Source organism: Lampetra fluviatilis, chromosome 10 (assembly GCF_964198595.1).
Source record: "Lampetra fluviatilis chromosome 10, kcLamFluv1.1, whole genome shotgun sequence".
Taxonomy (NCBI): Eukaryota; Metazoa; Chordata; class Hyperoartia; order Petromyzontiformes; family Petromyzontidae; genus Lampetra; species Lampetra fluviatilis.
The window spans coordinates 7,063,088-7,207,266 of NC_136284.1; the positions used below are offsets into that span (position 1 = coordinate 7,063,088).

Consider the following 144,179-nt stretch of genomic DNA (forward strand, 5'->3'; position numbering starts at 1 on the left):
CGACGGGGCCGCTCTGCCGAGCCAGGGAGCCGCCCGGCTTCCACCACCGCACTGCCCCCCATCACCCCCCCCACATAAGCACGCACCCGCACCCACGTAGGGCCTCGTGGTCGGGTCACCTACCCTGAGTTTTCACCCGAGGGCCCCCTCGGGGGATTACCCCACGGTTTCTCAGGGCCAGGGAATTGGACAGGACCCTTCCCAGGCCAAGTAACACTGCGGCGCCGTGGGCGGATTTGAGATCGCACGACCACGGCGAGCTCAGAGAGCCCCGCAGTTAGAAACGCATACAAACACAAACACGGGTCAGCAGGGCAGATAGCTGGGATCAGGACCCGGGGCGACTGATTGGTCGAAAGGTGAAAGGCCGGCGGGATCGCAAAAGAGCGGGAAATCCTAGGCTCAGGATTGGTCGAGAGACCAAGGCGGTCGGGACGGGGGCGCCTAGCCTTTGATGTGAATAGTTTAAAAGAAAACGCAGGGGCAGTAGGGAACTCTCTTCTTCTGAAGTTTTGACACGGAGTCAGCGACGAGGGAGTCATCGGGCGAGCCGCTAGATTGTCTGCAGGACGATCTGAGCGCCGCAAGGTCACCAAGAACTACAGACGGTATCGTATTACGCGCCTTACAACACCTCAGAGCGGAGAGTAGGATCCGTAGGAGAGGGTTAGTTCGGGGTAAGGACGAGTAGGAAAGTGGTTTAACAGAGAGCGCAGCATAGAATAGGGCTGCACGCCACCAGAGAGTGGGTTAAAAGCGCCTTGCTGGCCCGCACACACACACGGGTGGCTCGGTGGGTTAACAAGGGCTAATAAAATCTCGAGCGTAGTAACAAAACCGTGTTGTTGGGTGTTTTTGAACGTGGTATTAGCGTGCACTGCATTCGCGGGTGTGTGGTCGTTGTATGCGTAAAGGCCGTGGTCTCTGTACGATTGTGCGGGTACGGAGGTGCGTGTGTTAACGCCCGGGGAGAGCACTTTTGTGTGTTGGCGTGCCTACGCAGCCGTGTGAGAGGAGAATCGTCCTTGTACGATACTTGTGTTGACGTGCACGCGCGAGTGCGGGAGGAGACGAGTCGTCGTGTCGGCGTGCGCCCCGCTCGCGTGTGCGAAACCGCGGTGCGCAGTGAAGCTGTTAGCTTTGTGCGAGCTTGCGTGTGCTCGTTACTTGCGTAAAGTGCGGCGCGGTGGTGGGCCCCTGACCCCCAACCCCGCGGCTCGAGCGCGTAATCGGCTGCGCATTGTTGTACGGTTTGTCTCGCGCGCACGGCGGCGGCAACTTGAGTCGTTGTGTCGGCGTGTGCCCCGCTTACGTGTGCTCGTTACTTGCGTAAGCTCTCGGCGTGCGTAATCGGCGTCCCCCAGGTGCGCGATCGTAACGTGCGCGGCCAGCGCGGCGCAGAGCGGCGCAAGAGTGGGTATCGCGTGTGGAGCTGTGTGTGGGTGTGCGCGTACGTAATTAACCATGCCTGCTACGCGGACCCGCGGTGGAGGGGAATCCTCGGGCGACGGCTCCCACACCATGGGGGAGGAACCTAGCAGCGGTTCGCTTAGCAGCGGGGGGGCGATTGATGATGTTAGCCCGGCCGTTGGCATTATCGAGAGAGGGATCTCGGGGGCTAGCGACCCCCACAAGTCTCCTTGAGAGGACGGGTGGCAGCTAGCCTGGGAGTGCTTACTGTTAATAAACGGGTGTTGCCTCAAGCTCGACCGTCCCTGTCGTCACTACACCTTTAAAAGGTTTGTCTGGTGTCAGCTAGGTTCAAACGCCGGCTGAACCCAGTCGAACAGGTGACGCATTATAGGGGTTTCGCCAACACACGCAATGTCAGGCTGAAGCACAACAGCGTTAGCTGCAGTCTGCTGGGCCGCCGTCTCAAGATCCACAGCGTCGCTGTCGTGATCATCATCATCATCCAGCTTTTGATTGTGCTCACTGTCAGAAGACTCAGTCGTGTGAATGCGCGCTGGTGTCGTTTGACAGCTAAAACCTTGAGCCAGCGGCAGTCTGCTTTGAGGCCAGATTGCAGGATGTGTGATCCATGGGGCAGGCCGCCACACTCTGTCAAACTCACTGCTGAGCTGCGTGATAGCTGCAGTCAGGGGTACGGTGGCATACAAGTGACACCTCTCCCACAGTCCCACTTCTCCCGGTAGTACTTGTCTGACAGCTGAAGAAACTGAACTGTGGCTCATTTGAAGGCCAATTTAGACAATTATCTAGGCTTCACCCCCCCCCCCCCCCCCGTTCCCTATGCGTACGTACATTGTAAGTAGAGCCCCCCATACGCAAGCGTACGCATTTGGGTTAACCCCCCCTCCATGCGTACTCACTAAATGGATGCCCCCTAAACTGATAATTGCCGGGAAACGCTGTTGAATTGTGAGGATGCTTGTTCCTGGGTCTAATTACCATTTATATAACATTAATTTATTGCCCTACATTCCTGAGACAGAGAAGTCTGAGAAATGCAATGTGAGGTACAAATATGAAACTAACACAAATCAAATGAAACTCAGAAAAAGGGGTTTAGCACCCAATGATAAAGTACCGTTCAGCACCCCCACCCCTCGCCTCGCTTAACATAAACAGCAAATTTCTCAACTTATAAATATGTTCGTGCAATCTTCCCCTGATCCCGTGCCAATTGGGCTCACGTACCCGATTGCACGATATTCAAAATTAACCCAATCTGAATGAAGCTGAGAAAACGGCCTTGTCCACACGAGCCGTCCTGGCAACGGAACTCTCATCATTATTCCGTTTAACGCCAACACGAACACTTGTTGTTGACGTCAGCCTTTTCTTCCCTGGAGAGCTCCTGGCCTTCGTCCCACACCTCTTGATATAACCTCTCTCCTCGTTATTTCCAATCTCTATCTTTGGAGGTCCCCCCCCATCTCCATCGTACCCCCCCCCCCTTTTCGTTCCTTTGTCTCGGCGTGGTCCCTTGTCCCTTGCGTGACCCCAAGATTTGATCCAACATTCAGTAGTGGCCGTGCTCTCGCACGCCTGCGTCCCGTGTTATACAATAACAACAAAACACATCATATCACCTTTAGTGCCTTTAGAGCACACATCATACATGCACATTTTGGATGACGTCTACAATTCTCACGATAATCTAGAAGGGCTAACCATCTGAAATTCGGCTCAAATATAAGTGAGCCCTTGTTTATGATGGAGGGAAAAAAATGTTTTTAATTGGACCCCCCCCCGCCCCCAACATGAGGTGTGCAAAGATTGTTTTGTTCACCCTTTGAACTCCGGCCTACGATAGTTTGTATCTGTAGGGCTTCATGGGTGTTGAATTAAAGATGACTTGATATTCTAAAATCTGCATATATTTGATGTAATTTGACATCTAAATACTGGCAAAATAATACAAAGCTATACGTTGCCGCTAATTTAGATGAGTCAGGCCCTTACACCAAACATAAATAATAAATTGTTTTAATTAGGACCCGACAACGTATGCGCCCACCACCCTCCCAAACAAATTACACCCACAGCTTGATTTGCATATTCCTACTGAACTCTTTTAGAAATAAAGCGTTTAGTATTTTACCATCAGTTAACTAAGCGATCATCCTCCCATGGAATTGGGCTAAAGCTACATGTTACTTTTGCCAATATATGCAGGTATGTATACAGTGCCATACATAAATACGTGCTGCCACTCTCGTTATTTGGATTGCACCATCGAGGAACGTTATGATGAGAAATGAACTTGATGGTGACATGGGCAGGCCTTCATCCAGCAGCGGATAAATAATAATAGCCTCTATGACAAATTACACAGACGAGAGTATGCGCCTTTTTCGCTATATATTGTTTACTGTATTCCACCGATGCCACCTAGAGAAAGTCCAGTAGTGATTTAGACACATTCTTTCACTAGTGATCAAAATCAACTGGAATGTACCCAACCTCACTAGATCTCGGAAGCTAAGCAAAGTTGAGCCTGGATAGTGCTTGAATGGGTTTACTTCCATGCACGCCAGCTTGTTATAGGCGGCCACCGGGTTACTTTGTGGGCAGCAGAGAACATCGCAGAAAAATCCCATGTTCAGAATCAGAATCTGTATTTATCCTGCAGGAATCCGATGAGCTATGAATATCTTTTAAACAGATGTCCAGTAGAGGCAGGTCAGAACCTTGTCTTGTGCTTCTTTGCCCGATGCTTCCCACCATTAACCAATCTGCACCGGTCAGCGTGAAGTATGGTAAAATAATCTGTTTGATGCCATGGCATGAGGAAGCCCCTTGGTGAACCAAGGAAATAATTGTTACAGGGGCACAACTGAAAGGCACAGCAAAGAAATGTCTCTCTAGGGAAATAATTGATATATGGATCGAAAACATGGACTCTGACAAAAAAATTGAAAAGCTGAAAATAAGCAAAGAAGTATGAAGCGATGCATGTAGTGAATTATATTGAAAGTGGAACACATGGATAAAAAAACTAATTATTTTGTCGACCATTGTGGGCTTAGGCTAGATATGTTGCTTGAAGGGATGATGACCGATGGACAAGAATGGTGACGGCAAACACCCGAGATGATGACCACCTTGGAGCAGTGACTTAAATCGGTTCAAGTGCAGGAGATGGCTTGTGGAATGAAAGGAACTTGATGGTTACATGGGGGGGGGGGGCTTCATCCAGCAGTGGATAAATAATAGCTGATGCATACTAAAGGAACAAATTAGACAGACGAGAGTGTGTATGTGCCTTAATAGCTCCTCATTTTTTACTACAACTCCACAAATGTGTACACCTCAGTCACCTTATAATTCAAAGCAGTAAAGGCCTCAAAAAATACAAGTCAATATAAAAGTTATAAACACATCACACTGCTCATAAGACACCCCGAATCATAGAGGCACATTGAAACAGCTTACAAAATACACCACATCAATAGGAATCTGTATTTTTGTGAGATTCCTTAACATGTCCCATGAATGAAGAATTTATCAAAACTTACAGAGCCGACGTAATCAGTGCTGCATTGGCATATATAAAAGTACAAGTGTTGTCCTTAACACAAAGCTAGAGAAACTCTCCATAAGAGCACAACAACTGCCTTTGAAAACAGTGGCTTAAAGGCTACAGTGTTTAAGACAAAATTCTGTGATTCACCCCGGATAGTTTGATCGTAAACACCAGCATGACACTCGTCAGTTCCTTACCCAATAACGTGGCAATTTCAGAAGGAAAAAAAACACACAAAGATATCTTAGTGTGTGCTATTTGGCACGGCTAAGAGTAGATAAAGCAGCCTATTCTCTTTTCTCCACCCATCAATAGATCTTCTTGAGCTCTTGTTCCTTCAGAAGATACAAACTGTCCTCGATAAGAAACCTGAAAAATGAAAAAGTCATGTGAATAGCTTGGCATGACAAGGCATTGCAGACAAGGGCAGCGCAAACACACTTCAAAGACACAAGACAAATTATTTTCCAGACAATGTAACTTAAAATAACAACTGTTAAATGTTGTCACAAGATCCAGTTGCAAAGCCCTTGAGAAATAAATGCAAAAGCCCGATACAGTGTGCGAAGACACTATTAAATGGAACAGTGGTTGGCTCTGTATGTATGTTGAACTTCTTTCGAACCGTACGTAGCCAACCATGCTAATCGGAGGTATGGCTTAATCTTCAAAATAGCTTAAAAGGGTCAGAGCTGGGGTGACTTGCAGCTGTATCCAGGCTGGGCTGCCTCACAACTCTTGGTTAGAGCCCCGACATTGGCTAATGTCAATGACGAGTGATATCTGAAGCAATCCTGCACTGCCGCCCTGTTCACCAACCCACATTGACCATTGTGGTCAAGTATTGGTCAAACAACCCCCAAGATCGATTTGGCATGGGGAGACCATCATCCAGCAGTGGATGAAGGTCTGAATAAATAGTTGTGACTAAGGGTGCTGCAATGGTGCGGTTGACTGTAACTTTATGGTGGGGCCAAGCGCAGTGGAACTGTGCACACTCAAACCCTAATCTCAACCAATGGTCACTGATAGGAACAAATATTTTTTTCCTCTGGGGTTACAAACATTTGCTCCAGAGGACCAAATATTAGGGATATTTGTTTACACCTTGGGGCTCTCAGCTTGCACAACGCGAATACAGTATATTCAAAATATCAGACCATTTCAGACAAGGGGTGTCCAGTATATCCACGTTCTTAACAAAACCCCATTATTTTCATGAAAGTCTGATTGACTATATTTACAGCTTGTAATTTTATCTTCAGGGGTCCCTCAAAAGTCCCTGTTTGTATGCGGGACGTGGGATATGCTTCCACGTTATTTTGAGGACACGCACTGCAATGCTCCAAGGTGAAGAGGGACTCTTAAGTGTTGGGGTGACAAGCCCAGCTGACCTGTAGAAGACCAAGGGCAGGGGGATGGTGCCGATGTGCCACAGCGCGTGCGCGTCCAAGGTCCAGAGCAGCGGTGGGAAGTCGAGCAGCTCAAGCAGCGCCAGGCCGTGCAGGCAGAGCACGACGGCGGCGCAGCGCCACACGTATGGCCGCTCACGGTGGCCTCGCAAGCACCAGCCCAACCACCACAGCAGGTTCACCAGACCTGTGTGTTATTTGACCGCACAACGCATGCACACCAAACCACCACAGCAGGTTCACCAGACCTGTGTGTTATTTGACCGCACAACGCATGCACACCAAACCAACAGAGCAGGTTCACCAGACCTGTGTGTTATTTGACCGCACAACGCATGCACACCAAACCACCACAGCAGGTTCACCAGACCTGTGTGTTATTTGACCGCACAACGCATGCACACCAAACCACCACAGCAGGTTCACCAGACCTGTGTGTTATTTGACCGCACAACGCATGCACACCAAACCAACAGAGCAGGTTCACCAGACCTGTGTGTTATTTGACCGCACAACGCATGCACACCAAACCACCACAGCAGGTTCACCAGACCTGTGTGTTATTTGACCGCACAACGCATGCACACCAAACCAACAGAGCAGGTTCACCAGACCTGTGTGTTATTTGACCGCACAACGCATGCACACCAAACCAACCGAGTAGGTTCACGAGACCTGCGTGTACGTGACCGCACAATGGAGACGCACGCACACCAAACCGCCACAGCAAGGTCACTAAAACCTTCGTGTACACGCATCAACCCAAACACCACAGAAGGTTCACGAGACCTAAATTTCGATTTAAAGCTTTCGTGACTGCAGGGATTCATCTTCTTAGTTCTTTCGGTAAAGTCACGTAGAAGGGAAAAAATTTAATAATAAAAAATAAAACATAATTAAATAATTCTCACGACGTTTCGGCCACAACGCAAGCAGCCGTCCTCAGGTGAAGACCAGGTCTGTCGGGGAGACAGCGACAGACCTGGTCTTCACCTGAGGACGGCTGCTTGCGTTGTGGCCGAAACGTCGTGAGAATTATTTTATTATGTTTTATTTTTATTATTATTTTATTTTCACGAGACCTGTATGTATGTGACCGCACAATGAACGCGCACGCAGACCAAACCACCACAGCAGGTTCACCAGACCATCGCGCACACGCACCGTTACCACAGCGGGGTCACCAGACCTGCGCTCGCAGTAAACAAAGCATACATGCAGCAGTTAACTGCTTTCGTTTGGTTTTGTTTTGCTGGTAGGATTTGTTATAACTTCCACCAACTGTTGCCGAAACTAAAGCACTCAGATTGAGCACAAAAGTCCAGCCCTCAATCAAGACAGCAGATTGAGTGTACCCTCCCTAAACTCTAACAGCATACTGGCAAAGAGTGTTCGGAACCATGAAGTTGTCATTGATCCCGAGCGCTTGCCTGTCTTCCTGCACATCTCAAAGTTTAGAAAAGCATCAATAATTGATATTGAATATCAATATTGAATTGCCTATGACCAAATCCTCCGCAATGTGCCGGATCTCATCACATCGCGGAAGCTAAGCAGCGTTTGGTCCTGGATAGCGGTTGAATGGGCAACCATCACCATGCATATTCTACAGGTGTTGGAGGCTGCTGTGATGCAAAACTGTCAGCAGAGGGCAGTGCGACAAAATCCATTGTTGTACTCTGTTCCAATATCCTCGCCTTCACTAACCAATACTGACATGCGTGGTGAAGTATGGTCAAATATGAGCCAGACAGGCACGTAGAGGTTCTCCTCCAGCAGGAGAACGACGAAAGGGTTGTACATGTTTATGAATAAATAAATCAAACGCATGTCTATTCCTACTACAGAAACACAAGTGGCGTTGGCTAGCGGCAGTGTAGAAACCGACGGGGCACCTATGGTAGCATTGGCGATGATGTTGTAGCCGTAGTCGAAGCGGACGAAGCCCATGTACCAGACGTGGTAGGCGAAGAACGACACGAGGACTGCTCCGAAGACAGACGCCGCACCCGGATGCCGCTGTCCCACCGTCCTGCAAAGCAGACTACAGTGTCGGCGGCAGCCCACTGGCAGAGCCATCAAGCGTGCAGGGTGGCGCAATTGCTCGGGGGCCCAGGGGCTGGAGAGGCCCGTGCTTTCCTCGCCACAAGGAGGAGGGAACGCAAGGGATGAGCGCTGGTCGGGAACTCTGGCAATGCCGGCTTTAGGCGTAGGCATTGTAAACCTCTGCCCAGGGCGGATGATTATTGGAACTCGGGAGGAGTGGCAATGTCAAGTTGTGCAGTTGGGTGAGCTGTAATTGGTGGGTGCATTCACATGACACCAAGACGCCATGGCCTATATCGTTGGAGATGCGCGGGTGTGCGATGCATGCCATCGGCATGCAGAGACGCGAGGTGAGAGGAGATAGCAACGGATCATAGGGGACCTCATTTCATTGCTGTTGCAAAAGCCCAAGCCAACCAAGCTACTTAGCATGGACGTCTTATTGCTAGAGGTTTAATGCAAATAAATTGGAATGTCAAGGCATTCATTTAAAATAATGCAATCCATACAGGAAGGTGAGATCCGATTAATAATTCATATTTCAGTGAGCAAAAGACAAGCTGACCTTATACAGCAGAAGTAGATGGAATAAAGGATGAGTGAAGTTGCAGAGAAGTAATCCATTTTCTAGAAATGAAGTTTACACATTCAGGTTAATGCAATTTTTTGGGTAAATTGTAGATATTTCCACAATGTGGTCACTCAAATTCAAAAGGTGCACCCAAGCAGGAGCCAAAGGGACAGTTTCCTTCTCCCCCCGCTGTTTAGACGGCTGTTGTACGTCAAAGGTACTCTTAATTTTCACAAATGTAAGAATGAATGACTTGAACACGCTATCAAATGCAATGGATACAAACTCTGTCACAGGTGGTTAATTATAAATGAAAAAAAACCTGTAGGGAACTTAGTTCTGACATAGTACCCTTGGTTTGAAAACTATTTGTCCATTCCAAATTATTTAGCTGTATGTTCCACTGCTCACCATATAAAAGTGTAAAACACAAGTTCCTTGCTAAGGAAGAGAGAGACTGACCTCGGTCCAAGGTGTATCTTTGCAGTGAAACACTGTTGACCAAAGCCAAGTGTTCATTCCAATCTGAGACAAGACACATCGTAGTTGTAATTTTTGAAATCACATTAATTTAACAAAATTCAATGACATTTATTCCATGGGTCACCGAGCATTTGCAAATGATGTATAGCCTACGAGATGCAATGCGCAGAAATAAGTGACTCTATTCATCACGTTTTTATGAACAACTAGTCAAGTAAAGTGACTGCCACAATTCACTTATAGGACCTTTCAGGTTTAACCAACCCCAGGTAGAATGCAAAAATAATTACCTGGTACTTACTATGCTACTGAAAATGTAATACAGGTAGGAACAACAGTTCCACACTGCCCACCAGGGATTATTTGTCTGTCTGTCTGTCGTGCATAGCCACGCCCTCGATTTGTGTCACGCAGCTTGTCTGTCTGTCTGTCGTGCATAGCCACGCCCTCGATTTGTGTCACGCAGCTTGCGCCGCGTGACACAGATCGCACGAATGCGCTGTCTAACCAAGTTCCTACCTGCCCACTCCGAAGGAACGTGTTTTAAATTAAACAGACATTTACTACAAATGTTTCCACCCCAGGGTCTTATGTGTATATTTGACCTCAGGTTGTTACGTCAACTTTTTTTGCATTATCAATAATCATGTGCTATAAAACGATGAAAAGCAATTAACGGTTTGCCACGTATTTCAAAATGTATTCCAAAAAAAGGTTAAATCCAGCCCCGTGTGTGTGTGTATTTGCGTCTGCTGAAACGAACCACCCAATGACTGATGAGCCTGGCCTCTGGTGCCTAATGAAGGCTGCCACTGACCAATTACTCGCCGTTCAGTTTGAACATTCTCAGGTCCTATACTCTTAGGTTTTTTCGGTAAAGTCACGTAGGTAAAAAATAAAAAATAAAAATAATAATAGAAATAAAATAATAATAAATGAAAATAAATCAATTAAACCTAAGAGTATGAATCCTTGCAGTCATGAAAGCTTCAAATCTAGAATTCTCAGGTCCTATTCGCTTCTATCGTTACTAAACATTTTACTGCATTCGATTATTGATTCCATGAATTTTGAAACCAAGAATTGATTTCAAAAGAAATAACAAACAAAAATGCACCAATCGATTATGAACACGAATTTGACCAACACGAAGATCTGCACGTTCATACACATTTCAAGACCAAAAGGGCTCACCAGAGAAAAAGCGATGACCGTTTGATAGATGGGTGCCGTGGACGGTATTTTTTTGCGGTACATAACCATTGCTGCGTAATACGAGAGCCCATTGAGCAGTGAAGCCAATGCAGACAGGGGCTCCTGAATACACAATAGCCGAACAAACGGCCACTAAGGGAATAGACAAAGACACAGGCACAGTCGTTAATGTGAAATCAAGCTGTCACGAAACTCTGACCTGTGAGCCACGTACACAACACATCTTGACTGCCTTAATGATTCGTCTACTGGCACTGCTTGTTATACACTCATTAGCCAAGTGTTTAGAATTTCTGAATCACATTTCCGAGTGAAAAATAATAAGGGTTGTGATAAAACTGACAATGACATGAAACTGATGCTGCAATTACTTTATCATAAAAACGCAAGAATTGCCACCAAATCTCATATTCAGGGTTACGTCAGTGGCTTCTCGCGGAAATATTAGTTCAACTTGCCTTTCCGTGGAACTGTGGGATACTGCGACCTTCTTTGAGAAATAATGCAACAGTGTCCCACATGCACGTGTATCTGCACTCATCCTCACACAGCCAGCCTGCCAGAAAAGACAGAATAACAAAACAAACCAGCCATATAATCCACCATTCAAATTATCTAATGATGAGATGTGAATATACAAAGCCCAACTTTGCAGCCTTTTTAATTAAGTTCGATCAGTAACCTGTAGAAATACATTTCCATCGGTTGTTATAATGGCTGGTACAAAAAAACTAAGGGAGCTTGCAAATGTTACATCGCTAGATGGGATGAAGACTTACGTTGGAATCAAAGCCAAAGGAGGAAATATGCCCAAGAGGGCATTCCCCCATAGGGAATGGAGGAATGAGATCTGCACACGTGCCAGAACTAATGGATTGTTAGATCGCAAGAGCACGAGGAACGGCAGCAACAGGTTGGGGAGGCCTTCATCCAGCAGACGGATCAAGACTGGTGATGATATAGATTACACATTAACTATGCTGTGTTAACTTTTTTTAACATAAATGCATGTGCAGTACTACATTAAGTCGGGTACGACGTGACACGATGTAAAATATTACGACAGTTTCAGCACCATTCAACAGTGGAAAATGAGTCACTCACCCACATGTACAACTCATTAAATGGCCTGCTGCCGGTAAAATCTGAAGCACACTTTTCACCGATCATTGTTACATCGTTTGTGACTTCCAAAGTGACAACTTCCCCACGCATTTGCTACGCGTGAGTTTCCAGAATCGTTGCCACTCAAAACACCAAAACAACTCTTTCGACACCTTGTATTTATGTTTGTACACCACCGCCAATTTTTTGTTTTTATGTCCGAGGGTGTTGGTGGTTGTTCATACGACTCGTTGTCCATATGTATATACGTGCGGCAAAACCGATAGCCGTGTTTATCCTCTCTCCATTCGGTTACCGGTACTACTCTGGGCAGCTGTCACCTGTGTAGGGCATGTAGAAGGGTCTCACGTGGCCCGTGCAGTTCCCCCGCGCGCACCGCTTCACGCACTGCGCATAGTGGGGCTGCCGGTCTCCGAGCGACGCCTGGGTCACGGCCACACACAGAGCCAGGGCCACCGCGCACAAACACACGGCACGGAGGTGGTGGCGCATGGCTCCAGGAGGAGGTCAATCCTGATGATGGGGGTCAACTCCAAGGAGGGGGCCCACGCAAGCGATGAGTCAATCCTGAGTGGTCAGACTTGATGATGATGGGGGTCAACTCCAAGACGGGTTGAACCCTGATACAGGTCAACTTGAAGAAGGGATCAACTCAAGAGATTAGTCAACCCTGAGTGGTCAGACTTGATTATGGGGGTCAACTCCAAGACGGGTTGAACCCTGATACAGGTCAACTTCAAGAAGGGGTCAACTCAAGAGATTAGTCAACTCTGAGTGGTCAGACTTGATGATGGGGGTCAACTCCAAGACAGGGTCACAACCTGAGAGGGGTCAACCCCGATGGGTCAACTTCAACAAAGGGTCAACCATAAGCGGTGTTAACCCCTAAAGGTGTCAAGCGTGACTAGGTCAACTACACAAGAGGGTCCACTCCAACGAGAGAGGTCAACCTTGGCAGGTGTCAACTCCAAGAAGACAGTCAACTCCGAGAGGGGGGGGGGGGTCAACTCCAGCAGGGTCAGCTCCGGGAAGCAGTCAACCCTTAGTCGGGTCAACCACGTGTGGGGCCGGGGGTCAACTCCGAGAAGAGGGGGTCAACCCCCACCACCCCGACTACCAGCAGCGGTCGGGCGTAAGTCTCCAGCAGCTCCGCAGACGTCACACAATCAGTGAACGAGTCCTCAATCGCGGTGACGATGCAGTCGGTTGTCATCGCTAAGTGGGCAGGGTGAGCATGGCGAGCACAGGTTCCAGTGGAGTCAATGTGGGTGGATAAAATCCCTGAGCGGTGGACGAGAGCGGAAGGAAGCTCCCCCCAAGAGAAGTTCCCGATTATCCGCGGTCGTTCGCCAGCTGCCCGAACAGTCGGGAATCTGCGAAAGCCACCGGATCCGTGAACGAGAAGTTAAAGGGGCCTCGGCTAGCGCCACTCTCGGCCCAGCGCGGTTGTTGTAGGATTCAAACTCCGGAGCGGAGCGTAAATTAAATAATCGCACGGGTTACCATCGCCCGCTGTTATAACAGTTGCGATTTAAAAATAATTATACCGCGTTTTTATTGATTTAATCATATATCCCCGTACATTTGTTATAATTGACTAATTGTCACTTTACACGTTCCAAGTGGCATCTTCTTGCCGGCTCCGAATTCAATTGTGGACTCCATGCCGTGTTGCAGCGCGTCTTGCTCAACACACGTGTTCCTATGCGCGCAACGCAACCTGGATCGGATTTTCAAAGTGGAATCCGGAGCCGGCCAAACGCTTCCGCTTCCGTACTCACCATGTACAAGGGACGGTGAATCCAGGCTCCGAGATCCACAACTACGAGATCCACCTCGGATCTTGCGTCGCGCCATATTCCCACGCCTCTTTCTCTCGCGTGGCTTGTTTCGCTTCCGTGTTAAAGAGGGCCCACGTGGGATGTTTCTTTTCAATTTCAACAACGGAGGGCAAGTGGAGCAACTCTCACAACAACGCGCGGAGAGCGCCGGGCGGATAAACTACAGCAAGTTGGCACAGTAGGGGGCACAGCTGGTGCATCTGCCAATCATCTCAGTCAGTCAACCCATAGCACCTGCTACACCTGTCAACGCATACGGTTTACCCGTTTTCTTGTACAGATAAATTGAGTTTTCAGGTCCATACCTACTGTTATGCTTATCTGGGTCTTGTCCCCGTGACCCCCTGCCAGCGAGCCTTCCACACTTCATGTGATAGCCTCAAAGTGCACCTGGCCTGGCACAGGTTCCGTGGTGACGTCACCACCACTTAGTGGCGAATGTGGTTTTCATTTAAGGATCGATCAAGAGACAAACACATTCCTGTGGAGGGAGCTGGTAGGAACGTTGGGTTGCTCGGTCAATGGCCAGGGTCAACGGCGGCGTGGTGTATTCCGCACATATGCCCGACTGTGAGGGCGGGCACAAGGCGGCGTGAGTAGGTTAAACGTTGAGTTTTATAAGGGCACCACGGGGTTGACCAGCCCCTCCCCACCCAGCCCCACCCCTCCCACCCCCCACCTAGCCCCACCCTCCCCACTCAGCCCCTCCCCACCCTCCCCACCAGCCCCTCCCCACCCAACTCCTCCCTGCACGACGGACGGACACAATAATCCCCTGTGGGCTGGTGGAACCAGTGGGTTCCTACCATTAATTTTCCTCCGTAGAAGGTTCACAGACTACCGTAGTTTACTTTATGGCCCATACCTCGGTTTGTAATGCTACAATCGCACCAAAATGTGTCTTAGGAGATGTGCGCATCGGCCTTTTGATGTTCTAATGCGGTAGAGGATTACACCGGTGGTCTTCGAGGTGGCATGTGAAAGCCAGGAGGTGCGATGGTAATGTTTGGGTCTCGAATGAGGTGTTTATTGATGGTACTTCATCTGATCTGGGTGAGAGTCGTGGATGGTGAGAGTACGATGCCAGAAGGGTGATGTGTGGTACGTTTGAGGTCTTGGTTGATGGGTAGATTTCTGTTGGCAATACGTGGAAACCAGAGGTGGGACAAAGTCATTGTTATGCAAGTCCAAGTCGAGTCGCAAGTCATCAAATTCATGACTCGAGTCTGACTCGAGTCCAAGTCACATGACTCGAGTCCACATCTCATAGGTGGGACAAAGTCATTGTTATGCAAGTCCAAGTCGAGTCGCAAGTCATCAAATTCATGACTCGAGTCTGACTCGAGTCCAAGTCACATGACTCGAGTCCACACCTCTGGTGGAAACTCCCTTTATGACTCTGGCCATTGACCGAGCAACCCAACGTTCCTACCAGCTCCCTCCGCAGGAATGTGTTATGTACATTTCAGAATTCAGAGTAAAATAGCTGCGGAGCTTAGATTATTCTCAAGACTCGTTTGTGAGTATGGTCAACAGTACAATGCTCCAATTAAAGTTTTTGATCTACTCTTATATAAGCGCACAACTTTATCTATCTGTGATGAACGCTGCACTTTCTGTTTTCATGCAGGGGGCGCTGCAAACCTACGCACCCCCTGCATGAACGACGGAGGCGCAGGGACAGACGTTCGATTACATTGGAATCGATCTGCAGACGGCGGTCTTCTCGCACGGCCAGCAGCTCTGTGTCGCCTTATCTCGACCCCGCAATCCCAAACAGGTGAAAGTCCGCATCGAACCGAACCCCCAGCAAGGCCATCTACTTAACGACGAGAGAAAATTCACACGAAACGTCCTTTTCAATGAAGTCTTCCAGATGTAAAATGGTATAAGCTTTTAATGAAGAAATACAATTATCTAATTCAAAACATAATACAATTCAAAAATGTTTCATTTTAAAACTTCTAAACGGAGCATCGGGTGCTTGCGTGAATGCGTCATTCGTGTGCAATTTTGTTTGTGACTTTCCTGGCCGAAGGCCGTAAATGGTGGTGAGGGGCACCACAGGCACCCCCGAACAACCCCGAGTAACTACATCATTAGACCTCCTTTGCCAGTACCAAAATATAATAGGGGTTTTCCCTTTTTTTCTGGCAACATAAAAACCTATCAGTGTTTTTTGTTTGCATTTTGACTGCAAGTATTGTGGTTAATGCAGACATGAATCCTCGTAAAAAGGTTTCAGTTTTGTTGCCAGAAAAAAGGGGGAAACCCCTATTATTAAACCCCTAGTAAATAAATAATAGATGCTGAAATTTTTGACAGTAAAGACATAGTGTTTCACATTGACACAGTAACTGTATTAAATACCTTATGAGTAGCTGTGACCAGACCCATAAACGAGTTTTGAATCGTTTATTTGGATGTGTTTATCAGAGGTGGGACAAAGTCATTGTTATGCAAGTCCAAGTCGAGTCGCAAGTCATCAAATTCATGACTCGAGTCTGACTCGAGTCCAAGTCACATGACTCGAGTCCACATCTCATAGGTGGGACAAAGTCATTGTTATGCAAGTCCAAGTCGAGTCGCAAGTCATCAAATTCATGACTCGAGTCTGACTCGAGTCCAAGTCACATGACTCGAGTCCACACCTCTGGTGTTTATATTCATAATTCATGAGTCAATAACAGTACATGATTACAATCGATCGTTCATGCTCAACAATTTAAAGTTCACCGAGGTGGTTATAATGTTGAGTTATTGCTATGAGAGTTAACATCGTGAAGGATGTTATTATTGGTTAATACTGTTAAAATTTTATCTTTACAGTGCATAAGAGGTAAATAGGGGACTAATATGGACAAGTCGAATTTTGGTGGAATGTAACTTTGTGTTAACTCTGGCCACCAGGGGCGATGGTGAAGCGGGTATCGGGGGGAGCTTTGGCGTCGAGACATGTGCTGTGTGACACGTGGGCTCAGAGCTGAGCGTGGCATTCTCTGTGCAGATTTCGAGTTGGAGAATAAAAAAATTAACCCGTAAAACAAAGTTTTTCACTATAAATCCTTTATATGCGTGGCAGCTAGAGTCCTTTCGTCCTCTGGCTTGAGATGGCTGCCACCTATGGGTCAGATGATTGCCTGCCACCATTAAGCAATTGGTAATTAAATATTATTATTTTTTTCCTAAAAAGTGTAAAGTTATGGAAAAACATTTTCACGAAAATAAATTGTCACGCACAACGAGTCTGTGTGCAAAATGTCAGCTCGATTGGATCACGGGAAGTGGGTTAAAAAAACGACCGAAAGATTTGCACGGTCGTAAGCAAGCACGCAAGTGCACTTAATATAAAGGATTTAAAAAGGGAATCTACCCTGGAGAAGTCTTCACGTCCATCGTTATATCCATGTCAATCCCCGAGTTCACTTGAAAAACTCATTCTAAAATAATGTGCAGCCACTGAACTGGACATATAAATGCCCTACAGTTCGCAGGTGCTACACTGACGCTACTGCTGGAAGCGATTCCACGAGAGGGAGCTGTATGGGCTAACCTCGTATACTCTTCCACGATACTCGGATCTTGGAGCAGGTGGGCATACCCACACTTTATCCCACTACCTGCCGATCCGATCGACAGTGTACCCATTTGTACAACTGCGTAGATAATGCCGGGGCATTGAGTACACTTTCCCATCGTTTCAAATGCAGTGCCAGGAGGTGGAATGTAACCAGCGATCTCAAGATATGTGTCTTGCTAGACATGTCTATTTGCGGCAATCGTATGTTTTTCATGCAGGAACTGGTAATGTTGTTGTGGTGGATCCCAATCTCATATTTGGTCCCATTCGTTGCTGGGACCATAGCCCTAGTGACTTGTTGGTACGTGGACTTGTATTGATTTATGGTGGGAATTAGACCAGAAAAATTACAGAAGGCTACATCATATTCTTGGGGTCTTTCGGTAAAGTCATGTAGATAGGTTCAAAGAAAATAACAAAAAACTACGGTTTGATCGCAACACAAGCGGTCGTCATCAGGAAAAGAAGATTAGCTTCTAAAGGCAAACTGTTTAAAATATCTAGATCTTTAATTCCTGCAGCCACGAAAGCTTTAAGTCAAGATTTAGGCTACATCATATTTAGACTGAATACGGTACTGTTAAACCGACAGGACCAAATGACCACATCAACTTCACATAAAACATACGTTTATTGTCGAGTGTTAGACATTTTCCCTTTTTAGTTTCATATACGTGACCTTACAAAAACATTCACATAATGCAATGTGCCGGAACTTCTTTTAATATATTGTACATTATTTTATTTAGTAACACTTTGAGATTAAATTATTATTTTAAAGTTATTCAAAAGCTACTAATACGTACGTGTTCATGTTAATTTAAAATTATTAGGATTTCGTAAATATAATTCTTATCAGACCCCTTTATCCTGTCTGGCCTCTCTCTGCTGTGAAGGGGCGGGCCATTGGTCCAAAGGGTCGCCAATTATACATGTTTCATTTTAAGGTCGTTATTGACGAACGTGTATGTGTTTTAGTCACACTTAACCGGAAGCGACACATGCCAATGCGGCGATAATGTCACTACGTTGCGCTGCAGATAACAAGAGTGGAATTCGACTTTTTCAGCCGTGGCAGTGATCCTATTTGTCGCGAGCTCTTTAAACAGTACTGGTCAAAATAATCAGTGTCGTCGATGCGCATACAATAGAAAAGTGAAGCAGACAATTTCTCTTTCATATATCTCTTACTCCACATCATGCTATATTAGAAAAGAAATGCATTTTGCTGGCTCCATAGATGCCTGGATTCATGGCTGGCCTTGACAGAGTTCGTGCGTTCCGACGTCACACCACCCCCACCCACCCTCCACCTCGGCCCTGTATCCCACTGGATACACTGTCACACTTTCATATTCAGCCCCATACAGGACCGTACTACAAAACAAGTTTTGCTGGCTGGTTGGGGGGAGGGACGGACAGTCACGTCCAAAGGACGTCCGAGTGATAAAAACATTTTACACTTTGCGTTAACCATAAGAGCTTCTGGGAGTGCATAATTTCAGCAACATTGGTTTATTACAAACAAAATCGACCGGTTTGGATGTCTCACCAGATGGGTTGCTTGAACCAATGCTGGTACATTTCCAGAAATTATAAATATGGGTCCTAATTCAACACTAAATGATACGACACATAACACAAAATACAAGTCACGCACTCCTGTCTTGTAGTTTATGGGACGTGTTAAATACTTTAATATTTTATGTGGAAAGATGAAGGAGATATGTCTACTTGTTTATTTTGCTGTTACAAAATGGTTCCATTAGCACCGTGGCACTCGGGGAAGGATGAAAACGTCAAATGGGTTCATTTTCATTCCAGTGGTACTTAACCTCACAATTCCCTTGACTAATTAACACAAGTAAAAATATCCTTTGGTGAGATTCTTTATCACGTACTGACACATAATAAAAATACAATACGGTATAACGCGCCTGAATGCAATGCCGTAAGAGTGGTGGCGGGGTCAACTTACATCAATTAAAATCGATTAATATGCCCTTGATACATGCACGAATCGTATTTTATGATTTAAGCAAACCACACAAGATAAGACACAGGAGGCAGTTCAAGTGAAGTGAACAATACGAATGACAGTACAGAAGAGGCGAATGATGAATACGAGGCCGCACAAATGAAACAATTGTAGGAGAGATTTTGGGTGAACGTTAAGTTCCGATTATGAACAAACATGATGATCCAACGGCACGTATTAATGGAATTTAAGTCATTGGGGAAGCAATCGTAAGCTGAGTAATGTCTTAAAAATGTTGACATTAATGCAAGCACGTGCTTATCAGATGTATTCCTGGTGGAACTCACTCCTAGATTGTTGATCCTTTAATCCAGTGGTTCTTAACCTTTACTGCAGCCTTGCACCCCTTTGGTTCGCACATGTTAAAACTTTAAAAAAATGTTTAATGAAACAAAAGTAGCTGTACATACGTGCCCATGCTGAATTCATGTTTTGATGATTTACCTTCGAAAGAAATCTGGCATGTCTGCCACCCCCTGAAAGGGAAACTCATACCCCTAGGTGTGTGCATCCCAGGTTAAGAACCACTGCTTTAAGTGAATGAAGCTAGCTATCTGTGCAAGACCAGATGCCCACTATTGTACTCGTTTAGATCTCCGATCCACAAAAAGTACTTTAGCACTACAGAACTGCATATGAATGAACATTCAGTTACCACATAAAGCGTTCCCAATTGAGATGCAAATAATTCATAATTTAACATGAATCCGTGAAGTTCATGACGAGGTGGACACTTATTTAACCCTGGAGATTTGAGTTTGTAATTGTTTATTTTTAGCTGCTGGAATAATGTCTCAATTTTGTCGCATGACAACATACAAAAAGCGAACCATTGATGATCATGATACTTTTATACTGTAATCTAAAAGTAGGAATACAACAGGGGGTTGAATGCTACAAATATATTTTTTACTTCACATTGCCAAGGTATCCAAGCAACATAGCAGACATACTTTGTATGATAACAAGTCTCCAATGCAATAGATGAACCATTCAACCGAAACGTATTTTTTAGTAACCCAAGCAACCCCTCTGATGTGAATATAACAAAACAATCAGTGTCGTTGTGGAGAATTAGTAACAATATAAAAAAATATCTCTACAACTAAAATACTGTCCTGCTTGATGCTTTATCATTATACTTTATGTAAACCATTTTTTTTTCATTTGCACATTTTACACAATACACAAGACCCTACATTGATTAGTGTTCTATGCTTACTGTGAATAGTTGTGTTTAAAGAGACAGCTTACATTTTGAACAGAAAACATTGTTTGAAAGTGGGCAACTCATCAATTGTAACCACACCTCAATACTACACACGTCGGAATCCACACAGCACACACTAAAGAGCCAAGCTCTGCCATTTTAATTTCTTTGCAGTAAATCTTTATTTCAACTTGTATTGACTGAAGAGACTGTAGACTAGGGCATTGTTGGTAGTAGACTATTATAAAAAGCCACGCAATTCACCCCACATGCACTTCACATCACTCAACTCAATACTCCTACCTTAACTGAGGTTTTAAAGCACCCGATAGAAATGTAATGGTCATGTAACAGTACTTAATATGGTGGCATTTTATTTATTAAAGGATATAGGAATGGCACTCGTGAAAATTATAAATTGTCCATTCTAATAGGTTGTTAAATAATTTCTTGTGTAAAATGCAATGCCATACAATAACCGATCTGCATAAACCAAAGTTAAGGTTACATGGAGTATAAAGTGCTCAGCACCCAGGGGTCATTCATACACTGCATAAGTAAAAAAAGAGATGGTGGCATCATCTTTACAGACTAAAAGCATTGGATTATGTACATGTATAACAATTTCAAAACAATTTTAACAATTACACAATCCCTAATCACACTCCCACACAAGGGCAACTTCACTGAACTTTTCAAGTATTTTTTTAAAATAATTTTAATTCTGCACTTCAACTCACTTTACCAATGCCAGTGGTAGTCATATTAGATTCTTTTTAAAATTTAAATGTTCATTACAGAGATAAGTAAACTACATTTTTTGCACCAAAAAAAAAAATCAGTCATGCATGTGCAACATTATTCAACGACCTCTAACTTTATATTTCACATCGCTCAACAAACACTCACGAACTTGCACGGCCCATCAACTTTCCAACAAAGACCTTCATCGTTCTAAAATTTATACATGTATGTACACAAGAACGTATCCTCTCAGTAAAGCTTCAAGTCTTCCCCAGATCAGTTTCAAAAATGGATGACAGGTAGCGAAAGACGAATGGCAGCTTTGTAAGTTTTTTTTCACACCGTGAAGTAAACCTTAACTCAGGCGCCCAAGCACTTGAGCATCTCCCTTTTCTCTATAACAGTTCAGGAGACGGTGAGGCATTATGGCTGAACTTCGGGTTTCGACGACTCCCAGCCCTAAAAAAAGATGTGGCCTGGACACCAGGCTAAACAATGCCCAAAAACACATTGTAGGGTCAGTGTCCACCTCCGCAGCATCACCGCTCCTCTTAAGAAGTCAACGGAGATGTTATTTCTCATGCCCACAGCCACTGAATCCATCAAGCTTCGGGTCTCCGTAGAGCACAGACCCCCCCCCGGCCCCTTCGTCCCGTTGCTGTGGGCAGTGTGTGCCACCAAGCTGACTAGTTGGAGTTGCTGTTGGGCGATGCGGTAGCAGAGGCAGAGGAGTTGGGCGTATGTGTATTGGTGTTCGCAGGAGACTTGCGGATGTGAGGCATGAGGTACAAGTCGCTGGCCAGCTGCTGTACGTGGATGCGGTCCTCCTTGCGGTAGGCCAGGCAGCGACGAATGAATGCCTAAGACCACACCAACTTGTGACTTTTTTCCTCAAACAAACCACATTGTGTGCAACATTATTGATAGAAAACCAAGCAGTCCACATAAGGATCTGCATGCCTTTAAATTGAGCCGTCTCATGGAGACAGCTTTGAGGAAATGACTGCCATCACATTCTCGTTATGTAATTAACTACATTCACATGCCTCGATAGGCTTCTGCATGGTTTTAAATGAAGGTCATTGAGTGATTCAGCTTATAATTGAAACTCAAAGCAGCATTTATTGCCTCCTGACACTGCAGCCAGATGCCAGCATGGCCATGTTTAAAAACCCCGAGCGAGATATAGACATACCTTGGCCTCATTTGAGGCGACGGGCTTGACGGGAAACTGCACCTCTGTAGCTCTCAGGATGGTTTTCTCCTGAAGGATGTCTTGTTGAGACTGATTGTGCCCAAAAGGCTGCACAAAAATGATGCAAAATTGTGGAATTAAAACTTAAAAATAAACAAGTAATAATAATAAATATTCATAGAAAAAATTTACAATGCGAGGTTATCTTCTTGGTTCTTTTGGTAAATCGCGTAGAATGGAAATAATAAAATAATAAAACAAATAAAATTATTCTCACGACGTTTCGGCCACAACGCAAGCAGCCGTCCTCAGGTGGAGAACACGCAAGCAGCCGTCCTCAGGTGGAGAACAGGTCTGTCGAGAAGACAGTCTGAATGACAGACCTGTTCTCCACCTGAAGACGGCTGCTTGCATTGTGGCCGAAACGTCGTGAGAATTATTTTATTATGTTTTAATTTTATTATTTATTATTTTATTATTTCTATTCTACGTGACTTTACCGAAATAACCAAGAAGATGAATCCCTGCAGTCACGAAAGCTTTACATCGAAAAATGCGAGGTGAAGCACCTACCTTTCGCCCATAAAGGCACTGGTAGAAGATGACGCCAACAGACCACACATCCACCTTGTTTGAGATCTTTGGTGGCTCCTTCCCAACTACAAAACATTCTGGAGGCAAGTACCTAGAAAAATTGTAGAAAAACACGCCGACACGTTGCACAGACATGCACAACATTTGCAACTCTCGACAAGACCAGCTTTAAGTCAAGATTTACAGTGAGGGAAAAAAGTATTTGATCCCCTGCTGATTTTGTACATTTGCCCACTGACAAAGAAATGATCAGTCTATAATTTTAATGGTAGGTTTATTTGAACAGTGAGAGACAGAATAACAACAAAGAAATCCAGAAAAAAAGCACTCCCTTTAAGAGTGTGCTCCTAATCTCAGCTCGTTACCTGTATAAAAGACAACTGGGAGCCAGAAATCTTTCTGATTGAGAGGGGGTCAAATACTTATTTCCCTCATTAAAATGCAAATCAATAACATTTTTGACATGCGTTTTTCTGGATTTTTTGTTATTCTGTCTCTCACTGTTCAAATAAACCTACCATAAAAATTATAGACTGATAATTTCTTTGTCAGTGAGCAAATGTACAAAATCAGCAGGGGATCAAATACTTTTTTCCCCTCACTGTAAGACCAGTTGATTAATATTTACAAGCACATTTATAAACACATGGCACTATGAATATATTACACCATTTTACACGTGCACTAAATATATGTATTTAAAATATGAATAAGTACAATGCTTCAAGGTGCTTAAAGGAATAAAACATGTTCATCAATCTAATAATGTGAAGCGTCAATCCCCAGCTGGATGAAGGCCTTCTCATAATTCACACCGACACACATACTCGTGTGGGTTGGTTAAAGGTGAGCCCAGGACTGGTTCACACATCACTCACCAATGATGGTAGCCGTAGTCAGGAATTAAAGTTAGCTAACTGGGTTCACAGCGCAGTGCAATAGCCACTGCACCACTGCCCCAAATAAAAAGTTTTCTTCCTTCGATAAGGCATTCAAGACCATAACTTCCTTTGTCGAGCACAAATATTTTTTTAAGATAAATATTGATTTTGTTTACTAAAAAAAATATAGTTTACCAGTAGGTTCCTGCCCCCTGAGATGTCAGATCCATGCCATCCACAGCGTTGTAGTTTTCATCATCCATGATCTTGGATAGCCCAAAGTCGGTGATCTTGATTTCACCACAAGATTTTCCATCCACCAGCAGGATGTTGCCTGATTTCAAAAGGTATGTGGGGTGTGGGGCAGGTAAGTGGTTCATGTCGGGTCAAAGTTGAAAATTACACATTACCAGCAATTGTTCCAAGGGCTTTCAAGGGCAGCACAGTAAATGTTTATTGCATGTAAACTATGAACCCTAATGAAAGATGTTAAATGCAAACCTGATTGTATATTGAATGAAAACTGGAGCGTAGTGTTTCTAAGACTCATTCTGTTTTCAAGGCAGACAGTGGGTACTGAAAATATAACTGCCCACTTACACTTCTTTATGACTGTCATATAAAACAGTGGCCAGTGCAATCATAAAATTTGACCACAATTGGGATATTGATGAATTTGTCTAGACAACTGGGATGGGTGAATGGGATCCTGCAACAATACCTGGCTTGAGGTCGTAGTGTATGATGGGTGGCTTGATCTCGTTCAGGTACTTGAGGGCACTCACGATCTGCATAATGATCGAGCGTGCCTCTTTCTCCGACATCAGCTTGTGCTGCTTCAAGTAGAAGTCCAGGTCATTCCCATGGATGTATTCCAGCACTGTACAAAATCTAGAGGTGGTGATGATAAGACATTACATGTACAAATTCCACACAAACGCTCACTTGCTTTTCATATTAGTTCAATAAAAAGTCCAAAATACCAGAATGTTTACTCACGAATCGGTGTCGAGAGAGAAGTAATCGTAGAGCTTTACTATTCGTGGATGATCCAGTTCCTTGTGTATTCTGTACTCCCGACACGCGTGCCTGCAAAATGATTAGTAGAAAGTAAAGAGAATGTGACATGCACGAATATTGCAGACAGTTTTTCAGAACGTGCTATGCGGCTGATAGACCCTCAAAATTCAAGTCTCTCTAGCATATGGAAAGTATGTGCAAATCACACGTCCAAGTTTCAGTCTGTGAGCCATGCGATAGCTTCGGGAGTTGCACGACTAATACTGCTCAGTCCGCCGGAGAGTGGGCGTAGGATGCAGTTATTCGCGATATGGTCCAATGTCTCTTTCGAGTGGCAGCAGTCACACTGTGGGTTGTTTTGAATTCTCCACTTGTGGGCGTGTGTGCAGCGACCAGTTGCTGTTCTGAAGCCGTTGATGGAGCACCATATTTTCTCGGCACATCAAAGCTGTGCAGAGCAATGGTGGGGTCGTCGATGAGGCTTTTATTTGGAACCTCCGCAGAATTGGTTTCCAGGATTTAAGATGGGTTCATGGAGGGTCGAGCAGGTCTTGGTGTAACGGTAGATGTACACTTCCTTGGATTTTTCCTAGTTGGTTTGACGTCGCGGCATCCCGGCGGAGGTTTGCTGGCGTAATGTTTGCTAGAACCAGTAGCCACTCAGTAGGAGTGCATTTCAGTGTGCTCTTTATCGGTCCAAGGACGCTGTTGATCTGGACGTCCAATTTCTTTGTGTGAACACTTGATGCCCAGATTGGCACGCAATACTCGGCACTGGAATGCACGAGAACGAGGGCGGCAGTTCCCCACGTTGTACCGTCAAGTTTGCGCATCAGAGCCCCTCTGCTTTTAGTTTTTTCCTTCACCTTTTCGATGTGCTTTTTAATGTGAGGCTTCTGTCCAAAGTTATGTCCAAATACTTGGGATATGGCTAGTTTTGACGGGGTTACCACAGAAAGTCACTTCCAACTGAGCCTTTATGTCTCAGTTAGAGTCGTTTGGAGGGATTTGGTCATAGTCTCTACCTTTGGAAGTAGTCTTATAACACGGACAAGTCTTCTGTGAGTGTGTAACTAATGTACTTCAGGTTTGTTCCCCGAGTAGCCATTGCTATGTCGTCCGCATAGACAAATTTGTGGGATGATGTCTTTTGCAGGTCGCTGGTGAGGATGTTAAACAGGATCGGAGCCAGTACTGATCCCTGAGGTAAGCCGTCATTGACATTTTTTGCATGGTTTGTGTTATCGGGAAGGTGTGACACTTGATGATGTGCACTGCCTTGAGTAGGAACCCATGTCTCCAGATGGTGTCATAGGCGGATGAGAGATCTATCATGGCGATACAGGTTTTTTCCTTTTGCTGGAATCCAGCTTTGATGTAGCTGGTGAGGGGAAGGACCTGCTCACAGCAGCTTCTGGCAGGTCGAAAGCCGGATTAAGTGCCTCATCGCACGACTAAAACCATCACTTCAGCCTTTTTGGAAATCGTGTATATTTGTAAATCCTGTCCAAAAAATGGTTCTTTTCAGGGCCAAAACATCAGCCAAAGAAGAGTGGGACCAGCATTACGAGTGTATCAACTAAACGTGGAAGGCCTCTCACGTGCAAAGTGTGAGGAACTCGGCAAGTGTTTACATCAAGAACACATCGACGTTGTTGCACTCCAGGAAACCCACGCCGAAGATAAGCGACTCAAGAACTATAAAATCGATGATTTGAAGCTATCGTGACTGCAGGAATCCATACTCTTTGGTTCTTTCGATAAAGTCACGTAATTAGAAATAAAATAAAACAAATCACGACGTTTCGATCGTCATCAGGCAAAGGAGTCAGCCTCTAAAGGCAAACTGTTTATAAAGGTTTGGGGATGGGCATAGCCCAAGTGTATCAATAGCACCAGGAGCATGGGCGGTGCACAAGTGCCAATGCAGCAACAATGCCAATGCAGCAACAATGCCAATGCAGCAACAATGCCAATGCAGTGGGTGAGAGAGCTTACGTGGCAAGAGGTTATATAGGTAAGAAAGGGGGGGGAGGAGCAAGGGGGGAGAGAGAGGGGGGGGGTGTGGTGCGAAACGTCGTGATTTGTTATTTTATTTTAACTACGCCACTTTACCGAAAGAACCAAAGAGTATAAAATCGATGGATATAACATAATTTCTGCCATCAACCATCTGAAATATGGCCTTGCCACTCACATCAAGTAAAGCCTTCCAGACTATGAGGTGAAGAAAGAAGTCATCACCAATGAAACATAGGCCATTACCATCAGAATAGGCCAGGGTGTCAATGACGAACGTGTACAAACATTTCAACTATAGCACCTTCAGAGAAGGATCAACAGTGACAGTATGTATTTTTCCTTGTTAATGTCCAGTTACTGGGATCCGATGGATTTAGATCGCCTGTTGCAAGTTTTGGTTTCCTCCAAAGGGTAATCGAAGGATACACGACGGGAAACGCAGATGGCTTAAGACAATGTAGATTAGTATTTTTAGATATCTCATTTGTTTTGCCTGTATGCAATCACTGTATAGAAATGTAAATACACCGCAGACAGAGGGAGCAGTATCACATAAGATGCTCCACTCACTTGTGGTAGTTCTCCTTTTTCTCATCTCTCCAGTTTTTGTTAAGCTGGTGGATCTTCACAGCCACATACCTCTGTTCTTGCAAGTCAAAAGCCTGGCAATTACAAACAAGTAATATTGGCTCTTTCCATTTTAACAAATATTTAACTGTTGCAAAAATCCATTAGAATTAAAGGTACTTACTTTGTACACTTCACTGAACCCTCCCCTCCCCAATAGATGAAGCAGGAGGTATCTGTCATTCAACGTTGGGTGATCTTTAAACCTTAAAAAAACAAATAGAAAAAGTAGGGCAGTTAAAAATATGGTCCGTGACATCAGCGGATGTAACAGGTTTACAGTCATCCAATTAACACCAAAGAAAATATGTCAATGCTGCGTGTAATCCTTTTGATCACATGACCCATCCACGCAACACTTAGGCTTTTTTGTGTTATCAAATAAAAATGTTTTCTTAAACCTGAAGTTTTGAAATAAAAAGTGTACAATTTCATGAGCATATACACGTTCCTCTGGACTAAAAATGTAAGGGAACTCTTGATTGCACGTGTGCTGTTGTAAGTAGACCTTTGCTTTAACCAAACAAGTACTGTTCCTGTTGCTTAGAGACAGAAATCCTGCATTGAGATAATGTTTACAACTTTGCATTGGTTGTGCGACCGGAAGATGCATTATTGAATGACAAAGGAATAACCGATAATGCTTTTTAAATCTCAAGCCTGGAGGTTGTTTTCAGATAAATAAAACAAACAACTATCTTCATCAGCAATGGTGACAACAATAAAGCCACCCAATTAGGTTGTATTAAAATGTGTGAAGATTTTATCATAAGTTAAGTGTTAGGTATTCAAACCTTTTCGATAACCGTGTAAAATTCTCATACAATGCCAATATCATTTATATAAATAGCAGTTTTGAACGTAGCTTTACAGAATACATGGAACAGGCAAATGTGAAAAAGGTAAAATGGTTGCAGTTGTGCAATCAAGGCACTGGCCATGGTGACCTCTTGACCTACACTACTTTGAGAGCCTAACCAGCATAAAAAAGAGTGTAAATTGTGCATGTGCAATGGCAGTCACAAAGCCAAAATCTCATTTATCTTAAATCGTTAAAGGGGATCAACTGCCAAATCGCTGTCTGTGGTGCTGACGTTAGGAAAAACCGCAACTTTTTTCAAATTTTCTTGCTGTGGATTTCACACCTGATGATGATTGCTTGTGTTGCAGTCGAAACGTCGTGAGAATTTTTATTGTTTAATATTTTTTAAATATTTTTTTTATTTCCCTTCTACGTGACTTTACCGAAAGAACCAAGAATAGGGATCAAGTAATTAAATTTTATAAAAAAAATATATATCGTCATTGAAGCACTTGCAAAAGCAAAGCATTTCCCCCCAAAAAAACCTTCCAATAAATGATTGCCAGTAGGTAGTCTTTTTTTAATATACATAACATTTTAGAGGTTATGACAAGTGTTGCACCACGATGTGAATAAGAGGGTTGTACGCAATTGCCTTTTCATTTGGTGAAAATGTAAAACACATTGCACTGGGCGCAGTGAAAAGCACTGCCAGAAAAGTGTGCAATTAATATTAATAGGTGGGAATGGATTCCAAAACCATTACTTGAATATTTGTGATGGTACGTCAATAAACAAGATATTATGGTTACATTGCGTAACAATCTGACAATTGTAATTATCCAAAAACATTACACATGCAGCAATCTAGTTTATAATAGACAGATCTTGAACAGTACTGAGCAGAGTAATTACGTCACTACCCACGACTGCCAAGTCATTCAAGTATTTAGTACAATCTAAATGGAACACCAACAAGAAAACCACATCACACAGCCAGATCATTTAAATTTCAATGTTAATTATTTAACATCCATTCTTGAATATTTCAATCAAGTTACCTTTACATTACCGCTTTGCCTTATAATGCTTTACGAAAATGCACGTTACAGATTCCAAACAGAATAGCTTCATTTGGTGCACTTCAATATTGTTTGGAATAACCACACATGTGGAAATAAATGTTTATACTGGTAGGAACCACCTGGTTCCACCAGCCCGCAAGGGATTATTGTGTCCGTCCGTCCTGCATCCAAAAATGGGAGGGGTGGGGCTGGGTGGAAAGGGGAGGGTGGGGAGGGGCTGGGTGGGGAGGGGCGAGGTGGGGAGGGGAGGGGCTGGGGAGGGTGTGGGCTGGGTGGGGAGGGGCTGATCACCCCGTGATGCCCTTATAAAACTCAACGTTTAACCTACTCACGCCGGCTTGTGCCCGCCCTCATAGTCGGCCATATTTGCGGAATACACCACGCCGCCGTTGACCCTGGCCATTGACCGAGCAACCCAACGTTCCTACCAGCTCCCTCCGCAGGAATGTTTATATTCTCTCAAACGACAACCAACAGCCCAGGGACACAATTTTGCACATGTTCCTTCCAACATCGCCAAATAGTACTGTCAATCGGACTTTCTTTGCTTTTAAAATTGAGGCTTTACCCTGGTTCCAGCTTTTAAGTGTAAAACAGATGTTTACTTGTAAATGCAATACACATTTTGATGGTCAATATGCGTTGAAAAATGTCGACAATCGGACATGTGCGATGATAAAGTTTGTCAAAGGAATAAACGTGGGCCATTTTATTTGGACTTCAAATACATCAATGAAACAAATACTTTTTTTTACTAAAACTACTGCCAAGTCAAGATATTATGGTAGTGGCCAAATTGAGACTGACCACATGTGCAACATTCTGCACAAACCATTTCTTAAAGCTATCTCAAATGCCCAGTCAAAATACATTTATACCCGATATTATACAGAGACGGATGGTGCAGCAGCCGTGGTTGGTGCACTTCACTATGAATCCAGCAACCTGAGTTTTATGCCTGGCCACGGTTAATATCATTGACAAGTGATGGTACTTGGGCCCCCATTTCACAAACTCGTACTGACTAGCATGAAAATGTATGGCCTAAGAACCTCTATGACCGAAAGACATGGGGGAGACCTTCATCCAGCAGTGGATGGATACTTAATTTTAAAACACAAATATTAAATTACAAAGAATGGTGAATTCTCAATCTGCTTTTGAAAAAACACAATACTTAGCAAAATACATTACCTTTCATGTATACACCCCCTGGTGGAAAAATGTTAGGAGTAGCTATTCTCATTTTTTTACCTGTACGAATGAAACGACTTGCCTGCTAGTTTTGGTGATTTATGAGAGCCCATATTTGAAAAATGTATCCACTTGAGTTTACATCACATTTGAACACTTAATTTAAATTTCAGGTTGCTAGGGGGACAAAAACACCTGTTGCACAGTCACTGTGAGAATTTCTATAATAATAAAAAACATCACAGTTGCCGAGCACAGGCCCAAAATGGTAAGTGCCAAGCAACAAATAACACTATTGAAGGTATAATAAAGTGAATGCATGTCTTGAATTGAGCAGTTACATGAACTTGGGAATAGAGACAATGGGACTGGTATTCACAATTTTGCAGTGTTAGGAATGAAGCAGACAGAAGTATTTGTCCTGAAATATGGTGGTTGAAAACAGTATGGGTTAGACAAGTCATTCTGGTAGATTACGCATTGGTTGAAAAATCAATAAGTCTATGGCAGTAGTAACCATGGTAGTAGAAACACAGAATGTTAAGTAGGCAACTGACCAACGGTGAGCCAGCAACTGGAGTACTGGACCATCAAACTGCCTTACGTTTAATTCTAGTATAGTGAGGGAGGAACTTGCTTCACCACCAGTTATGACAACACAACTCCAAATTTGAAATAATGGCTAAGCGAAAAACTCACTGCGAGTTGTCCTCATTGTGAATCCGCTTGAGCTCACGGATGTGCAGGTTCCTCGTACGTTCCAGCCTTTCTAGCTCTGCCTGGATCTCGGCCTCCTCCTACGGCACACAGCGACACACACACAGCGCAAGGGCCAGCTCAACTACTCAACACAACTGGGCTGCGTGTGTGTAAACACCGATGTGCTCACGCACTCAAAAGCTCCACCATCTGCATTGAACACGCACTCGAGATAGCTACAAGCAAGAGTGGGAAATGGGTTGCACAAAGGTGTTTTTTTTCCAGAAATGTTTATGTAATGTGGATTTCAAATAGAAATCAAACCTTTTTAAGATGTCCTAATCTGAGCTTTAAAATTTCTTCTTGCTCATGGTACTCAGCTACCGTTAACCTGAAAAAAAACAAGAAATGTCACATATGTGATGTATGGTATATTGCATAAGTGGAGAATTGTTTGCACATGCATTTAAATCATAAGGGATATAAATATGATCAAGCAGCATTGCATGTCAAGTGTCGGGGTAGTTATAACATCCCGAGAGGAAAAGCAAAAACAAATATGCAGCCCTCGAGGATTCGTTACAACCCATGCATGAAAACTTGGTTTTGCAGAAACAATACTTCAAAGACTGCTTATCAAAGTTAAAGGCTTGATGTTACTTTATGAGCTTGTCCAGGAAAAAACACATTAATGCATACTTAAAATATTTTAGAATGTTACAACAATACACATAACTTATATACACTATCAGAAAAAAATACCTTATAGCATCAGCAAATATTAAAATAACTTTCCATGCCAAATAAGGCCACCTTACAAAACTTATACTACTTCTCAGATTAAACAACAAAAACAAAAAAGGCAGCTTCATGAATAACGACGATGGACTGCACACTACACAAGCAACAAAAAATCCACATGCCGTGCACAACTATGCACGCAGCGTCATGCCAAGTGTAGTTTTTATAAATGGTGCTCACACTTGAACAGGTGTCCATGCCGACAGTTACACAGGGGCAGGTTTGTACTCACAGCTGTGCTACTACAACACGCTAACACCAACTGCTCCCGCTGGCTGCCTTGTGACTGCGGTGTTAACATTGGCCCATCTAACAATGAAGGAGTTTGTATTTGGAATGGTGGGACTGCGAATGGTCAGCCGAGCTCCACATACAGTTTCGCTTGCTGCTATGGAACCATATATGGTATGTAATGAACACACACACAAACGTTGCATACGAAGTGGCGATTTAAGACTCCTTCGAAAAAGGAAGCTGCTGCTGCTCACGTCGGTGGTACACTTGGCTTTACGAAGTTGTCGTCGGCACCATTGACTGCCTTGTTCTTGCGCTGCTTCTGTTCCGCAGCAGAAGCTGGGCTGGTCATGTGAGCAGCCATCGGCGGTTTTCGCTTGGCCAGCAACTTCCGCTGCCGTTCAATGTCTTCCCGCTGCTGGTTCACCCACTCTTGTTGCCTGTTTAATGACAATCATGGCATTCTACAAATGTGTTTTTTACTCACACCATCAATCTGGAAAGATGCTCCAGACATTTTAATAGCATGCTTGCAAACATACATCAACCAAGGAAAAAAAGGAATGAAAGTGGTGGAAACCTTTGCCCCAAAGTAAGAAGGTACAGTCTGAACATAACCATTGCTTTACAACACACTCTCTGCTTTCCTTCACAACACAAACCAGTTGTGTCAGCATTGAGTAAAAAATTACGTGAGGGAATAACTCACTTGATGAGGTTCTGGAAGGCTGAGCCGTCTGTCCACTGCTCGGTGAAGGTGGCCCCATGTCGGACGGTGACAAAGTGGCCAAGCCTCAGTCGGTCCTGCATACTTTTCTCCCTGCATGCTTGCTTCTCCTGCTCAGACTGCACCCAATAACAGGGTTAAATTAAAGCTTGCACAGGCATCCATCAGCTAGCAACTGGTGACAGAAAAAGACCGTGCGTTTGTTACCGTGGTCTAACCATACATCCCTACATTCCTGTACTTACTTTTTCAACTAGCAGTTTCTTGCTCATAGTCACACATTTGTTCAGCCTCTCCTTGAACTTTTCAAGCAGCTTCTGTTGCTCTTCGATCTGCCGCCTCAAGTCACAGTTCGCCTGACAGAGAATGCATTGCAGAAACTATCAAACGACAGAGTCTTAAAAAAATAATTTTGAATGGTGCCATTGTTTTGATCATCTTTACATATATTTTGAAAATGTTAATAAGCTTCTGATAAAAAAAAAATCATACCCTGAGCAGGTCATCGATTCTCCCCTCCTTTTTTTCCAAATCTGAGCTCTGGTTATTTTCCAACATCTTTATCTTCTCCAAGGTGATTTCAGTCTATGGTACAAACAATGTTAAATGGTGTGAACCAACATCATCGCACAAACAAGACACATCATAATACAGTCACACAAGTGTTATTTAAATGTAGACGAACTGTGCACACTGTGCATGCAGACCTGGTTGTTTTTGTGTACCATCGTGACCGGAGAGTGTCCAAGCTTTACAGGGGAATGCTCTGTGCCCAAAGCACCAGCCGAAGGTGGACTGCCTTGGGTCATCTGACAAAACACAGTCGAGTCGTGATTATTTATTAGTATCTTGAGTTGAGAATGCTACATCTCTCTACAAACAGGGCCTTGTCTGAATTACAACGGTTGTTCAAAGGTTTTGGCAGGACAGTTATGGGAATTGGGCCAATTTTTGCGGGTGGTCACAGGACTGCCCATTCTAATAAGTTAAAACCTTAACAGTTACGTAAATTGGTCACATGGATATCCTGCTTGTGGATTTATTCACTTGTTTACAACACACTTGAAACTATAAAAGAAAGCAGGCAATAAATGCAGGTGGTTTTCATGTGTACCAAATAGAAAGTAAAGCTTTCCATTTTAACAAATATTTGATATGGGAAATGTAAATGCCATCCTAGGTATGAGTTGTTACAAAACCATATGGAAAAGTGCCATCTCAATGATTTGTTCATGAATATCTGAAATGAAACACTTTGCAAAAAAGATAATAGTCATGATTCTGTCTACTAGAAAATGAATGTAATTTGAAACAAAGGAATGCATATGGCTTCCAGCATGCAAGACAACATTCTTGTCCAGGGTGGTGTCTCTACAAACGAAATTAAACAGGGAAGTCACGGTGATACTCACAAATGATGGCTGTGAGAGGGAAAGCTGGGAGGGTGTCCTAGGTAAAGGAATCGCACCCCATGTTGGGCTGATGCCGGGCACTATTCCGGCAGCAAACTGTGAAATGCAACACACAACATCAATTTAAGCAAAGTTACAAATGGTTAATTCTGTCGAGAATGGGTAAACTAGAACCAACACAGGCAACTTTAAAAGTTAAGTCTTTAGACTCTTACCTCAAAATAGTCACTAATTTTGGGTCCTTTAGAGCAGCCTTTAACTGGGAACAAAGTAGGCAAGACAGAATTAGTGAAATGTCTTTAAACATGTCTCAACTAAGCTACAAAAAATTTTAATCACGGTACTATAGTTTGTCTGTATGTTTAATTGCAACACGCAGACAATACAACCATTCCAATTACTTTGACTGGGATCAGTCTGGCCATCTGCTTTACGTTTTCGCACTCTGATATCTGTTGCCTTTTTTTCAGGAGTTTGCTAAGGAAGGGATAGGAAAAAGCCACAAAGTAGGCAGCATTAGCTTTAAGATCAATATCACAAATAATGCTCAATGCTGAACGCTACCTTTAAAATGTCAGACTATTTGGCATACTTAACACTTATAAAAATAACTTGGAATTTACCATCAATGTCTATTTTTAGCTGAGACAGGGTAAGCACTGTTGAAAATAATGTACGAGTACACTATAAACTGTTTAACCACTACTGTTTTGGTACTTTAACATGGACCAGTGTGGTAAAACTCTACACTGGTCAAAATGTATAACTTCCTGGCCACATATAAAGTGCGAACACCTTACCTCAGTCTCTTTGTCACTAAGGGATCCATGACTCCCAATGCTTTGGTTGGATGCTTCACTGTTTGATGGTGGAGTCTGCAGAAATATTATTAAAGCACATTAAAACACCACATCCTGTATCTGTATTTAAATTCGATGGGTCTTTCGGTAAAGCCACATAGATAGAAAAATAATAAAAATATCACGACGTTTCGATTGTATCTACATGGTACCGAAAGATCCATAGAATATGTATTCCTGCAGTCACGAAAGCTTTAAGTCAGTATCCGTATCGTTGAATGTTATGATTTTTTTCAGAATTACGTAATCCATTACGCGATTAAAATTATTTTAAAATGTACCAAACGACAAGACGCTGAAACAGCCATGCAGACATCCAAGATGACATTCACTAAGGCTCCTGTTCACAACACTCCCATTCAGCAAAAAAATATTGCTGGGCTATGTGTACAGATCAACAGGCAAGCCGGAATTAAAAAGCACATTTTATGGCACACACCCTTTATGATTGATGTAATTTTGAGTGGTCAATCTCCTTGTTTTTAATCTCTTGGAGATAATTAGTTCACTCTGCCACCAGCAGATGCCAATGCATAACCCCTCCGGAACAATTTGGCATGGAGCATGCTGTATATTGTACATCGATTTTTTTTTTGACAAATAGCATGTCAGCAATGGTCGCCAGGCTGAGCAGAGGTAAGCAAATCTAACAAAGAATGTAGATGCACCAAAATGGCGGCATCTCATCTGGGCAAGGATCAACAGAAACACCCATTTTGTACTGTATAACCAACCGCAAGGTTAATAGGCCAGCTCATCCAGCGCAACACTAATGCATCACAACAATAACAATGCACATGTACAGTTGAGATTTGCTGACCAAATCAAGTACAATTATGTGCAAGCTCCTGAACAGTTATTACCTTAAACGCTCCTCCCATAAACCTGGCTTCCAGCAGCTCCTGCCGTCGGGGGTCCAGGCTGTGCAGCTCTTCCATTGTGCCTGTGCAAAAAAAAAATACAGACACCAGATTAATTTCAATTGCAATGGACATTACTGCCATGCACAGCATTCAGTGTGATAGATGATCAAATTACAACCTCCGAGCTTGAAAGCATTGCACAGGCTTTAGAGAATTACTGACACAAAAGGTTGAAGTTATTCAGTTTCCCAACTTCATTTTATTTACATCGCCAAACAATTGACCCGTACTTTCAACAGTGACCAACGTACACTTTAAATTGCCAAAACCATAATACTCAGTGGAACTTGCTTTTAGGTTAACGATTACTTTGTGCAGATAGCACTATTTACTGGCGTGACGAACTGTGGTCAATGTTTTAAAAGCCATCGCCCAACTTTAAAGTAATGATGTGCTAGCCAAAATAAATACCATATCTGTGTTGGCATCTGCTTGTTGCTTGCCTGACTGAAACAAACCACTGTATTCATTTAAGGGAGGCAACATGTACATGTTGCACAATCTGCTAGATTAAGCAAGTTAAACAATTAAAAGTCACGTGTTTTTAAGCTCAACACCGTTATCTCTTGAAATGCAGTTTACCATTAAACCAGTCAAAAACTAAACAGGAAAAATACAATCAAAGAAATCTGGACACTTGTTTTATGACCTCTATTTTCTCCCATCAATGAGTATATTAGTGGGTTAACTGCAGAGCATATGGCACATGGAGATTTACATTTGCCTATGACCAAATCACCTTCAATGTCATCTAGTCAAATCTTGGAAGCAAAGCAGAAATTGAGCCTGTTTGAAGCTTGGGCTGCAAGGAGGCTAAGAGTAGGGCAATGGATACTTGAATCTGTCTGTGCGACACTTTGAGTGTTTTAACACTGCATAAGCGCAGATTTCTCTGTGTACTCCGGTTACCATCCACATGCCAAACACTTATTAATAGAATGGACCAAACATTCCAACGTAGGGTCCTGCAGGAATGTCTTGAGACTCAGTGAGCCTTTTCTGGGTTAAGGTAAATATTATTCATCAGCATTTTGCTATGCATAGAAAATGTTGCCTGATTTAATCAATTCTGTATATTCTAATGATGCTCTAAAGGGGCTACAAAACTTATATTTTGTTTTAAACTTGTAACCATAACAATCCAAAAAAGTATTTGAAATTTGGTTCCAAAAACTACTGCCTTGAGGGTCGATAAGTGGGTTCAGACTAAAGTTCTGAATTGCTTTAATTCTCGAAAAATACACTTTTAAAGTATATGACCTCCGTTATCAATACGAAACAAGTCCACTAGCATGGTTACCATTACTTTAAATACAGTACAGTACAGGGTGTTGGCAATGCATTTTTACCCTGAGGAACTGGAAGTTTGTATTTGGTTTACCTGCTAGTCGGGTTAATTCAGGTAACAGAACAGCAGATATAATAACCGAGAGCTTAAGAACATGGCATAGTTAGCTTTTCGTCAGAATGTTAGTGCCTACACCGACCCTCTAGACAATTAAGCTACAAGCGAATGCTGTGATGGTGTAAACTTTGTATTAAACAATCCATCACAAGCTGCGTGTTCATATCAACGCATACCAATTACATTCAATCACATTGCATTACTTGTCATTTATATATTGATTCACGTGTCAATTATGAGACAGGGGAGGTGGATTGTGGTTTTAGTAGTGCTGTAACAGGACACTTGTGGACACCCTGCAAAATCCACACACAGAAATAAATACACACACACTTAGGGGAAACCATAGCAATGTACAGTAACAAAAAAATTTGGAGTGTAGTTTTCTTTAAGCTGTGCCCAATTGAAGGACACAGAGTGTACTTTGCACGCCAGGCTGTGAGTGGCAGCAGGACGCACTCTCACACACACGGGCAGGGGAGTAAGGGAGGGCAATCCCTGGCCATCTTGACCCAATGATGCGGATTTTTTTAGGCGACAGAAAATAAAATCCACGGGCCCCAGCATGTAATTACATGGCCAAGCAATAAAACACACACTTGCTCACAACCTGCATTAATTAAGTCACCGAAAGTGTTGTAAATGTGTTGTTAAAAGCACAATCAACACGGGTTACCCCCTCTGAAATGTACACCACCATCATCACCACCACCAACCTTGTTAAATCCATCTCCCCAAACACCAACAATAACGTAAACTTACCACGAGTCCCCGGCAGCTGTGCTCCCCTTGGTACTTGCTGTAGTTTAGACTTTGACCAATAACTAGGGCCAGTATTGTTATGTAATGTTGCTGCTATATCTCGTATTAATATTAATTTTATTTACTTGTTTATCTCGAGCCCCGAGGTGGGCAGCCCAGCGTGGAGGCGCTGCCGGGGCGGCGCTCGCTAAGCCCGGGGGCTCGTCCAGGCAAGTCCGTGGTCTCGCCGGGCCCTCGCATCGTCTAGGCCTCGAAGAACAAACACTAAAACTGTACTCGCACTGTACTCTTAATTCGCTATCTTTAACTTTTATCGTCTTTTCATTTTTCTCTTAAAACTCCGCCGTCCTCGCTGCCGTCTTTAGGTTTCTCTCCCCCTACCCCCCGAACACCCAGCGCCACCACCACCACCGCACACGCCGCCGGGTCCTATCCCGGACCCCCCCTAATTAATGTAATCTATTATTAATTACCGCGTTATGCTAAGACAGACGGGGACACAATGTTTACCATTTGCTCTCTTTTTGACAAAATTCCGTCGCTCGACTGTAGCGGAGCCGCCCGCCTGCTCCCCCCACCACCAACCCCTCTAACACCACCTCCACCACCTCCTTCTCTATAATCCTTTAACAAGAATTTAACATTTACTCATCAAACAGCAGCAATGTGGCGGCGGCGGCGACACGCAGCGCACAGAGTGAAGAACTGTGCTGATAACGATTAACGATGATAAACCGTCAGTGCGGTGGTGGTGGGTGGTGACGATGTTGTTGGTGATGATAGTTAACGACAACCAAGTTGGTGATGATGTTGGTGGTGGTGATGTTGGTGATGTTGATGATGATGTTGGTGATGATAGTTAAAGACAACCAAGTTGGTGATGATGTTGGTGGTGGTGATGTTGGTGATGTTGATGATGATATTGGTGATGATAGTTAAAGACAACCAAGTTGGTGATGATGTTGGTGATGTTGATGATGATGTTGGTGATGATAGTTAGAGACAACCAAGTTGGTGATGATGTTGGTGATGATAGTTAAAGACAACCAAGTTAGTGATGATGTTGGTGATGATGTTGGTGGTGATGATGTTGGTGGTGATGATGTTGGTGGTGATGATGTTGGTGGTGATGATGTTGGTGATGTTGGTGATGTTGGTGATGATAGTTAAAGACAACCAAGTTGGTGATGATAGTTAAAGACAACCAAGTTGGTGATGATCTTGGTGGTGGTGATGTTGGTGATGTTGATGATGATGTTGGTGATGATAGTTAGAGACAACCAAGTTGGTTTTGATGTTGGTGATGATGTTGGTGATGATGATGATGTTGGTGATGATAGTTAGAGACAACCAAGTTGGTGATGATGTTGGTGATGTTGGTGATGATAGTCAAAGACAACCAAGTTGGTGATGTTGGTGATGATAGTTAAAGACAACCAAGTTGGTGATGATGTTGGTGGTGATGATGATGATGATGTTGGTGATGTTGATGATGTTGGTGATGATAGTCAAAGACAACCAAGTTGGTGATGATGTTGGTGGTGATGATGATGATGTTGGTGATGTTGATGATGTTGGTGATGTTGGTGATAATAGTCAAAGACAACCAAGTTGGTGATGATGTTGGTGGTGATAGTTAAAGACAACCAAGTTGGTGATGATGTTGGTGGTGATGATGATGATGATGTTGTTGATGTTGATGATGTTGGTGATGATAGTCAAAGACAACCAAGTTGGTGATGATGTTGGTGGTGATAGTTAAAGACAACCAAGTTGGTGATGATGTTGGTGGTGATGATGATGATGTTGGTGATGTTGATGATGTTGGTGATGATAGTTAAAGACAACCAAGTTGATGATGTTGGTGATGATGTTGGTGATGATGTTGGTGGTGATAGTTAAAGACAACTAAGTTGGTGATGATGATGTTGGTGGTGATAGTTAAAGACCCTGGCCAGGTCACGGCGTCTGTAGGAGGAGCTGGGCACCAGGGAATAGACGACGACGATGATGATGATGTCGAGTTAAAAAGACGCTCCCATGTGGCGGCTCAGCCTGTAGTTAGTTGTTGGTAGTGGTGGCTATTCCTGCCGAGTTGTCGTGTATCGTGTTGGTAATGATGGTTGGTAAACTTGGGGAGATGACTGTGCTGAAATGGTAAAGATGACGATGATGATTGTGGTGATTGTGTTGAACTTGGTGATTGTGGATTATATGGTGGTGCTAAAATGTGGTGGTGGCGGCATTGATGATGCTGGTGCTGATACTAGAGGTGATGGTCGTGGGTCATGATTCAGCTGGTGGTGCTGATGGTACCGAGAGCTATTCTAACTGGACTGATTGTGTAGCTGATGACAGTGGTTGTGTTGAATGCGGTCGATAATTGTGCAGTGATTATGGCGATAGTAGTGGCAATTCCAATAACGGTGGCGATTTTTTTGAAGATGGCAGTGGTTGTGAAGACCGCAGTGATTGTCATTAAGATGGTGATGATGCTGTGTATGGGTGTCAGTGAAGATGGTAACAGTGGTGGCTGTCCTGAAGATGCTGGTACAGTACCACTGTAATTCTGATTATAATTGCGGTGGCATCAGTGACGATGGTGGGGATTGCACTGAAGTCGACGGTGGTCGTTCCGATGAAGGCTGCGACGGTGGTGGTAACAGCGAGGGTTATTAATGGTGGTGGTGTCGACAGTAGCAGCAGCAGCATCATCATCATCACTGTATTGCAATTCCTTAAAGGTCGCATTTTGTCAAGGAGGGGAGGGGGGGGGCGACGTGGCACCGCCACGTCTTCCTCCTCTAATCGCCCGAGTTAATGTTTTGCGAGACGTCTCTCTGCTGTCTCTCTCTCGCTAATTGTGCGAACGCGGCGTTATTATTCGGGTAACTTCGGGCCCCCTGCCCAACGAAGCAGCCCTCGCCACCAACACCACCTTCGGCCACCACCACCACCCTCACCACCACCACCACCCTCACCACCACCACCCTCACCATCACCACCACCACCATCACGGTATAATTAAGTGGCACGGGAGGGTGGTGGTGGTGGGGGGCGGACATGACCGCACCACGGACACAGACGTAGGCGGCACCCACCATGGAATGCACAGTCGCTACACCGCAGATAACTCCCATTATAACATCCCCACACGTAACGTCACGTTCCAAACACGACCATCAGATGCCGTTTAGTATTATTATTAAACAATGAACGAGACACCGCAGGGTGTGTGGGGGGTGTCTGTCTCTGTTACCGACCGGGCAGCTGAAGCGGTCGGTCGGGGGAGAGAATCACTTGGCTGGCGATCTCCATGCCTCCACCCGGCTCCTCTTCCTCGTCGTCTTCTTCGTCTCCTCTTCCCCTTCCCGTACTGACTCCTCCTATCTTCTCTCCACCAAACTCTCCCCCACCCCACCACCAACACCACAGCCACGAGCCCAGATCGTCCTCCAAATCAGTCACTAATGCCGAGCTCCTTCTTCCCGTGCTGTACACTCGAGGTTCGGCTTGTGTCGACTTCCCCCCCCCCCAACAAACCCGGCACGATCCTCCTCCTCCTCCACCACCACCGGCTCTTCTTCCCGATCCACTACCGCCTTTGTGGCTGCTCCTACCCCCCGATGTGTACCCCCCTTCCTCGTCGACACCGGCTGCCAAACCAAGTCGCTTCAATCTCTCCTCCTTCACTCAGCTTTGGCCTCCTCCTCTCGAGGTCTTCCCGGAACAGAATTCGCCCTCTTCGTTTCTAGCAAAAAGTTATCCTCCTTCTCCTCCTCCTCCTTCTTTAACGAAGCCCGGCACCCTGGATGGGTTCCACCCGGCCAGGGCAGCAGCAGCAGCAGCGAGGCTCTCCTTCTGACGCCTCCCACACTCACAGCCGGGCCAATGCCAGGACGGTCCCTGCGGGGGTCCAACCAAGTAGTCTGTGGGGCCCCCCTAAGATCACTCAAAACACCGAAAGCTCCTTGCCACACTCCTTCAACACTCTTGCTCCTGCCACAAGTTGTTTCCCCCCCCCCCCAACCACCAGCTCTGGACTCTCGAATAATATTGCTTTGAGCGTCTGTCAATCTTTAGGATAACTAATTTTGGCCCCCCATAATCTTTCCTGAACACCCCCCCCCCCAACAAGTCTTCTGTTTCTGAGCCCCAGAAATCACTCTCGTGTGCTCCCTACGGAAGACTCCCATTGTTGTCGCCTCTCGGTCTTCTGTGTTGAGCCCCCCGCCCCCAACAAAGATAATAACTTTGCCCCACCAATTACGACCTTCTATGTCGAGCTCCCACACAGCACCCGTGCCCTCCACGCTCTTATTCTGAGCCCCCCCACACCCACACTTAAGAGAAGTTATTCCCTTTGGGACCCTGTTATCACCCCCCCCCCCCACAGTCATATCTTGAGCCCCCCCCCCCCACTTAAGAGAAGTTATTCCCTTTGGGACTCTCTGTTATCACCACCAGTCAAATTTTCTGAGCCCCCCCCCCTTCCAAGAAAGAACTTCCTTTGGCACCAACTACATTCTCGCCGCTCCCGCAACTTCTGTAAACAAGCACAACCAGAAGCAAAACATCCAATCAAAAGGCGACAACACAACGCATCCAGCCACCAAACGTCGTCGTGTAAATTTAAATACTGAAAATAAAACGTAACTCGCATCCTAAGTCGGCAAAGTCAGCGCAATAGGTGACGTAGCAAAAATAAAAAAGCTGTAACCTGTGCGGCCCCACGAGAGGTATTTCATTTTACACAAATTGCTAAGCTCACATTGCGAGCAAGGGCCCTTTGAACTACAACAGGAAGATAATCCGAATAATCACCCAGTCGTTTGTTGCCACGATGGCAGTACAGTATGTTGTTGTTACTGCTGCTGTTGCGATAAGGAGACGTGTGTGGAGAGATGCTGTTTTTTAAATTATTTCAAATTCATTTTGTTTTCCTCTTCTCCCCCTCCTGCAGTTTAAGGCTAAAATGGCGACCCTGCGGCACAATTCCACTGCTGCCACCCGTGCACACACACACACACCTGTGCTACGTGTGTAACATCACCTACAAGCACGTGTGTGTGTGTGGACGCGGTGTGTTGCAAGCCTGTTGCACACACCGGAGAAAAAGTTGCGCACCCTGGGCGACAAACGTGCCATTAATTCACGTACACCGCTTCTTAGGCACACGTGTTTTAAAGTGAAAAGCACGTGGCGTGGTCCGTCACAAAAGCCCCCACCACCCCAGCGCAAGCACCGCGTTTGTGCATTCGTAATTTTATATTGTTCACAAATCTGACCTCTTTTTTTAATAGTCGTGTATTCTTAAAAATGCATACATTTTATTCTCAAGTATAAATACATCAGCCTCCCACGTTTATTTGTGTCCAGCAACCTATTTATACGTCGCAGTACAGACATTCTATTGATGTTCACGTAATCAACCCTGTTCACATATCCGCCGAAAACACACGTACAACACAAGCATCATTTGTGCCCGGACCACCATCATACTCATAGACCCTTGTTTTGTTGTGGTTTGTCGTGTTGTGGTTGCTGTGTTTGCTTTGTAGCCATGGCTTTCGGAGTACTAAACAGTACTGCATGTTCGATTTTTTTAAAACAATGTGTTTAGTTCATTATTCCCTTGGGTTTCTCCTTTCCATTCTTAAGATTATTGTAAAGTTTTCAACAGGTGGTCAACGCTTCAAAAGTAATTTAACACAATTACATATTATATGATAGTGTTTCATCATTACATGAAGTGCATTTCAATTTATGGAGCAGTCCAAACGTTTAGAAATATTCCATTTGTAAACTTTTTTTTAAATACCACAGTACTGTAGTAATGCATAACTTCAATGAACCCGAGTGCCTCCAAAAGTATGCATTTGTCCAATGACAATGGATTATTTTTAATTCGTGCTCGTAATTAATAAAACTGCCAATCCCTCATACCAGACTTGAGATAAATAACCAGACCATACATAAACGGCTAGTTGGATTAGTTTACACTTGAAGTCACCCATACTATAAACAGTACTCTATAAATATCCAGTCTGTAAAATGCAGTGGGTGGTAACAGTAAAGTACATTTGACAGGAACGTCGTTTTTTTTCGAGAAATTATTTTGTAATTGGTGAGCTGGGATAAAGTTTGCCTACTGAAAAACTACGTTTTGAGCGGTAAAAACTACTACCAAATTATGTCGTGGAGTTAAAGTTGAGTTTGTCAGTGTATCTCGAGTTTGTAATGAAACCACTGTTATAGATTTGGTGAACCTATTGTAGGCAGTGGTGCACAAGCAAAATGAACAAACAAAAACTAATTCGTCAATAACACTGCCTTAAAAGTAAAAGATATAGAGGGTGGCCCAAAAGTCAAGACACAGGGCGATTTCATTTATTTTAACATTTTCATAAAAAAAATTATATTGTTTAAGTTAATATTTTATCCATCATACCTATTTTATGCTTTTTTTTCAGATGACATTTACAAAACTCTTCCAAGAACCATGAATTGAGACAAAACAATTGATATGTTCAAGAATTACACATGCAAACTTTAAAAAGTCCTATATTCATATCATAAGAGAATGCATGCATTAATGTTAATGGCAGTCAGTTTGAACATTTGTTAAAATAAATAACCCTATGTTCTGACTTGTGCAATACCGGACGTTGCGGGAAATTTACTAATGTGTTCAGACAGTGTTATTGATACATTTGTTGAGTTTCTTTCATTATTGATGAAGCAGAACCTCTGGCTTTTACAGCTTTAAAAGTGAACTTTTTTAAAATATTTCACTGGAAAAATCTCTTGGGATAGATAATCTCGTTTACAAGGGTTTTCAGGGTATAGCTTCCAGTCTTAAGTGGAGACATTGAGGTGATGGTTGGTATTTATGCCTGCTACCTTGGTTTTTGCAAGCAAAGTTTTAAAAAATACCACCAGAAAGCCTTGTGAATGCTATCAATATGCAAACATACAAACCAGCAGATCTATGTTTTTGAGTTTGTACTGCGCATTGTACAGCATGTCTGAAACTTCGCTCCACATGTTGAAAGCTTCAGGAACCAAGTTGAAATGTTGGACATTGTGCCAATCACAGTACAACCCAAAAACATCAGTGATACAGCACAACTGTAAAAAACAATCTAGAAGTATAATTCATCATCACCGTCTCATAAATGGCATAAAAACTGAGGTTTGAAGGTTAACCTTACATTACACCCATTACCATGTAAAAATAATAAATTTCACAACAAAGTATTGTATAAATAACAAAGTCACATGTGGAGACAACTTTGTTCACGTTATAAATGGCATAAATCATTTCAAAACACACTGTACGATATCCCAAATGAGTCAACTCAACAAAACACTGTGACCAAAACCAGATCTTGTCACAATCTAGCTTGTCTCGGTTTATAATACAGTATGGAAGGCAAGGTTTTAAAACATCAATAATCACTTTGTAAAAACAGGTCCATTTTCGAGAAAAATAGTCGCTCTAAAGTTATTTAATTAACTGGCAATGTATAATTCACACATGTATTATAACAATTATCTTTAATGTCCCGATTGCAACTTGGTTTTACATTAATGCACTGAAAATACCACCATCTGATTAACTTAAATCACACACCAAATAAGTGTTATACTTTACAATGCTAATTTTTCATTCGATTTTGGTACGACTGTTTACAGAATACACTGGGGTGATGAAAATGCATGATGTCATCTCAGGGGCTTGCGATATTTGGCTTGAATCCAGACACGATACATTGTGATCTGCTTTCCACGGTTCACTTGGAGACGGCGGTCCACCAGATTCTGAACCTCCTCCATACCCGCAGATGAGAATAGTCTTGCCACCTCCTCTGTTGCAAAGTGGGAAACAAGCACAATGTTAATATGGGTACACACTGTCGATAGAAATCAAACTTTACTTCAATGAAGACACTTTCTTTTCCAAAACTTTTTGGAACAGTAATGCTTGAGGTTATGGATTTCACGTAGTGCACATAAAATATATCTAACCTTGGGTGAAGAAGTACACTCTTGTTCCATCACCACGTGCGTAGAAATTATCAGCTAAGCAACGACCTGTCAGATTAAAAACATGTCAATAAAAACTACTCAATTAGAGTAAAACAGTAATACAAATGCAAAACAGTATATAAACATCGACTTCTGTTACACTTGTTACATCCTGCACTACAGCTCATGGTAGAACTTTGTAGCGTGACTCACAACTTTTTCTCTATACCAAGGGCCAGGACCCATCACTGCTAGGCGTCGTTTCACCATGGCATACCCCTCTGTCTAGAATATCATCTGGCTGCACATTCACAACATTCAAAATACATCTCCTTCTAAAAGACACAAAAGGCCCACCACTTTTGCATGACACTGAGCTTGGCTCCGTGCCTCAGTCATCGTCATTTACGTCTGTGAAATATTGCGTGTTATGAATTGCATTCCTTTTGTGAGAAATTGACAAATAATAATAATGACAATATCTATTGTGCCGCAACATGGCAAGCCTTTACAAGGGCACAAATAGCACAACATTTAATTCTGGAAAAAATACCTTCCCAACAGAGCCACAGAAATAGATGGCTGTTAAATTTTCCCAGGATGCTGCTTTGGTAAAATGGTTAGCATACTGGCTTTACAATCCAACTTCTGGCATGGCAGTTGAAACAATGATGCAAGTTTATTAAATCCCAATGCCTCTGTCCAGCCAGAAGTACCAATACATACACCACAGTTATTCGATTGGCGGGTCGCGTGTGGTGGGGTAAAGTGGATACATCCACATCTTCTAAGACGTCTAGCCAACGTTTAAAATACCTTCTAATGAGGTTATCTTCAGCTCTGTCTCGTAGAGGCCCTTTTGTCAGCAATACATTTCATGCTCCACCTTTACCATTAACATCAAGTTCGTATAGTTAAATGTCTCCTATGCAAAAGTAACGTTTTATCGAAATGGGCTCGCACGTGAAAAACATAAGTCATCCATTCATTAAATTCATTAAATATTAAAGCACTGTACCCTTCTTGAATCGAAGCTGGGCCATGTCATATCGCCCATAGTCTCGAAAGAGGAACACACCTCCAGGTTTGAGCAACCGGCTCAACCGAGTCACAGCTGCCTGAACCCTGCAAGCAAAAAAACAATGTATGGAATGCATGCACTTGTAAGTCTTGGGTATAAATTAGATCTTAACAGAGAGCCAGATCATTATCATGACATTTTCCTCCAGATTATTTACAATTGGTTTTGTACATACATACTTTTCTGGGTGGATTGCAGAGAGTACAAAAATAGAAATTACGATGTCCAAGCTCTCTTCTGGGAATGGGAAAGTGGATGTTTCATCACAGAGGTCATGGACAAAGGCGTGGCATCTTGAAGCGTCATAGTTTTGTTGGGACTGCAAAAAGAAGCACAATACAGTCTTTAAGAATAACCATCACTTCTATATGGAATACTTATGCATCCAACTGTATTTATACAAGTAATTAAAGATAAAAAATGCAAATAAAGTCACAGCCGCTTTGTCAATCCACTGAGGAAGGCACATGTCCACACCGTGTTGGTGGTAGGGGACATTTGACCATACTTCACTACGCTGGTCAGTGCAGGTTGGTGAAGGAGGTGGCCAACGACTGTTTAAGATATCACTCGTCAATGGTGTTAAGTCATGGCCGGGAATCGTAATCAGGTCACCGATTTCACAGAACACTGGACTAACCGCTAAAATCTTAAATATTTTATTTGCACAAGGTACATATTTTGTTTCAATAAAGCTAATAGCTTACCTTGACAAGTTCCACTGCTGATTGCGAAAAATCACATCCGTACACAAAAACACCAGGATCACTGCAAAAAACAGAACAATGATATTACATCATTCTACTCAGGAAGTACGAACCTAAACACACACATTTATTACTATACTTCTGGCTTTAAAAGATTTAGTTTCTTACAGTGAAACATGCACAAAAGCTAACCCATTCAATCATACCAAAAGGCTGGTATGTGAGTCTTTCTATGATAATATTTGCTTCTTACTTGTTTGTCTGAAGAATGGGAAAAATTGTGTTTCCAGCTCCACAGCCAATCTGTAAAAGAACACAATTTTTATCAAAGACACCGTGCTGAAAATTGGTAATGTTACATTCAAGCAACATGTTGATTTATAGTGCTTCACACTTTAAAACGTTACATATTGAAAGGATTAGGTACATACCTCAAGGATTCGGAATGTTGCAAGTGATCCAGGAAAAGTATTACAATCATTTAGGGTCATCTGCATTGCTGCTGCATTACACAAGTCTGTTGATGCTTGCTGGCACACAGTATGGTCACCTACAATCTCAGTTGCAGAGGCTATGTGCTTCAAGTTTCTGTCGGAGGTCACTTCTGGGTCAGCCAAAGAGTCTTCTTTTCCCAGCAACTCTGGGAACTCGGTAAAGAGCCAGTTCCGGTCTTTGAAAAAACGATTCTCATGGATTTTGTAAAAGCCATTCCAAAAATTACTGGCTTCCTTTTCATACTGTTCTGTGAATAAAACACATGCAGAAATGTCCTTATCAATACATGTTATATACAGTACATTGGTGGCATGTTAATAACGGCAAAGGTGGAGAGATTGGACAACTAAGGCATCAGTGGCACCCCCATAACCACTAAGGGTTAAGAGAGAGAGATAACGATTATTTTTAAAACAAATAACAATCATACCCTGCTTCTCCTCAGAGGCTTTCTGCATTGCATTTTCCTGCACCTTGTGCCTGGCCTCCTCCTCCTGCTCAGTTGTCCACTGCACATGATCCCTGCAAACAAACAGAAACAACAGGCACCTGCAGCTGTGCTCTAGTTCGAGTCAGACCCACACGTAGCAGCATCACCTATCGTACTTAAGGGTCTGACTTATATCACGGGACCACAATCCAAGACACTGTCCAATGTCCTTGGATATGCAATCTTCAAGCCCTTTGTAGCTTTCAAGTCTTCTGCTTTGTATATACTTTGCCAGGCTGCAGTGCCATCGTCTGTCTGCATTGTTCACTGGTCTTGGTCCTTCGTCCAGTCTGATAAGAAGTAATTCCTCCAAATGTGTCATAGTTCTGAGTATGCAGGCCTGCATGCAAACGAGGCTATTCAGCTTGTTTGCATGACCACTGGGACGGAGGCTGTAAGCCCAGGAATAACCAAAGAACAGCCTAGGTACAGTAGCATGACATGGGTTTACATTCTCATACTTTACGAAGCACCCTTGACTCGGCCACTCTTATTCTGTCCCTCCCAACCTTCTAAGCCTCCTCACTCATTATCGCCAGGGTGGGTCCAAAAAAACATCTTCAAATAAAGGTTGTATATAGCATTGGGTAGGTTACACTAAGCTATTCAACTAAACCATTTTATTTTATTAAGGCCCACTGAGCTATATAGCTCTTTTTCAGAAGTGACCTGGCCACAAATGATATCTGACTGAAGTGGCTTATCATGTGGAAATGTATAGCAGCCAAATACTTTAAAAGCATGTTTCTGTACTGTGAAGGAGCGTTGACACAGTGGTAAGCACACTTTGATATGAAGTATGAACCTGCTGATCTGCATGCAGCATAGGCTGTGTGGAGGGTGTCTTGGGGGCCCGGGTCTGTAAATTGTTGTGATTAGTTCAGCCAGGCCAAGATGATGTGGAAAAGTGGGTCCACTGGGCCAGCCCAGTAAGAGCACTGTCCCAGGAAGCTTCCCACTAGCCATGGAAACAAGGCATGAATGTGTCCTGAATTCATGCACCAAGCATAACAGATAATCCAGGCCTGACCACACTTGCACATGTCACCTATGATTGCAGAGTGATCCTTTACTACCACACTCACCACATGTTGTGCTCCATGACGCGGCTGGGATCGGTGAGGAGGCGGCTGCCTAGCGGAGCCTTGGGCTTTTCCCACGAGCTCACCTGCCTGCACTGCCGCTTAACCAGGCCAAGGTCCCACCTTAGTCGCCACACGCCAGGTATCGCCACCCCTCGCATTATGCTCATAGTTGGCCGCTAACTGGGAAAACAACGGAGGCAGGCTACGTATGGAATTGTGTCTGGAACAATTACTGGATGCAGTAATGTGACCTCCCAATCCAAATAATAAGCAATTCATTATAAGTCAATTAATTTTAGTCATTTAAATAGGTGTACCATGGGTTTATGACTTTTGCAAGGGAAGCCAGATAGCAGTTAAACGGCACAATTAAAAAATAGTATACTGTATTTAGTTTTCCAAATATTTTTTAGTTTGAGTCGTGACATGGTGGGCAACCACAGCTGATAACGTCCACTTCACAGTAGATGGTGCACTTTGGTTTAGACTTAAGTAGACATAACAGTTCATGCATTTAAATATATTTACACGGACTATAAATGCACTGAATTTGGTGTCTATAAACAGATTACTTACAATTAATCACTCTACAGCACAACACATTTGATTCATAAAACATCTAAATGTGACCACATGTCAATACGGAGAGAACAAATTTAGTTCTACCTGATGAGGACTGCTTGTGTTGCAAACGAAACGTCGTATTCTATTATTTAATTTATTTCTACGTGACTTACCTAAAGAACCAAGGAGTAAATGGATGTAATTGATAAAACATTTTTTTTTAAGTATTATGAAAGAGATGAATAAACTCCAAAAATGAAATTCAATAATCCTACAACTGTCAGTCTATCAATTTGACAACAGCACCCCATGTCTTTGGGAATTGACAGGTCACCTGTAATGGGCATCGAAACCCGACCTGCTGCAAAACGGTCTTGTTCCACTCAAAGGCACTCCGGTACCCCCAAAACACACTGGTCTCGTCTTGTGGACACGTTACCTCGGCTGTGACCCTGTCCGTCTGTCATGCGTTTGGAGCTTCGTTAATGAGAGTGAAAACATACTTTACATTCATTAGAGCGCTCTGGTAGCATCACTTCCAATGCGCACGACACTAAACGTAAAATATTTTTCAGTCAATCAACTAGCTTTAAAGTACACGATGTATCTACAAGGACCATGCCGAAATTAGATCTCGGTACGCTAAGCACGTTGAGCCTGGATGGCGTTTAGATGGGCCATCGCTATGTTGATAGAGGTGTTGTGGGTTGCAGCGGGACGTTGTCAGCTGATGGGAGGCTCCCCAAAATCCATGATCCTGTACAACAACCAAACATCCATGGTCCCTGCCTTGGTACCAATTGTGAAATATAACCCCCACGATCAGCACGGCGCGAGGTCGCTCCCTCATCCAGTAGTGGATCAGCATGATGCTGTACTTGTTCATTCATCATCAGCCATCGTCAGTCCACTGATGGATGAACCGGTCTCATTTCTGACAGTGCGAGTGATGCGATGTTAACACTCCACCCTGGGCACCTGCAGACCAGCTGCTTTCATCGCTCCATCTCATCGACAGACGGACTCCCCTCGTTACCTCGGGTGCCTGTAACTCGTCTCCGTTTTTTCTCGCCCACTGGCCATGAATACAATTTACAGGATGGTCCAGATGTCTTGTGATCCTCAATTAATTGACCCCCCAAACATGTTTTTCCTTTGTATTTAAATCTCTGTTTAAAACAAACCCTACTTATAAAAATATAACGTTTCATAAAATAAAAAATATAACGTTTCATAGAATAAAAATATAACGTTTTATAGAATTAAATGGCAGTAACGAGACATCTAACCTGTACAGTAAAACTTAAAAAATAAAGGCCTCACAAGGCCGTGTCACGACGGACATCGTTGGGATTGTTCGACCATACTTCACCACGCTGGTCAGTGCGGGTTTGTCGAAGTAGAGGACCTGTTCCAGACCACCATCACTGGCCACCGATTTCAACTCGAGTCGCTCGCTGCCAGGTTGAATGCCAACCGTTGCGCCACCGCTCCCTTTTCAATTAAACTTGCATCCTGTACTGCAATCATCGCCGCCACGCCCGAGGCTCGTGGAATAAAACGAGGCACAAGAGCGACAACGACTGCACGAAATACATAACAGGGAGGGGATCGCAAAGGCAAAATGAGTAATGCCAGGATTCGATAACGTCTGGAGAAGCGAGCAAATCGGCGACAAGACAAAACTGAACATCTTACGGACACGTGTGTTCAGTACGGCTTTGTATGCCTGCGAGACTTGGGCATTAAACAAGACTGACAGATACGATATTGGCACTCGAATGCATTGCTACAGAAGGATTACTGCATCTAAGCTGGAACCAAAGAGTTGACCAACGTAGATGAAAAAGGTTGCACACAGAAGAATACATGATGATGCAGAACAGTGATGAGAAGGACAACAGGATATCCTAAAAGTGGTGTTGTTCGGAAAAATTTAAGGAACCGGAAAGAGAGGAAGACCTAAGAGAGAATGGCTTTACGACGACGACACTTATGAGATTGGTGCCAGATAGCCGTGGGCACGACTTGAGCATATTGGCACAAGACAAGAGGAAAGTGTACACGTACGGGGCTATCTGCCCCATGTGGATAGTGATGATGACCATAGCGAGAGGCGCCAGAGTGTCACGGGTGTTTTGCGAGGGCTGTGGTCCGGGTACCAGGCGTTGTGTTCGAACACGTGCGCTCCGGATCCCTCCAGCAGACGCGTGCCGAAGCGTGGCCTTCGATCCTGACCGGCCTCCGCCATGCTGCCACGTGTGACGTCACGTCGATAATGGGGGGGTCTTCCCCCCCTCCCACGCGCTACGCCCCCCGCCCCGCCCCCACCTCAGGCCCCGCCCCCGCGTTAACACGAATGACGTCACGCGCATACATGACGTCACGAATAGAATTCGCCACCGGATGCCTTTCGAAAGACGTCACGCGCTCGACGTGTTGTTGTTGCCACAAGTTCACACGAATGACGTACAAGACGCTCGGAGACATTTAACGTGAAATCGATCATTTTGTTGTTGAAATATTAACAATACTCAAAATAACTAGCGATATAAACACAAAACCGTGCGCTACTTGCATCAAAGGTAATTGATTTACGCTCTCTGTTTGCACTTGCGCTTTCATTTGCTCTTAATGGCCTCCTCCCAGACATCTTCACTCGAGGTGCTTTTGCTTAAGTAACGAGGTCCACAAAGGGTTAAAAGGCTGCACAGTGCGTTCGGTACCAGGCGTGTGTGTATGTGTATAGTGCTCTTTGTGTTGCGTTTGTAATTTGTGCTGATTTCCCCACAGTTTAGCGCATGTGCAGTAGTCCTGCGGTGTTCGTTCCGTCAATCGTTGCGAACATTTGGCAGCACTGTGAGCACGCCGCATGGAGATGCAATGAAATACAATGTTTCGCTCCGGATGATCGCTGCAAAGTATGATCTTGTGTTTTGATTTGGTGTGCTGATCTTTAAAGGTGCATTTGAAAAATGTGTGATACTCCTACTGATGCTCCTGCTGTTGTGGAGTGACTCATGCAGCCAGCTATGGCTGCAGGGTTTGGTGGTAGATGCTGCTTACGTCTTTATTGTTAAAATTCGGTCACAGTTCCTATGATCACTGTTACATTGCTTTTATGGCTTTATTTTGGTGATTTAGAAAAAAAATTTGGTTTGACCATGTTTGTTGTAGTACGGAGTTCGACTGATGGCCTTAATCTAAGTTGTCTTGTGGTTGTTGTTGTTTGACTTGCATCCCACTGGGATTTGTGCACAGCGTTGGTGCTTTTTCTGCAATATTTTGCTGTCTTTTCTTGGATTTTCTGTTTGCACTTCGTCACTTTAAGATGTTTTCTTGTTCATGTTTTGTTTGTTGCGGTTGCACCCGATTCAAGAGCCGAATGGCTCACAGGGCTATACCAAATAAATGAACTTGATGAAATGATCGCATTGATCAGACTGCACCCACTGTGCTGCATTGTTGCAGTGCAGTACTCTCTTACTACAGCTTGGCTCATGCAATTGTGCAGTAAACCCATAGCCAAGGAGCAATGTGCAGGAAAACTCAGTGTTCAGAGTTGCTCGCTCGTGATGCCTCCACCTGTACGAATCCTGATGGTTTTGACGCCACGGTGGCTATGATATGTTAACTACCTCGCCAGGTATACAGGAGGATCGTGAGTTCGATCCCGACCCTGACGCCGCCCTGCTGTTGTATATTTGGAGTTTGCGTGTCTCTCCCCCCGTGGTCGTGTGGATTTTCCTGCGGTTTTCCCCTCCGCATTGAGAAACATGCGTTGAGAGTATTTGGCTGAGAAACATTTCCACACGATAAGCCGCTTCGTTGAGCTATCATTTGTGGCCAGGTCGCTTCTGAAAAAGAGCTGTGTAGCTCAATGGGCTTTACCTGGTAAAATAAAATAAAAATTGTTAATAGCTGACGTTATTCGACAAGTCAGGGCTTCATTTCAGCTGAAGCTGCTTGGTGTTGAACTAAAAAAAAATTAACCCGTAAAAACAAAGTTTTTCACTATAAATCCTTTATAATATGCGTGGCGGCTAGAGTCCTCTCGTCCTCTGGCTTGAGATGGCTGCCACATATGGGTCAGATGATTGCCTGCCACCATTAAGCAATTGGTAATTAAATATAAAAAAACATTCCTAAAAAGTGTAAAGTTATGGAAATTTTTTTCACGAAAATAAATTGTCACGCACAACGAGTCTGTGTGAAAAATGTCAGCTCGATTGGATCACGGGAAGTGGGTTAAAAAACGACCGAAAGATTTGCACGGTCGAAAGCGCCGCCCAGGGGTCCTGTAAAATATTCCATGAGAAAATAAGCCGAGTACAGTACTGTATACATGTTTCAAAAGCTATGCAGAACATTTGCTGGAGAGTTAATGATTTAAGGTTCAGCGATGGGTTAATGTTCATTGTCATCTTAAAGCCACATTCCACAGCACGCGATGGTGTCAGCGTCACGAGCTTTTCTCTAAAAAAATGTAACAAAATTGAAACTGGTTTTGTGATTTAATCCGTGATAACACATCAAAGTTCAATTACATATTCACAAAAGACCAGTACTGTTCTGGTCGAATACTTTATATAAACAGTACTGTATGATTCATCATAAAATACATTACATTTCTTATAATAAACCGGAAAAACCTGTACATGTACAGAGGATGTGTAACGATCAATTAACGATTGGTTTATTGATCGTTACAGTACATGGTGGTCCAGATGTCTTGTGACCCCCAATTAATTGACCTTTAACATTTTTCCCTTGCTCATTCATTCCTGTTTTAAATCAACCCTATTTATTTCAGATGGCCGATACGAGTTCATATTCTATTGAAGAACGGCTTGTAGTGAGTGTATGGGCTCATGAAAGATCAACAACCAGAAAAACTATGAAAGCTATTCGAAAGGATTTCTGTGAAAGATTTAACAAAAAAGCTCCACCAAAATGGACAATACTGAAATGGGAATATAAGCTGTTTTTCACAGGATCAATTTTAGACGAAACAAGGACTGGGAGACCTAAGAGAGAGGAGCAATGTGCAGCAATTGGTGAATCACTTGAGAGCTCGCCCAAAAAGTCACCAAGAAAAAGATCATCTGAACTTGGCATTCCAAATACCACAATGTTAAAGCACATGAGAGATGATCTTAAGTTGAAATTTTTCAAGCCTGTGTTTGTCAACGAGCTAAGTGATGGTGACTTACAAAACAGAAGTGAAGCGTGTGCCCAGTTTCTTGAAGTTTTTGAGACGCTCCCACAATGTGGTAAGGTTTTGTTTTCAGACGAATGTGCAATTTATCGCAGTGCACGTAATAGAAATGTCTATTTTTGGAGTAAAGATAATTCACATTCTAGATTTGAAGTTTTCGTGACTGCAAGGGTCCATACTCTTTGGTTTCTTCGGTAAAGTCACGTAGGTAAAAAAAAAGACAATTAAAATTATTTATTTTCTTTTTTACCTACGTGACTTTACCGAAAAAACCAGAGTACTAATTCACATTATTATAAAGAGTTAAAACATAATCCACCACATGTTATGATGTGGACAGCAAGATCAGGCAAACATTTGTTTAGTCCTCATTTATTTGATGATTTTGTTAACCAGCATTCTTATCTAACCATGTTGAGGGATTGGTTTGTTCCGCAGTTTGAAAGATTATATCTCCTTGGACATCTTCATTTGAATCCATACTTTTTGGTTCTTTCGGCAAAGTCACGTAGGTATAAAATAAAATAAATCACGACGTTTCGGGCGCAACACAAGCGTCCGTCTTCAGGTGGGAAACCTTTTAAAACAGTCTGCCTCAGCAGCAGACTATTCTTTCCCACCTGATGACAGACGCTTGTGTTGCGCCAGAAACCTCCTTAGGCATGTTTGGTCTCATTAGGACGGGGCACCTGCCCACTTGCAATTTCTGTTCGAGAATTCCTCAATGAAGTTTTTCAGGATAAGTGGAAAGGCAGAGGCTCAGCAAATTTGACAGCACCGCTTAATTGCCACCCCACCCCCATAGAAGTCCTGATCTATCCTCATGTGATAACTCACTTTGGAGATTTATCAAAGGATGTGACTTAAAAAAAGATACAGGACAACAGATGAATTGAAAGAGTGCTGTGAAGAATACATTTGCTCAGTGGACCTAGCAATTTGTGTAACATTTCTCAGAGGACATGGCGCCAAATCATCCTGTGCAAATAAAATGCTGGTTCTCATACAGACTTACTGGACCCTTAACAAAGACATTGCTAATATTTACAATAATGATGATATTTAATAAAGTGATTACATGTTATTTTTATATTACTTACATTACATTACACACCATTTGGCAAACATTAAGTTTTAGAGAATTAAATGGGGCTCACAAGATATCTGGACCACCCTGTACTGTACTTGTATTGCCTCCCTACATGGTGTCTCCTCCAGACTCTGAGAATTCCCAGGGAAGGGGAGAAAAGATGGCAAATGAGGCGAAGCCATGCCCCTGCGAGCTGGGAGACGTGATGCCCTACAGCGGGAAGGGCCAGGAGGTGCGAGCTGGACATGTGGACTCTTACCTAAGTGCGGCTCAGCCTGGTGCTAATGGGGAAGCCTCGGTTCGGGGCCTCATCATCATCCAGGACATCTATGGGTGGAAGCTGCCCAACACTCGCTTCATCGCAGACTGGCTGGCAGGACAAGGATACACGTGCGTCATTGCATTGTCATACACTGTTACACCAATGCCTCTAATGTAGCAACTGGTATTTTTACATGTCAAATAATATGGTAAAGGCATTTCTGTATTATTAGCTAACACAACAGGCAACACTTAACATAACGACATAAGGTGTTAGCCACCGTTCCTAAATAAGCTAACCCACGGGGGTACTACATCACTGGACCAGGACAGCCCAACACGCTGCTTGGTCCACTAGCGGAGACCGGAGAGCTTCATCCCAGAGATGACACAGCAGCAGAACAGCACAGAACAGCTCAGCTTTCCGTCCACGCCCCGCTTATAACCACTCCGGCGTGGCCTGCTCTGCCCCAGGACGCGCCCCCCTTCCCTGATCCTTCGGGAAGGCCCGAACCCCAACCACGTGACCCCCTCTGGGGCCCCTGGCCCCCCTTTATCCGGTCACGTGTCCTGTTGGGTTCACGCAGAGTGTCACGGCCCGATACGACCCCCGTGACACCTGCCTACAGCCCCCTTACCGAGCCAAGACAGTAGTGTTGTTCTACTCCACTACACATGCATTAGCACTTTATTAGAGCATTCACATACATATTAGGTACATTTATTTCTCTGTAGAAAAAATAACACTGTTTATAGTTAAAGTTCTGTTATGCGTGATGCTGCATATTTTTTATTTGGAATATTTTATTTTTAAACTACTATAATTTATCCTCTAGAATGACACTGCATTTTCACCTTTGACCAAAGGTATGATTTGGTTTATACATGTGTAGTCACGTTAATGGAGTCACTCTGGCATTAGCGCCAGCTACTGTCACAAGAGTTGAACTGTGCATCTTGAGCCTCTCTCTGGCACCAGAGTAGATATGGCATGGAAGCGGCCCTAGGGGGCATCGTTCGGGTGACGGTCAGAGGGAGGGCAAGTGAGGACGTGACAGTCTGGGTGAACCCGAGAGGGCACGTGACCGGGACAGGGTAGCGAGGGGGGCCCGAAGGGGGCTTGAGGGACAAGTGATATATATGGCCCAGAGCCTTCTAGTAGGATCTAGAAGGGGGCGTGGCCGTAGCCAGGCCACGCTCAATAGGAATTAAAGGGAAGTCCCGAGAGCCGATCCGGGCTGTCTGTTGGAATGGAACCCGTCGGTGCTACATCTCTTCGATCCTCGGTCCTCGGTCTTTGGTCTTTACGCTCGGCATCGTGGGTCAGGCAGTGTGTTATTGACTGACGCGGTTATGTAGTTACCCCATTGTGGTCTAGTTAACCAGTGTTACCTTTATGTAGTTACCCTGTTGGGGTCGTGTAATAAACGTGTTGCCTCCAAGTTCAAGTGTGTGCCTCCGTAGAACCCACTTCACATGTGTAGTGGGTTCCACGGAGACACTTACTACATAAACGTACACAGTTACTGGACCTCTACAGGGTAACTACATAAACGGGTCAAGTCAGCGACACACTGCCTCATCCACGATGCCGAGTGGAACGACCGAAGACCGAAGAGACGTAGCACCGAGGGTTCTATTCCAGCAGAAAGCCGCGATTGCTTTCGGGACTTCCCTTTTATGCTCCCGAGCATAGCCTCGCTCCGCCTTCGGCCACGCCCCCTTCTGGATCTTACCAGAAGGTTCTCGATCGAGCATCACGTGTCCCTCAAGTCACCCTTTGGGCCCCCTCGCTAACCTGTCCTGGTCACGTGCCCTCTCTGGTTCATCCAGACTGTCATCTCCTTACTTCCCCTCTCTCTTACTGTCACCAGAACCATGCCCCCTAAGGCCCGCTTCCATGTCATACCCAATCTGGTGCCAGAGAGAGATTCAAGATGCACAGTTCCACTCTTGTGACAGTAGCTGGCGCTAAACGCCATAGTGACTCCATTTACGTCACTACACTTGTGAATACCCGATTTGGAGCTGGAGCTGGGTTTAATCGCAAACTCTGGTCACATAGGTACATGGGCACAAAGGTTGTAATGACAATGAGGTCTTGGCTAAAATACTTAATGTTCCATTTCCCCACATAAACACCCCAAATTGGGCATGAATTAAATTTTGTGAGGTAGTCCTCTTCAACGTTAGACTTCCTATATGTGAAAAGCTCTACATTTAATTTGTTTAATATTCATATGGTAAATACAGCTACACACTTTTGAGGTGGGGCTCACTTTGTACAAACGAGGCCCACCTTTATGAACAAGACCGTTCAGCAGCTGGAACAGGTTTAAACCTATGAATGTATGTACGGACCCTGAACCGTGAGTAATACTACCACTGTCATCTGGTGTTCCGCATGTACTCTGGTAGGTGCATCGTACCAGACTTTTTCCTGGGGAAGGAGCCTTGGAGCCCTAGCCACGACTGGAGTACTTTTCAAGAGTGGCTCAAGGACAAGCAGGCCACCAACATCGGCACGTAAGAGAACATTTATTTTTCATTATTTAATTTACTCCTACTTCTGTGCTCGAGACTTACTTACGTACGTTTTGTACATTGTGATATTATGTGTACATAAGGGCTGTGTAAAATACCTCTGTCGAGGCTTTATGTGGCATGTGTGAGTATATGCGTGTGTACGTCTGGGAGAAGCGGTAGTGCAATGGTTAACACACTGTGCTATGAGCCCGGCGTCCTGAGTTCGATTCCGTCTCATGGCCAACACCAGTGACGATTATCTGGTCGACTCAGCTGCAAATAAGCACCCGGTGCGGTGTTTAAAGATCGCCACTAGGGAAACAAAGGCAATCGGGCGTGGTACTGCCTACCCCCCCGCCCCTCGTGTGCCGTTTTGGTCTTCATAGGTGCTCGCTAATGGCACTTGGCCAAACTGTCTGTTAAGCCTATACGAGGGATCTTTGGTTTTGTACTTCTGTGTAACTACTCCCACATTATGGGGTCACACCAATGACACTTAGAAGTGTCGGTGGCTGTTGCTCTGTGCTTATACTAGGGAGATTGATGCAGCCATGGATTACTTGAAGAAGGAGTGTGGGGTGCAGCGGATTGGGGTATTGGGCTTCTGCTGGGGAGGACTGGCCGTCCATCACCTGCTGCTCACAAACTCCGAGCTGCAAGCCGGTGTCTCCTGCTATGGTAAAGTCTCAAAATGCAACCAAACTTCAAACTCTTGTCTTATTTTTGGTGCCCATGACTGTAACCAAGGCTTAATTTTTGACTGGAGTTGGCACATGACTTGGAGCCACTGCCATAGGGGAGGTTCCCGTGGTGTGTAATGCATACATTTTTTACGGGGCACAAAACCCAGACAGATCCAATACATTGATACAAATTACAGTATTATAGTGTTCATACAAATTAAGCGGTAAACATGGCTGTGGTTGAGTACTGATGTCATGATATTCGTGAATTCTGGTTCCACCCGTGTGCTTCAGGTATCATTAAGATAGAGGAGCCCCATTACGCACTCAAGAATCCTGTATTGTACATCTTTGGAGAAAATGACCCACTCATTCCACTGGACACGGTAAAGTATACATACTTGGCAAAGCATTCAGTCTTGCATCTTAACCCTACACCCCCGAGTACAAAACTATAGATTATCACTTGTAGATTTTGTTTTAATCGAAGCACTGTTTACCTTTAGGCATTGCACTATGATAACTGTGTGGGTATTCCCATCGTGCGGCGCTATCAGGTGCAATTGCTGGAGAAACGCCTGGTGGCTGAGTGCCAGGTGGATGTCCAGGTGAAGGTGTTTCCGGGACAGACGCACGGCTTCGTGCACCGCAAGCACGAGGACATCAGTCCGGCCGACGAGCAGCACATCAAGGAGGCACGCGCCGATCTGCTCGCCTGGCTCAACAAATACGTGTGATGCGCTCTCACTAAGTCAACGGTGGCGATTTAGCCATGGAGGTGACATGGTCCAGCGGTAGCACATTTGCATAAGTTTGTGATTTTGAACCCAGCAGGTGTAATAAGCATAAAATACGCACCATATGCTTTACAATCATTTGAAACGAGTAGGCCATTGTGTGCTGGTTTAATGGTCCAAATTTAACAAATGTGAAAATCACCTACAAATGACCAAATTGGGATTACACATTGCAACATCGCCGCCAACTGTGAAACTACTGCAGACGATGTAAAACAAAGTGTCTTCGCAATAAGAATGGCACAGATACCAGTTGTACTAAATAATAAATTATTGCCAAGTTGGTAACATTTTTTAGTACAAGGAAATAGCCCAAGTGCCTGATTATATTTTCCAGTGTGCATAATGCAGGTAATCGATGAACTGGGCAAATAGTGGTTAATACAAAATAACATTTTATTGCCTTTCCAATCAAGGCTATCGCTGTGCCATAGATACATTGTTTACTTTTATATTTGCCAACAATAAAACATCCTATTTCTAATATTCCCAAAAGCTGCATTGGCTAACAGTCTCCCCATGCAATCATAATATTGTTTTGAAAGGCAAACTGAAAAGGTAACCATTGCTTGCAAAATCATATTTTGAATACATGTGCAGAATAACAGTTTTGTATATTCTATTGTTTTCATGCCTGATTAACTTCAATTAAATACTACAGCATATATGTGTAGTGGTGGTATTGACGTGCGCCGACTGTGACAGTGATGGATCACGGGGCGGCGCGGGGTGCGGGGTTGGGCACGCGTTGTGGGCGTGGTGTGGACGCGCGCGCCGGGAGTGACAGATGACGGGGCGGCGCGGAGTGAGTGGTGAGGCACGATGAGATGTGGGAAAAGAGGATCGTAGCCAGCGCCCGGCGATTGGTCGAAGAAGTGGGTGCTCGCAGCGACGTCCGCAGGTGGGGTATAAAGGGGGACGCGCGAGAGCACTCGGGGAGAGTTACCCAGTTGAAGACCCGAAGACGGAGCTGAAGACCTAGTGCCTCCGAGTAGCTCAGTGGCGTTAGTCGCCGAGTAGCTAAGTGGATGTTGGTCATCCGAGTAGCTCAGTGGCGTTAGTCGCCGAGTAGCTAAGTGGATGTTGGTCATCCGAGTAGCTCAGTGGGCGTTAGTCGCCAAGTAGCTAAGTGGGTGTTTGTCACCCGAGTACTAAGTGGATGTTGGTCATCCGAGTAGCTCAGTGGGCGTTAGTCGCCAAGTAGCTAAGTGGGTGTTTGTCACCCGAGTACTAAGTGGATGTTGGTCATCCGAGTAGCTCAGTGGGCGTTAGTCGCCAAGTAGCTAAGTGGGTGTTTGTCACCCGAGTACTAAGTGGATGTTGGTCATCCGAGTAGCTCAGTGGGCGTTAGTCGCCAAGTAGCTAAGTGGGTGTTTGTCACCCGAGATACAAAGTAGGTGTTAGTCACCTGTAACCAAGTTTGATAAAATAAAGAGTGTGTTACCCGTGAAGTCGTCTCCCGCCGAGTTACTACATTACAACTGGCGTCAGAAGTAAACCTATCTTCAAGAAGTATGGACACAAGGAAGACTACCCGTACCCACGAGCGAGGTCGGGATGACGACGGCGTACCGGGGACACCGACCTCGGGAGTAGAGGACGAGGAGTTGCCGCCGATGCAGCACTTCGCGGTGATGGCCGACGCTCCGCTTGCCTCCGACACCAGCCTCCAGGACGCGCACTCCCGGTTGGCGGAGTTGCTACTCGCCGCCGCCGCTGTCTTGGCCGACATCTCCGTTCCGGCGAGCGGAAAAACGGCTGCGGGGGTCGTGGAGGAAGCGACGTTGGAGGATTCCCGCCAAAAGGCGCTTCGCGCCAAAAGTCTGGAAGTTGCCGCCGTTTTTGGGGGGCCGCCACCGATTGGCGGGAAAGACGGACGCCACGTGGCCGGACACCTCCGCGCAGCGCAGCCCACGTCATCAGCGCGCGCCGGAGCCCTCCATTTTGCGCCTGACAACCGAGCCGACATTTTACACAACTCCAGCGGAGCGCGGGAAAATCTCTCCGACGTCGACGACGATCGGGTCCTCCAGCAAAGATTGCCCGCGCTGTCGGCGTTCAAGGCGGATGGGGGCGACTGGGGAGCCTTCCAACGAAGGTTCCTCGCTCATCAGGAGATGTCGGGGTGGTCCGACACCACTGCCCTGCGTGCGTTGCCAGCGATGCTTGACGACGACGCGCTTGCAGCCTTCACATCTGCTGCAAGGTCGTCCCGCTCTACGCTCCAGGCCGCACTACACCTGATGGCGAAGGTGTTCGGACCGCCCTCCACGTGTCGCCACCAGTTCTACGATCGGCGGAAGGTGGCTGGGGAAACGACGCTAGCCTACCGCACGGCACTACTCGCCTTGGCGGACGCAGCTTTTCCCCGCATGGATAAGGAGGGGAAGGACGCCATGGTGACGGAGCAGCTGCTGGTGTTGGCCCACGAGTTGGGGGTCCCCATCAACGTGGCAGACGAGATGGAGATCTGCTCCCTGGCGATCGCCACGAGCATTCACGCGTACGAGGTCCTCAAACGCAAGCCGGGGGTCGTCTGCAAATGGCCGGGGAACGCGGCACTGGCCGCCACGATCGCCGAACCTCAGCCAGCTGCGGTGCAGGAGCAGGCCTTCGCTGCATCGCGTCCGGGGGAGTGGAGAACGGGAGGTCGTTCGCCCACACGTTCGCCCCGCAAGCTGGAGCAACCGAAACCTACGACGTCCGTCGTCTGCTACAACTGCGGCCTTCGGGGTCACGTCGCAGCCGGGTGCCGGGCCCCGCGTCAGCGCGCCGCAGGACCACGTCGGGACGACGACCAGGGCCACAAGTCATCCCAACAAAACCCGGCAAGTCGCGGCACCTCACACGTTCGGTCCACAAACACGGCACATTCGGGTCGCCGCTTCGCGGTGGGGGGTTCGCGGCTGGGTGCCGGGGGTTCAATTCGGCGAGGGGGGTCCGTACGCGGCCCGCAAGCAGTCGAGTGGTCCGAATTGGCCCACAGGATCGTGGCTGCGTCAGCCGGGTCCGTGGTAACGGGGTTCATTGACGGGGTTGAGGTCCGGGTGCTTGTTGACACGGGTGCGTCGGCCACCATCATCTCGGACCTTATTTATAACATTCTTCCCGTCCAAAGTAGACCCCTTCTGCCAGTAGACGTGCCATTTTATGCGGCGAATGGGGGATCCCTGGGGATCATCGGCCAGATTCGGGCGACTATTTGCATTGGTGACATTAAATTAGCGGGCCCTATTTTTGTATCATCATCGCTGGCCGTTCCCTGTTTGCTAGGTACGGACTTTTTGTCAAAAATGCCCATCAAAATTCTTATAGATCAGGCCTGCATAGAGCTTCCGTCAGGTCGGCGGGTTGCCTTCTTGTCGAGCCCTATCAAAGTGCGCACGGTTTGTGCGACGGTGCAGGCGCTGGCGACTCACACTGTACGGGTGCCCCCGGGATCGCAAATGTTAGTACCCCTTCGGTTCAGGAAGCCACTCGAGGTGGGTGCGGAGGCACAGGGGGTGCTGTTGGGGCCGTCAAACAGAGCCAGTAAGGGCCTCGACTTAGCGGTTGCTCAAACCATGGTGAGAGGGGACAGTGAGCCGTTCGTAATGGTCCTGAATACGGGGTCGCGGCCGGCCGTAATTGCGCAGGGAACGGTGCTGGCTCACGCCGCGCCGCTACCCGTTGAGGAACGGCTCGTGGCTCAAGCAGATTTCACTGTCGAGTCGCATCCTCAAAGTGATGAGGGGACTGAGTGGTTGGACTCGCTGTGTGCGGGTTCTGCTAACTTGTCCGGGGTGCAATTGGGAGCATTGAGGGGTTTGCTCATCGAGTTTGCTGACGTGTTCAGCAAACATAAGTACGATATCGGCTGCACTGACCTGTTGCGCCACCACATAGCTACAGGGGACGCGGCCCCTATTCGTCAGAATCCCTTCCGGCTCAGCCCGGCCGAGAAGGAACATGTGCAATCGGCGGTTAATGATATGTTGGCGGCCGATATCATTTCGCCCTCTTCTAGTCCGTGGGGTGCTCCTATTGTCCTAGTAAAGAAACAGGACGGGTCCTTGCGGTTTTGTGTCGATTTCCGCCGCTTAAACAAAATCTCGATGGCGGATGCGTATCCGCTCCCCAGGATGGATGAGTCGCTGGATGCCTTGGCGGGAGCGCAGTTTTTTTCCACACTCGATCTGCTTTTTGGATTTTGGCAATTGCCACTCGATAACGAGTCAAAACCTAAAACTGCTTTCCGGACACCTGGGGGCCTATTTGAATTCAACCGTTTGCCCATGGGCTTACATTCCGCTCCCGCCACGTTCCAGAGACTCATGGAATTGGTTTTGTCGGGCCTCCAATGGGATACCTGTTTGATTTATCTTGACGATATTATCGTCTTTAGTCGGACTTTCGAGGAGCACCTCCAGCGACTGAGAGCGGTGTTCCTCAGGATGCGTTCCGCTAAGCTTAAATTTAAACCGGCTAAATGTTTTCTGCTTCGGGAATCGGTCAGGTATTTGGGCCATATCGTGAGTCGTTCAGGGATCTCGACGGACCCTGCTAAGACGCATTGCGTCAGCTCATGGCCAACGCCAACCTCGGTCACGGAGGTTCGTAGTTTCATTGGTTTTGCCTCCTATTACCGTCGTTTTGTCAAGCAATTTGCCACCATAGCCAAGCCCCTGCACGCTTTGACGGCTAAGGGTGTGAGGTTTCACTGGGGGGCGGAGGAGGAGGCTGCGTTCTGCTCTCTCCGTGACGCTTTGGTGCAGGCTCCCCCCTTGTGTTACCCCGATTTCACACAACCGTTTTTGCTTGACACGGACGCCAGCAATACGGGTATCGGGGGGGTGCTCTCACAGGTGGTCGGGGGGGTTGAACGGGTGGTCGCCTACGGTAGTAGGGTTCTTTCCCCCGCAGAACAACGCTATTGCGTAACTCGTCGTGAATTGTTAGCCATTGTGTTTTTTACACAGCAATTCAGGCCGTATCTTTACGGCCGTCATTTTACGGTCCGGACGGACCATGCGGCTCTACAATACGCTATGCGCGTGGCACAGCCATCGGGCCAATTGTCCCGATGGTTGGAGGTCCTTCAAGACTACCAATTCACGACGATTTACCGCAAGGGGTTGCGGCACTCAAACGCGGACGCCTTGTCGCGGTTGCCGCCGTGCACGGACTGCACATGTTTGTTGGGATCAGCGCGGTGCAAACCCCCGGTCGCCGGCACCCCAGGAGTTGCGCTCGCCGCCACTGACACCCCGGGAGAGGACGCCCCCACGGGGAGGGATTCGCTGTTGTCGTTGCCCCTCATTGAGTGGGGCCGCCTCCAGATGTCCGACAGCTCCCTACTTACGCTGCGTCGGAAAGTTGGCGCTCCCGAAGAAGGGGAGGCGCGGGTCGGTTCCTGGGTGTGCAGACAGGGCCTTTTGATGAGGTGGGACAACATGTCCCGGCGTCACGTGCTCGTTGTGCCTGTTGCTATGCGGGGTAGGGTTGTTCTGGCAGCTCATGAACGGCTCATGCATCTGGGTTTTCACAAAACGCTCGCCCTAATCCAGCGAGACTATTATTGGCCGGGGATGGGTAACGACGTGGCGAATATTCTTAAGGGATGCGTAGGGTGCGCCAAAAGGAAACCGCCACCATTGGCAGCTAATCCACCGCTGCAATCCATTCAGGTTTCGCGTATAAACGAATTGGTAGCGTTGGACATCTTGGGGCCCTTTCCGGTTACACCAAGGGGAAATAGGTTCCTGCTGGTTGGCGTGGAATACTTCACCCGATGGCCTATGGCATGGCCGCTCGCCAACCAGTCGGCTGCGGCGGTGGCGGACGCCTTTGTCCAGGGTTATGTGTTGGACAAGGGCGCCCCCGAACGCTTGCTGACGGATCAAGGGAAGAATTTTTCGAGCGTTTTGTTGCGCGAGGTGTGCGACCTGTTGAGTACAAAGAAAGTGCATACTTCCCCCTACCACCCGCAGACTGACGGGATGGTTGAGCGTCTGAACAGGACGATTACGTCTATGTTGTGCCAGCAGGTCTGCGACGATCAGGTTGATTGGGACTTACAGGTGCCGGGGGTACTCGCGGCCTATCGAATGGCCCCTCATGCGGCGACGGGGTTTTCCCCATTTTTTCTTATGTATGGGCGGGAGGCCGATCCGGCCATGGACGTCCAACTGGGGATTTCCCAGCCACGTGCAAAATCTAAATTGGCAGACCACATCAAATTTAATATCGCCAAATTGACTGAAGCGCGCGAGGCGGCAAGGTTGAATTCGCGGTCGCGGCAAATTGCAAACGAGAAATTGCATGAGCGGAGGGTGCATACGCATGATTGGAAACCAGGCGATAAGGCCTGGCTGCATTGTCCACATGCACCGTTGGCTACGTCCCCCAAGTTGTTGAGACCTTGGAGGGGACCGGTGGAAATTGTGCGGGTTGCACGACCCCAGAGTATACAGATTAAATGGGGGAAACGCCGTTGGTATGTGCACCCCTCCCGACTGAAGCCCTATGCGGCACCGTGTGACCCCGTTCTGTGCCGTGACGACCGGGCGTGTGATGTGACCGTCGACTCGGGGAGGGAGGTGTCGCAGGCTGATCCTCACGTGTCTCCACCTGACCCACCCCCAGGTGCCTCGGGCTTGACGGCTGCTGACCGTCGAGAGCCTGAACCCCGGGGCACGCACGAGTCCTCGATGCCTGGCCGATGTCTTCCTGAACCGCCGGCACCACCGGACGTTCAACCGCGTCTGGTGCCGTACGACGGACCGGCAAGGCGGACTCGGGCTAGGTCTCAACAATTTTCATGAAGACGGTTTTTTTGCTCTACACCGAGCTCGCCCGGTGTTCCCCTCTGCCGGGGTAATGTCCCGTTGTAGGGACGCTCGGAAGAAAAGGGGACACTGCACGAGTCGAAAGAAAAAAAAAAATTTCCATTTTTTTTTTTTTGTATACACATTGCTATTGTCACTCGCCGGTTTGTATATTTTTATAGCAGCCGGGGCGGCTGCGAGCTATGTGGTAGGGGGTGATGTAGTGGTGGTATTGACGTGCGCCGACTGTGACAGTGATGGATCACGGGGCGGCGCGGGGTGCGGGGTTGGGCACGCGTTGTGGGCGTGGTGTGGACGCGCGCGCCGGGAGTGACAGATGACGGGGCGGCGCGGAGTGAGTGGTGAGGCACGATGAGATGTGGGAAAAGAGGATCGTAGCCAGCGCCCGGCGATTGGTCGAAGAAGTGGGTGCTCGCAGCGACGTCCGCAGGTGGGGTATAAAGGGGGACGCGCGAGAGCACTCGGGGAGAGTTACCCAGTTGAAGACCCGAAGACGGAGCTGAAGACCTAGTGCCTCCGAGTAGCTCAGTGGCGTTAGTCGCCGAGTAGCTAAGTGGATGTTGGTCATCCGAGTAGCTCAGTGGCGTTAGTCGCCGAGTAGCTAAGTGGATGTTGGTCATCCGAGTAGCTCAGTGGGCGTTAGTCGCCAAGTAGCTAAGTGGGTGTTTGTCACCCGAGTACTAAGTGGATGTTGGTCATCCGAGTAGCTCAGTGGGCGTTAGTCGCCAAGTAGCTAAGTGGGTGTTTGTCACCCGAGTACTAAGTGGATGTTGGTCATCCGAGTAGCTCAGTGGGCGTTAGTCGCCAAGTAGCTAAGTGGGTGTTTGTCACCCGAGATACAAAGTAGGTGTTAGTCACCTGTAACCAAGTTTGATAAAATAAAGAGTGTGTTACCCGTGAAGTCGTCTCCCGCCGAGTTACTACATTACATATGCAAAGCTTAATTGTCTATCTTGACATTTGTCCAACAACATACGTTTCATTGTATAGAGTCCAATGAAGGCTGAACTTATCTAAATACTGTACTGAGATGTTGCATTTAAACACTACTGTACATGAATCAAAATTGTATAAGTAGAGCTGACCAGGTGCCTCAGTGGGAGAGTTAGCTGCTCGGAATGGGAAGGTTGTGAGTTGAAGTTTTCATTGGGGGTTGACTAAACTGAGTATCTGTCTGGGGTTGAGAAGTCACCCGAGGTTGTGCTAAGGATATAATTGCCCCTTCCATAGGAATATGCCATTTTCACCAATGCATCAGGGCTTTAAACAGGTGATCAGCACAGCCTCAATGCTAATTTGAGCAGGAAATAACTTTGACTCTTGTATAAGGGAGCTATTATATAAGAAACTGAAGGAATGTAATTTGACCTATGTACAACTTAAAATAAAATTTGCATCGTGGAGAATATAACATGATATAAGCAGAAAATAGACCACATTTGTCCACGTAAGTATTTTTACACGTCCGATCAGCCACATGCCTCATCCGCTGTGATGTCAGGAAGAGCCGTGCACAGCTGATGATTTAAACACCATTACTGACACAACGCAGGCCTGTGCCCACAAATGGTCTTTGACCTAATTTGGACTGATTTACACAAAATTAATGAAGCCACACGGCCTTTTGCGAGTATTGGTGCCTCTTGGCAACTGTTGAACTTAGCCAAGAAGTATACACACTCCCAGAAGGCCGTGCGGCAGATGCGATGGGAGTAAATATTTTATGTTTAGCTCAACACATTTGTCAACATGAAAAACGGTCGATAAACAACTCAATATGTCAAGAGCCGTGTGAATACGAGACGGGTCTCAATAAATATCGTCATGAAGCAGTCCTTAGAGAGTAACAGGCAGCACCGGAGCCTAGGTGACCGACTCCTGACCGACGCCATTGGGCAAACAGCCGTGACTGACCGCTGTTTGTAAGGAGTGAATGAGTGGAGCGCCACCTTGCTGGATAAAACGCGCTTCTGCACTTCGCGAATACAGGACTCTGGGCAGCGCGTGCTCTAAACAGAAGGATCTTGCCGTGGTCCGAATGGGGGAGTGAATTTTGAGTACGAGTAGTAAATGTCTGTAGGTGGTGAGAGTGAATGTGAGTGGTGAGAGTGGATGTGAGTGATGAGAGTGGAAGTGAGTGGTGAGAGTGAATGTGAGTGGTGAAAGTGAATGTGAGTGGTGAGAGTGGATGTGAGTGGTCAGACTGGATGTGAGTGGTGAGAGTGGATGTGAGTGGTCAGAGTGAATGTGAGTTGTGAGAGTGAATGTGAGAGTGAATGTGAGTTGTGAGAGTGGAAGTGAGTGGTGAGAGTGGAAGTGAGTGGTGAGAGTGGATGTGAGTGGTGAGAGTGGATGTGAGTGGTCAGACTGGATGTGAGTGGTAAGAGTGAATGTGAGTTGTGAGAGTGAATGTGAGTGGTGAGAGTGAATGTGAGTAGCGAGAGTGAATGTGAGTGGCGAGAGTGAGTGGTGAGAGTGGATGTGAGTGGTCAGAGTGGATGTGAGTGGTGAAAGTGTATCTGAGTGGTGAGAGTGGATGTGAGTGGTCAGACTGGATGTGAGTGGTGAGAGTGGATGTGAGTGGTCAGAGTGAATGTGAGTTGTGAGAGTGAATGTGAGTGGTGAGAGTGAATGTGAGTTGTGAGAGTGGAAGTGAGTGGTGAGAGTGGATGTGAGTGGTGAGAGTGGATGTGAGTGGTCAGACTGGATGTGAGTGGTAAGAGTGAATGTGAGTTGTGAGAGTGAATGTGAGTGGTGAGAGTGAATGTGAGTGGCGAGAGTGAATGTGAGTGGCGAGAGTGAGTGGTGAGAGTGGATGTGAGTGGTCAGAGTGGATGTGAGTGGTGAAAGTGGATGTGAGTGGTGAGAGTGAATGTGAGTGGTGAGAGTGAATGTGAGTGGTGAGAGTGGAAGTGAGTGGTGAGTGGTGAGAGTGAATGTGAGTGGTGAGAATGAATGTAAGTGGTGAGAGTGAATGTGAGTGGTCAGAGTGGATGTGAGTGCTGAGAGTGAATGTGGGTGATGAGAGTGAATGTGAGTGGTTAGTTAGACTAAGCGCTGACTTGCACTTTGTCTAGCAACACCACCTATACAATCAGGGGCCGTCCATAAATGACGTCATGCACCTGGGGGGGGGGGTCAAACATTTTTGACGATGTGTGACGATGGGGGGGGGGGGGGGGTGAGAAATGTAACGTTACATCAAAATGCGCAACTTTAAATAAATATAGACAACACGTACTACTTAATTAAATAGACTTTAATAAATGTTTTCTCCAACAGCATCAGAGTGCAGCGCCACATTAATTACGCACTACAATGACAATACTGTAGTTTAAAGCGATTTGAAGCATGTTAAAAAAATTTGGGGGGGGCAGAGCTTTGTGACGTTATATTTGAGGGGGGAGGGGTCTGACTTTTTGTGACGCCGTGTGACGATGGGGGGTGGTGTCAAAAATCGTCCAAAATCGCTTGACGTCATTTATGGACGGCCCCTAACGTGGGGGAGAGAGAAAATGAAGCAAATTAACATATGGGTTTAGATTTGTTTATATATATATGTGTATATAGCAATCAATGAAAGTACGGGTGATGCAATGGGCGGCAATGTTAAATTGGTAAAAAATACAATAATTTGAGTTTCCATTGTGGCAGTTGTGGTTTTGATACAACTTGAATGAAATATAAATATATAAAAGTAAACAAACATAACTTTCCAAAAAATGGTCTCTACAGTGTTACTTTTCCTGCAAATGCTGAGTCATTTGGAAGACAAGTCATGACATTGGCTGGGATTCAGTAACAAAGTGGTCCGTCCGCACTTCATGCGCACAGTCGATTGTTTTCACAACCGGACCCACAGACTCCCATTGGTGGAGGAGAGTAATGCAAAAATTGTGTAAGAACTCAAAATATTTAACTCCAAATAGGAGGTCAAGACGGCCATCTCCATATGGGTTACCGTGGGGCTCTGTCAACAATAGAACTATCATCAAAACTGTACTCTCACTGCAACATTAAACCGCGTTTCTCAGGAGTGCAGCACAAACACAACGCTGAGCCCAACCCGTGGGTAACAAAAACCCAACTCCTATTACGTATGTTTAGACAATATCTGGTGATGCTGCTGCTGCGTTGCCAATGGTGCGCAAGCACAAATTATACACTTTCAACACGTTCTTCAAAAAAACTCCTGTGGTTTAAAAAAATATATGCGACGTTTCGGGCAATGGGCCCATTCCCATATTCTTAGGTTTTTTCCCATTCCCATAGCTCATAAATAGGCCAGGGAGACAGTGGTCAGATAACATACCTGTAAACCCATACAGGTTTACCCGTATTTTTGCACAGGGAAATTTAATTCCATGCGTACAACCGTTTCAATACGGGCAAAAAAATAAAACATTTGTCTGTTTGTGTTTCTTTCTTGTGATGACTTTGAAGGACGAACGTTGAGATTTATAAGGGCACGGGGTGATCAATAAGGCCTTAATTGGTCTGTAATAAGGTGATAAAGGGTTGATAGGTATGATAGAATAAGAGCTGGAAATTCCACTTTACACCAAGGGGGCCTGATAATCATCACACGTTTGAAACGTGTTTGATGATTTAACACCTTTTTTGTTTTGATTAAAAATTGCCATGTGCGACCGCTCCCTACGTAAGATGGCCGGTGGCGGGGCCGTCGTAATTAACGGCTACATGACGTCATCGCCATCCACAAATTCCGTCGCGGCTCCGACACGGGATGACGTCACCGCGGTCCCGCCGTGACCTTCCCCTCCTCTTCTCTTGCACCACGCGTTGTCAGCATGGCGGCCGCTGCCAGGATCTTGAACACGGTGGGGAAAGTCGGCCTCGGTCTTGCGGTGGCCGGAGGAATCGTCAACACGGCTCTGTACAACGGTGAGAGGCCTTCTGGTGGACGTGGGGGGTTTCTTTAAAAAGAAAGAAAGTAAAAAGAGGGAGATGATTTTACGGCGGGAGCAGCATCGCCACCACCACTACCATTAACATCGCCATTGATTCCACCTCCTCCCCATGGCGAGGATTCGTTCGTACAGTCTCACCAGATACTTTGACAGTCGTTTCGTCTCATCCACACTGTGTCCAGACACCACCACACTGCTGCAGGTCAGAACTCTGCTATTCTCTCCCATTGTCGCCTCTTTTTTTTTATGCCCACGTCCGTATAACCTTGCTCAATTCAAGACTATTATAACTTTTTAGTGTTTACGTTTTGAGGTTTTGAGCTCGTGCTCTGCAACACATTATAACACCACAACCACCACCATCGTTCTGATGATCACATGGTAAAATCTTGCAATCAGTTACGTTGAACAGGGCCCCATCGTATACGTTAGTGTATATGAAGTGCCCGTCCCAATAACATCAGAAAACTGCAGCTCTCTCGCCTGCTTCAGCAGTTTTCCTGCTGTAATTGTCTCGCCTGATAAAAATCGCTTATGTTGCGATCGAAACGTCGTGATCTATTGTTTTATACCGACGTGACTTTACCGAAAGAACCAAAGAGTATGGATTCCGGCAGTCACGAAAGCTTCAAATCGAGATCAGAAAACTGGGCAGAATGTATTTTACAGGCTTGGCTGCCGATGTGACCTGAAGGTTGAAACGGTTCCAGAGTTTACTTGCTTTTCCGAATGTTGCTGGATAATATGCTGAAGGACTAACAACATATTCTTGGTTCTTTCGGTAAAGTCACGTAGAAGGGAAATAAAATAATAAAAATATAAAACAATAAGATATTCTCACGACGTTTCGACTGCAACACAAGCAATCATCATCAGGTGTGAAATCCACAGCAAGAAAATTTGAAAATTTCTTGCTGTGGATTTCATCATCAGGTGTGGATTTAACACCTGATGGTGATTGCTTGTGTTGCAGTAGAAACGTCTTATTGTTTTATATATTTATTATTTTCTTATTTCCCTTCTACGTGACTTTACCGAAAGAACCAAGAATATGAATCCCTGCAGTCACGAAAGTTTTACATCAAAAAGACTAACAACATGTTTTGTTTATCATAGCCACGGAACGTTTTGAGGATATAACTGGAGGTTTAAACATACACAGCGCTGATGACATCTATGGCAGGTTGAGGTTACCTGGTTCGCTGACACACGTGGGCAGGGAAGCCACGACATTGACCGCACAGACCGGTTCATGAACCCACGTTGCTGTGGTGTGGCGAGTTTGGAAGTTATCCGATGTCTCTACGTGGTCTACCAACCCTTAAATTAAAAGCGCAGGGCACACATGTGTGCGTCATATCTCACTCTGGCTATTACATGAGCACTGTGCAAGGATGGCAGTGATTGTGATGACCTGGCTAAGTTGAAACCAAGGTTATTCTGGTACAGTGCATGTTTCACTTGTATTAACTAAAGGTTATGATACCATTAGTTGCAGGCATTGTCAACCGCTGTGATCATTAACGACTCCCCAATCGACCGTCATCTCACGGTCGTGTAATCCAACAATCCATTTAGCTCCTGCTAAAGAGCTGCTTTAATCGCTCCATCTCCATGGTTCACGTCCTGTCGGGAGTGTTCCCCCTGGTAGCGATTTCGTCATCCTCTCGACCACCGGCCATCATCCCTTTTTAAAGCCCCGTGCCCTGTATGTATGTTGAACTTCTTTCGCACCGTACATAGCAAGCCGTGCTAATTACTAGTTTTATCACTCAATAACCACCTCGGGCTTTCAGCAATTCTAAACAAGTAATACATCTGGCCGAGGCATGTGGAATACACGTGCCTGTTTTGAGGGTCAGGTTTATTCTGTCCAGCATTGTGATCATGCGTTTGTGACGGCAACATAACTCGCATAAGGTTCATCAGCATATCGAGAGTATATACACAATAGTGATGGTAAGCCTTTGAGCCTATCGTAAGATCTCGTTAGCTTTGCAAAGTTGAGCCTAGGTAGTCCTTGAATAATAGATAACCACCATGCACACGCGGTCATTATAGGCTACCGCGGGGTTATGTGGTGGGCAGCAGAGGACGGTGTAGAAAAAAACATTGTTGTGCTGTACTTCACTCTCCCCCCCCCCATGATTGTGCTCCCCATCTTCAAAATGCCACACCATCCGATGAGGTGAAGTATGGTCAAATCATTTCCAAGACCTGCATGGCTTGGGGTAGCCCCCATCCAACATTGGATTTTCAAAAGGGCAGTACATGTACAGATATGTGCTCATATATTAGACCTATTTCATATCCTGCCATCCGTTGTTGGCCTGGTGTCTTTTGTGTGCCATGTAAATTAGACTGGTCACCTTCCTGCGCTGGTGATTTAGGGACGAAGATATTGGAGTTTGGGTGATGGCAGACCGTGGTTTAGTTATAATTGTGTCAATCGTAATTCATCGTAATCCCAGTATTTTATGTGTCGGTATGTGAATGCATGATAAAGTGATGATCATGGTTCTCAAAGACCCATGCATCCTTAGTCACCTGTTGCTATTGAGTTGTGAGTGACTATTTGCCTCATTGTGCACAACCCCTATTTTGTTAGTTTTATGTGCTGACTGTGACATTAGCTGCCAGTGGTAGGTCGCTCATTCTCCAATAATGTTCACTCCCTGCCCATATTAAGTCTTAGCTCAAACCCTTTTTGTCCCCTCTGCCTATCCCAGGCTTTCTCTCTACATCAAATTAATATTTCCCAATATCTTTACAGTGTCTCAAGATAGTTGGATTCAGGCACTCTATAATTTCAAATTGGATGAGGGGAGGTGGCAATGAGAATTGGCCTTCTGGATGGGAAGCATTGTTATTTTTGTACCTCCTGCGGTGGTGGTACTACTTACTGTATTTCAAGCCTATTTGGAGAATGTGTTCAGTGATGGGTTGCAATGAGGACAGACTGCAGCGATTTGCACAGAGGTACCGAGAACGATGTATAACAAGAGTATGCTTACTGGAATTTGTTTATGCATTCATTTGAATTAATGTGTTTTGGTTTTCTTGCCTTTCTGACAGTGGAGGGAGGTCATCGTGCGGTCATTTTCGACCGATTCCGTGGAGTGCAAGATTTGGTGGTCGGCGAAGGCACTCACTTTGTCATCCCCTGGGTTCAGCGGCCGATCATATTTGACTGCCGTTCTCGACCTCGCAATGTGCCTGTCGTGACTGGTAGCAAAGGTGAGTGGACCGTTTCTAATACTTTCTTGAAATGATGAAACCCATTTGTTTACAACCTGAGTGCATGTTATAAACAAATACAATTAATAATACACAATGTTATTTTAGACCACCAAAGGCATGATTGTGACCATATCTGCAATCCTCCCATCATGCCTTGCATGTCACATGACATTGTAATACTGCGTGTATAATGCACACGGCCGTTTTAAACCACCAACTCGAAGAGACAATGTGGCCATGTTCTTTTAGACATGTATATTGGTTTCACTATAGTTAGAAATCATCTGTATAGTCCACAAAAGCCCTTGAGGCACAATAAGCAGTAGGGGAAATGTTGGCTCTACTGTACTCAAGATTTCTAACAAGGAAGACACTGGTATACGTTTATCATCTTGCTGTAGTATCAAATAATATGGCCACAATTTTTACTCTTGAGACCTTATTTTAGATCAGTGAAAGTGGAATTGTTCAATGGATCCCAAGTAGAAATGTACCCATCAACACACGTTTCATGATGTGCCATGGTGTTTTGCTCCTATTCTTGGTTAGGCATGACATCCATGTGATATGGAACACTTAAAAAATATATATGAATGGATTGTATTTTAAGTAATTTCACGCAACTTTGTTTGGCCTTTTCAGATATGCAGAATGTCAACATCACGTTGAGGATCTTGTTCAGGCCCATCGCTAGCCAGCTGCCCAAAATCTACATGAGCATTGGTGAGGACTATGATGAACGTGTGCTGCCTTCGATCACCACTGAGGTCCTCAAGGCTGTTGTGGTAAGTTTCTTACCCTGACCACTTCTAAACCATGTGGTATCCATTAGCTGCTGCTGTTTTAAAGTAGCTTGAATTATTTTTTTGAATATTTCAACGACTTTGCATATGTTCACACGTTATATTATAGGCTCGGTTTGATGCTGGAGAGCTGATCACCCAACGAGAGCTGGTGTCCAGGCAGGTCAGCAATGACTTGATGGAGAGAGCAGCCACATTTGGGCTCATCTTGGATGATGTCTCCCTGGTATGTCATTAACTGGAATTCAAAACAAAGCACCCGCACTCACTTTTTTTTTTATTTGACATGTATCCTTTGATTATGGTTTTGGAGGTCTCACTAACTTGTGCTTCTGTCTACAGACTCATCTGACCTTTGGTAGAGAGTTCACACAGGCTGTTGAGGCCAAGCAAGTAGCACAGCAGGAGGCGGAGAGAGCACGCTTCGTCGTGGAAAGGGTGAGTTTTTAGCTTCATTGACATGTTTACAATTGTGGTATTTAAAATCCTCAATGGTTTAATCAGCCAAACAACTGATGTTGGCTAAATGTCTGAACACTGAAATAATGTATAACCGTTGTATTATACTCCTGAGCTCTGATTCTTTGTCTGCTCTGAGACTTATTTAATTCATTGGAAGTCCCCCCCCCCCCGTCTTCAATTCATCAAGCAGCTAACCCTTCCAGAACATTGTTCATCAAGGTTCTATCTTTGAGAATGTACCCAATCCACATTTAACCTTTTCTGGTATAATTAGACAAGTCCACCTGAATCTGCTTAAGTACCTTTTTTTATGACGATTTATTGCCTCTATTTGACACCACATCAATCCTTTCCAAGTTTTCTATGTCTTCCTTTCTAGTCCAAGTTTCTGCTACACTCAACTCTATTCCATAACAGGCTCTCCCCGAGTTTCTTTAACTTTCCTCATTCTTCTAATCGGCAGTATCCTCGGTTGCCTAATCTCACTTTTCCCCAAGGCAATCCTGACTCGAATCTCCTTCCCAGGGTCTGCCATCTTCAGCGTAACTTTCCAGATACTGAAGTTGACTCCCTCATTCGTACAGCTGTTAACTGGTGCATTATGACCCTTTTCAGGCGGAGCAGCAAAAGAAGGCGGCCATCATTGCAGCCGAGGGTGATGCTAAGGCTGCACAGCTGATCGCAACGGCGATATCCGAGGCTGGAGAAGGCCTGGTTGAGCTGCGCAAGCTGGAGGCGGCAGAAGACATCGCCATGCAGCTGTCGAAGTCCCGAGGTGTAGCCTACCTGCCCTCGGGGCAGCACACGCTGCTCCAGCTCCCAGCACAGTAAAGCGACTGTGACAATAGTTTTTTTTTTGAAAGAGCGCTTAATGTTATCTGGTCAACCTGTTCCATTTTGAAATCTGATGATTGCATTGAGTCTTGCTGGTGTTATTTCCATGACCAGAAACTTGTTTTGTTGAACCAAAATCTAAAAATTACATCTTGCAGAGCTATTTTAGATCTTTACTCTGACATCGGACAAAATGCCTCGAGATCCTGTGATACATCAGGGATTATCTGCAGTCACCATTTGCTAATACTGAGATTTATGGCTGACCCTTCCATAGCTTTGCCACCTTGAGGTCCAGTAAACATGAAGATTTTGTTTAAACAGCCCCTTGGCTTGCACGAAATATTCAGTGTGATTATTCACTGCCTTGGTATAGTTATTTACATTTTGCAAATGTAATGTACAACAAATGAGATTTTGTTGCCATGTATGAACCGTGCATCTCGTGAGTAGTTGCAAGCATTGGGCCGGAGCACGAAAGGGGTGGTAAGAGTCTTATGAGAATGGTTAATGGTCTTGTTGGCATTGTTAAATAACTGCACATTCTTTTTTTATTACTCTAAATTGTTTCCCATTAAAGATTGGTACAGTGCAGTGGGATGTGCTTGTGGTGTTTTGTGACGTGTATGGAAATTGGCAAATAACTTTGAAAAGAGATTTAAGGGTCTGTAAACACATCTACACAGTACATATATAATCAATATAGATATGTAATAAAAAACAATCTAAACTGACATCTTTTGAAAGCATAACCTTATATTGAAGAAACAAGTACGGTGGCAATTAACATTTTTTTATATGGACGGTGACGAAGCAATTCCAGCCAACATGGATTATTTTCTATAATCTCACCTCCCTCTCAACATGCCACTTGTACAATAATTTAGGTGTAACCTGCATATATGTATTTGGTTATAGGAACACAAATAATTACTTAAATCACCGTTTCCTATCTTGGTTTGGATTCATTCCTTGCATCACACATGTTTATTTACATTTGAATCTATGACCATGGTAGTTGGAAGAGTAATACTATACGTGATCTTGTGCTGAGGAATGAATGGATTTTTTTTCAAGAGCTACTTTGATCTAGCCTTATTCACACAATGTGTATCGAGGCCTTACGGTAAAAAAATAATATATTCTATTAAAAATAGAATCGCCTTTAATTACGGGGGTAAAAAGGTCAAATACTTCATACTGTTTTATGATAACTTACGTTTGGTCAATGTACTATATTTTGTAGCACTTTTAAGCGATATACATTTGCAGGGAGATCAATCCACCGTGTGCCACCAGTTAATCTTGAACATCGAAAAAAAATGAACCACACTCCCACTGAGTTGGGCGGGGGGGTAGCACATTGCATGCAGAACAATTGACGACAACGTCGCCGGGAATTCTGTAATTAATCGTCATGCCCCGCAGTGACGTAAAAACACTCTGGCAGGACCCCCCCCCCACCGCATGGACTGCACCATCAGCGGTGGGGGGTATGGGTGGACTTCATGAAAGGGGGGTGGGGAGACGGCTTTGTCCATGGGGGTGGGGGCCCCCCACGTGTCGTGCATCGGGAGTCGTCTTCCTGGACATGTGCAGCTCACAAGATGGCGGTGCTGGCACCTCGTCTGCTGCACTCTCCTGCATCCCTGAAGAAATCGCGCACGAAACCCGGCCACGGCCATCCCCACCAACCCCGCAACCTGAATACAGCACCGTGCAAGCGACAAGATGCGCCGGGACGCACGGATACACTGCGGCCGCAGGCAAAGGAAGTTTCAAATCGCCAAGTTCAAGTTCATTTATTCGGTGTAGCCCTGTGAGCCATTCGGCTCTTGAATAGGGTGCAACCGCAACAAACAAAAACATGAACAAGAAAACATCTTAAAGTGAAAATGTGACTAAGTGCAAACAGACAGCAAAATATTGCAGAAAAAACAACGTTATGGGTTAACAGGAATATAATTGATACATATTTCTCAATTACCGAGTGATCTTTTTTTTTTACACATTTGGGATGTAAAAATACGTGACCTAGTCTTGACTGGGCATATTTTTGGAACCCCAAAAATAACCGCTGATCAGATGTAAAAAAAATCCCTTAAGACCAGGTCATGTTGATAAGTCCATTAGAAAATGTATTAATGACAATTAAAAATAGAAAGCCATTTGAATCCTCCGAGTGGAATTACATAGCCTACTTTCAATTAAATACACTAGTGAGTGACTGGATGGTTTCATAATAATACAACCGGCGAGGTAAGCCAAAAGGATTGTGCGAGTCAGCGCATCATCCCTCCGGAGTCGATAAATCTAGTACCACTTCATGGGGTAGTCAACAGTGGTTGTCCTATGGAGAGACTCGCACCCAAGACTGTCCCAGGACTGTGAGCAGGTGATGAGGACCCGACTCAACACAGGACGTTGGGCCAACGTTGGCTTTTGTTTACTGGGGCCACATTTGAGCAGGACGTTGTTTTAACTGTTTAATGCTCTTTTTATTATGACCCAGGAAAGCTTCAGTGTCTCGAGACCTTTTCAGAAGGGGTTGCCTGCACTGACCATCGGTCATCGTGGTCAAAAGTACGATCTAATAACTCACACGACCTGAATTGACCTTGAACCGACGATGGTATTAACGCTGCTGCTGCTGGTGTCAAGTGACTCATCTTGCCCCACAACTAGCAGTGGAGTGACCAAGGCTGACAGCTGTCAAAACACGTTGATGCCGATTGCTCAGCGCGCCAAGTGAGGCGTCTTGTGCCGCACGCAGACGCCCCGAGTCCCGCATCCATGTGCCGGGGCCCCTCCCCCCCCCGCGCTCGCTCTGAGCTGGGCTCCCCGCACCGGGAGATTTCTCTCTCTTCTCGCCTTTCTCACAGATTACTACTCAGCTCGTCGGGACCACATTCAAGCGCAACAACGAACCCTCGCCGCTCGCTACTTTGCACGCTTAGCGGGGACTGCGGGAGCACCGTGAAGATGGTAACACGCCGTTGCAACTGATGGCTTTAATCCGCGCGCTGTTGTTGGGCGTGAGGCCTGGTCGCGCTCGGGCCCCCCGACTCTTGCCTGATTTCTTGGCCGTGTACCTGCGCTCCCTCCCCGCCCCACTCACCCACCCCGGTGCGGTAGGAGCGAGGCGGCCTCGTCTTTATTTGGCTTGCTCGCTTAATTAGCAGCAGCGTGGCCACGACGACACACCGGGGTTTCATTCGCTCGGGTCTCGCATTTTGTTTGGGCTGTGTGCGCCTGCCTTCCCCCCCGTACAGGAGGAGCTAAGCTGGTATTGGAGATACGTTTTTGTGTGACGGCACTGCGAGGAGGACCCCATGCTGATCCGCTGCGGTCGCGTTATTCTTGCTGCTTTCCTGCGTCGCCTCCGATGTGTGCCCTCGTTTAAAATGTGTTAACTCAACATGGCAATGAAATGTCACGGGTAGATATATATGTAAAAAGTATGCGCGTGCACGGTGGGCGGGAAGTCCTTATACCTGTGACAAATTCAGATTTTTTTAAACTCGTACAGGTGAAGGTGTTATATGGATTGCTCGACGAACCTGTTGAATTTTCTTAGTGGTTTGTGCGTGTGCATTTGGCCAAATCGCCTCAGATCTCAGAATGAACCTGGATAGTGCCTGGATGGATGGGCGACCACCAAATGCATAAATAAAGTGCTGTAAGCATCTGGCGGCCTTTCGTTGTGAGCAGCAGAGGGCAGTGCAGACAGATCCCATTGTATTGTACTTGAGCTCCATCGCCGATGCTCACCCGCCTTCACCAATGCGCACTGAGCATCGTGGTCACGTAACCCCCCCCAAGACCCGCCTGTAGTGGCGAGGCGCTCATCCAGCAGTGGATTGACATAGACCCCACATGGATATTGTGTTTTAGATTCATAAATTACATCTTCATTTGAAGCATTTTTCGTGATATTTTTTAACCATTGTTTTTTTGATCATTGTGCATTTATTATGTTGTGTTGTTTTATTTGCATTTGCTGTTTTTTGTTTGTTTTATTTCCATTGCGTGAGAAGAACCACAACTATGGCATGAAGCACAACTGCTGTAGAGGCTGCCCAGGACATGGGGAGCGAATTGTAACATTTAATATAGGTAAAACACTGGCTCTGTCAGTGCCAAGTTTACATATTGCAAACTAATCATTTCAACCTTCCATAAACTTGGACCTTATTTTTTCCTAAGCAAGTCTGTCACTACATATCACCAATTTTTTCATTCTTTCATAAAACAAAAATTCTTATTTTACATCTGTAGACATGTACCCATTTTAGTTTCCATTATGCTGGTACGATCAAAAAGCTGATGCTATTCTTGTTCAGATTAAACTGGAGAATCAGACCCTGAGGGCAGAGAGGGTGGAAGATCTGCCGGTGCCAGAGTACACGCTGCGAGAGGATGTGGAGCAGCACGCGGCGCGGCTCACGCAGCAGCTGAACGAGCAGCGCCTGCAGCAGCCACACCTGTGCGACGTGGACGTGGTTGTGGTGGAGGGCACCGGCGCTGGACACAAGCACAAGAACAAACAGAAGCAGCGGCAGCACAAGTTCCCCGCTCACCGAGGCGTGCTGGCTGCAGGGAGCCGTTTCTTCGGCGGCCTCTTTGCGACCGAGGGCCTCAAGCCGTCCGTCGGTCGTGGCCGCCAGCGCCTGGAACTGCGCCTGCAGGAATTGTCGGCGCGCGGCTTCCAGCACGTGCTGGGCTTCATCTACACGGCCAAAGTGCACGTCACCAAAGGCAACGTGCAGGATGTGATGAGCACAGCACGCGCCCTGCACCTCGACCAGCTCGCAGAGTCCTGCCAGAAGCTGTTAAACACGCGGGCCTTTGATGTGGCAGACTCCAACATGGCCAGCGCGGAGGGCCTGACCAACCCGGGGCAGTCCGCGGAGGGGCAGCATGCGCAGCCCCATGAAGACAACGACATCATTTACCATGGCGATGCAGAAGACTCCGATTCGGACGCGTCGACCAAAGCAAAAAACTCTGACAGCGACAGAGACTGGGAGAGCGGCGGGGATGATGAAGATGATGACGAGGAGGAGGACGATGATGAGCAGAACTTTGACTATGGATTGCGTCGCAGCACTAGGTCCTATCTGCATCCAGACGACAAGCAGATCATTGTGGAGTTGAATCTGAATAACCAGACTCTACATGTCTCACAGGGCTCCGGAGATATAATCACAAGCAGATCTAAAGGCAAGCGGAAGAAAGTAAAGAAAGAGGTGAAGGAAGAGTTAAATGAGGAAATCAAGCAGGAGGAACCGGGCAGTGAAGATGAAAAGAAACACCGACCCCGCCGCGGTCGCCCTCCTCTCACCTCCAAGGACGTGCGGAGGAGAGGCAAGAGGAAGAGGCCCCCTGTGACACCTCGGAAGGTGAAGAAGATTGAAGAAAAGGAACGCTTCCCTTGCAGCAAGTGCAAGCGGGTCTTCAATAACAAGATCTACTTACAGAAGCACCTGACTGTGAGCCACAAGAGAAGCCACGTGTGTGAGAGGTGCGAAAAGAGGTTCGTGAAGGAAGAGGAGTTGCGGCTCCATCAGCAAACGGACTGTGAGAAGAGCATTCAGGTGAGAATTATGAAAATATATTGCCCACATTAAAAAAAAAATGTACTCTATAAATTATACTTGATCAGAATTGGGCTTGAACAATGTAAACATATTATGCGTAATTTACCTTTGCCTGTGGTCTGTTTCAGTGTGTCACATGTGAGAAGCAATTTAAGAAACTCTGGTACCTTCAGCAACACATTAAGACAGTGCACAGTCTCACAGAGAGGAGTGTGGCCTGTGATATCTGTGGTAAAAAGTTTTACACTGTGGCTCAAGTAAAAAAACACTTGGTTGGTGAGTATGGATTAACTTAGAAATTGTGAATGAATCCCGCATTGGAGTCGGAACGAATGTTTAACTTTTGTTGTGCAATGGTGTATTGTGTTGATTTTGCGTATGAAAATGTACAATCTTAATTACAGTAGAACCTTCTTATAACAAAAAACCCGAAGTAACCTTGACATTTTTTATAATTTAAATGAAGACGCTATTGGAAAGAGTTAAATTAGACTTTTGGTTTGGCTGAATGTAGAAACTTCAATGTGCCAGCTTTGTTGTAATGAGGTTCTTCTGTAATGCCTTTGTCTGTGGGTGTGCAGCCGTTGTTAAAGTTGTTTTCAATGTATTGTCTAGCGCACCGTGAGGATATGCCGTACACATGTGAGACATGCGGAAAATCTTTCAAGCGCAGCATGTCTCTTAAAGTTCACAGCATGAAGCATACTGGGCTCAGACCGTACAAGTGTAAGGTATGTTTGTGTACCTCGAGTGGAGTAACATTCTACAATGTGTTTTATAATAGCACGTACAGTTGGTGTGAATGGTTTCTGCTTTGCTTGTGTTTTTGTGAATGTTTTCTGTGCCTCTCTTTCCCTCGTGCATTTCCACCCATGCAGTTTGAGAGCTGTACGGAGTGCTTCATGTACCGATATCAGCTGAGAAACCACATGAGCGTGCACCTTGGCCACAAGGAGTTTATGTGCCAATGGTGTGGAAAGGATTTCAGCATGAAGCAGTATTTTGACGAGCACTTAAAAGTACACACTGGTAGGTTTTGGAGTGTGCATTTGCCACATGGACGTGTACAGTTCTTTTGTCAATGTACGTGCTGGATGAAAGCCTCCCCCATGCCGTGAAAGTCGTGGTGTGTTCTTTTGGCATACTTCACTACACTGGTCAGTATGGGTTTGTGAAAGTGGAGAGGTACAGACATGTACGGTAAAACAAGGGCTATTGCTGCACTAGTCTCGGCTGCTCTAAACATAACTCTGCAGGCTGTGGCACCTGTTTATGTAAGATGTTTGCCAATCCAAGCAATATTCAGGCTCTACACTGATTGGCTTACGAGCTCAGATGAGATCTGACGAAATCATGTGCATTCCAAATGATTTGGTAATAGCATGTTGCATTTTTGTAAAAATGTAATGGAAATGTTTTAATTGCACACAAATAGATGGTCAGTACTCCGTTAACGAAACACGCCATTGATGTGCAACATTGTGGTTTCAGTATCTGCAGCTGCTTTATTTTTGTCCTTCATAAACCATTTCTTTTTTAAACTTTTAAATTAAAATATACATCAAGGATCAAATACACTGAGTTCCATCCTCAATGACCAAACCAGTATTGCAGTGCATCACCACTTGCTCGGTTTAACAGGTGAAAAGTGTCAAACATGGAGGAAAAAATGAGAGGGAGGGGAGCTTAGTCGGGGTGGGGGAAGGCATAACCCGAGGAAATCAACCAAGCCATCAGTCGAGTTTGAAAAGGGGGACTAGCTAGTCATGTCCACATCTTGGGAGGACCTAATTATTTTGTGGATCAACAATGTGTTTTCAGCTTGTACTGCGTGTTCTGGGTGGCTTCCAATGTTCCACTCCACGCCCTGGGATATTCTGCAGCAGCTAAACACAAAGAGAAGCTAGACAGCACAATGGCAACATCCTACGCTTTAGTGGCTAATTCCAAATGCAAACCTTTCTCCTGCCCTCCACAGGAGAGAAGCCCTACATCTGTGAGGTGTGCGGCAAGAGTTTCACGAGCCGGCCCAACATGAAGCGGCATCGGCGCACGCACACCGGGGAGAAGCCGTACTCGTGCGACGCCTGCGGGCAGCGCTTTCGCTTCTCCAACATGCTGAAAGCACACCGCGAGAGGTGCCAGCTTGCCGTCGAGAAGATCAACATGGACGTGCACATTGCGGCAAATCTGTGACGCGCCGTCACTCCACCAGTGTGTCAGAGTGGCCTCGGGTCGTGTGGTTGCGTTCTTTTTAAGGAAGGTTTGTTTAGAGACACACAAATTGCCACGTTTGTTAAAGAGGATTCATAGACATTCCTTTTTATGCAATATTATAAACCCAACTTTTATTATCCCCCAGTCCATTGAGCCTGAATCTCCAAATAAATCTGTAATTTATTCATGGTCCATGGTGTTTTGCCATCTGGCAGCGATAAGGGTTACAGGCTTTTTTAAAAATAAAAGATCACGTGTTCGTATACTGCTGCTACTTAAAATGAATTTAATTTTCTTCTACTTTGCATAGGACATATTTGCTGTTCTTTATTCAGTAGCACTTACCATATGTTATTATTTGTGTTCATGACCTGGACACATGTTGTTATGTTACATTTATATCATATTTCATCGTATTTAAGAAAAATATTTTTTTAGGTTACGTAAACTTAATTAGACGATTTTGCAGGCACTTTGTACTTTGCTGTACTACTAGCGCATACAACTTAGCCCCTCGTCATAGGATTTCCAAAAAAATGGTTTGACCATTTGAGGAGTGAAAACAACTGGTTGTGCCTCAAACGCAACGTGATTATTATTATTGAGACACCTTGAATAATATATACTAATAGCATTGTACCAGAATAGGTACATAATATATGCCAAAATGGCTTTTTCATTTTTTTACGTATTTGCAGTACAGTATTCAAACAGCCGTTTAATGCTTTGACGTATTATTGCTGCAGATCGACTCGTGCAGTAATGTATTCATCTATTTGCATTTCATGCATTTCTGTAGTTTTCCCACACAGAAATTAGTGTTACAAAAAATCTTTAAACAGGTTGATCAGTGTATCATACTGATGTCTTATTATTGCTAAGTAAACACACCCTGTTTAATCTGTACCTAAAGGTTATCAGTGCAGGGGTGTTTGCAAAGTACTTTGAGCATTTTTAACCCACGTAAAGCACTACTTGCCATTGCACCCTGTAATTAGTGTATGCTGCCACGGTTTTAATACTGCCGGCTCACAGGAATAACGTGTTAAGCAATGTAATTGGAAACGGCATTTTAAACAACACAAAACATGACTTAATAATGTTCAACAGATGCTGATTATACCATTAGAGAATGTGACTGTGATGTAATGTAATTGGAATAGAACCTTTTTATTTCTTATTGTAATCATGTAATGAATGTGTTAATTTTATTTTGTTATCGAACAGTATAAAGATACTGTGAACTTTTTGTATGTCAATCATCTTTGTAAACAGCATATTGATTAATGCACAAAATACAATAAAATAAAATCGGTTAAACATTGTGGCCTTTTGAAATCATTTACCGTTAAGTTGCTTCGTGTATCGTTTTGTACAACGTTTCCTAACGTTTAACAGTTTGTAAATTTCAATTGTATCTGCGTTTTTTTTATCCAAAGCTTTAAGGGGAATTGATTCGTCCTGAGTATTTTCACAGGAAATGTCTCGCTTCTGTTTTGTTATGTTTCACGTTGTTTATTGGCACCTTTTTAATTGCTCCTGGGCCACAGAAAGCGTTTCAGATCGTGCGGTATCTCCCATGTGCCACGAACGTCGCTGCAATCGATTTCTACGAAACGCCGATTTTTTTAAATCGGAAGAAAGAATTAGAATATCCCACAGGGATGAAATCAATGCCACGCAAGTCTACACACAGCGGGTACAAAGAAGCTAGGCGACCATTAACATTTGTAAGTTGATGTGTTATTAACCACCTACACTTGCTTTTTTAAATCCTTTATATTAAGTTCGCTTGCGTGCTTGCGTGCTTGCTTGCTTACGACCGTGCAAATCTTTCAGTTGTTTTTTAACACACTTCCCGTCATCCAATCGAGCTGACATTTTCCACACAGACTCGTGCGTGACAATTAATTTTCGTGAAAAATGTTTTCCTAAATTTTACACTGTTTAGGGAAATTTTAAAATATTTAATTACCAATTGCTTAATGCTGGCAGACAATCATCTGACCCATAGGTGGCAGCCATCTCAAGCCAGAGGACAAGAGGACTCGAGCCGCCACGCATATAAAGGATTTATAGTGAAAAACTTTCTTTTTACGGGTGAATTTTTTTGTGGCGCACCTATAACGGCATTACCCGGAACGCAGCCGGTCTTGTGAGCTCAGCAGATGTGACGCTAAATAAGTGCTTGGATGTAGGGCCGCCATGTACGGATTGGCTGGCATTGGGCAACAGGACTGCTTGGTGGGAAGCAAGAGTGGAGTGCAGCAAATACATTGTAGTACTGTACTTCGACGCTCCCACGCATATACGTTCTTCGCCTTGAACCCGCAACACTCTCCAACGTAGTGAAGTGTGCTCGAATAAATCCCATAACCCACGCGGTGCAGGTGTGGGGGTCGCTAGCCCCCGAGATCCCTCCCTCGATAATGCTAACGGCCGGGCTAACATCATCAATCGCCCCCCCCGCTGCTAAGCGAACCGCTGCTAGGTTCCTCACCCATGGTGTGGGAGCCGTCGCCCGAGGATTCCCCTCCACCGCGGGTCCGCGTAGCATGCATGGTTAATTACGTGCGCGCACACCCACACACAGCTCCACACGCGATACCCACTCTTGCGCCGCTCTGCGCCGCGCTGGCCGCTCACGTTACGATCGCGCACCTGGGGTACGCCGATTACGCACGCCGAGAGCTTACGCAAGTAACGAGCACACGTAAGCGGGGCACACGCCGACACAACGACTCAAGTTGCCGCCGCCGTGCGCGCGAGACAAACCGTACAACAATGCGCAGCCGATTACGCGCTCGAGCCGCGGGGTTGGGGGTCAGGGGCCCACCACCGCGCCGCACTTTACGCAAGTAATGAGCACACGCAAGCGGGGCACACGCTGACACAACGACTCAAGCCGCCGCCGCCGTGCGCGCAAGACAAACCGTACAACAATGCGCAGCCGATTACGCGCTCGAGCCGCGGGGTTGGGGGTCAGGGGCCCACCACCGCGCCGCACTTTACGCAAGTAACGAGCACACGCAAGCTCGCACAAAGCTAACAGCTTCACTGCGCACCGCGGTTTCGCACACGCGAGCGGGGCGCACGCCGACACGACGACTCGTCCCCTCCCGCACTCGCGCGTGCACGTCAACACAAGTATCGTACAAGGACGATTCTCCTCTCACACGGCTGCGTAGGCACGCCAACACACAAAAGTGCTCTCCCCGGGCGTTAACACACACACCTCCGTACCCGCACAATCGTACAGAGACCACGGCCTTTACGCATACAACGACCACACACCCGCGAATGCAGTGCACGCTAATACCACGTTCAAAAACACCCAACAACACGGTTTTGTTACTACGTTCGAGATTTTATTAGCCCTTGTTAACCCACCGAGCCACCCGTGTGTGTGTGCGGGCCAGCAAGGCGCTTCTAACCCACTCTCCGGTGGCGTGCAGCCCTATTCTATGCTGCGCTCTCTGTTAAACCGCTTTCCTACTCGTCCTTACCCCGAACTAACCCTCTCCTACGGATCCTACTCTCCGCTCTGAGGTGTTGTAAGGCGCGTAATACGATACCGTCTGTAGTTCTTGGTGACCTTGCGGCGCTCAGATCGTCCTGCAGACAATCTAGCGGCTCGCCCGATGACTCCCTCGTCGCTGACTCCGTGTCAAAACTCCAGAAAAAGAGACCTCCCTACTGCCCCTGCGTTTTCTTTTAAACTATTCACATCAAAGGCTAGGCGCCCCCGTCCCGACCGCCTTGGTCTCTCGACCAATCCTGAGCCTAGGATTTCCCGCTCTTTTGCGATCCCGCCGGCCTTTGACCTTTCGACCAATCAGTCGCTCCGGGTCCTGATCCCAGCTATCTGCCCTGCTTGACCCGTGTTTGTGTTTGTATGCGTTTCTAACTGCGGGGCTCTCTGAGCTCGCCGTGGTCGTGCGATCTCAAATCCGCCCACGGCGCCGCAGTGTTACTTGGCCTGGGAAGGGTCCTGTCCAATTCCCTGGCCCTGAGAAACCGTGGGGTAACCCCCCGAGGGGGCCCTCGGGTGAAAACTCAGGGTAGGTGACCCGACCACGAGGCCCTACGTGGGTGCGGGTGCGTGCTTATGGGGGGGGGGGGGTGATGGGGGGCAGTGCGGTGGTGGAAGCCGGGCGGCTCCCTGGCTCGGCAGAGCGGCCCCGTCGCTGTGGCACCACACAGGTAGAGCCGCCACCAACAACGGGTTGACAGCGGGTTATGCATACTGTTGCAGCATCGAGCGGGTATGTATGTGCGCGTCTAACATTGACGTACTTTACTGCAGAAAATCTGCAATGCCCGGACAACTAGCGAGCTCTATATTATCAAAAAAGGCCCTTCAATACCGACTGAGCAACTTTGGTCTTATCCATTGAGAGTTCTTGGTCGTAATAACGTTTTAAAATACCAAAAACAGCATTCAGATGTCCATAGCATCGGCCTCAACGAGCGGTGATTAACTACATCGACAAGCAATGTATCCTATGAGACATCTCCTTTTCCAGTGGCAAAATATAGTAATAGGTTTTTACCCTTTCAACTGGTACAAAAACTGACACCTTTTGCAAGGAATCATGCTTACATTAACCACAATACTTGCAGTCAAATGCAAACAAAAAACAATACTCTGATAATTTATGCATTGTCTTTGAAACTGATTGGTCCACACCAGAGACAGCTTTCTTTAGAGCCTGGTCTCATATGGTGTTCGACCAGATGACGCCAAAAGGCGCACAGTTCAAAGACAACGCACTACCAGAGTAATGAGAGCTCGGGGTGAGCAGCTACATCATGGGACCTCCTTTGCCAGGACCAAAATATACTAATAGGGTTTTTCCCCTTTTTTCTGACAACAAAATTGACACCTTTTGCATGGAATCATGCTTACATTAATCACAATACTTGCAGTCAAATGCAAACAAAAAACAATACTCTGATAATTTATGCATTGTCTTTGAAACTGATTGGTCCACATTCATGTCCAACAATGATGTATTCCTGTGACGAGAGCTCCAGAGTAAATGTAGTTCTGGTTTTGTACACCAGGTGGAGACCTTGCAGTGTCTGAGTCTTTCATATCGTCCCATTGCCGGTTCGTGCAATCGTGTGGCGATGATGGTGATTGACGGCGATGATGATGTTGATGATGATTATATACCATACGGTTTACCCGTATTCTTGTACAGGGACATTTCGTTTTCAGGTTCATACGGCGTACAGCCGTTTCAATAAGGGGAAACATTATGGGAACCTCATTTGCCAGTAAAAATATGATAATTGTTTTTTATTCCCTTCTATCTGAAGGGTGTAAAAAACCAATTATCAAGGGGAAACATGTTTTGTCTATTTGTTTGTGTGTTCCCCCTTGTGATCGGACTTTATAGGATGAACGTTGAGATGTATAAGGGCACGGGGTGACCAATAAGGTTTGAGATTTGAAAAGTTGTAGATTTTAGAAGGGTTTTGTAGATTGTAAGGGCACCCCGAGAGTGGATACAACCTCCGATTATGCAGCTTCCACGTAAGAACAATATCGGGTCATAAATAAATCATGAGCAACAGCCGTGTTCGATCCACTGCTGGATGAAGGCCTCTCCAGACCATCGCCATATGTTACGATTCTGTGATGCAACAATCCACCTATGACCTGCACACGAGCTGATTCGATCGCTCCATCTCGTCTGAACCTATCCTGCCCAAGCCACACTTATACTCATCTTAACAGTCGGATTTATTTGTTTAACCTGCACATGAAATGTATAGATTCAGAAAATCGCCCCACCCCACACACTCCCGTAATATATATTTCCTGTGTAATACTGCGTTGGACAGTGTAACAGAACAAATACCCACCAACAAAAAAACTCCACACATTGGACGTTGCGGGCAATCACCCTTCTGCTATAAATGACCATTTCCCGAGACGTCGCTTGTACACATTTACACTGTATTCCTATCGGAGGCAGGGATTTTGACGAATGTGTCGAGTACCCCCCCCCTGCCCCCCATAAACACAGACGCGTTATTTCTCCAGCAATGATCACGACCGAGCATGTACTTGCATAACCACTTGCCAGGCATTATCCCAGCGGACTTATGGCCCCATAACCGTCGCTTTGATGAGCCTTCTAATAACTATTGATTGTCCCCGGGGCCACGGTTCGCGGGCACGGTTCGAGGCGCATGCCAATGTTCTTGAAAATGGATGCGCATTCAATGAGCAGGCAGCTCCGCTTTGTTAATCCTCATCAAAACCAACGGAGCGTCAACACCGCTGCCACCAATCAATGAGCGGGGGGCCCCACTGCATGCAATCGTTAAAGGGTCCGGACCGGGACCTTGAGTCTCCCTCCCCCGTCCCCCGTCGCCACGTGCTCTCCACGTGCTCGTGTTTGCAGTGGGGTCTTCAAAGAGCGCCTGCGGGCTAACTGCACAATTTTCAAAAACACGTGTTACCTCCGTGCTAGCGGCAGTGTTTAATTAAAGCCCGGACAGTCCAAAATGCTGTTCCGGAATTGATTTTGGCATGCAACATCCATATCGCCTTATCTTGTCCGTTCAACCTGTTCATTAGAGTATATGTATACAGACTTACTCCTTTCGAGTTTCGGAATATTGGGTACAACAGTATCTAATTAATTATGGATAGGCGTACATTTCACAGTCCTTTTAGTGGTGGTATCTTATGCCGGTTATTCATACTTCAAACCAGCCTATAGGGGCCGTCCATAAATGACGTTATGCACCTAGGGGGGGGGGGGGGTCAGACATTTGTGACAATGTGTGACGAGGGGGGGGGGGGTGAGAAATGTGATGTCACATCAAAATGCGCAACTTTAAATACATATAGACAACACGTTTATACTTAATTAAATAGACTTTTTAATACATGTTTTCTCCTAAAACATCAAAGTGCAGCGCCACATTAAATACGCACTACAATGACAATAGTTTAAAGCAATTTGAAGCATGTTTTTATTTTTTGGGTGAGGGGGGGGGTTGACTTTTTGAGACGCCGTGTGTCGAGGGGAGGGGGGTCAAAAATCGTCCAAAATCGCATGACGTCATTTATGGACGGCCCCATAGCAGCTGCGTTCCTGAAAATATCCGGTGAGAGATTAAGCCCTGGCCATCGGCGTGTGTACGTGTTCAAGAGCGTCTCCCCTGCTTTTTAACCTCGTGTTGTCTAAACTCCTGCTTGACAGCACACGTGTTACAAGCTCCGCTTCGTGTGTATCCACGCGTGTGATACTCATCCTCGTAACGTCGCGGGTGACGAAGGGGGGCTGAGCACCCCCACCAACCCCTTTACTGCTGAAGGGAGATTGAGCCCTCCCCTGCTGCTGAAAGCAGAATGCATTCGAGACACATGCAGCTAATATCGTTACTAATTTCGTTTCGCATTTAACATTTTCTTAAAGCAAAAAACAAATCGGCAGTCGTGCCTCCCTTTAGTTCTCGTATTTCCCCTTCGCCCCTTGCAAGCAAGGCGACGCTCCAGGGTGGGTCGACACGAGTGTGTGCGCGTGTCCACGCGTGTGTCTACCCAGCCTCCAGCAGCATCGCGAATGTCGGAGCTGTTCAACCTCGCGTTGTCTCGCCCTGGGCGATAGATTAATCCGCCTGGCGCTACAAGCCACGGCTTTCGTGTCATCTGCTGCAGATGTGCCCTTTGGTAATCGCTGGCGGCGCATCACCCACGGCGTTACTGCTGTAAACTCTCTCACGTGGCCAAACTGATGCGTAACGCGTTGATGACGCCTCGTGGAAAACAAACCACGCTTTAGGTACCGAGTTGATGTGCCTTTTCTCCGTAGCGTCGACTTTACAGCAAATGCAGCCCTTTCTATACACCCCACCACCTGCCCCCTTACCCGCCTATAAATTAGTATAGGACGACGACGACAGCGGGAATTGGACCATCAACTCCGTGAAAAACAGCCCAGTGAATGGCACAATAGATGACGGGTCACTGATCAGTGGCGTATCGTGCCTAGTTGGCATGGGCCCTGGTGCAATGAATGATAATGAATGACATGGCCCCCCCCCCCCCAGTCCAACATTCTTGTCGCCCAGCGCCTGTGCCCTCTGGCTCATAGATCGCGGTGCAATTTCACCGCCTGCACACTCGATAGCTAAGTCACTGTCAATGGTGTCAGACTGATGTAACATCAGTGATGCACAGATTGACGTTCTGAGGGTTCATAATGGCCTGATCCCCACCAGACAGAGCCTTTTGCCACCATCCTCACAGTCATGGCCATTAGGTTATCCCTGCTCTTGTGAGAGACTGCTCATCTCCGTTTACGGTCCCAAGTCAATGTGAGTGAAGATTCTACATACATGCGGCGGGAGACAGCCGTCACGTAATAAAACAACCACAAGTTAGTGCTAATTTTATCGACCCCGAAGGGATGAAGTGTTGAGTCGACTATGAATTAGCGTTCACGCGTCGTAGATAAATCTATTTAATGATGAGGCATCATGTGAAAAATGAACCAGATCAGTTTTAGTGACGCTATCTATTAATACAATTCGATATGCGCATGTGTGCATGTGTGTGTTTCTGTGTGCGTCTGTGTCAAAGTGGGGAGCACGGTGGGTGCTCTGACTCAACTCATCCACCTGGGCCTGTCCCGTGATCTCGTGCCAGCGAGCATTCGACACTTCACGTGTGCTCAAAGTGCACCAAGCCTGGCACAAGCTCCTTGGTGATGTCGCATTGGCTGGCGTTCGGAGTTCGATTCCCGCTCACGGCCAACATCAGTGGCGAGTATCTTACCTGGTCCCGGGTCTCCCCACGGTCGACTGAACCGTATTATATATCTTGTGAGGGTGAGTAAATATTAGCTTTCAGAAGACAAAGGCAGCCGGGCGTGGTGCCGACCACCCATTCCCTTATGTGCCGTTTCGGGCTTAATCGGTGCAAGCTAACAGCACTTGACCAGCCAATCTGTTGCAGGCTACATGGGAGATCTCTGTATTTTCCGTGTATGCATCAGCGTGCATGTTTCATTTTGGCTGCTCACTGCATATCGGGGCTATCTCTAACACAGTATCGCGCCTGTGATCACCCGCGTCTCTTCCAGACAGGAAAATCCCCCCTCTCGGCGTGGGCTCTCGCAGATCCCTCCATTTACGGCTGAGTTTTGCCAGCGTCTCACCGCGGGGAGGCGGCGAGAGGTATTAATTTATGTGTATTAATTTAGGATACAGCATGCCGTGATCGCGTGCAGTCTGGCCCGTCTGGGGGGTCATTCCGTTGGTAAACGTGAACTATAGCCTCGTGCATAAAGAACCCACAGTGGCGCCCGTGAACGCAAATCGAAAATCTCGGGGTAAAATCTGTGATCTATCAAGTCTGCAAAATTCCTACACAAACGCACGCTCTGCACAGCTCTCTGCAAATCATACACAAAGACAAAGAAGGATGCTCCGTTGAGCACATTGTGTGCCGTGACGGTGCTTTAATAGATGCTCGCTAACAGCACTTGCCCCCCCGCCCCACCTTGCCCCCAACAGCCTCAACTTGACAGACGCGTACATACGAGTCCACGGGCCCAAAATGATATCCTGGAAAACAAAGACAAAGTTCCCCCTATAGCCTGTAACAGACTGTTGGGGAAAGTGCTATTAGCGAGCACCTATGAAGGCCGGAACGGCTCACGAACGGGTGGGTGGCCAGCACCACGCCCAGCCGCCTTTGTCTCCCTCGTGGCGATGTTTTACACGCCGCACCAGGTACTTATTTGAGGCTGAGTCGACCTAGGGGAGGCCCAGGACTGGTTCAGATTATCGTTGGGCGTGAGCGGGAATCGAACTTGGTGCGCCAGGTTAGTATCGCAGTGCACTAACCGCGACACCCCCATATGCATATGCACGCAAAGACGCTTTCACAAGCACACACAATTACAAAGACCCCCCCACCCCCTTGAGCCGCTACTGACTGTTAGAACAAGTGCTGTGAGTGGTGCCATGGTGGAGAGATGTTAACTCTCTCGCCTGGTATGCAGGAGATCGTGGGTTCGATTCTGACGTTGACGCCTGTATATTTGTAGTTTGCATGTTCTCCCCCTGGTCGCGTGGATTTTCTCCGGGTCCACATTTAGTAACATGCGTTGAGAGTATTCGTTGCCAAGTCGCTTCTAAAAAGAGCGATATAGCTCAGTCGGCCTTACCTGGTAAAATAAAAATAGATCGATAGAATAGATAGTGGGTACATATGAAGGCCGGAATGGCGCACGAGGTGGTAACATGGCCAGCACCACACCCGCTGCCTCCTGTCTCCCCCGAACTGGTGTTTACACATCGCACCAGGTACTCATTAAGGCCGAGGCAACCAAGCGAAAGTCACGTACTATGGACATGACGGCTTGAATTCCATTCCCAACTACGGCTAATATCAGTGGCGGGTATCTAACGGGCCCTGCACCACCACCAACGCCCCACCAAACATTCTCGGCACCAGCATGGTGAAGTATGATCAAACAAACCTCATGACCACAACGGTGTGAGGTCTTCATTCAGCAGTGAATTGACAAAACGATGCCAATTATGCGATCTTTTTTTAAAAATTTGCAGTCCTTGTGAAAGTTCAGGTTTAAATACATTGGGCGATGTCCAAATGTGAGATTAAACCGAACTACTGCCAAAACACGTATTCTAATTTGGCGCTTTATCGATTAGAAGCGCTTTTCGCAACCACATATACATTCGGGATGACGTTTAGAAATTAGAATGGCCTAATTTATGGATTTCAATTCAACATCCTCCTTCTGACTTGGCAGCGTTGGACGTATACGTGTGTTAAAAAAATAAGCTTCGTAGCAGGATTGAGACTGCAATTTATGTTCCATGCTCTTCTAGTTCCCCACAGAGTGGTAACAAAGAAAAATGTTGGCCGGTGTATGGATATAAGATGCATGCTTGGAATTACATTTAGAGACCGAAAGAAGCAAACGTGGTTTAGAAAACATGTGAAAGTTAAATACATCATTGTAGCTGTTAAGGATAATAAGCATGCGTGGAGGAAGGACAGCATCGTTAGAAGAGATGATAGATGGCTGATGGCCAAGAATAATGATGGATTGACAACCAAGGGGGGAATGCACCCAAGAGAAACATCCACCGATGGAAGATGTAGCGATGAACTCAGCTCGTGTGGAGGTCCTAGGTGGTGGTCTGTGACAACGGCACACAATGCCTACTCATGTGAAGGTCACAACAATTGTAATTTCAACTTCATGATAAATACATACTTGTGAAAACAATGAACGAATAGTTTAGAATTTTCCGTTTCCTGGCCACTATTTACATCGTAGGAACGTAAGATATTGCTTCAGTTTGGGAAGGGGTCTTAATTCAGCAGTGGATTGATCATGCCTGATAATAACAATTATGGCCAATATTTTAGAATCTTTAGCATTTCGATACCAACACTGGATGGTCACATGTACTCAGGTCTTCGGGGAGGAGTGACATTTGGAGTGGAACATTTTCACCTGGAAATTCCCTTGAGATGGAACGTCCTGTTTGCTAGGGTGTCCATGGATTGATGATAATATTATTATGGCTGATGAAGACGACGATGATGATAAGGTTACACGGACGCGTAACATTTACTTTGCTCCACACACAGCAAATATACACACACACTAAAGAGCGTGACATTGCACCCACAGATATGCCCTGCATGCGTATTGTTTATCGCGATGTAGTAGGCTGCGGGCAGCGTATAGCGAGGCGATCAGTTTTAAAGGACAATGCACGACTTGGCAATTTGCACGATAACAACAGTCGCAGGCAGCGCAAAGGCGTTTTCACACAACCACATCCACGCCTGGCGGTGATTTAAATATCCTATTTACAACGCCCCTGACTCTATATACAGGAACATGTTCACGTCTTGGACTCATCTATTTTTTTTGTTGCAATGCCGCCAAAGGGTTGGAGAGGTCCTTTTTGGCAGCCGCCGCGCGATGACTGTTAATATGGTGAGGATTGAAGTCATGCGGGACGATTGTGTTCGCAATTGCTGCTGGCAGCAATTATTACTGGCAAGAATGGGGGGAGGCAGTGGCTGCTCACTTCATGCAGTGATAATTATTATCCTTTGCAATATATGCCAAGGAGAGACTCGTCAGTAGTCTGTGTCAAGAGGGCCCTGCTTTGGGGACACGTTTGTTTTATTATTTGACTTCGTAGGACGCAAGCGGAGTCCCCTAAGAAATATTCTTAGGTTGTCGGTAAAGTCACGTAGGTAAAAATTTTTTTAAATTAATAAAAGTAAAATAAAAATTTAATTAAAATCACGACGTTTCGGAGGCAACACAAGCTTCCGTCTTCAGGTGGAACCGTCACAGCACGCTTGCTGTATCAAGTACATGATTTTCATTTAATTTTTATTTTACTGTTATTAATTTAAAAACATTTTACCTACGTAACTTTACCGAAAACCTAAGAATATGAATCCTTGCAGTCGCGAAAGCTTCAAATCTAGAATCCCCTAAGAAACCCCACGGTATGCCTAGAGGCTAACATTAAGAGATCCGCACACACAGGCCAGACACCTACATGATGTCAAGCTACGTGATCCACCAACTCCGACATAAATTACAAAACCTGCATTTCAACACCGTGGCAAATCGATGATAACAGTAATAAGTTGCGACTAAGATGTGTCAGCTAATGTGCAAAACTTTGTGAGCGATAGATGATCTAGCAGGTAGATAAGGTGTTGGAGGGAGAGCGGTGGTGCAGTGGTTCGCGCTCCCGAGTGTTGCGTTAAGACTAACGAAGTTATACACCTCCATGCAGGAATTCGTGATACATATATCAACTAAAATCTTGCCACTATCTCTACGCAGTTGTAAATGTATGAATGGCCATTGCAATAATGACCAGAACTAGAATGCAATGAAGAGTTATGCTTTTCTCTCTAAGGAAGGGTAAACAATAGGATATAAGTGTACACAAATAAAGGGGACATGAAAGGAACAGATTGCAACATTGCCTATAACTGAGACCCCAGCAGCAACATTTCAAGAAAATGACGGCCATAAATCAGTGCCCGCGTTGGTACTGCTCCTCTCCCCGCTGGCAAAAAGATTCACGATTCACCAGGTGATACCGCTGCATTTTATGCCTGGTTTCCCGGCAAGCTTATGACTTGGAAATGTGTGAGCGAGCAATTGAGCATGTAAAGAAATAAATAACCAAATGAAAACATTACAAGAAGTCTGAGAACGCTCGGACTATGTCAGCGGTTCTAATGTATTACAATGTCTCCCGTATGACGCGGGTGATGGTGGTGGTGGATGCTGGAACCCTCGGGGAAACGAAATTGATTTATAAATCAGAAAATAAATAAATAACGATATATTTTTTTTATACACTCAGGCCTCTGCGGCTAAAATGGGCCACACAATAAATGTTGAATTCTCCGCATTAAACAACCAACACACACTATGCAGTGGGCTATAGGGAAATGTTTGCGCCAGAGGAAATGCGAGCAATTTCGGAAATACATTACGCCTAAATTATTTGTTGCACTTCTGCACGCTATTTATAAATCATGCGCGCAGCTATTTGTGCAGGTAGTTCGCGCCGCGCCTGCCTGGACACTGCCTGGTCTGGCCGCGCTATGATCTGACAGTTCACCATTTATTTCACGTGATGTCATGAAACCGCTGGCGTGTATTTTGCGCCTCAGCGGGACATGATGGATCGCTGTTGACTTTTATTTGCCCTCTTTTTCTATACCCCCTGAGTGAAGTGAAGTGCCCGGCGCAAGATTTCCACCGCGAGTGTTTGCTATTGCTTAACCCCTTGGTCCTAAAAGACACATTCCACTGCCCCCCCCGCTCCCACTGTAGAAATGTGGTGGCAGCCAGGTCTTTGCTAAACGGTTATTTACCAACGCGTTCGCCCGATGAATAGACGCAATTTTGATTACAACAGGCCAAAGCTGTTTCTCATCTTAAACGCAACTAATCTTATCGCATATTGGATGATACACAGGTTTTAAACTCGATTAGTATTTATATGATTGACGACCAGGGCTTGCCAGGTGCTGTAGACGTGGGGGATCTGCGAGGTGTCGCCAGGGGGTGCCAGCCCGAGTGTCAGCCACCCCGTGTGTGTTGCGGTGACTTTGCTCTGGGCACTCCGGTTTCCTCCCACGGGAGGCTAAACATCTGTAATGTGAGGATATATCCGGGTCGCTGACGGATCACAACTCGTACGATGATTGGCTCTGCCGGTCCTGGTCCATAGCCAATGGGGGGAAGCCTAGGGACGTGGCCCTGACGTAACGGGAAGGTGACATGTGTAAGTAGAGGATTGGTTCTGCTGGCTTTAGCCACAGCCAATGGGGAGACGAGTCAGGGGCGTGGTCCCGGGAGCCTACGATGGAGTCTAGAAGATTCCATAGAGGCTAACCAGGATTGGTGGAAAGGTACCACGTGACCCGGGTATTAAATAGGGGTGGAGACGAACAACACGTGGTCAGAACTGGAACGAACGGAGGGAGAGGTCACGCGAGAGCGGGGGTCCAGGCAGCCACGTGGCCGCATGTGTCTCTCTCTCTATCCCTCTCACGCTGTCTGTCAGCAGCGTGAATGAGTGTTGTAAAGAAAGACAAATAAAGACCGGATTCCAGAAGTCGCTTCCACGACCTTTATTACACATCCATTAACGGAATTCGACAAACATTCCAAAGCAGGATCTCGCCTGAAACTTAGTCTACAGATTGAACGAGGCTTTTTGCATAAATAATCGGCATTATTATTGTTTATGGCCATATTCCGTAATCTAGGTACATCTACGTCTGGATAGTGCTTGGATAAGTGAAAGTACTATGCGCAAACATGATGTCATCAGGCCGCGGGGCTACGTTATGGGAAGCAAAATCAACTGTTGAATGTATGTTAAACTTATTTTGCACCATACGTAACCAAATAGCTGCCACGTCTATGTTCTCCGCCGTTACCAGACCCAACTGACTAGCAAAATCAACTGTTGAACGTATGGTCCAGTAATCCTCAAGACACGCACGGCGTTGGGAAGGCTTCATTCAGTAGTTGATTGACTGTACATGTGTATTATGACTATATTCTCCTGATTATGAGACGCACTTTTCTCTCCGTATTTAAAAGAAAGATATTGGGAGTGCGTTTTATAATCCGGTGTGTGTATATATACGTGACTATATTTTTATAACTTTATTGATAGTGGGAACAACTTGGGGTCGCGTTTTACTTTCCAGCGCATCTCTTAATTCGGATAATCATGTATGCATTAGAAAACCCGTGGTGGTCCATGTTATCTAGGGTACAGACATGACTGCTGTTAGACATTGGCAACTTGACTGCTTCCTCTCGCCTGCCCCTCCATGGACAGGTAACTACTCACACGTCACCTTAAAAACGTATTTATTTTTCGATTTAAAGCTTTCGTGACTGTAGGGATTCATCTTTTTGGTTCTTTCGGTAAAGTCGCGTAGAAGGGAAATAATAAAATAATAAAAATACAACATCATAAAATACAATTCTCACGACGTTTCGGCCACAACGCAAGCAGCCGTCCTCAGGTGAAGAACAGGTCTGTCGGCAAGACAGCGTCTGAATGTCGGCAAGACAGCGTCTGAATGAAGCGTCTGAATGACGCTGTCTTGCCGACAGACCTGTTCTTCACCTGAGGACGGCTGCTTGCGTTGTGGCCGAAACGTCGTGAGAATTGTATTTTATTATATTTTATTTTTATTATTTTATTATTTCCCTTCTACGTGACATTACCGAAAGAACGAAGAAGATGAACGTATTTATTAGGAAACATTTTTAACATCTAATTATCATCAGGCCCCATGCTATAAAAGTGCAGTCTCCAACTATTATCAACTCAATCTCTCTGGCCTCCCTATTTATATCCTATGGAGAAGGGTCATTGCCCGGAACGTCGTCTATTATATATATTCCTTTTAATGCCACACACGCGGTCACTCACTGCGTTGAGAGTTTTTTTTCGCTCGGCTCGGATGCGGCCGATTTCCGCAGCGCCCCTCCGTCCCGCCAGACCGCTGTCCGTGGTGCTGATTGGCGCCGCGCGCGGCCACCCAATGTTTATGTCGTGAATTATTTATCTCCGTTGTTTTATTAACTCCGCACACTGATGAACAGTAAGTCTCGGCAGTGAGGTGCAATCCTCATTTTGAAGTCAGTTAATCTTGGCTGTGTGTGTGTGTGTGAGAGAGCGTGTGTGCACATGCATATCATGTGCTAATCCTACCTATTAACATCTCTCTAAACCGCAGGGTTTTCCAAAGTCCAATCCTCGCGACCCACCACCACGCTACGTCTTTCCGCGTTCACCAATTTACTCCCCATTTCAATACAAATCATATCGTGTCACGCTGCACGCGCCCGACGATTGTTCAACACTTCCCATGCGACGCGTTAAGCAATGGACGCTGTCTGCGTCACGTGGACCACGTGTACACACACGCGCGCACGTAGGACACGTGCACACACAGATCTCAATCTTCATTCGAATCGGTTCTATTAACGCAGACAGCGTTAATTTCTTAGCGCGTTCACGTTGACGTGTTTAACAATCATTGGGTACGTGCAGCACAACACGAGTTAATTTGTATATGAATGAGCATAACTTGGCATACATTGATAAGAGCGGAAAGACGTAGAATGGTGGTGGGTCGCGAAGACTCGAGTTTGGGAACCATTGCTCTAGGGTAAGAAACACATTCCTGCGGAAGAGGTGGTAGGAACGTTGGGTTTTTCGGTCAATGGCCAGGGTCAACGGCGGCGTGGTGTATTCCGCAAATATGGCCGACTGTGAGGGCGAGCACAAGCTGGCGTGAGTAGGTTAAACGTTTAAGGGCACCACGGGGTGACCAGCCCCTCCCCACCCAGCCCCACCCCTCCCACCCCCCACCCAGCCCCATTCTCCCCACCCAGCCCCTCCCCACCCTCCCCTCCCCACCCAGCCCCTCCCCACCCTCCCCTTTCCACCCAGCCCCACCCATCCCATTTTTGGATTCACGACGGACGGACGGACACAATAATCCCCTGTGGGCTGGTGTAACCAGGAGGTTCCTACCAGTAAAACATCCCATCAGATTTGTGGTGAGAAAGAGCAGCTCACTTGTAGCAGAACCATTCAACAGGGTTTCCAAAAAATGGAGACTTCGTGACCCACCATGGCCTTTCAATGTTTATCAAACGTCTCCCTCGCTCGCACTAAAACGATGTCGTAACACGCTCAACGCGTCTGATGATTGCTAAACATGTCCCACATGACGTACGAGCGTTCTCAGATAGAATCCGCTCTTTCCTCGTCGCGTGAGACGTTTTAAACAAGTGTAGTGCTGATAACTACTCGCTGTTCGCGAGCGGATCGCAAACAAGGTTTTCCCGCTCAATCAAACGGTCAGGGTCAAATGGGGTGAGGTAGGATCCAAACGCCGGATTGGGAAGGACCAATCGGAGGGTTCCACAAGGTGGCCGGGGATTGGACAACCCGGCCACGAACAGGTATAAAAGCCAGAGCGCTGAGAGCTCTTGGCCAGTTCTGCTACACGAAGACCCAAGTCGGCCGAAGACATCTAGGACCCTGAACCAAGCCCTCCAGCCCTTGTCAGGGCTAGGGTTCAGTGTAACCAGTGGTCGGAGAGAGATCCCCTAGGTCCAGCCAGAGGACGCTGGGATAGCAGGGAGATTAGATAGCCTGCAAGGTCCGGAGGCTGCACCTCCTCAGGGTAACGGGTGAGGGGACCATATACCCCTTTGTGTGATAGGACTGTGTATGAAAACAATAAACAGTGTGTGCCATAAAGAAGTTTAGAAGTCCGTCCTTTACAACTCTACACAATTATCAGGAGCATGCAGCGTGTGAAGAATTAACTTGTATTTTAGCGATGTAGGCTACGCAATCACGGAAACGCCTGCTACCAAGCAAGGTGGATCGCCAGGACTGGAGTCTTTTTTTTTCATAAGCGTTAGCATTCGTTATAAATCAAGGCGCTGTGCCGAGTTGCACCATGAGGGTATTTCACTGAATGCTGCTATTAGCCGCAGATCAATTTGTCTGAAGTTCCTATTTTTTCTCGATCAGAAATTATGAAAACACAATAAATGAAAGCAATCAATGGAACGCATGCACTCCCAGTGGTGCACACGCGCGAAGAAGAAAATAAAACTCGCCATTAAAATTGCATCACCGTATAAGAAAATGCAAATTGTCATGAACACTGCCTTGTAGCATATCTAAGAGACTAACGGTTCGTTCTGTAAAATAAATATATTGAAAGTATATTTTAGAGAGAGTGTGTAACAACATTTTCTCAAGCAGTTGTGCAAACGATTGGTAAATTGCACGAATCAGAATGCAAAACTAGGAACACGATGACGCACAGCAGACATATGAATAGAGAAACGGTATTAATATTCTTGAGGCTTAAGTATGATTATTTAAGACTACACGCAGCCGTCTAATTGCTGCTACGAACATGTAAATACTCGACGCAGGTGTGGCACATTAACGGTTACTGAAACGAGATTTGTATGTCGCTTACCTTCCAATGGAATGCGAGGTAATGAAGATCACAATGAATGCTTATCGGAGCTAAAATACGCCTATTTGTTTTCATCATATCTGTATTGCACGCTCGCCAGATCTTCTAAACAAAGCAAGGTACAACCTGGATCGTGCTTGGATGGGTGACCACCACGCATGGCAGTCGTCATAGGCGGCTGTGCTACGTGGTGTACAGGTGAGGGCGAGTCACAGCACAACAACATCTATTGCTGTAAACTTAATTTGGAGCTTTCGTGACTGCAAAAATTACTCTTTGGTTCTTTCGGTAAAGTCACGTATAAAGATAAAATAATAAATTAAATACTAGCATACGGCGTTTCGATTGCAACACAAGCAATCATCATCAGGTATAAATGAAATAGAAACACAAATCTAGTATACTTAGAAATGTAATGTAATACAACAGAGATGTATGTTTATATGTCTCTGGTTCTGTGTTTTATCTCTCTCTCAAATTTAGCATTCTCAGGAAGAACGTAATCAACCAGGTAGGGTGTTGACCGTTATGTTATCCGACTCTCTGTTGTATTACATTACATTTCTAAGTATACTAGATTTGTGTTTCTATTTCATTTATACCTGATGACGATTTCTTGTGTTGCAATCGAAACGTCGTATGCTAGTATTTAATTTATTATTTCATCTATTGCTGTACTATAATGATGTGCTCTCCGCCTCCACAAAGCCGCAATGGCCAGCGTGGTGAAGTATGGTCTAATAACCCCCATGACCGACGTGGCATGGGGAGGCCCTCATCTCGTAGTGGATTGACAAAGGGCTGGGTGTGCGTGTATGATTAATTGTATTCTTGCATTCAGTTTAGTCCCACCGTACACGCTCTCTTCGCTGCTTCATTCGCAGATCTCCTTTGTAAAAGAAAAAGGGACGCGTATTTTTTTTTTAAATAAACGAGCACTCAGCTGGTTAATTCGTATTTATTGATTGACTTTATAATGACCACACGTGGTGTGCTTGGCTTCTCTAAAAGGAGGAGGAAGAGCGGAGGAGCGTGGGGAGTGTAAATGTTTTGGGGGAGAGATCGATTGTGTTTGAGCGGGTTTTACAAACAAACCTAAAAAACATATAATGATCCAGAAATGTAAGCATGGCACGTTTTGGTGATTATCACATGGAGATTAAGCCGCTGTGTTGATGCTTACAGATATTGACTGCCCTCCCATTCCATTCTAAACATTGTTCACACTTCCTTGACAAATGTTCGCAAAACCCCGTGGCGCACTTACCTTCATGCATTCGCACTGCACGGCAATTTAATTCACAGGTGGATGTGTGCACTGAGAATACATTGGCCATCGCTTTCCTGTTGTGCATATAACATTGACATCGCCGTTTGCGTTATTGTTGTCGCATGTGCTGTTTTACAGTCGCGGTGAGTTTACATTTGTTTTCATGATCTTGCGATGTATTGGTCCATATTTGTTATTTTTTTCCCATAAAACGACCACGTGACCTAACTTCTTAAAATATATGGACCAGAGTATTGGCTACGAAAAACCTAAATTTTAAGTTCGCATTGTATTGTTAAGTTGAGTGGCGATCAGAGGCGATTTTTCATGGCGATTCTCCGTGCGTGAAGCAGACAGCCTCGCGGGCAAGAATTCATTGCCATGGTTCGGATCCAAACCTTGATCCACAACTCCACGTGACCACGAACGGCGTGACTTGACTCAACACGGTTCACTGATACATTTGTCACTACCTCATTGAACTGATTAGTGGCAATGCTCGCGCGAAATTGTGTTTGGTGCTGTGACCCCAAAAATCCGAAAAGATAACAGAACGTGAATTGGGGTGGTGATGAAGCGCTCGGGGGGGGGGGGGTGATGGTTAGTGAGAGAGCTCGTACTCATGGCTGGTTGGTTCGCATGCGCAGGAGAAGCGGCGAGTATTTTTGGCTAGTTGGTGATTCAGGGTGAGTGGAAAGCTTAATGCGAGTGGTTGTTTGGAAAGTTGGTTCGGGTTAGAGTCACTTGGCAGGTTAGTAACAGGAACCGGTTGGATAGCTGGTTAGGGCTTTCATTTGGTTGGTTCGTGTGTGTCGGTGGCGCAGTGGTTAGCGTGCTATGCGACAAACCCGGTCACCCAAGTTCGATTCCCGCTCACGTCCAACATCAGTGACGATTATCTGAACCGGTCTTGGGCCTCCCCTAGGTTGACTCAGCCGTAAATGAGTACCTGGTGTGGTGGCTAAACATCATCACTGGGGAAATAAAGGCGGCCTGGCGTGGTATTGGCCACCCACCCTCTCGTGTGCTGTTCTGGCCTTCATAGGTGCTTGCTAACAGCACGTTTCCAAACAATCGGTTAATGCTATAAGGGTGATATTTGTATTTGTCTTTGTCCATTCCCAAAACTGGATTTCCCTCCTCACCCATGAATATATGACCCTTTCAGTTATGTCCATTTTTCGTTTGCGGTGCTCACGGACCCAGAACGTGCGCTTTTGCATTGGTGCAACACTGCGCGTGCTGTGTGTATGAAATATTGTACAGCTTTAATGAAGTCACCCCGCGACATGAGTGGGATTGATGTATTTTCTGCCCACAGGAGCCTTGCACAGAGATGGTTTTATACAAGCATCATGTGTGTTCATTTGCCTAAAAGGTGAAGCGAGCGACCCATGAAAGGTTATTCAAAAATAATAATGAAAAACCTAAGACGCCTTCCACAAAGCGGAAAAATAATGTCATCTACAGGGCCTCAAACCCATTGCGTTGGGGGTGACTGGAGTATCAGTGCAAAGCATGAAGAAAGTCGCCAAACATCCCGATACAAGACCTGCCTGAAATGTAATATTGACAATCACCGACGCGTTCCTGCATGAACAATTTTTATGAGTATTATGTTCAAGGGAACCAAAGAATTGGCAGTACAGCGATGGATTCTTGAATCTGTAAAGAGCTCTGAAGGGTCACCCCTCATATGCCTGGTGGGTTCCCTGGTATTCTCTCACGCAAAGCCAAGCAATCCTCAAATGGATATGACCCCACAGTCCAATGTCGGGTCTTTTATAACGAGAGTCGTGAGTCTGACCGAATCTTTTCTGGGTAGAGGGCATTGCTATACTGGTAGAAACCTCCTGGTTACACCAGCCCACGGGGGATTATTGTGTCCGTCGTGCAGGGGGGCGCTGGGTGGGGAGGGACGGGAGGGTGGGTAGGGGCTGGGTGGGAAGGGTGGGGCTGGGTGGGGAGGGGAGGGCGGGGAGGGGCTGGGTGGGGAGGGTGGGGAGGGGTTGGGTGGGAAGGGGCTGGGTGGGGTGGCTGGGACTGGGTGGGGGGTGGGAGGGGTGGGGCTGGGTGGGGAGGGGCTGGTCACCCTGTGGTGCCCTTATAAAACTCAACGTTTAACCTACTCACGCCGGCTTGTGCCCGCCCTCACAGTCGAGCATATTTGCGGAATACACCACGCCGCCGTTGACCCTGGCCATTGACCGAGCAACCCAACGTTCCTACCAGCTCCCTCCGCAGGAATGTGTTTATTATTGGGGGTTGGAGCAGTGGTGTAGTAGTTGTCGCACAGTACGGGGTGGTCCAGATGTCTTGTAACCCCGATTTAATTCTCTAAAACGTAATATTTTCTAATTAATGTTTGTTTTAAAACAGAAATGAGTATGCAAAGGGTGAAAAATGTTAGGGGTCAATTAATCGGTGGTCACAGGACATCTGGGCCACCCTGTAGACTGAGCATACATCCAGCCTCCTTCACTAACCCAGGTATGACCCGCGTGATGAAGTATGGTCAGACAACCCCCGACACGGCGTTTGGAAGCCTTCATCCAGCAATGGTTTAATAAAATGCTCTAACTTATCAATATTATTGGCATACAGGTCTATCGATGTGCAGTTATGCGACACTAGTTTCTGGATGCATTCGGCAACATTTTCCCAAACGTTGACGTCCCCCAGGATTGACGTGCAGCCGTGCTCTGCACACGCTTGATCCACCAACAGACACCCCACTAAAATAATATACATTTTCAACATTGCTTTTTAAAGTCTTGTACACAAATTTTAATACGTACGCGTATTACATATATTACATACCCCCCCCCACATCGCTCTGTAAGATACACGGCCATCGCTTTCACGACATTCAATCACATGTTGAGAAGTGGGTCATTAGAAATCATAGGGCAATCTATACATTGTTCATCCCTTGCATATTTGACCACGCGTGCGCGCGTGAGTGCACTACAGCGGAGAGCCTTGACGAATAAAACGGAATCGCGGCAGATGTTACGACCCTGAAAGAAAAAACACTTTGCTTCACGTGGCGGTTTTCATCGGTGCGTCGAGCCCCGAGCGTTACCTCCAGTGGCGACGCAGGCGGTGCAACTGCGCGGGACCCACGCCCCATGGCTATTACGAGGGAACCGTGGGAAATTGAACAAAGGAGCCGCCTTTTCATTCGTTGCACTCGCGTGCACCCCCCCGCCACCTCCACCCACCTCCACCCACCTCCTCTCTCCCCCAGGGATGCCGCCGTGCTGTAAAGGTTAGCGTACAGGGCTTGCAATCCAGAGGTCACACCGGATTGATTTGATCTTCTGGCGTGGCAGTTGAAACAATGGGCACGTTTCTTCAGCCCCCCCCACCTCCCGCCGCCTCTGTCCACCCAGCAGTGTTGAATGGGTATACCGCAGTTAGTCGAGCGGCAAGGTCATATTTTGTCGGAGTAAAGCGTGAGAAGTACTCCCCCTCCACCCCACCCTTACCAAGACGTGTGACTCGCGTGGGATATCAAGACGAGAGGAGGGGGTCTCTGTCGAGCTCCCTCCAGCGGAAGCCCTGTCGCCGACGGTGGCGTGAGATTTTTGTTTTTTACAGCGCTGCAGCTTTATACCTTTAGCTCGGCGCCATGGGAGGCTCGGCAAAGAACGCGCTTCTAGCCCAGCCACTCGCGATGGTGGCAGAAGCTCGCGGCAGAGAGTGGGGAAGCGTGGTGCATCACGGCGAATTTAAGGTTCGGGCACGCATCGGTGCGTTTCCATTTCCCGGCCATTATACACGCCAGCGAGCGCGCAGCAGAAATGCAGCCTCCGGGTTTCAATGGGAGGAGGGGGTAACAAGGCGGCACTTTGAGTAATGAGCGCCCGGGGTGGTACACAGAGAGGTGAGAGTGAGAGAGAGGCGATGCCGGTCTGGTACAGCCCCGGCAAGCCACGTTCCATCCCACCACCAAGCCAAGGTGGACTGACTGACTGCCTGACTGCCGAGTGGAGAAGACCCGAGCTTCAAACAACACAACAACGTGGACAATAACGCACTCGGCCGTTTGTGCATTAATGCAAAAAAAAAACATCGACAGTTGCTGAATAACTGCATTGTGATCCTCATGCCGTCCTTAGGTCACCGCCAATCTACATTTGAGCGAATGTGTCTGACTGACAGGCAGCAGTGAGACAGAGAGAGAGAAGAGACCGGTGGTCCTTATTATGACGACTCATCAGCACAGCATTGTCACCAGTGCTCACTGCCTGCAACGTCTGCTGCCTCTGTGATCACGCAGCGTACAGTGATGTCGAGTCCCCCCCACTGCTGCACTCAGAGGCCCGTTCGGCTGGCAGCCACTGCACAGGAGCAGCTGGATATGAGCACCTTCCTCCTCTTCTTGGTTCTTTCGGTGAAGTCACGTAGAATGGAAATAATAAAATAATAAAAATAAAACATAATAAAATAATTCTCACGACGTTTCGGCCACAACGCAAGCAGCCGTCCTCAAGTGAAGACCAGGTCTGTCGGGGAGACAGCGTCTTCACCTGAGGACGGCATCTTGCGTTGTGGCCGAAACGTCGTGAGAATTATTTTATTATGTTTTATTTTTATTATTTTATTATTTCCATTCTACGTGACTTTACCGAAAGAACCAAGAAGATGAATCCCTGCAGTCACGAAAGCTTTAAATCGAAATTTCACCTTCCTCCTGTTGGATATTATATGTGCTTATATCCAAACGTGTGCTTGTATCAGACGTTTCCACCAGCGTAATGTAAATATGTTGGGGGGGGTGGGGGGGTGCGTAACGACGCGCTGTTTGTGTCGTGCGTGTCGCGCGCGGCGCCACGTGCTGCGGGCAGCGTGTTTGTGACGTGTTTTCTGTATTTTGTGTGAATTGTATCGAAATCGGCTCCAGTGCTTTTGCTGCTGGCAGTAATAAACGTGGTGTAAAAGTAAAATAAAAAGCTAACGTGTTGCTATATACCCAGTACCATGCAGTGGAATAATATACGACTTGTATGGATTGGCACACCTTGTACCCGGGTGGTATATTGCCTTGTGTCGCTAATCGCTACTCCAAACCAGTCTAGCAGCGTGCTGGAAAACATCGAGTGAGGAATTATAAGCCCCGCTAAAACAAGAACGGCTAATATTAGGTGTGCTTATATCTAGCTTGCACTGGTGCTTCACTTCAGGATTGAGAGGGAGAGTCGGGGGTAGACAAATCAGGCCCTTAAATGCCTTGTGGTGCGTTAGGGTACGAATGTGTGCCATGCTGATCGATACGTGTATTACGTCATTTTCATTTGTGGGGAGCGGTAGTGCAGTGGTTAGCGCGCTGCGCTACGAACCCGTTGACCCGAGTTCGATTTCCGCTCACGGACAAGCACCAGTGACGATTATCTTAACCGGTCATGGGCCTCCCCTAGGTCGACTCAGCCTCAAATTAGTACCTGGTGCGGTGTGTAAAACATCACCACTGTAGAGGCAAAGGCGGCCGGGCGTGGTGCTGGCCACCCACCCCCTCGTGTGCCGTGCCGGCCTTAATAGGTGTTCGCTAACAGCACTTGCTCCAACAGTCTGTTAAAGCCATAGGGGGATCTTTGTATTTTTTACCTCATTAAGATGGTCACGTAACTCATTACCTCGTTAAGATATCACATTACAAATGAGCAGGTTTGACTATTTAAGGGCACCTGGTAGCCATGGCTGTGGATCTGCTTGGAGAAGATGCCCCCTGTACCTGTTCTTTATGCTGCACCAGTATATGCCTGGCTGATTATTAAATAGCCATTTTGGCCTTACCAGTACTTACGTGTGCGTCTGTGTCTCTACACAGGGAAACAACATGGCCCTTGAGTGAAACAAATGGGAAGCGATATTTCCCGTTCGTGTGGGTTGAATTTAATGTTCCTGATAAATGTGCGGCTTATTGACCAGAGCACCCAGAATGTGGCATTTTTTTGGCGTATTTAAGATGCCAAGCAGAGACTGAGACCAAACAGCGCTTGGACAGAGCGGTCCGCATGGATAACAGGTATTATAGGCTGCGAGACTACGTCGTGGGCAGCGACAGAGACCAGTGCAGCATCATCCCTTCTTGTAGAAAGGCCGACGTGATTGCTACCCACCTTCAACCCGCACTGACTAACGCATGGTCAAATAGCCCCACAGGGAGGGGGAGGGCGGGGGAGGGTGGTGGAGGGTGGCTCATCCAGCAGAAGATTGACACAAGGCTTCACGTGTATATATATATCTGTGCTGCATGGGTATTTTCATTGGCTCATTTTCATCCGCCACTGTGCGAAAGCCTCACTGTGTTATGATGAGCAGCAGTCAAAATAAAGCATAAACGCGATCCTTAAAAGTTTAGATGGATCTGGAAGTATTCGTTTATTTCTCAATGCAATTACCCACAATGTCACCCCACTTGCTCTGCTTCATGATTATTGCTTTTATAGATGGCTTAAACAGATATGTCACATTAGGCCAGAGCGACATTTTGTATATGTGTGTCTTAAAACATTCTACCACACATATATGTTGCTCAAAATGATAAATGTTTCAATTATATTTTTATACATTAAACTGGAAATCAGATGCCACAGTCAATCAAGGAACTTGTCATTGCAAACCCATCATTGTGAACATGTTATTTTAAAAATATGTTTTTGCATTCCCCCCCTCCCTCCATTATACAGTATTCCGGTTGTGGGTGCTAAATGGATTGTTACAGCAGGGGGATGACCATGCCTAATGATGATTAAAATTGTGCAATTGGCACCATGCCATTACATGAATTATATCAATTCAGAACTCTGCAGCGAGCATTGCATCATCCTGTGTCAGAGAACAGACCCGGAAGGTCAGTCGAGATGATTTGTCCCTGAGATCCATAAGCTGGCTACACTTGACAATCTGGATTGATCACGGGCCTCTGCCCGGAGTTAAACTCAGCGTCTCATCGGCACCGGCTCAGTGCTCCAACCCCTGAGCCACCTGGCCCCTCGATGAAAGCATAATGAGCCAAAGAAATCGCACGATGTGATGAGAAAATCTTGGACTCGAGATATTTGCACAGTCTGTAACATCAGCATATGATAAGCCGATGCCTTTGTAATACCAGCATTGAACAAAGTTTAACTGTTTTAGTGTTCAAACAAGATTTTTGCCGACGAACGTGAAGCCTTCATATTTGGTACACACGTATAAAGTAAAACAAATAAGAATGTACAAACTCTTAATCGATCCACTGCTGAATGAAGGATGTTGTTTGACCATACTTCACCACGCTGGCCAGTGTGGGTTAGTGAATGGGGGGGATGGCGCTGGGGGTTCTGTAGCGTTTTTTTTTTTATAGCGCTCGCCACTGACGTTGGCAGAGCACGGTGCGCTTACCTCTGTGTGTACATTTGAATGAAAGAATTGTGGATGGCAGCAAAAATGTCGCATTCTCTATGGGGAGGACTTTCAAAAGGCTGCCATTGTTCAGCGTTTAGAGCTGCAATTTCCATGAATGCTGCCAGATAACATTATAATTAATATTATATTGCAATGTGGCCGCATGCTCTGCCAACCACGCAATTTTTTCAATTTACATTTTATCAGAGGTTCTTAAATCCGTTTAAGAAGGAAGCCACGTGACCTGTCGGTCATCACCATCGCACAATTAAAAAAAATATCGGTTACTGACAGAAAACGGAGCAATGAACCAGCACCTCTGGGATCCTGGGTTATACTTTGAGTTGATAGCCGCCCATGATGAAATTGAAATTGTGTTCTCAAGTGCAGCAGGTTGATGGTGTAAATCCGGTCATTAAGAACTGCACATAAAAAGCATAATTAAATTTGGAGTTGCATCTAACTTTGGCTAATTTTCAGCTCTGAATTTCATAAACATCAGTTTGACTCCATTGGAACCTCATTTGCCAGTAAAAAATATGATAATTGGTTTTTTACCCTTCTATCTGGCAACACAACTGACACCTTTTTTTTACAAGGCGTCATGTGAGACGAGGCTCTAAGGAAAGCTGTTTCGGGTGTGGACCAATCAACTTCAAGGACAGTGCATATATTATCAGAGTTATGTTTTTTGTTTGCATTATGACTGCAGGTATTGTGGTCTATGCAAACATGACTCCTTGTAAAAAAAGGTGTCAGTTTTGTTGCCAGATAGAACAATAAAAAACCAAGTATCATCAGTTTGACTGTTTACGTATCAGATATTTTCAGAGCAGCGTGTGTGGGCGAGTTGCGACTCATCTTGTGTAAAGAATCAAAGGGACACTTGACAGATTTATTTTCTCTTCTACAACTATTCTCTGAAAAATATCACAAATGCTCTATGCAAATTTGTCATTGATTCTTTGTCTAATGACAGCACGGTTTTAATAAATTGGTGTAAAAATACATTTTAAAAAATACTGTCTACAAAGTGACAAATACTAATAATGTAATTTGCAACGTTAGCAATATTTGCTTTGTATAAGAGGTATTCTGTATCGACATACTTGCTAATATTAATTCGTCCTAGCCAGAAAACCCCTTACTAAACGAAAACGAAAGAGAATTAAGAGAAAAGGCGGAGGACTGTAATGGCTTTAATAACCACTTTTTTTTCCGACTTAATGTGTTGTGCAGCTACCTCTGCGTCATCCCAGCGGCGTTGACACATTGGCAGATTGGGCTGCCACTCTAGAAAGCGTGCCGATATTTTTAGTTTTTGTGTCAGCCTGCAAATTTTCAAAACGCTGTTCGAGGCATTAAACGTCCACGGATGAAAAGTGGATAATCCACGGCTTCAGTTCCCTTCGCACTCAAATGCAGTTGAGTTGAGTCAGTCGTACACTGCATTATTTTCCTCTTACATAACCTCTAAATCAGTGGTTCTTAACCTGGGGTGCAAGCACCCCCTGGGGGTGCGAGATGCCTTTTCTGAGGTGGGAGACATGTCGGATTGTTTAGAAGGTAAATAATCAAAAACACAAATTAAGCATGGGTACATAATTACAACGACTTTGTTTCATCAAACCGAAGTATTTATTAACATAAAAACTATTTACGATTGAGAACCAAAGGGTTGCAGGCTGTAGTTAAGGTCAAGAACCACTGCTCGAAATGCACACGGACAGCTCGGTTTTGGTTTTTGCAATCCACTACTGGATGAGAGCACCCCTATGTAGTGGAGGTGATTTGCCCATACTTCACCACGGTGGTCTCTGCGGACTAGTGAAGTCGAGGGGCATAAAAGCTCAATGCAACAATTGGTGTTGCTGCCCTTGCCCTCGGAAAAGTTCAAGTTCACTTATTAGGTATAGCCCTGCGAGCCATTCGGCTCTTGAATCGGGTGCAACCGCAACAAACAAAAAACATGAACAAAAAAACATCTTAATAAGTACAAAGTCCTCCTGCAGTAGCTTACAACACCTGCTTTATGCATGACGGTCGCCCATCTCAGGACTATTCCGGGCTCAAACCCGCTTAGCTTTCGAGAACTGATGCGAGCAGTTGCATTCTGAGTGATTTTGTCATAGGACACCTATACAACCCATGCGTTAAGAATGTAATGATTCATCGCTGCCCGAGCAATTTCATGGAATGCCATAACTCAGGGTCATTATTGAATTCAATAATCACTTGATATTGTCTCGTTTTAACCATTTCGTTGGCATTATCTCTGATTTAATAGTCTCGCCTTCATAGTTGTGTTCGTATATGAGCATGAATGCAACATTAGCATAATTTAATGTATATTACCTACAGTGCGCACACGAATAAATTGTTAAATGGTTGAATGAACGCATCGTTTACCTGCCAATCTCACAGCGACACATTGTTGTTCCAAAATGTTTTGTCAAGGGACGAGTTTCTTTCTCCAATGTGATTTTTTTTATCGTGTAATGTACTCGAGTTCCCGAAGAAGCTCCCCTGCACACGTGGAGTGGAACGTCGGACATCATTGCTGAACAACGCGGTATTAAAACTTTAACACAAACGAGGGGGGGGGTGGGGGTGTGGGGCACGACACAGCACAACCACGAAAACCTTACAAAAACCTGTGGAAAGGAGAGGTCATTCCTCTCGGGTAACTCTACAAACTTCTGCTGTGTGAGATGTCAAAACATTGCCGTTATATATATTTAAAAAAAACCTTCACCCGTACGCATCGTACTTTTATGTTGTCAAAAGTTATTTTCGTATGTCGGGCAGCAAGGCGCTGGCCTCGTGGCACTCGTGCGCATGGAATTGCCCACAAGCACACAGCGGTCGGGTAGGCACACCGAGGCAGCGTGTTTAATAGACGTGGCAGGTCAGCCAGGGGTGTACCGCCAGGGGACACGCTCTCGGTAAGCCGGTCGTTTAATTTTAGCAGGTAGCAAGACCTTGTGTTCTTTTCCGCGCTAAGTTGATGTCACGCATCGCTGCAGGCACTGTAACGATAACGCACAAATAAGAATCGGAGGAAATTGAACGTATGGGCAGGGTTTTTGATTTGGGCTCTCGCTCTCTGTTTTTTCTCCCCCCCCCCCCGCCGCCTCTGCGCCTCCAACTCCGTTGTACCTCGAAGCTCACGATCTCGTCCATTGATTGAATAACAGAAATTGCAGTCATACTTGAGCGAGCCGTTTTTTTTGTTGTTGCATGATCCGCCGATTGTAAATATTTCCCGGCGTACTATTGGAAAGGTCTTTTGACGTGCTGCTCAGTTGCTGTTGGCTACGGATGGGTTGGTCATACCAGCCGTGGTCAAATGCACCGCCTCTAAGGTCAAGGGGTCAGCGATTTCCAACCCCGATCTCAGCCGTCCCAGTGACACGCTGCTAATGCAGCGACTAAGCTCACGTCACCTTTGGTCCCTCGCAAATGGAAACAATCTTCGCTCTGTTTGTTGCGGGAATGGAACGATGGATTGATTCATATACTGTGCTCATATCGATTCAAAATGTCCGGGGTGGCTCTCGCTTGCTCTCAATTGCTTGGGAACCATGGCTTTGCCAAGCCTCGTGCTGCCAACGAAGCCACCACCCCCCCCCACACACATAAGCGGTGCCTTAATACACAGGTTTGTCAATCTTCGCTGTCTCTCTCTGTTCATCTTCTCCTTGCGCTCAATCCACGCTTTCGCTCTTTTCTCGTCTTGCCCACCCCCTTTCACTGGAACAAACTTCCCTCTCCACATCAGGCAGTCACCTTCGTTCACTAGTTTCCGCTCCGCAATCAAAACTCACTTATTTTCCCTCGCTCACCCCACCGCCCCTTAATCTCTCCCTCTTAACCACTGCCGTTACTGTTCCCTCTTCACATTCTCATTGTATGGCTATCACCCATTACCCATTCATCAATTTCATTCATCAGCATTTACTGTCATCAATTTCGCTCACCGATTTCACGCATCACAGATTTGCCTCCATTGCTTCCTCTCATCTATTTCATTCACCTCATCACCACCATTACATTCATATGTTGTACCACTGTTAATTATTTGTAAAAAAAAACCCTTGGTTAAGACGCTATGTACATTCCTTTAAGATAATAAAAGGTAAACACCGGTGCCTTAACACACTGCCCCTGGAAGTATAACCGCCTCATGCTCGGCCACGTGACTCGTTTTGCTTTTGCTCTTCTGTGGGTCTGCGTCTCACTCCCTTACTCCATGAAATGAATGTGCTCTGATTGCCTCTCACAGAAACGTACTACTGTTGATGTACTTGTATCCCAGCACTTCTTGGTGCCGTGATCATTGTCCTCGGGGAGTTTACATGTCCACAACTGTTTATGTATCCAAGAAAGCGACAATACAAATGCAGTTGATCGTGAACGTTTGCAATTGAGAACATTAAACAATTCGTTAATTATGCTACTTGCATACCAGATTCTATCTCAAACCGGGCCAGTACCTGAGATCTGTTCGTAACTTCTGTCCCAACTCCACACACAACTGGCACTTTTTAAATCAATTGGGTACATCTGACCACTCTGTTATCACTGGTAAGCACCTCTACACTCTTAGAACTTAACAAGGCTAAATGCACTATTTGGCAATAGATCAATTATGATGGCCTCAGTGACTTTATGCTTGGATCCATTGGCACATAACCTGGATTTCAACAAGTGATGCATCCACATGTGCCTCTACTGTTACCCAGTCAATGAATACTTCACGTAAGACTGGCAATTCCACAGTTCCTCCCACTTTATTGAACGATGATATTCTTAGCCATAGTAAATCCATTAATCTGCTTGGAACAACAATCTCGTCTGAAAGAAGATGAATCTCGTCTGACCTGTCATGCCATGGCTTTACATTGCTACTAATCTGGCTAAGGAGGCATCAAAGAAGTGTGGTTTCCTTTTTCCCTGCATAAGCCTTCTGTATCTCCGAACAATAATTACTACTGTACTGCTGTACAGAGCACAGATCAGGTCCACGCTGGATTCATGCTGTCCTCTCTGGGATCGAGGCCCAGTACTTCCTTTAATTGAGTAAAGCAGTCAGGGTGATTGATCAACCCATTCACTTCAGTCACTCGCTCACCGGCGGTCAGTCGCCTACTTGTCACTCACCTATCGCTACTACCACGGTGACTTTTCCCGTGAACTTCACCCATTGATTCCTCCACCCACGTTGAGGACTCGGTTTACGAGACACTGACTTTTTTTTCATCCCTAACACAGTGTTCAACCGCCACACTGCAGGTCAACACACTTCTGTTTATGGATCTTCCCTGCGCACTGCTCAACATTCCTGAATTCAAGAAACATGCGAACTCTTATCTATAACAACTTTGATAGTATTTTTGGTTATTTCGGTAAAGTCACGTAGAAGGGAAATAATAAAATAATAAAAATATAACACAATACAATTCTCACGACGTTTCGACTGCAACACAAGCAATCGTCATTAGGTGTGAAATCCACAGCAATAATTTTTATTATAATTTATTATTATTTTATTATTTCCCTTTTACGTGACTTTACCGAAAGAACCAAGAATATGAATCCCTGCAGTCACGAAAGCTTTAAATCAAAACTTTGATAGTGATGTTTGCTGCTGGTCTTTGGGCTTGTGCTAGGCAGTTGTAAAAAAAAAATATTTTCTATTTATATGTGATGGGTTCATGTGATCCCTACTGCCACTGGAGGACACTACCATTCACGAACAATGTAAACAAGTATAACCCGTAAAAACAAAGTTTTTCACTATAAATCCTTTATATGCGTGGCGGCTAGAGTCCTCTCGTCCTCTGGCTAGAGATGGCTGCCACCTATGGGTCAGATGATTGCATTGCACCATTAAGAAATTGGTAATTAAATATAATATTTTTGTCCTAAAAAGTGTAAAATTTTGGAGAAAAAAATTCCACGAACATTAGTTGTCACGCACAACGAGTCTGTGTGGAAAATGTCAGCTCGATTGGATCACGGGAAGTGGGTTAAAAAACGACCGAAAGATTTGCACGGTCATAAGCAAGCAAGCGAACTTAATATAAAGGATTTAAAAAAAAAAACCTCCATTGAATGGTGACCCTGAATCGCAACGATGCATTAAATGGCCGGTGTGCAAATCATTATTTTCCCAACGGTCGACATTAGTCAGTCACCGTGTGCCGATTCTATTTACCTCTGCCCCTTAAAGGCGACCAGACCGTACAACGTATAAAAGCCCTCAAGCTAAGAAGAAAATTCAATTGAATGCGGAAAACAAAGATAACGCGTGAGGCCGAAGCGACACCCAGCCAAGCCAGCATTTGAAATGACACCCTTTCAATGCTACGATTTAAAGTACTGTACGTGGATATGCGACTTCAACTACAAACACCTGCTCGACTCGTCAGCATGTGTGACAATCCCGGAGCCAGCCGCTCCGCCATACAGACGGCAGCCAAAGGCTCAAATCCCTGAGCGATGTGCCCCACCGGGTTTGTACGAAGAGAGTATATAGGTCAAATCACTCGATGCCAGAAAAAAAATATCGTGTTAAACCTTCGGAAAGCGCCGAACTGTAACTTATTGCAAAGTGTGTTTTTTTTTACCGCCCTGTTTGCAGAGCCTCTGGCCAGGCTTGCTTCGGTGCCAGCCTTCCAGCGCGCCAGATTTGTCATGCTTCTTGTATATGTCATTATATTTCAATAACAGAGAGGAAGACAAAGGACCAGGGCGACGGAATTTCCACGCGACCGGCGTAAAACGACGACGATCATTGCGGGTCCAGAGAAGCAAAGACGACAAGAAAGGGAAAAATAAGAATATGATTACAGTCGACTTTCGATTATTCGGCTGATGACGGGGAGGACACCCGCGGGGATAATTGAAAATCGCGGACAATGCATAAATAGCCATTTTCACCGGATCTCTATGCCAAAACCCACGACTATAGGTATACATTGTGTTTAAATTAAGAAAACACACTTTCCCGCTCCTGCGCAAAAGAGTCCACCCACTAAGTGGATAGCAGAGCCGCGTCAATCAAAATCAATCAAATTCCACCCCACTGTTGGAAATAAATGCAACTACTGTACTGTAGAGGCGATCACGTGGATTTCGGATTAACCGGAGCACATCTTTGTTCGGTTTAAGCACGTGACTTGCAATACACATTTCCAAGAATAACGATGTAGAACTGTTTGTAGATAATTATTAATTCGGGGCTTAAGGGAAAATCCATGAGTTATTAATTTACATCAAAATCTCAGGTGCGTGGTTAATCTGGAAATCTGATACACCCACGTTGATAACCGAGAGTCGACTGCATATAGATAGGGAGGAATCGATTGAAAGAGAAGAGAACACTGAACAAACGGAAATCAGATCGGGAGCGAATCACGAAAAATGATTTGGACTGGAGGAATCCGATGAGCTTTGACGCTATTTTTTACAGATTGTCCAGAATCGACAAGAGGGTACCAAATATTCATATAAACGATGAGCAAAACGTGTAACAAACTCCCCCCCCCCCCACAGAAGATTTATCAGGCTTAATAAACAATGGAAATATATATATGGCAGCACTAATGCCGAACAGAAAAAAACTTTTTTGTGGAAGCAGCCAGCTGTTCTGACGGTATGGGCGGCTAGTGTCCAGTGTCAGTGCACACAGACCATTTGACTGAGGTCATGGGTTTGGGTCCTTGGGTTTTCCCTTAAGAAGGTTTAAAAGTACAATAAGTTTGTCGACCCGGTCACTGACGAGTGCACAGAATCTGTAAAACAAATATGCGCATTAAAACTTAATCACAAAGCATCAATATTTTGGTCAACAGAGCGGAGCAGTTGCTTTAGATTAAATATTGTTATTATTATTGTTGAGGACAGAATTGATTTTGTATTGTTGTTATTTCTAGAAAAAGCAATTATATGTTCAATAAATTATTAAAAAGCAGAATAATTACGTACAGCCTTCAACTGGAGGAAGGCATGTTCATGGCGTGTTAGTTGTGCGGGGTGTTTGACCATACTTCACCACGCCAATCTGTGTGAGTTGGTGAGGTGGGTGATCGGGACCGGTTCAAATATCACTCACCATTGATGTTAGCCATGGCTGGGAATCAAACTCTATGGGTTCATAGCACTGTGTGCCAACCACAGTGTCACCGCACCACCATCACCACCACCATATATATGATTTAAGTCGCCTAAGATCTATAAATGCATCCCTTTTGCATGTAGAAATGATGGAATTAAATAAAAAATGTAAAAACAATTAGTTTCCTTTTCTTAAATTAGCATTCTGAAATTAAAACAATTTCACACCAGCTCATTGTACCATGATCCTCAATCTATTTGGGTTCAATATGTGTTAATAGTATTCTACAGAATTATTGAATAGAGACTCTATCTCAGAGAAGAAACCTTATTTATTGCATAGCAGAGAGCATGATAAAAAGCACACTATTAAACGCCTTTGAAACTGAAAATGTTGATATATCTGAGGCACAAAGCCCACGTGATTTTGTGTTTATCATTTCTCTTTTCATGACTGTTATTATTTTTCTTACACGAGGAATTGGATTCTTGTTCTCTGGCGATATTCGCTCACCAGCTGATCCTTTGTCATGATACACACGGTAATCAACAAGCTCGCACGCAGGCCCTATCTCCATCCTCAAAAGGCCCCCCAACCCCAATCCATGGCCTTTGAGGCTGCCAGAATTTGCAGGTGCTTCGGTATTTGGAACAGTCTTAGAAATCATAGGCAATTTAATTTCCATTTCGCGAATGTTCCACGACTCATTGCATTTGAAAAGAAAATAGTAATGGGTGCAACCCTATAATTTCTTGCTCACGTCACTGCTGGCGGATATGCCTCCACCACAGAGAGAGCGCCAGAGAGAGAGCCCTTGGCCAGACGCCTTGGAAGAGGTGGGAGTTTCCCACACTTTACTCCACCACACATGAACCCGTGTCTATCGACTAACTGTGATGTGTCCATTTCTACTGTTGGATGAGCAGAGCTTGGGGGGGGGGGGGGGCGATTTAAAAACTTGCCCAGTGTTTCAACTGCTGCGCTGGAATATTGGACCGCCTACCTCTGGATTGCGAGTCTTGTGTGCTAACCTTCCCACCCGGGCAGCATCCCCAGCTCTTTAAGGATAAGAGACATGTTAAGCTCTCTTTTCATGTCAAGTGCATTATGCAATTGATTGCCTTTGGAATGTGTTGGGTTGAATGCTTAAGCTTCCTGAGCACACAATGACGTTGCTGGTTACTTTAATAACATAGATAATTCGTCTGTCAGCTTGCACATATTTTTTGGTCATCCAACTTGCACGATGGAGCACGGCTAAGAAAGGGAAAGAATGCTGAACAGCTCCGTTAACCGCTGATAAGAAAAAAGTCGGAGCGGAGGAAGAGGGCATTGGGAATGCGTGCACTTTAACCCCTACCCCAGCAATTAAAGGGGCTACTCCAGTAACGATCTCAGGGCTGGGGAATGATCTCATTTCAAATGACCCATCCTTTGACGTGATTTCGGGTTGTACCTTGTTTTGTTCGACATAATATCTGACATTTGCTGGGAGCTTCTGCAGGAACATGCGGACACCGTGCCGCGCAAACACGCAGGTACAACCCGAAAACACAGCACAGAGCCAAACAGCACAACCCTTAAAAATGTACACGGTCATATTATCCATCACATCCTAGATGATTTAATCAGGTACTGTTGGGGAATACTTTCGACCTGGCAACAACACTCTGTTTTAAATTTGTATTAACGTTTGTCATTTGTAAGGGCCTCTTGCAGGAGGAACAGACGTGGTTCAAGGTGCGGTGTTGTTAATGTCCAAAGGTATTTGAAAGTCCTTCGTGGACTGCGGTGAAGACAAGATTCCCGATCACGGGGCCACGCGTATTGAGGGGATTCGCCGAGTTGGTCGTGACGCCACAGAGATGCGACAGGACAATTGGAGCATTCAAAGTCACTGCAGGGAGCAGCCGTGAGAGTTACAGTTTCCTCGTTAATTTCTGTTTCACAAAAACAAATTGGATTTGTTTGTAGCGCTCCTAAAGGATCATTGTTCTGGTTTTAGGTCGTAAATTGAGATGTGGTGCTTTTGTTGCTTTCAATGCGAGTCAACGAATAGACAGGCAAAAAAAACCGAACGAACACACGTGTTTAGGTTGCGCACACAGCGATGCATTGCATAATTACTGTAGATACACTATTACTGGTAGGAACCTCCTGGTTACACCAGCCCACAGGGGATTATTGTGTCCGTCGTGCAGGGAGGGGCTGGGTGGGGAGGGAGGGGCTGGGTGGGGAGGGGAGGGTGGGGAGGGGCTGGGTGGGGAGGGTGGGGCCCGAGTGGGGAGGGGAGGGTTGGGAGGGGCTGGGTGGGGAGGGGCTGGGTGGGGTGGGGCTGGGTGGGGAGGGGCTGGTCACCCCGTGGTGCCCTTATAAAACTCAACGTTTAACCTACTCACGCCGGCTTGTGCCCGCCCTCACAGTCGGCCATATTTGCGGAATACACCACGCCACCGTTGACCCTGGCCATTGACCGAGCAACCCAACGTTCCTACCAGCTCCCTCCGCAGGAGGAATGTATTAATGTGACGGGAACGGCTTGTACAGGCCGCTAGACGAGATGATGGCCGGTGGTCGAGAATAATGATGGAATGGCAGCTAGGGGAGGGAACGTGGCTGAGAGGATGTCTGTCGTGTCGATGCAGCGATGAGATCAGCTGGTATGTGAGTGCTCGGTGGATTATTACATCACAGGACCACGAGAGATGGCGACGGCTTGAGGAGGCCTTCATCCAGAAGTGGATTGACCATGGCTGATGATGATTTGTTTTTAAGGAAGAAAATATGCTTGAGCTGTACTTGATTTATCTTCATCTTCCAACCGAATGCCTTTTGGTAACAAATCACTAAAAATAGCACAGAGTTGTGTAGTATCCAGCAGTGTACTGATTGTCACTAATTATGGTAATGATGGCAAAGGGTTGAACAACCCTTGCCTTTAGACATTTTGTCTATAATTGAACAAAACTCAATTCGGTGTCTCCGCATATTAATGCTAATATTATTTAGTCAATCAGCGTCTTGGTTTTCCAGGCAAATATTATGCATCAGCATTTGTTTGAGCAAGGGAGCAAGCTGTGAACCGGTTTACGCATCCAGAATTGAGGTTCATTGTCTCAAATGTTCGCCCAGCTGTGAGTCATCAATTTACATTGGGGTCACTACAGTGAGTTTGAGTCGAGGGAGGCTGGGGTAGATCCGGCGGAGAGGAGGAGATCACGTGGGAGGAGAGGCGGTCGGAGCAGGGGGTGGGAGGGCAAGGCAGCTGCGTACACTTGTCCCGCAGATAGGAGCCCAACGGGACAACAATAGGGACCTGCGAAAGCACAATATTTATTTTAGTCTGGCTCTGCGCAGCGAAAGGTGGAATACCCCCCCCCTCCCACGCCTCCCGCCCCATTCTCTGTATTCCTTGACACTCCAACGCCTCCCTTCCCACCGAGAACGAGCAGCACCCCCCTTCCCTGCCACCATCGCGACCCATTCCTATCTCTCAGCGGCACCGTGTGTCGCGCTGTTGATGTGGGAGGGCGGGGGGGGGAGATGAAGTGTCGAGAGACGACTTTCCGTATGGTGCTAGCGGCCACGGAAAAGTGGCATGATCCGATGAAAACAACCCCCCCCCACCCCCCACGAAATATAATAGGATGCTCCACAGATGATTGCTTATCCTCTTTGGGCCTCATTGAAGAACTGTTGCAGCTGCGCCTCGATTGCAAAGTGAATATGTGTGCGTGTGTACGGTACACTCTCTTTGAGGATGCTGCTGTGGTGTCGTGGTTATCGCACTTGACTTGCAAGCCAGAGGTCTCCGATTCGTCCTCCCCGTGGCAGTTGAACCAATGCTGCAAGTTTCTCAAACCCCCCTCCCCCCGCCTCTGTCTCCCCAGCAGTAGAAATGGGTACGACCACAGTGAGTCGATCGGCAGGTTTCGTGTGGTGGGGGTAACGTGAGTTCTTCCACCTCTTCCATCATGTATGACCAGTGTGTAAGAGTAGGCCATCTACCCACTTAGTTGGCTTTCTAGAGCTCCCTCTATTTTTATTTTACGTGTAATTTAGAGGGGTTTTCTAGAGCTCTTTTGAGTAAAGATCCTTTTTCCCATCAATGGAGCAAGCAGCAATTTCAGGGCTGCACATTTACGTTCCATCCTTCACACTTTGTTAAGCGTTTGCGTTCCTTGAAAGCACAGGCCTGGTAAAGAGGAAAACGTAAATCATTTGCACAATGGAGAGAAGCCAAATTGCATTAATTAGTATAAAATATAGTCATCACAATTTTAATAACCTTGATCAATGGGATGAGACCATTTTTGTTATTTCCACCCCAAATTTCACTCCTCCCAGAAGACCTGGTAACATATACCCGTCAAATGTGGGTCTCAAAATGATAAACAGTCTAAAATAGTGGCCATAATTGTCTTTCTATTTTTTATCAGGTAAAGGTGCTCCAAGCCATCCCCATCTCTCACAATCCTGCCATATAAATAGTGACCATGAACAGCCAATTGAAAACTGTATATCCGTGGTGTTCTGAAGTACTTGTACAGTATGTAATTTGCTGTAAAGTTCACATCCGAAATGGTGTGACCTTCAGACTAATAGGCGCTTCGTTTGTCGATGCCATCGGCCAAATCACATTTTTTTAATTACCCGCAACTAAACAATAAAAATGGATAACTGTCACTTTGTAATTAGCCACACAGATCTTCCCTGAAATTGAGGTAGTGAATCTCAAAGGGTTCTCACTTGGTTAAATAAATGACAATGAATTTAATTACCCCTGCAGTAGATTAATTTCCTTAGTTAAATTGTTTAACTGAAGCTGGTTTGAATGAAGTTGCTGCGGCGCGCAGTGCACTGAGTACGTTCAGCAGGGTTATTTTAGGCACACGTAATAATCTGGACGAATATTCCTTCACCAAACATCCACGACTAAATGAGCACTGCTGCACGATGATTCTTCTGGCCTGTGCACGGGGGCCGTGGCCCTGCTTAATCAGCGCACGCGTTCACAAGTGGCGTTGCAAAGGGGTCAGGATGATGGCTGGAAGAGTTTAGATTTTTATAACAAGATGTTTCTGCTTTGCCCTACGAGTTCATCGAACGTGTTTTTAATTTACTAGCTAGTCATGCGACAGCGCCATCCTTTCTCGCGCGTGTTTCTACTATGGAAGCTTTCCTGAAAAGTTCTAACTTTCACAAAAAGGTTCACTCTCCTCTTCATCATGGGCTATTTAAGTCGGCTCCCATGTGCTCGCTTCCTTCATGCGGTAATGCTGATCCATATAAAATAATGAAAAAAATATAAGATTGCATGTAACGGAATGTGATAAAGCAGCCAAAGGAGCTCAGTTGACCGTCACTGGCAATGGTTGACAGGGGCCCAAGAATGTGGGCAGTTAATCCTTCTGGAGAGATGCGCTTTGGGCACCGTTAGCGTCCACCTCCGTTTGGAAAATACTCTCCGTGCGCTTCGTGGTTTAATGTTTCCCGTGGAAAGCAAACGAGACAGCTGCTCCACTGATGGCGCACAATTATCAGCAGGCGGTAACAACATAGAAGGGAAATGTTGAAGTCTCGGGTGTCTCATTCAGGCGGCTTGCTGACGGACGCCACGTTAGCCATTTCATTCCTCCTAAAATAAACAAGGCGTTGAAAGTCCATGATTAATTATTATCGTGCAAATGCAGGCACTAAATTAGGCCGCAATTCTAGTTATTGGGTGGACTTGACCCAGTGTTGTATTCATGCCTGAGTCCATTTTGTTATGGCTATTAGGAGTGCACAACAGGGGAAGGGGGGTGGGGGAGAGAAATGTTGACAACGACGAGTCCGAAGTGCAGAGATGTAATAACGACATAAGTGTATATCGGTCTGGTTAGAAGCTTCGTCACCCTCTGAGGGCTCGTTGGTCCTCAGCCTGCCACGTGGTGCACCCAGCAACGCATTTCAGAGGGGGGGGGGGGTGAATTGTGTTTCTCCTGTAATACAAATAAATTATAAAATTTTGACTTCAAACTTTCGTGACTGCAGGAATTCATATTCTATGGTTCTTTCGGGAAAGTCACGTAGATAGAAAAATAATAACAATAAATAAATATTTTTTCATTTTATTGTAATTAGTTTTGAAATATCTAGATTTATTACTTTATTGTTATTATTTTTTTCTTCTATCTACGTGACTTTACCGAAAGAACCATGGGAAATAAATTATTAGTAATACACTTTTTTCTGGGAAGAAAATGTATTGCAAATAATTACGTTTTCGTTTACCGTATACTGTTAAAGGTATCTAAAATCAGAATATGTATTCATCATGATGGAATCCGTTGAGCTATACAGCTCTTTTTTTCACAGATGTCCAGTAATTTCATAGATGCCCAGAAGTGAAATAAACATTCGAGAGAAATTATTTATATATTTTTAAAACTTCGTGAAAAAAAAAATCTCAGGAAGGGCATACGGCATAAAGTAATTGTCTCAATATGTTTTTGGAGAAAGACTATTAACCTTTGTTCTGATTCTGGTATCTCCATCGCCCATTACTCCCCCCTGCTCCCTCGCTCCCTCCCATGGTGGCTGCCCTCCCTACCCCCTCTCACGTCGCCTGCTTCACCAGTGGCGTCAACTCGGTCGCGGAAAGCGCCTCTAAGACGCTTGTCGCATTCGTAAGCTATGTCAGCAGAAATTGTTGCGGATGTTGTTTAACCGTTATATTTGAATTTTAAGTGAACGATTTAAAATACTTTAATGCACTGCAATGCATTTTAAATATTCAGTGGTTCATATTTGAGCGACAATAATGGGTGTAATAAGCGGTGGAGCATAAGTGCAGTGAATAGCACGCGGCACACACAATGAACCCAGAGATTTGAGTTCGATTCCTGGCCAAGGCTTAATATCAGTGATGAGTGACATCCGGACCGGTCCCCGCCACCCTCTGCACAAACCCACACTGACACTGCCAGCGTGGGAATCCATGTGGTGGACACAGCTCTGTCGTGGACACACACAACGGGGGACCGTGGGAGTGATGTAATCACATTTCTTTTTTTGAAGACTGCGGAAAAATACCAAAGAACATTTTGGGAGTGTGGGGGGGGGGGCAAGGTTGCGGGGGGGGAGACAACATTTGTATATGGTACACGAAGAAGAAACAAATACAATGCATTATTTTTTTTAAATTAAGAAATATAGCTCTGTTACTATCATGTTAATTTGAGCGATATAAACGATACTCTGTTTATGGTTTGTTGTTTGCATTGGAGTGAATCCCGGCAGGGAGGGTTGCCGATTTTTTGTTTGTATTTGTTTGTTTGTGTTTGTTTGTGTTTGTACGTGTAACGAGGAGCGGCAGTGTCGTGTGGTTGGCGCACTGCCCTACGAATCCGGCGACCCGAGTTTGATGCTGCTCATGGCCAATACTGGTGACGAATATCTGAACAAATCCTGAGCCTCCCCGAGGCTCACCCAGCCTTAAGTGAGTGCCTGCTGCGGTGCATTAACATCGCCACTGGGCAGCACTGAGGATAAGGAAGCGAATGTTGTTGGTCACCCACCCCCCTCGTTGCCCTGCCAGCCTTCAAAGGTGATCGCTTGCAGCACTCAGATGTTAACTACCTCGCCTGGTATACAGGAGGCCGTGGGTTCGATCCCGATGCTTGTATATTTGGAGTTTGCGTGTTCTCCCTGTGGTTCCCCGCCACATTTAGAAACATGTATCGAGCGTATTCGTCTGCTGTACATTTTCACGCGATAAGCCGCTTCGTTGAGCTATCATTTGTGGCCATGTCGCTTCTGAAAAAGGAGCTATACAGCTCGGCGGACCTTACCTGGTAAAATAAAATAAAAATAAAATAGGTTAGTTTTTAGTTTTTACTTGCCTTCACAGTCCGGTAAAGGCTATATTTGTCTCGTTGTATGTGTAAGGGCAGAGGAGGTGGACGACACGGCCGGGTTCTCTTTTCTTCTTCAGTGTCCCAGTGACACAGACAACTAAACCCAGCCTTGTACCCAACGGCATCGTCGTGTTCCTCCTCGGCACCCACAGTGACACACAAAGACGAGGCCGTTACCCGTGACGCACACCACCACCACCACCACCACGCCTCAAAAGCCATCAAGGGGACGACGAGCCCGAAGTGAAAGTGCGCCCGCAAACATTGCCGCTGTTAAATTTCGATTTAAAGCTTTCGTGACTGCAGCAGCAATTCATCTTCTTGGTTCTTTCGGTAAAGTCACGTAGAAGGGAAATAATAAAATAATAAAAATAAAACATAATAAAATAATTCTCACGACGTTTCGGCCACAACGCAAGCAGCCGTCCTCAGGTGAAGAACAGGTCTGTCGGAAAGACATCGTCTAGAATTCAGACGCTGTCTTTCCGACAGACCTGAGAATTATTTTATTGGTTTATTTGTATTATTTTATTGTTTTATTTTTATTATTTTATTATTTCCCTTCTACGTGACTTTACCGAAAGAACCAAGAAGAAGATTGCCGCTGTTCACTGCGTCGCTCTCAAACACCGACGTCGAGTCCTCCGTGTGCGTGCGCGCGCGCTATTAACGGCGCCCGGTAGCAATACGCGTGGCGAATGACGATTACATCGAAATGGCGCTCGCCTTGTTTGTCTTCCCTCGAGAGGGCTCGTGCTGCTCCCCACAATATTTCACTGGGGCAGCGGGGGAAGACGTGGCGAGCTGACTGACACGCGCTCCTAAAGCTTGAATGTGATACGTGCTTTGTACGCACTCATATCAACTCGTAGGGCATTTGTCTGCAGCTTGTAGTCATCTAGGGCTTAATGCTGGGGATGGCCCGAAATAATGAAATGTTGTTGCATTCGTGAATATCTGTTCGTGGAATTCTACATTGCTTACCTAATCCTGTTTGATACTCGCAAATGTGTCTCATCTCCTTATCTACCCGGGTCTCTGCTGCAGACAATCTCAGTGTCTAGGGAGCTCAGCCCTCACTGCACCTCACCCCCAACGAAATGAATTTTGTATCAGTCTCTTCAGCGTCTCAGCATCACTATTAATTTAGCTTTAATGGCGTGGGCGCTGGTTCAAAGCAAAGAATTGGGACCCCCTGTACAATATCCACTGTCGGAGCCGTCCCCCCCCCCCACTCACATCTTTGTACCTCTTTGCCTGGGCTCCTCTGGCATGTGGAGCAGTTGCATCTCCTGGACACTCATTATTATGATTTATATAATTTGGTTGCTTTATCTAGTAAAATGAAACATAGTTCAGTTTTATTTGTACGTTTTGTGTGATTTACTTACCTTTCCTATACTTTGCACTTCTATCGTGTTTTTGTATTATTGTTGTTGTTGTAACACTCTGACCCGTCCCTATTGGACATCTGTAAAAAAAAAGAGCTTTATAGCTCATCGGATTTCTCCAGCATAAATACATATTCTGATTCTGACATCGAGAGCGACACCCCTGTTTGGCAGCACATATGATACAATGCAGAAACAGAGTTGGCTGCTTGTAGACTCTAAAACGCTTGAATGAGGCCATTATTCCAAACACATTATTTACACTCCTTTTGCAAGACCGAGTGGCGTCTTTGAGGCGCGGCATCCACGGTGGATATGATCAGAGCTTCACAGGGCTTTGATGGGCTCATGCATTATTTTCATGGTTGCAATTTTCTCCAAACTCCTAAGGAACTGTAATGGTGAATATCATTCTATTGTTGGGTGACGTGGTTTTTAGGCACATAAATGGCATCTCTGGAAAGCTATCTCAAAGTAAATATTTTTTTATTGTGTGGGGACAAAAACACATATATAATCCGCATATGGATATTTGTGTAAAATAATAATATACAGGATGCTTCAAAAAAATGTTGACACTTCTGAAAATTTGCAACAACACCACAAGAAATGTGCCTCCGGGCTCTGGAGACCACCTGGAGAAGATTCCAGGCGCGTGTTGACAATGATGGCGAACATAACATTTGTTATCACGTTACAGTGTATTATCCGTTAATTTTCCATTAAATACGATAGTCCCTTATAATTGTTAAAACAATTTTGAAGCACCCTGGAGTTTCGTTTTGTAGAGCGTCGTTCATGAAATTTGCATCTCACAATCGCTGAGGAACCACAGAGGAGTTACAAGGCAGTAGCCAGACAGTGAGCCAGTGCCAACATTTGTCACAATTCTGTGGTCCTCTCTATATTAAGATGTTTTAGCCAATTAGTGAGTGCTAATACATGTGGGAGGAAACCAGAGCACCCGAAGAAAACCCACGTGTGCAATAGGGCAAATACTCTATCCCATACAGATGGAAAGGATGGAGATTAGTCCACGCTTTCCTGTACCTCTTGCTCAGTACACTCATGTTCACTGATTACCAGCAATTACACATATGTAGTGACGTAAATAGAGTCACTATGGCGTTTAGCGCCAGCTACTGTCACAAGAGTGGAACTGTGCGTCTTGAGCCTCTCTCTGGCACCAGAGTAGATATGGCATGGAAGCGGCCCTAGGGGGCATGGTCCTGGTGATGGGCAGAGCGAGAGGGCAAGTGAGGACGTGACAGTCTGGGTAAACCCGAGAGGGCACGTGATTAGGAGAGGGGGGCGAGGGGGGCCAAAGGGTGGCGAGAGGGACACGTGATATATGGCCCAGAGTCTTCTAGTAGGATCTAGAAGGGGGCGTGACCGTGGGCGTAGCCAGGACACGCTCAATAGGAATAAAAGGAAAGTCCCGAGAGCTGATCCGGGCTGTCTGTTGGAATGGAACCCGTCGGTGCTACGTCTCTTCGATCCTCGGCCCTCGGTCTTCGGTCTTTACGCTCGGCATCGTGGGTCAGGCAGTGTGTTACTGACGGACCCGGTTATGTAGTTACCCCGTTGTGGTCTAGTTAACCAGTGTTACCTTTATGTAGTTACCCTGTTGGGGTCGTATAATAAACGTGTTGCCTCCAAGTTCAAGTGTATGCCTCCGTAGAACCCACTTTACATAGATCACCAGGTTCATATCGTAGTGTGCTGACCACCGTGCCACCATTCTCTTTGCAAAAGGAAATCATTGATTGTTTTGCAAGCCTTCGATTCGTGCATTGTGAGCTTAAACATTTAGATAAATACATTGATGCCTTTAGATACCCCGAGAGTATATAACAACTATACTCTTTGGTTCTTTCGGTAAAGTCACGTAGGTACAAAAATTAAATAAAACAAAACATAATATTTCACGCCGTTTCGATCGGTCGTCCTCAGGCGGAAAAAATAATCCAGCAGTGGAACTGCTGAACCAGCGAGAGAGCTGTTACAACAAGAGGTTATATACGTGGCGATAGGCAAGCAAGCGGGGTCTGAGCTGGCAAGCACGTCAGTTGTGTTAATGGGGGAGATTAGGGAGAGAGAGATTAGATAGAGAGATTAGCATGAAATGAGCTTCCGCCGCCACATAAGAGTATCATCTCCGCATACATAAAACCTGCACGTTGGTAGTGTCTAGACCCTGACCTGGGCTCGAACTTATTCAGCTCAGCATAACGTAAGCAAGATACCTTTGCAGTATATAAACATCAAACATGTAGAAGGAAAACAAAGGTAGACATGCATGGCACTTGCCCTACCCTCATTTCTTGGGCTACGCCGGCCATAATATGCACTCACTAATAGCACTTTCTCCACCGTCCGTTCATTATTAATGACATATTTAATCGTTGCTCTCCATACGCCATAATGAAGCAGAAGAACGAGAAGACATTCTACGCGTTGTGCTATTAATGCGCAGATTATTACGTCTAGACATCTGAAATATTCCAATTAACGTCACATGCCCAGAACACGCACACGCACTCAAATGCATAGAAACTTATTCCCGTGAAATTGTGCGTGCATCATATTTCTTTTTTTTTTATTAAACTGGTGGACCAAGAACCTCATCAGAACATCAACAGGCCGCTGCGTACAGCTGCTTCATCGTGCGACTCTGGCCATGCAACCCAACACTATGGCCCACGTAGAAAAACCCACTGTAGCCAGATGAGGAATTGAAAAACTACACGAATTCTCTCCTGAAGCCCTCTCGTGGCTATCAGACCTCGGACGTTTGTGTTTAGCTCCTGAGCATGTTTGATGCCATAGGCAAGAGCAGAATTGAAATAAATGAGAGGAAAGATAACTGCGATACAGTCGTGCTCACTCAAAACCTCGCGTGCTGCCCACGACTGTTCCTGGTGAGACTTTGTGTGAGTGCAGAGTGTGAGGCTTTGTGTGAGTGCAGAGTGTTGAGTCTCTTTATGAGAGTAAATTTCAAATGTTGGATTCTCAGATTTTGGGGCCAAATTTACGAATTTTATTTTGGACTACTAACTAAAAGTAACTTTTTGGATCGTCAAAATGACATCACGTGATGGTACTTTTGGCGAAAAGAGTCACAACTGGAAGTCATGGAAATAACGTCACATTTTGTCAGATTCATCCAAAATTACACCTTTTTATGGGACGAGTGACAACTGAACCAGGATGCGAACTCAGATTTTCACATATTGGACCCAATTTAGGGGTTTGTCAGATTCATCTGGAAAATCTAGAAGACGTCCCGAGCAAGGCCACAGAAGGGACGAACCGCACTGCCCATGCCTCTGTGCGTGTGAGGTCCTCATGGGAAAAGCAGGAGCCCAAGGAATGTCCTATAAATAGTTCGCTATGCAGCCGGCAAACCTGAAAGTTACGAACCCTCTTCTCTGGGTGCCCAAGGGAAATGTTACAGTTACACTCATTCCGATGTATGAGAACCTTTTGGTGGCGAAAACTAAAGTGTTTTTAATCGTAAAGGTAGCTTGGCTCTTCACCACCACCACTATTGTGACACCACCACCATAGTCACCCTCCCACCTCCGCAGCTAACGCTGCCCCATGAGACCATTGGCAGTATCAAAGTATTAAAATCTGTTTTAAAACCTGTGCACATCTTCACACCTGGTTTTATTGCCAGAAAGGGTCAAACCTGTTCTTATTATTTTCATATCATCACCACCACCACCACCAACAACACTTAATTATCACTACAAATTACCCCACCAATATCAATGCCAAAGACAAATATCCCCGGTATAGCCTTAACAGGCGATCGGGGCAAATGCTTTTAGCGAGCACCTATGAAGGCCGGAACAGCACATGAAGGGGTGCGTTGCCAGCACCAATGCCCGACCGCCTTTGTCTCCCCATTGGCAATGTCCACACATCACACCAGGTACTCATTTGAGACTGAGTCGACCTCGGAGGAGGCCCAGGACCGATTCAGATAATTGTCACAGATAACTGTCACAGATAATTGTCACAGATAATTGTCACCGTGAGCAGGAATCGAACTCGGGTCGCAGTGCTCTACCCACTACACTACCGTTCCCCACAATATAAAAACCACCAACAACAACACAAAGACAAATATCCCATATATAGCCTCGATAGACTGTTGGGGAAAGTGCTGTAGAGAGCAGCAACAACACAACCACCACTTTCACCATCATTACGACCACCCGCCACTGTTATTACCACTCCCGCCAACCCCAAAACTAGCAATATCATAATCTCACCACCATCACAGCTACAAACACCACTGTCATTTCCACCACCAACACCACTCCCGCCAATAATTGTTAACACCACCACCATTACCGTTATTACCTCCACTACATCGCCCAACCTTTATAATCAACACCATAACCACTGTTACCACCCACCGCCACCGTTATCATCATTTCTAGATTTGAAGCTTTCGTGACTGCAAGGATTCATGCTCTTAGTTCTTTCGGTAAAGTCACGTAGGTAAAAAATGAAATTACAATTAATAAAAATAAAATAAAAATCACGACGTTTCGGAGGCAACACAAGTCTCCGTCATCAGGTGGGACCGTCACAGCCAGATTTGCTGCAGCAAATCGTCACAGCCAGATTTGCTGCAGCAAATCTGGCTGTGACGGTCCCACCTGATGACGGAGACTTGTGTTGCCTCCGAAACGTGATATTTATTTATTTATTTATTATTAATTTTAATTTCATTTTTTACCTACGTGACTTTACCGAAAGAACTAAGAGTACGTTATCATCATCACCGCCACCGCAATCACCACCGCCATCACCCAACACCACCGTTCGTTCCTCTTGGAGTCCGTGCTGCTGGTGGGGCACATTTTCCGTGGAGTCTGTCGCGTGAAGCGGCGGGCTAGATGACACCTTCTCTCCGGCTGAGTGAACGCGGGTGTCTTCCTGGCGGTCGTTACCTTGACGGAAGTGTGCGTGCAGTGGGCTCGTACAAGTGCCACAGCGCTGTCAAATGGCGTAGCATTTAAATGTTGAAGAGCCGAGCAAAGCGGGCATGAAAATTGTATCTTTTATGCTTGCAAACATTTCTTTAATCCTTAATGCATTCCAATTAAATGATATTACGGTTTTTTCTTTTTTACATTTCTTACACGTGACCATGTCTTCTTTTCAAGTAGAATGCATTCCTGTGTAATGTTTACACGCGTGTGCCTTCCTGATCTTTTTTTCTGGTGTTGTCACATGATCGGTGTTTTTTTTATATCAGTGCGGGAAACTGTGTTATTTTAGTCTAGCTGAGCATATGTTCAATTACCCAATGTTACCTTCCTGCTCTGTGACCGAGCGTGACGTGATTGCCTTCTGAGTCTCCGCAACTCAATAAAGGCCTCATTCGGCAAAATGGTGAAGGTCACGCATTTAGGACACAAACACCATTTGGAAATAAAGCATGGTTGTATCCGTCGTACAGATTTGGATGGACGTTTTTTTTTTTGTCACAATACAAATGAAAGCTCACGAGTGCGGTTTATGCTTCAATCAAGCAATGGGGGGGGGGGGGGGACAGCGAAAATGTTCCCGTGACTGATGGATTTTTCTCTTCCCCTTCCCATCTCGGGGTCGCGTGGCTCTCATCCGCTCATTATGTCGCCAAAAAAAGCACCGAATTAAACGCTTCCTCTTTGCTTCAATGCATTTTTAATTGCCATTGCGGACGACGCGTTTTTTTAGGGCCACTAAGAGGCAGAAACATAAATAAATAAGCAAATAAATCGTGCTGATGAATTCGCTAAGAGCTCATCATCGTGTCGTCGTCAGCAGTTTAAGCTCTGGCTCCATTAGTGGCCGTCCCAAGCACTGCGCCTGAGGGATGAGGATGTGGGTTGGGAGCGCCGACAGGTTTGGGAGCGGAAACAAATGTTAACTCATCCATCCGCTATTCCTCCAGTGGCGGCGTGGCATTAGGCAATCGACGGGAGCGTACTTCGCACCTTGTTCTCGCCAGAGAGGGCATTTGCAAAGGCAGCCACAGTGTTTTGCATACCGGGCTGTGTAATCGACAAGCAGGGATTATTCTCTCACTGAATATTGAACCAGTCGGCTCCGCTCAACAGCAAACCGAAGGGATGCGCGTTCAAATCCTCCTGGGGAATTGATTGAGCCCAACATCCCTCCTGGCTCGATCCAAATGAGTACCACTCATGGGGAAGGCAACAGTGGTTGTCCTATAAATAGACTCACCCATGCCATTGGAATGTGATATTTCCACGATTGGCTCAGGGCTTCAAACAGGAGATGAGCGCTGCCGCCTCAATGCTCATTTAAGCAGGACATCACTTTTACTTTTGACTTGAATATTCCTGGATTGCTTGAAGTAGGTGGCACGTGGCTAGACTGGCAGCCAGTCAGTGGCAGTCACAGTGAGAGGTGCATCGTGGACGTGGTGTGTCGTGTTTACAAATGTTTCCCCAGGTTGCTGACTCAGACGGACAGGCAGACTGAAATCAAGCCATGTCTATAATAAATTTAGTTTCGTGTGTTTTGTTTTTTTGACGGGTAGAAATAACCTCTTTCACTGTTTTCAATGGGCTACTTGTGTTGGTATTGCAACGTTTGTCAGTTGTTCAATTAAGTCAATTGCTGCCAACTACGGGGAGTGTTTTCGAGGCTGTTAATGCGTCCTGCAGTCAATGCGGGCGACTGCACTCCTGTGCCACCAGCGTGGAAGCGAGTCGAAGGTGGAGGCAGTTCCCTGAGTCTGTTTGATGCGACTGAGTTTGGCTCCGCCAGAGGTTCGGCATAAACAGAGTCGTCTAAAATATGAGTTTTCAAAGTTTATGCTGCGTTATGGGGACGTTCGCGCAGCGGAGTAAATTCTGGATATTACCACCTCTTCCGAGACTTCTGGACAGTATTGAAGAAGAGGCCAAAACCCTCTAGAATGTGCTAGCAGTGGTAGCACATTCTCCCCTTCACCTCCATATATGTCTCCTGTGGACTTGAGGTAGGGGTGCTGCAGCGGGAAGCTTACTGTGCTATGAATCCCAGCACCCCCGAAAATTATCGTGGTTGGCTACGTAGAAGTTCAACACGGAGCATCCCCCAGTTCAATTCCCGGCCACGGCTCACATCGGCGTGGCAGAGTATGGTCAAACATCAGTGGCGCGACAAAAGGCGGTACAATAGAACTTATAATAATAATCATTATTATTCATACAGTACATTTCATACAATTACAAAAACGCAATTCTGCGGGAAGGTCTTGATAAAAAATGAATTTAAGATAAGAACAAAGATTTTCCTTGTAATGACTTGGGCGAGAATACGCGGTTTTATTAATCACTGATTGAGGCTGATTAGGAATTGCCCGCCTTTGGGGTCCCACCGCTAGCAGCTGCAAGCTGAAGATGGTGATGATTATGACAATTACTCGTTCTTTGTGCACAGAGACATTATGTGATTTTAAAGATAATACTGTAAATGATGTGGTGCAGAAGTGGCTTACGTGCAAATAATCAGTGATTAAAAAAAAACACTTGGAGATGTTGGTTTTCGCAAGCATCAGGTAACCATTACCTTAGAAAGAACACTTTAAAATAGTGTGTCACGCTGTGTTTGTTATTTTCACTCTTGCCAAAAATTAAAGTTCATGTCGCTGCGATCGCAGTTGGTGACAAATGCTTTCGAACCAGTTATGCAACAGTGATCTCATCTTTGTCGGTTGGGTTGGTGTAACATTTTCGCTTTAGCAGCTTTTACTTTTAATGAAGGTAAACCTTGCGTTATTACTATAGTAAGGTGCTTGATTGTTCATGGGCGGGTTATATGTGTTATGGATTAACTGCGCTTGGCAATATCTTTTAAAAAATACAATGCATCTTTACATGGACTGGCTTCATGAGTAACTGCTCCTCACTCATTGGGGGTCAGTGACACAGTAATCTGGTGGTTTATAGATGTATGGATGATGTTTTGACTCTGGGAAGCCGCGTGAAATAGCATTTGCTAAATAAAAATAGTGACGCAGTGCCCACATGGCCTCAAACACGCAGACTACTTTCAGTGACAATACAAACGGAGACACATTCTACATATTCACCCCTATTCTACATATATATATTACGAACGTTGTTTTTATTAATAGCCTAATGTACGAATATTGTATAAATGTGCACTATTCAATGAATGTATTGCCTCTTATCTATTACACTTTGAGTAACGTCGTTTGTTGCTAGCCGCTTGGCATGTTGGGCCTTTGGGCTGATTTAAACGTACTTTATATGTTTGCCATTTTTGCCATGTTGTTATTGTTCTATCCGGGCCACCCTTCACCACCATTTCCCTGGATGATTAAAAGTTCGCGGACATTTTCCACAGCCTGAGTGCTAAAATGAGTAACCCCATTCCTCCTCTACGAATGGCATAACCCGCTGGGTTTGCTTGAGGCCTCCAGAGAGCCCTTCCGAGAGCCTCCCCCCTCCGCGTCTGGATTAGTGGTATGCCCCCTTTTGGCAGGTTCGATTCGTCGTGGGAACAGGTGCGGGATTTGCTGCCCTCGGTCTTCTCTTCACACCCTCCGCCCACGTCGCCCACCCCGCAACAAAACGGCCCCAGACCCTCCAGCCCACGCCAGGGACATAGCCACAGGGGTGTCCACGGAGTCTAAGCTGGACACCGCCCCCCCCCCCCATCATTTTTAGATGAGGCTAAAAACATTTTGGGACATATTGTATATCATAGTGTTTTCGAGTGGGGTATTTTTCTTCCTTCAGCCAAGGGGCCGTAAATGCTGATTGTGCTGATGATTGGACCTTTCGAGACGCAGTAGCGAAGGAACAGTCGGCTCAGTACTGAGTCAGCAGCCAGGTAGTTGTGCGCATCTGCTACGATTGCAATGCAGTAGAACGTGTCTTATGCGTGGAAAAGTGGAGGGCGAGCCTTGTAGATCCTATGTTGATTTGAAGCTTTCGTGACTGCAGGAACCCATCACTCATTGATTATTTCGGTAAAGTCACGTAGGTAGAAAAATAAAACAAAATGAAAATAATATATCACGATGTTTCGATCGCAACACAAGCGGTCGTCCTTAGGCGAGAAAAAATAATACAAATTAAAATCCAGAAGTGGAACTGCTGAACCTTCCATTGCTGGATTATAATTTTTTTTTCCGCCTGAGGACGACTGCTTGTGTTGCGATCGAAACGTTGTGATATATTATTTTCATTTTGTTTGATTTTTCTACCTAAGTGACTTTACCGAAAGAACCAAAGAGCATAGATCTTATTTGTAATGGAAAAGTGATGATAAAACAAAAACTTGAGTTACTTTCAAAGTGTAGATGCAGCCCTACATCTACATCTAAAGCGACCTGATTCACTCTTGCAGAGATATGTTAACTAACTAATCAATTGGGACTACACAATAGCGATTATCACCCCCGACTGGCAGACTCATGCCTTCGATCACTCTTGCAAATGAGACTCTTATCTTGAGTTGTCATCTAGTTAAACAAAATAAACTTGAACATACTTTGGTAATATATGCATTGTGGTCATATATATATTTCGCCTTTTGGCGTTCTCTGGTCTGAGACTGTTTGAGACGAGGCCCTAAAGAAGCCTGTCTCTGGTGTAGACCAATCAGTTTCATAGACAATGCATCATGTTACCAGAGCATGTTTTTGTTTGCATGTTCACCACAAGTATGTGTGGTTAATGCAGGCATGATTCGTTGCAAAAGGTTTATGTTTGGTGTTTTAACATTTTAACACCTGTATTATTGCCAGAAAGGATAAAACCTATTCTTATATTGCAAAGCGTGGCTGTGCCCCTAGGGCAATGCTCTTTGCCCCTCACAGCCTCCGTGGCCCCAGCGATTCAGAAAAGATTCTCAGCATTGTTGATATGTGCCAGCATGTTGATACACCGTGCGTGATGTTCACACCGAGAATTTATAGTCAACTATTCGCCTTCGGGGACACAAATGCCACACTGGGTTTAGTGTCTTGGCACCAGTAGACGTTGCAGAGCTTGGTTACGAAATCCCCGCGTGTCGCGCACACGCAAACAAGGCACTTGGTATACGCAAACACACGTACATAAATGCGTGCAGCAGATACGTGAATACTTTAGATGTTTAGGAAACATAATCTACAGTCCTGCTGGATGAAGGCCTCTGTTACACTGTGTCGGTCACGAGGGGTGTTCGACTATACTTCACCGCGCTGGTCAGTGCAGGTTGAAGGAGTGCCCAGCACTGGTAGAGATATCAGTTAAAGCCACTGACGTTAGTCGTGACCGAGTATTGAATTTGGCCACTTGATTTTAACAAATGCATCACCGCTCCCCTGGAAAATATTGCTCGTGTTTTTGTTTTAATATACTTGTATAAAACCTTTCAGGCAAGCTTGCGGGTTGTACCACGTGCTGTTCGGCATGATGTCTGACGTTTCACGGCACGTGCCAAGATGCGTCTTCAGGATCTGCAGTGCATTTTTGACATATGTGCTATGCAGCTTTTTTGGCTTCTCTGTGTCTATTTTTTTAACGTAAATCTTTACGTAGATTGTCCGATGGCCAGAGCCTCCTGGCGATGTTGTCGGCATGAAGAAGACCGCTGGGTAGGCTGCTGGCACCTTCGTTGGAGTAACTGTAATAGTCCACACGGTTATTCTCTTTGTTCTGGAGCAGTTGCAACTACAGTCAGAGTTGCACATTTTCACTTTGATTTGAAATGTAGCCGAATATTGTGACAAATGAACGCGTTGCATTGTGACTGATTAATGCAATTGATGCGTGGCGGCTGCCTTCCTGTGCCCGAGCCAATTAGTAGACATCGGATAATTTTTCACAATGTTGATAAATATACACTTACATAATTAAATAACAAGCAATAATAATTCGTCAATCCACTGAGAGTTTGGGCAAATTGTAATTGTGAAGTTGGCAATAATGTTAATAACAACAACAATATACGGGCCTTTGTAAATCCAATTCAAGACAAAGGCCTCACCACATGGGAGTTGTTTGATCATACTTCATCAGCCTGGTCTTTGTGGAAATGTTATCCATGGCCAGGAGATGAACACAGGTTGCCGGGCCCATTCTCCGAATACAATTCCAATTTGTAATATCATCATCATTGTCGTCATTATTTTCATTACTTTTAGGTTGTGTACAGCGCTTCAGTTTGACCGACCGAGCTCAGCCATTCACCGAGTCTCAAGAACTGGAACATAAAAATGTTCACCTCTTATGGAGTTCACTGTAATTCGGATTTGGCGCTAATCGTTGCCAAGTTAATGCAATTGCAACGATGGTGGCCGATATTTTGTTCGTGTGTTGCGTCAATTATCATTGCGTTTGAGTACGAGGCAATGCAAGTGTGATTGTTACAAATTGTCTCCTGTACCGCAAACCCCATGTGTCGTTGCCTCTCATTCCCATGGAACTCGATTATTCACGCCGATGACTCAACACAGTGGATTACTTTCCCTCTGCCGCTGGCGTCTTTGGGGCCAAGTTAATGTTCATTATTTTAAATTAAATGGAAATGTCCCCCCCCGGTGGACTTGGAGTACCCATAATGCATTAACACCGGTAACAATTATTCCAATGCGATGAACTCTAGGAGTGGCTTGCGCGCCCGAATTGAGCCAGGAATCGAGCACACTCGTAACCGAGTGCGGGCAAGCCCTGCCCGTCCCGTGCATCTGGCCCCAGCTCCTGATTACTTCCCCCCCCCGCCCTCTCTGATATGTGATGCAACCTCCGACCTATTTAGCAGGCAGGCAGTCGGCGGGGGTAGTATTGAATCAATTTATTCCTGACAAGATCTTGACGTCTCGTTAAGCGCCCGGTGTTCGGCCGTAACGTACGGGCATCGGGCTGCCGTCAAGTCGACTGGAACCGCCGCCGCGGCTGATAGTAGCTGCGCTATAAACCTCCGGCGAGTCCCGGCATTATCCCCGCAAATGAGCTATGCTGTGCCCCCCCCACCTCTGCCGGGCATTAATTTTTCAGGTCCACGAATGGGCGAATGGAATGAAAGGGGGGGGGGAGCGACGGGGAAAGGTGTTTTGAGCCGATAAGGGAGCTGCATTCACTCCCCCGCGCCGTAACTTGAGCCTATCGCAGTCAGCGACAGCCGTGTGTAATTGTGAGCCTCTTCCACTGCTTACAGCCCATGAATCAGTCCGTGCGGCAGCGTGCCTCTCTGCTCTGCCGCACCCATCATTCCTCGTCCTGAATTCAGGCCTAATAATGCTTTGGGAGGGTAGAGTTGGCCTGCTGGTTTGTTTTTTATTGTAATTGTAGATCGGCAGCAATATGCACAAATTGTATAATATGCACAAATTGTATCATATGCATATGTGAGAGTGTCTGTCTATATGTATGTGTGTGCATCAGTGGAGCGGTTAGCGCGCTGCGCTATGAACCTGGCGACCCGGGTTCGATTCCCGCTCACGGCGAACACCAGTGACGATTATCTGAACCGGTCCTGGGCCTCCCCTAGGTCGACTCAGCCTCAAATGAGTACCTGGTGCGGTGTGTAAACATCGCCATTAGGGATACAAAGGCGGCCGGCGTGGTGTTGGCCACCTACCCCTTCGTGTGCCGTTCCAGCCTTTATAGGTGCTCGCTAACAGCACTTTCCCCTACAGTCTGTTAAAGCTATACGGGGGATCTTTATCTTTGTGAGCATCAGTATCATGTGCAGTCAACCCATGGCACCTGGGTCTGTCCCGTGACGTCCTGCCAGCGGGCGTTCGACACTTCACGTGGCCTTAAAGTGCACGTAGCCTGGCACAAGCACTTAATGGCGAATAGCTGCTGCTGTTGTTGTGTGGTCGTTGCCGCGCGGCGACTCATTTTTAAACGCGTTTCAAACTTCTCCCGCAATCTGGCTTTGTCCTCTAGATCTGTGCACGGGGTTTGCCTCTGGCCACGCCAGAGGTACTCTCCTGTTGTGTTCACTTCGTCTCCGCTGCCGTTTCTTACAAATTAATTCATAAAAGCACAATTTACTTGCGTGCGCGGA

The 144,179-nt window shown here is 45.7% G+C and overlaps 6 protein-coding genes across 12 annotated transcripts; 3 read left to right on the top strand and 3 right to left on the bottom strand.

Annotated features, from left to right (window-relative positions):
- Positions 1-4,725: 4,725 nt before the first annotated feature.
- On the bottom strand, positions 4,726-13,305 carry PGAP3 (post-GPI attachment to proteins phospholipase 3). The gene is made up of 8 exons (XM_078860352.1): positions 12,166-13,305; positions 11,179-11,276; positions 10,700-10,852; positions 9,485-9,547; positions 9,017-9,078; positions 8,301-8,437; positions 6,388-6,592; positions 4,726-5,362 (listed from the first exon to the last, which is right to left on the bottom strand). Exons 1-8 carry the CDS (start codon positions 12,335-12,337, stop codon positions 5,302-5,304), a joined length of 951 nt encoding a protein of 316 aa, XP_078716478.1. The 5' UTR covers positions 12,338-13,305; the 3' UTR covers positions 4,726-5,301.
- Positions 13,306-20,191: 6,886 nt separating this feature from the next.
- Positions 20,192-42,351, bottom strand: LOC144934515 (serine/threonine-protein kinase tousled-like 2). Of its 3 annotated transcripts, none has more exons than XM_078860365.1 (21): positions 41,765-42,351; positions 36,275-36,354; positions 35,352-35,426; positions 34,953-35,028; positions 34,767-34,810; positions 34,552-34,647; positions 33,847-33,948; positions 33,632-33,724; positions 33,385-33,495; positions 33,122-33,258; positions 32,667-32,852; positions 31,702-31,768; positions 31,378-31,475; positions 27,722-27,803; positions 27,541-27,632; positions 24,928-25,017; positions 24,650-24,819; positions 24,124-24,262; positions 23,027-23,138; positions 22,454-22,561; positions 20,192-22,118 (listed from the first exon to the last, which is right to left on the bottom strand). In XM_078860365.1, the coding sequence occupies exons 1-21, from the start codon at positions 41,817-41,819 to the stop codon at positions 21,945-21,947; spliced, it is 2,187 nt and encodes a 728-aa protein (XP_078716491.1). In that variant the 5' UTR covers positions 41,820-42,351; the 3' UTR covers positions 20,192-21,944. The 3 variants fall into 3 exon arrangements, with proteins under 3 accessions (XP_078716491.1, XP_078716489.1, XP_078716490.1); XM_078860363.1 differs by having other exon boundaries at positions 34,941-35,028; XM_078860364.1 differs by lacking the exon at positions 41,765-42,351 and adding an exon at positions 38,502-39,089 and having other exon boundaries at positions 34,941-35,028.
- Positions 38,648-62,189, top strand: LOC144934517 (carboxymethylenebutenolidase homolog). 5 transcript variants are annotated; one of them, XM_078860371.1, is made up of 8 exons: positions 53,387-53,539; positions 53,748-53,875; positions 55,768-56,227; positions 57,391-57,652; positions 59,942-60,049; positions 60,585-60,727; positions 61,027-61,118; positions 61,290-62,189. In XM_078860371.1, exons 2-8 carry the CDS (start codon positions 53,756-53,758, stop codon positions 61,467-61,469), a joined length of 1,365 nt encoding a protein of 454 aa, XP_078716497.1. In that variant the 5' UTR covers positions 53,387-53,539; positions 53,748-53,755; the 3' UTR covers positions 61,470-62,189. The 5 variants fall into 5 exon arrangements, with proteins under 5 accessions (XP_078716501.1, XP_078716497.1, XP_078716498.1 ...); XM_078860372.1 differs by lacking the exon at positions 53,748-53,875; XM_078860375.1 differs by lacking the exons at positions 53,387-53,539; positions 53,748-53,875; positions 55,768-56,227 and adding an exon at positions 38,648-38,710.
- On the bottom strand, positions 43,813-53,228 carry LOC144934508 (tRNA N(3)-cytidine methyltransferase METTL2-like). The gene is made up of 9 exons (XM_078860353.1): positions 53,117-53,228; positions 49,246-49,337; positions 48,752-49,062; positions 48,574-48,623; positions 48,321-48,381; positions 47,793-47,932; positions 47,551-47,657; positions 46,533-46,598; positions 43,813-46,372 (listed from the first exon to the last, which is right to left on the bottom strand). Exons 1-9 carry the CDS (start codon positions 53,203-53,205, stop codon positions 46,230-46,232), a joined length of 1,059 nt encoding a protein of 352 aa, XP_078716479.1. The 5' UTR covers positions 53,206-53,228; the 3' UTR covers positions 43,813-46,229.
- Positions 62,190-73,126: 10,937 nt separating the features above from the next.
- Positions 73,127-79,220, top strand: PHB1 (prohibitin 1). The gene is made up of 6 exons (XM_078860354.1): positions 73,127-73,261; positions 76,363-76,524; positions 77,170-77,312; positions 77,440-77,556; positions 77,673-77,768; positions 78,408-79,220. The coding sequence occupies exons 1-6, from the start codon at positions 73,168-73,170 to the stop codon at positions 78,621-78,623; spliced, it is 828 nt and encodes a 275-aa protein (XP_078716480.1). The 5' UTR covers positions 73,127-73,167; the 3' UTR covers positions 78,624-79,220.
- A 2,200-nt stretch (positions 79,221-81,420) lies between these two features.
- Positions 81,421-87,750, top strand: LOC144934510 (uncharacterized). Its single transcript, XM_078860355.1, has 6 exons — positions 81,421-81,611; positions 82,970-84,223; positions 84,355-84,502; positions 84,842-84,957; positions 85,105-85,255; positions 86,205-87,750. Exons 1-6 carry the CDS (start codon positions 81,609-81,611, stop codon positions 86,420-86,422), a joined length of 1,890 nt encoding a protein of 629 aa, XP_078716481.1. The 5' UTR covers positions 81,421-81,608; the 3' UTR covers positions 86,423-87,750.
- Positions 87,751-144,179: the final 56,429 nt, after the last annotated feature.

Coding starts and splice junctions, on each gene's coding strand:
- LOC144934517 (XM_078860371.1), top strand. CDS start 53,756: ATGTGCAGTAGTCCTGCGGTGTTCGTTCCGTCAATCGTTGCGAACATT. Junction 53,876..55,767: donor CTCCGGATGATCGCTGCAAA/GTATGATCTTGT, acceptor TATTTATTTCAG/ATGGCCGATACGAGTTCATA. Junction 60,050..60,584: donor CAGGCCACCAACATCGGCAC/GTAAGAGAACAT, acceptor TGCTTATACTAG/GGAGATTGATGCAGCCATGG.
- LOC144934515 (XM_078860363.1), bottom strand. CDS start 41,819: ATGGAGATCGCCAGCCAAGTGATTCTCTCCCCCGACCGACCGCTTCAG. Junction 33,496..33,631: donor GAATCGATGACCTGCTCAGG/GTATGATTTTTT, acceptor ATTCTCTGTCAG/GCGAACTGTGACTTGAGGCG. Junction 31,476..31,701: donor GATTAGGACATCTTAAAAAG/GTTTGATTTCTA, acceptor TGTGTGCCGTAG/GAGGAGGCCGAGATCCAGGC.
- PHB1 (XM_078860354.1), top strand. CDS start 73,168: ATGGCGGCCGCTGCCAGGATCTTGAACACGGTGGGGAAAGTCGGCCTC. Junction 76,525..77,169: donor TGTCGTGACTGGTAGCAAAG/GTGAGTGGACCG, acceptor TGGCCTTTTCAG/ATATGCAGAATGTCAACATC. Junction 77,769..78,407: donor CACGCTTCGTCGTGGAAAGG/GTGAGTTTTTAG, acceptor GACCCTTTTCAG/GCGGAGCAGCAAAAGAAGGC.
- LOC144934508 (XM_078860353.1), bottom strand. CDS start 53,205: ATGGCGGAGGCCGGTCAGGATCGAAGGCCACGCTTCGGCACGCGTCTG. Junction 47,933..48,320: donor CAGCAGTGGAACTTGTCAAG/GTAAGCTATTAG, acceptor TTCTTTTTGCAG/TCCCAACAAAACTATGACGC. Junction 46,373..46,532: donor AGTGTACTTCTTCACCCAAG/GTTAGATATATT, acceptor ACTTTGCAACAG/AGGAGGTGGCAAGACTATTC.
- LOC144934510 (XM_078860355.1), top strand. Junction 84,503..84,841: donor AGTAAAAAAACACTTGGTTG/GTGAGTATGGAT, acceptor TGTATTGTCTAG/CGCACCGTGAGGATATGCCG. Junction 85,256..86,204: donor GCACTTAAAAGTACACACTG/GTAGGTTTTGGA, acceptor TGCCCTCCACAG/GAGAGAAGCCCTACATCTGT.
- PGAP3 (XM_078860352.1), bottom strand. CDS start 12,337: ATGCGCCACCACCTCCGTGCCGTGTGTTTGTGCGCGGTGGCCCTGGCT. Junction 9,548..10,699: donor CGGTCATCGCTTTTTCTCTG/GTGAGCCCTTTT, acceptor GTCTTGTCTCAG/ATTGGAATGAACACTTGGCT. Junction 6,593..8,300: donor CATCGCCAATGCTACCATAG/GTGCCCCGTCGG, acceptor AATAACACACAG/GTCTGGTGAACCTGCTGTGG.